Raw genomic sequence first — 144,179 nt, forward strand, 5'->3', positions numbered from 1 at the left:
GGCATGCCTGTTGTTCCTCATCCACAGCCTTCCAACTCCCATCTCCATACCTTTATAATTTCACATCCCTGGAATGTTTTCTCTTCTCCCTTATACCTCTTAGAACAACTTGTTTCCTTCAAAATTTGACTTACTTGCCACATTCTGTGTACAGTCTTTCCTGACCCCCTGCCCCAGCTGCTAAAGGATCCCTCCCCAAATAGCCTTGAACTTATTTTGTATGTGTTTTATAGTTACCTAGAGGATGCAGCCAGAGGACACCATGAGGAGAGAAAGAACATTTAGTCCTATAATATCAGTGATGAATGTCACCAGGGCCACACATGTTCCCTGAGTATATGCTTTTTTAACCAATATATTCTCTGTATGGGTCCTTTCTTCTTACCGACCTGTGTGTAATTGGTCAAGTGTCCTACCTTGAGTTTATAGGGGTCTCTGAAAATGGCAAATAACTCAGTCTTTACTTTGAGTTAAATGCAGTCTCTATTAAAGATAAATATACTTTAGGAGTTTGTATGTAATTTTAGGAATGTGGACCTACAGGGCAGGTTGAACTGCAGATAGTTGTTCCCTGGTGACCCAAACTGAGAGTGGAAGGGTGATCCTTACAGGGTGTTACATTTATTCGATATTTATACATTATCTCCTCCTTTGTAATGTAAGTTCCTTACGGCAAGGATCATCTCACTTTTGTCTTTGAATCTCCAGGACTTGGCATATTGCCTAGCCATAGAAGGCAATTCTTAAACTTCTTCATCATTTATGAAATAAAAATATCATCCAGCCCACTGACTCCTTCTATCAAAGACAGAGATAGAGAGATCTGCATAGAGAGACAGAAATGAAGGACAGAGACAGAATCAGACAGAGACAGAAAGATGCACCCAAAGACAGAGACAGAGAGCAATACAGAGAGATGGAGAAACAGAGACAGAGAGAAAAGGAAGAAAAAACTGACAAACTTTAAGATCACTTTTAGGAGAGGAGATATAGTTTTTGTAGCTACAGAACTTGGAGTACCTGTACTGCTGCACTGAATTCTCAGAATCTGTCCTGATCCTGCCCAGTTGCAGCCAGGTGCTTAATTCCCTAGTCACCTTGTGTCAGTCCATCCACCACTTCCTATCTCCCTCCCTGTTAAGGCCAAGGGACAATAAGCTGCCAATTCCTTCACAACAAAAAGAGACAAAATTACATGTAGCCTTTCTGAAGACCAAATTGAGGGAGAGCACGTTTTGGAAGCAGAGGGGAAAAGATTATGCAAGTACAGAGAATGCACAGGATGTTATCACTGAGAGACTCTGAATACAATTCACATAGTTAGGTAACTGGGCATATAATTAGAAAACTACAGAATTACAACAAGAAAGTGAAAAAAAATTCTCCAAACATCAAGAAAGAAAAAAAGAAATTATATTATGAAAAGCAATTAGAATTGGACACTTCAAAACCAAAGGGAAAAGCCAGACAAAAGTATTCCAAGGTCTTAAGTGTATTAGATTAGACTGCAAAATTGCATGCCCTACATGACAAATTTATTGAAACACACATCCAAAATATATTGAAAGACAATGTAATCTGGAAGATTACTCCAAAGGCCATGACTGAAGAGCTACCTTCAAAGAAAACATTCTGGAAACCAGAAGCAGGAAAGTCAGACTTTGCCCCCTGCTTGGGCTGGGGCCTGTGCTTCCATCAACGACTTCCTCCCAAAGCCTCCATGTTGATGAAGAGTCCAGGCCAGGCTTGATTCTCTGACCTTTGCCCTCATGAGGAACCTCCTTCTCCCCTAATCTTCAGCAGCTTCTATTGGTTGTCTTCCTCCATTAAAAGGCCAGTTTCTCAAAGGCTTTTTGGCTATATCCATATCTCCAGAGCTTAGCATGTAGTAAGTGCTTAATAAATGTTTACTGAGTGACTAACTGATTCAGGCTTGACAATGAACTGCCTGTCTAATGTTGGGCAATCTGTTTTTCTCTCTGGGGCATTGCTCCTTATTCATAAACTCATGACATTGAATGATATGAACTGTATGGCCCCTTATAGCTGTAAAATCTAAGCTTCTTAGTCACAGAGGGGAGATTCCACACTGGTGGGAATGATGACAAAAATATGCCTTAAGGTTGTTCATAGGAAGAGGTAATAAATATAACAGAAATCATATTCAACAGATCCTTTGCCTTCAAAGTCATTCCTCTTGCCACAATACCACATTGACTCTCATGATACACAAATAAAACTCCCTTGGGATGTGAAGGAAAATCATATCCTTCCTAAGGCAAGCAGTTCCAGGTCCATGCCCCCTTCATAGGGCACAGGTCTGCCCCCTGGGAATTCCTCATTCCAGACTTTGTCTCCAGGGCTATGGAAAGTAGAGGCCCCTCTGCCCGGGTTATAGAGAACAATGTCTTCATGGATTGTCATATTGTCTCACAAATCAGTGAATCACTCCTTAGAGATACACCTTTTTGTCTCCTCAGTCTCTACAACGTCTGTCTCTGGGGACAGAAGCACACATCACCATGCTGTCAGACTGACCCCTCTGCTCCCAGAGGAATATGTGCCTGCATCCACTTGGTTCAATTCACATTTCTCCTAAGATGATAGAAGATATTCATTCAAATTCCAACATAAGAAGACAAAAATGATGACTGTTCAAAACCATAACCTCATAAACAACCATGTGGAGCCCTGCTTCATGAGAACAAAGCTAATTCACAATTCATCTTACTTTATATGCAGAATGCAGTGAATGATCTATGAGTTACCATACAGAGAATGCAGTTAGCTTCATCATCGGCTCTGGTCCTATCGGCTACCTTTGCTACGTCCATGAAGACACTCTCCACATCCTCCTGGGCAAAGGAATTGGAAAGCAGTGCCCTGATTCCCTCCCCAACATACACACAGACACATACCTAAGGCTTCTAAATTCTCCCCTTGGACTGGGGTGGATATGGCCAAAGGGAATGACTGTGCTCCACTTTATCCTGACCTTCATATCCAGTAGTGGCCATCATTCACTGCATTTATTTATTTATTTACTTACCCACTCATTTATTTATTTATTTCTTAAAATTAATTAATTAATTGATTGATTGATTTAACTTTATAACATTCATTTCCACAAAATTTTGGGTTCCAAATTTTCTCCCCATTTCTCCCCTTCCACCATCCCAAAACGCCGAGCATTCTAATTGCCCCTATCACCAATCTGCCCTCTCTTCTAACCTCCCTCCCTTCCCTTATCCCCATCTTCTCTTTTGTCCTGTAGGGCTAGATAACTTTCTATACCCCTTTATCTGTATTTCTTATTTCCTAGCTGCAAGAACAATACTCAACAGTTGTTCCTAAAACTTTGAGTTCCAACTTCTCCCCATCCCTCCCTTCCCACCCATTTCCTTTGGGAGGGCAGGCAATTCAATATACGTCATATCTGTGTAGTTTTGCAAATGACTTCCATAATAGTCGTGTTGTGTATGACTAACTATAATTCCCTCCATCCTATCCTGCCCCCCATTGCTTCTATTCTCTCTTTTGATCCTGTCCCTCCCCAAGAGTGTTGAGTTCAAATTGCTCCCTCCTCCCACTGTCCTCCCTTCTATCATCTCCCCCACCCTGCTGATCCCCTTCTCCCCCACTTTCCTGTATTGTAAGATAGGTTTTCATACCAAAATGATTGGGCATTTTATTCCTTCCTTGAGTCAGATGTGATGAGAATGAGCTTTATGTATTATCTCTCACCTCCCCTCTTTTTCCCTCCACTGAAAAGTCTTTTATTTGCCTCTTTTATGAGAGATAACCTGCCCCATTCCATTTCTCCCTTTCTCTTCCTAATATATTTCTCTCTCATTGCTTAATTTCATTTTTTAAGCTATGATCCCATCCTATTCCATTCACTCTGTGCTCTCTCTCTCTCTCTCTCTCTCTCTCTCTCTCTCTCTCTGTGTGTGTGTGTGTGTGTGTGTGTGTGTGTGTAATCCCACCCACTACCCAGATACTGAAAAGTTTCAAGAGTTACAAATATTGTCTTTCCATGTAGGAATGTAAACAGTTCAACTTTAGTAAGTTCCTTTTGACTTCTCTTGCTGTTTACCTTTTCATGCTTCTCTTCATTCTTGTGTTTGAAAGTCATATTTTCTTTTCAGCTCTGGTCTTTTTATCAAGAATGCTTGAAAGTCCTCTATTTCATTGAAAGACCATTTTACCCCTGAAGTATTATACTCAGTTTTGCTGGGTAGGTGAATCTTGGTTTTAGTCCTAGTTCCTTTGACTTCTGGAATACCATATTCCACCCCCCTCAATCCCTTAATATAGAAGCTGCTAGATCATGTGTTATCCTGATCGTATTTCCATAATACTTGAATTGTTTCTTTCTAGCTGCTTGCAATATTTTCTCCTTGACCAGGAAACTCTGGAATTTGGCTACAATGTTCCTAGGAGTTTCTCTTTTTGGATCTTTTTCAGGTGGTGATCGGTGGATTCCTTGAACACTTATTTTGCCCTCTGGTTCTAGAATCTCAGGGCAGTTTTCCTTGATAATTTCATGAAAGATGATGTCTAGGCTCTTTTTTTGATCATGGCTTTCAGGTAGGCCCATAATTTTTAAATTGTCTCTCCTGGATCTATTTTCCAGGTCAGTTGTTTTTCCAATGAGATATTTCACATTATCTTCCATTTTTTCATTCTTTTGGTTTTGTTTTGTGATTTCTTGGTTTCTCATAAAGTCATTAGCCTCCATCTGTTCCATTCTAATTTTGAAAGAACTATTTTCTTCAGTGAGCTTTTGAACCTCCTTTTATATTTGGCCAATTCTGCTTTTGAAAGCATTCTTCTCCTCATCGGCTTTTTGAACCTCTTTTGCCAATTGAGTTAGCCTGTTTTTTAAGGTGTTATTTTCTTCAGCATTTTTTGAGTCTCCTTTAGCAAGGTGTTGTCCTGCTTTTCATGCTTTTCTTGCATCTCTCTCATTTCTCTTCCCAGTTTTTCCTCCACCTCTCTAACTTGATTTTCAAAATCCTTTTTGAGCTCTTCTATGGCCTGAGCCCATTGAATATTTATTTTGGATGTTTGGGATACAGAAGCCTTGACTTTTATGTCTTTCCCTGATGGTAAGCATTGTTCTTCCTCATCTGAAAGGAAGGGAGGAGATATCTGTTCACCAAGAAAGCAACCTTCTATGGTCTTATTTTTCCCCCCCTTTTTGGGCATTTTCCCAAGCAGTTACTTGATTTTGGGGTCCTTTGTCAAGAGTAAGGTATACTCTGGGGACCTGTAAGATATCAGTTCCTCCAAGGGGGCACAATCAAACGTGTACTGGTCTGGGCTCAGGGAAGGATTTTTGTGCCCAGAATCTTAGCAGCATTTCCTCTCCACAGGCACCTGACCTCCAGTTCTGCCAAGTTAGAACTGGGGGGGGGGGGGATTCAGTCAAACTGCAGGGGCAGGGCCTCCATTCAGTGTAAGACAAAGACCATCTGCCTCATGGTATCTACCCAGGACTGAGGTAAGACTCAGTTCTTCAGTGTCCCCAGGGGTTTTTACAATCCAGCTATGGTCTCAGGCTGCTGTAGGTGCTGCCCTGAGAACTTCTGCCACCTGCCCGATGTGAAAGCCCTTCTCCCTTCCTGGCCAGCTGAATAAACCCCATCACTGACCTTTGGCACCTGTGGGTTGAGGGATCTGCTGCTGGGTCTGGGGACTCCGTGACTGGTGATTCTGCCCGGAGGGCTGTTGAGGAGCTGTGCGTGCGTGGCCAAGGCTGGGCTTGGCTCTGTGCTCTGACCTGCACTCCACGTCCGGTGCAACTGACATTTCCTGTGTGTCTTTCAGGTCACCCTGGGCTAGAAATCTCCTCCACTCTGTTGTTCTCCACTTCTGCTGCTCCAACATTTGTTGAGAGTCCCTCTCTACAGGTGTTTTATGGGCTATGTGGGGGCTGCCTCCATATGTGTGTCTTTCTGCTCTGCCGTCTTGGCTCCACCCCATCATTCACTGTATTTAGCTGGGCTAGTCTTTTGATGTCACAAAATCTCTCAATTCTTAGGCTGGTAATCTTATCATTTCTAATATGGTAGGTCCTCCTAGGATCAGGGTTCATTTGGCTAACACAGTCAATCCCATGCAAAGGGGAGGTTTTGCTGGTGGACTAGAATGGAAGTAGTTAATTCTGATAAATCATGTAAAATAAATTTCAAAAATTCCAAAAGCTGTCACTAATTCATTTTTCATATGGCCAGTGGAAATTATCCATATGGACATGAAGGGATTGTGATGTACCATCACCTACAAACACGACCACATCTTCCTCATCCTTAAGAAACTTTGTATTACCCTGATGTTTCTTCTGACTGTGATCTGGTAGCTCTTCTCCTTTTCACACCCAAACTTTTGAGAAGAATCATTGATACTCATTCCTTTCATTTGTTTATTCCCTTCTCCATTCTCTGGAATTTGGCTCCCCTTTCCACAGATCAACTAAAGCTATCCTTGTCCATGTCACCTTCATCCCTTCACCACAGTGAAGGGATGGCTTCACTGCTCATTTCCATAGCCTTTTCTGAGTCCCAATTCTACCTCATCTCCTTATAATTTTGCACGCAATTGACCATCTATGCCTGATTTCTTATGATTTTCTTCTTACCTGTCTGGCTGTTCCTTCCCAAACTCCTTTGTTGCCTCCTAAGTGCATACCTCCCCTAAGATGCCTTTGAGTTCACCATACTCTTTCAGTGACCTCATCAACTTCCAAGGGATCTATTACTCTCCATGCAGTTGATTTCTCAATCTATATAGGGAAGCTTCACCTCTCCCCTGAGTTCCACTGCCTTACTACCAAACATTAGCTTCATGTTTCCATCTGGATGTTCAGAAGAATCCTAAACTCAAAATAAACATTTGTCATTCAGCTGTTTTTCAGTTGTGTCCAGCTCTTCATGACCCGCTTTGGGATTTGTTGGCAAAGATTCTGGTGTGGTTTGCCATTTTCTTTTCCAGCTCATTTTACAGATGAGGAAACTGAGGGTCAAAGACATGAAATGATTTGCCTACAGCTGCATAACCAGTAAAGATCTAAAGGAGAATTTGAACTTACATCTTCCTGAATCCAAGTCTAGTACTCTATCCACCATGGCTCATTTTATATAGACAGTTCTGTCTTTAGAATCAGTCCAGGAACTTGGAGGGAAAAAAGCAACTGATTCTCATATCCGCCATAAAATTCTTAGTATCCAACAATGAAATAGGAATAGATTTCATATCCATGAAGCAGACTGTTATCTCACGACTATCTTACTTGTGTTCTCTGAGTTCATTCTGCATCTTGTTTATGCTAACTTGATTAGGACCTCTCATTTGTTGGCTTGAGTCTTTCTTTCATGTCCTTAGACTCATCGGAAATGTACAGAAATGGCCAACACTTTCCCTGGAATGGAGAATTGACTGCTTGCTGTAATACAGTATATCAGTCTACAAATCAAAGACTACCAATGCTCTCCTTTCACTCTGAACAAACATATCGATAATCAGTTTGGAGGAGGTGGAGGTGGAGAAGAAGAACACATAGTTTTTATTGTTACCAATAGCAAAGACAACTTCAACATTAGTGAAAATGATTCTAGGTCATGTAGTACATCAAATGGGATGAAATAATCATATCAAGCATGCCATATGATTTAAAGAGTCCTCTGTTGAATTATATAGGATTAGATGTAAAGATGGCATGTACAGAATAAAACCAAATAAAGCAGAAAGAAAAAAATGCCTTAATTTGAGAGCATGCAGGACTGGAGTGAGCATGTACTACCTGAATATCCTTCTTAAAAAACAAACGAACAAACTTACTGGTTTTTCACAATGGACCCAATCACCATAGTTATGGAACTCCTCCCCAATAAGAAGTAAAGTTAATTAAAAACAAATCCCTGAAGAGAAGTTGTAAGTGTTAAGGCTTTGGATAGTCTTTGATGTCGATTTGACTAGATGACTGTTTGTCAGCCTGGTGTAATCATCTAGTAATGAGACTTTCCCTTGGATTTTGATACCAGGTAAAGTTGTCTTCATGTACTTTGTTGGAGTGGTTCTGTGCATTGTTCTTTTGGTTTCATCCTCTTAGATGATCAAAGATTGAGAGCAAGGAGGGACTTTAGAAGTCACCATTCCCAACTACTCCATTTAAAAGGCAGCTAGGTGCATTTTTCCAGGTTTGATCAGTGAGACAACATGAATTTATTAAGTGCTTACTGTGTGGTAGCCCTTGGGTCAAGTGCTGAGAATGCCAATGTGAGCAGAAAGATAGAGTTCCTGCTCTTGAGGGACCCACATTCTAACTATGGGAGAGAAGAATAAAAGGGAGTTGAAAAGCATTGGGGGGGTGCCTAGGGGGGTGAGTTGTGGAGCGCAGTCTGGTAAAGAAAGTCCTATGCAGATGAGACAACAATGTGGCCTCAAGAAGAATGAAGACATCATAGAAAGGGCCTTCAATCGGAGGTTGGGGAGGGACCAGCCAAGCAGAGAACAAGACCCTGGGAATGGGGAGGACCTTCAATGTGAGAAGTCCTGGGTCAGGGGGTAGGGTGAACTTTCAGGGTGTAAAGGTGTCTGTGGCAGAGTAGAGAAAGTCCTGTGGAGATGAGAGAGGAGCACTGTCTGCCCAGGTTTCCTGAGGACAGTGCAGGGTTCTGGGCACCCCACTCTAGGTTTTAACACTTTCCATCTTCTCACAGTTCCCATTATTATCTTCAACCAATATTTCATTTCAAAGAATTACGGCTCCAGGAATGAGAAGAGACACCTACTGGATGTCTCCGCAGGCATCCTCTCCACCATGAGTGATTGGTCCCTCGGACTTTCCTGGGACAGACAGAATCCATCTCCTGTTGAGGTGCCATGCCCTTGGGGAAGGGCTCTTGTTATGAGAAAGAATTGTCCCTCTCTTTCTGGGCTCAGGCCCCCTTTGTCTCTTACCACTTCTGTAGCCTGGTGCAGTTTCTGCCACAGGGAACACCATCTCTACTCCATGTGGTCCTGTTTCAAATACTTGGAGGTAGTGATTTGCTCACAAAATTGTTCTCCATAAAGTGACTAACTGGATGTCAGTGAAACTGTCATCTTGCTCATTTGTCAATTAATCAGGCATTAACAGCCTTCCTGCAGAGAAAGGGCCAAAGTCCCTCCATTGAAGTGAAGACACTTCCCATCCAAGGGAAAAGAGATGGATGGCAATGTCCATTACTCAAGCTGTATCCTTGACTTTCCTTCTTTTTGAAAACATTTTTTGGTACCAGAACAAACCACCACCATGGGGCGTATTTGTGGTTCTGCTTCTCTGTGTCCTTGATTCAGGCATTCTGCTCTGGCAAACAGTATCAGCTGTCAGGGATTTGATCCAGCAGATGGTATTAGCTATCTGTCAGGTATCATATTGGATTGGATTTCCTGCCAACCTTGAAAATGGAAGCAAATTTCATCTCCTCTACTTGCTTATCATCATTTGCAATTCTGTCATTTCTGCTTACTTAGGATCCCTTAGAAGGAGAGAGAATGTTATTTGTCAGTTCACAGAGAACCAATTTTTTTCAGTATACAATTTTATATTTCCATGAAAATAAGCTTATCATATATACACATACATTCATCTGTTCAGGAGAATACCCAGTGCCATCCCCTGATCATAGATGGATCCACCCACCATCACAATGAAATTAGTATTCTGTCCTCAACATTAGGAACCCTGACCTTGACTTTGAAAGCTACCTTTAACCTCAACACTGGCTTATTTCCATCCACAGATAGTAGGTCCCATCTTTCTGGTGATGGCTGAGATCAATGGGCTCTGGGATCTTTACTTCTTTATCCTTGGGCAGAGGTTGGCAACCTGCCATCTCAAGGCCACATGTGACCCTCTAGGGTCTCTAGTTTGACTCTGACTGAATCCAGACTTCATGGAACAATCCCCTTAATAAGAGAATTTGTTCTGTAAAACTTGGACTCAGTCAAAAGGCCACACCCAAGGACCTAGAAGGTCATATGTGGCCTCCAGTCTGCAGGTGCCCCACCCTTGCTCTTGGGTATTGGGTTAGCATGGTTCTGATAAAGTTTGGAATAACTATTTCCTTTATGCCATGCTAGGAAGCTGGAGGTAATGATGTTGTCAGCCTGTAGAGGGGAGACCATCTGAGAGACACGTGAAGTCATGTACATGGAAGCTAACTGCTAATTCATGCCAGTCCCCGGTGATTCCTACATTGAAAACAATCTTTTTTTTTTCTTTTTCCTGGCCTGCATTCTCTGCCAGCATAGTCAGAAAGGAAGTGTGGATGAGCCAAAGGGGTCAAAAAGTTACAGCTGCTGCCAACAACCCTACTGATGTAAGCAAGCATCAGCCAGTAGAAGCAGGGATAGCCCAGCGTTCTGGTTAAAGAGTCTGGACCTTGTGGTATGGCTAAGGAGTGAGCTGCATCTTTTTTTGAAGAGAAGTTCAGAGAATCACGTGAGATCCCACAGGGCTGAGTAGCATGGCTCTGGGGAGTCACCTGACTTACTTTCACTGGATGTCTCTTCCAGTGTGTTGTGTCTGTCTGCCTTCTTAGATTTGTCTGTTTGCCACATGGTCAGCACTGGTAAAAAGAGGGAAGATTAATTACTTGAGTTGTGGTTTGTCCTTCATTCTTGAATGAACATGACATCAGGGTGGTGATGCTGTGACATACAAGTAAACTGGATTTAAGTGAGGGAGGGTTCTGCAAGTTACTAGCCTCACTTTCTCCTCCTGAGCCATCTGGGTCCTGTGGCAAGATATATATCAGGACAACTAGAGACCTTAGCCTTTTTTGGAGACTTTGGTCTTTTGTACTTGAGTACTCTCAGGTTGAATATATCAAGATTTCATCCTGTATGATCCTGTATCACTATCCAGCATTAAATAAGGGTCACAGGTAATTCAAATAAAATTGCTAAGGAAATCAGGGGGTGCTGTTTGAAACCAGTACAACTTCTGCACTGATGGAGAAATATTTGTGAGGATGATGTAAAGCCTTGATGAACATAGGGTGTGAGCAAGGGGTTATTTGTTTGAATCAGATGCCAAACCCCACTGGGCAAAGGAATTGGGGGGGGAGCAAATTGGATAAAGATATTAGAAAAAGAAACAGCATCCATTGATTTTTTAAAGTGGTGTCTGTGTGATAAGGTACCTTCCACAGCTCTATCTAAGGGGAGAATTCTTCACCAAACAAGGGACTGAGATGATCACAAAAGATAATCTAGATAGTTTCAATGACATTAAATTGGACAACTTTTGTATGAAAAGTAACACAAGTAAGAGAAAGGAAAACTTTGCTTGGGAAAAATCATTGTGTTAACCATCACTGAGAAAAGTTCAAGACACAAGAAAGGTGATTAATAAATATATGTCAGAGAGTCATTCCTCAAAGCCTTAGAGTTCAAAAGATATGAACAAACACTTCTCAAGAGAAAAATTCCCAACTATTAACCATGTGAAAGGTTTCTCCAAATCATCATTAACAAGACAAATAGACCCAAAACAACTCTGATGTTTCACCTCCCATCCAGATAACTGGCTGAGTCAGTAAGTCAACAAGCATTTATTAATGACCTACTATGTGTCAGGAACTGAGCTGAGGGCTTGGGGTGCAAAGAAAGGCAAAACCAATAACAAGAACAGTCTTGGCTCATAGATATGTCAAAAGAACGGCATTATCAATGTTGAATGGAAGAAAGACAATCGGGCACAGTAACATAGTGTGGATGTAACTGTGGGATTAGGCCAACTGATCTGCAAAGCAATTTGTAATTATGCTAAGAGACCAACATGTCCATCCCTCCGAACAGAGATCCCAGTTCTAGGCATATCTCCCAAGGAGTCAAAGATGGAAAGAGAAACTCTATTCATATCAAAGTATGCATGACACCACTGCTTTTTAAAAAATTATTTTTAACATTCAACTTTTTTTGAATTTTCCCCCTCCTTCACACTCTTCCACCATCCATTGAGAAGGCAAGCACTATGATATCAATGACACATGAAAAACATGTTTCCATGTTCAGTCATGACTGACTCTTCATAACTCCGTGCAGTATTCTTGGCAAAGATACTAGAGTGGTTTGCCATTTTCTTTTCAAGTGTGTTCTTATTTTACAGATGAGGAACTGAGGAAAATACAGGTTAAATGACTTGCCCAGGGTCATACTGGTGAGAGTCTGAAGCTGGATTTAAACTCAGGTCTTCCTGACTCCTAACCCAGAGCTCTGTCCGCTGTGTCACTGAGATGCCCCACCCATTATTAGACATGTCACATAAAAGCAAGAAAAATCAAGAAAGTGAAAAGGTGAGGCTTCAATATGGACCAAGATTTCATCAGTTCTCTCTCTGAAGGTGGATAGAATTTTTCATCATGAGTCCTTTGGAAGAGTCTTGCATCACTGTATTGATTAGAGTAGCCAAGTCTTTCCAGGTTGATTATCATTATTATATCAGTTACTGTCCACAATGTTACACCATTTTTTGTAGAATCAAAGAACTAGAAACAAATAAGATGACCATTGGTTGGAGAAAGGCAAAACAAAATGTGTCACATGGATTAATAGAATATTATTGTGCGATAAAAAAATCAACATTAGAGATATAGAGAAACATGGGTGAGTATATGAACTGACAGAGAGTAAAGCAAGTAGAACAAAGAATACAATCTGCATTATGGCAATGAAAATGGAAAGAACCAATCTAACACTGGGCAATTATAATGGCAAGTTTTACTCCTCATTCTTGTGGGGGGAGAGGCGTCTGGAAATTAAGGTGACATTAAAAAGCCTTTCATTCCATTTCCTCCTTTCCCTTTATCTCCTTGACTGACCAGAAAGGCTACTTTTGTAAGATTATACTATAAGGACCCCCTTTGGGGGAATGGGCCATCCCAGATTCACAGTAGATCAAAGGGGACAGGGAGAGAGGAGAGGACATTTCACAGGACAGTAGGCAGGAGGGAAGAAGATTTAGATCTCCTAAAACAGCCAAATGTGGGAGTAAAAGCTAATAGAAAAGTAACAATCTAAGTCTCCAGCTGGCCATGAACACATCAAGGGAGAAAAAAAATAAGGGAAAATGTGCATATGTTTGTGAGAGGCCTGGACCAAGGCAATTCACTTCTACCTGCTCCATTCTAATTTTTAAAGAACTATTTTCTTCAGTGAGCTTATGAACCTCCTCTTCCATTTGACCAATTCTTTTTTTTAAAGCATTCTTCTCCTCATTGACTTTTTGGACCTCTTTTGCCAATTGGGTTAGTCTATTTTTTTAAAATTTATTTATTTAACTTTTAACATTCATTTTCACAAAATTTTGTGTCCAAATTTTCTCCCCATTTGTCCCCTCCCACCACCCCAAAACACTGAGCATTCTAATTGCCCTTATCACCAATCTGCTCTCTCTTCTATCATCCCTCCCTTCCCTTGTCCCCATCTTCTCTTTTGTCCTGTAGGGCCAGATAACTTTCTATACCCCTTTACTTGTATTTCTTATTTCCTAGTAGCAAGAACAGAACTCGACAGCTGTTCCTAAAACTTTGAATTCCAACTTATCTTCATCCCTCCCTCCCCACCCATTCCCTTTGGAAGGCAAGCAATTCAATATAGGCCATATCTGTGTGGTTTTGCAAATGACTTCCGTAATAGTCATGTTGTGTAGACTAACTATATTTCCCTTCATGCAATCCTGCCCCCCATTGCTTCTATTTTCTCTTTTGATCCTGTCCCTCCTCAAGAGTGTTGACTTCAAATTGCTCCCTCCAGCCATTGCCCTCCCTTCCATCATCCCCCCCACCCTCCTTCTCCCCTTCTCCCCCACTTTTCTGTATTGTAAGATAGGTTTTCACACCAAAATGAGTGTGCATTTTATTCCTTCCTTTATGGAATGTGATGAGAGTAAACTTCATGTTTTTCTCTCACCTCTCCTCTTTTTCCCTCCACTAAAAAGTCCTTTGCTTGCCTCTTTTATGACAGATAGTTTGCCCCATTCCATTTCTCCCTTTCTCTTCCCAATATATTTCTCTCTCACCCCTTAATTTTGTTTTTTTAAGATATGATCCCATCCTATTCCATTCACTCTGTGCTCTCTGTCTCTGTCTCTGTCTCTCTCTCTCTGTGTGCATGTGTGTGTGTGTGTGTGTGTGTATAATCCCACCCACTACCCAGATGCTGAAAAGTTTCAAGAGTTACAAATATTGTCTTTCCATGTAGGAATGTAAACAGTTCAACTTTAGTAAGTCTGTTGTGACTCCTCTTTGCTGTTTACCTTTTCGTGCTTCTCTTCATTCTTGTGTTTGAAAGTCAAATTTTCTTTTCAGCTCTGGTCTTTTCATCAAGAATGCTTGAAAGTCCTCTACTTCATTGAAAGACCGTTTTGTCCCCTGACATATTATACTCAGTTTTGCTGGGTAGGTGATTCTTGGTTTTAGTCCTAGTTCCTTTGACTTCTGGAATATCCTATTCCACGCCCTTTGCTCCCTTAATGTAGAAGTTGCTAGATCTTGTGTTACCCTGATTGTATTTCCACAATACTTGAATTGTTTCTTTCTAACTGCTTGCAATATTTTCTCCTTGACCAGGAAACTCTGGAATTTGGCCACAATGTTCCTAGGAGTTTCTCTTTTTGGATCTCTTTCAGGTGGTGTTCTGTGGATTCCTTGAATATTTATTTTGCCCTCTGGTTCTAGAATCTCAGGGCAGTTTTCCTTGATAATTTCATGAAAGATGATGTCTAGGCTCTTTTTTTGATCATGGCTTTCAGGTAGTCCCATAATTTTTAAATTATCTCTCCTGGATCTATTTTCCAGGTCAGTTGTTTTTCCAGTGAGATATTTCACATTATCTTCCATTTTTTCCATCCTTCTGGTTTTGTTCTGTGATCTCTTGCTTTCTCATAAAGTCCTTAGCCTCCACCTGTGCCATTCTAATTTTGAAAGAACTATTTTCTTCAGTGAGCTTTTGAACCTCCTTTTCCATTTGGCTAATTCTGCTTTTGAAAGCATTCTTCTCCTCATTGGCTTTTTGAACCTCTTTTGCCAATTGAGTTAGCCTATTTTTCAAAGTGTTATTTTCTTCAGCATTTTTTTGGGTCTCCTTTAGCTAGGTGTTGTCCTGCTTTTCATGCTTTTCTTGCATCTCTCTCATTTCTCTTCCCAGTTTTTCCTTCACCTCTCTAACTTGATTTTCAAAATCCTTTTTGAGCTCTTCCATGGCCTGAGCCCATTGAATATCTATTTTGGATGTTTGGGATACAGAAGCCTTGATTTCTATGTCTTTCCCTGATGGTAAGCCTTTTTCTTCCTCATCAGAAAGGAAGGGAGGAGATATCTGTTCACCAAGAAAGCAACCTTCTATGGTCTTACTTTTTTCCCCCTTTTCTGGGCATTTTCCCAGCCAGTTACTTGACTTCTGAGTGTCCTCTCCACACTCACCTGGCCTCCACTTCCACCCAGCTAGTGCTTGGGGTCTGAGATTCAAATGCTGCTTCCCAACCTCAGGGCTTTAGGTGAGGGCGGGGCTGCTATTCAGTGTGTGAGAGAGAGATCAGGTGCTCGGGTCAGGGCAGGGACACCTCAAGGGTCTCAGTTCCCTCAGGGGGGTTATGTGGAGACCTGCGACAATGGATCCTAGCTCCTGCCTGCTTTGGGAGCCCTTGTCTGCTGCTGCCTCTGCTGCTGTCTCTCGAGGGGGCCTTAGTTATGGGGACACCCCACTCCCCTCTTGGCCAGCTGAAAAGACCCTCTCACTGACCTTTGGTGCCAGTGAGTGGAGGGACCTTCTCGGCTGCTGGAGATTCTGTCCCTGAAGCCTGCTTGGATCTGTTTCTCTGGGTGCCATGAGGCCAAGGCAAGGCTGGGCTCCACTCCAGGTCTGGTGCAGGATGGACCTTTTGGGTCAGTTTTTCAGGTCTCTCTGGAACAGAAATCTCCTCTGCTCTGTTATTCTGTGGCTTCTGCTGCTCCCGAATTTGTTGGGAGTTCTTCTTTACAGGTATTTTGTGGGCTGTGGATTCGGAGCTAGCATATGTGTATCTTTCTACTCCACCATCTTGGCTCCTCCCCAGGTTAGTCCATTTTTAATGCTATTATTTTCTTCAGCATTTTTTGGGTCTTCTTTAGTAAGCTGTTGACAATTCTTTTCATGATTTTCTTGTATTGCTCTCATTTCTCTTCTCAATTTTCCCTCCAACTCTTACTTGATTTTCAAAATCCTTTTTAAGCTCTTCCATGGCCTGAGAAAATTGCACATATTTTTTGGAAACTTTTGATGTAGAACTCTTTTCTTTCATGTTTTCCTCTGATTGTATGCTTCATTCTTCGACATCTGAAAGAATGAGAAAAATACCTTTTCACCAAGAAAGTAACCTTCTATAGTCTTATTTTCCCCCTTTTTTGGCATTTCCCCACCAGTTACTTGACTTTTGAATCCTTTATGAAGTGGAAGGCATCCTCTAGGGACCTCTAAGTTCTCAGTTCCTCCAAGGTGGCAAAATAAAGTCAAGGAGTTTACTCCTCTCCTGGTTTGAGCTGTCTGTGAGCAACCACAGGCACTTTTTTCTGCCCTGGAACTGTGCGTAGAATTCCCTCTCCACAGCCACCACCAGGTCCACCTTGCCAGTGCTCCTCCTCACCCCAGGACTGCTACTCAGGGCTGAGATACAGATCAGCAGCTCGATTCCCCCCAGGGTCTTTAGACTGAGAAGTGGATACTACTGCCCTGGGGCTGGGGCTGGAGCTGGACCACACTCCCTTCTCACCCAGGTAAAAGAGCTTTCTTGCTGACCTTTGACACTGTGGCTTTTGGCATTTGTGGCTTTAGAAATCTGGGAACTTCAGCTTCTACCTGTGATTCCATGCTTTAAAGCCTGTTCCAGTCCTCTCTGTGCCTTGCGGCCAAGGCTGCACTGTGCTCCATTCTGAGCCTGGTGCAATAGACCTTTCCTGTAGGCCATCCAGCCTGTCTTGGGCTGGAAATCTGTTTCACTCTGTCTTTTTGTGCCTTCTGCTCCTCTAGAATTCATTTAGAGTCATTTTTACAGGTATTTTATGGGCTATGGGGGGAGAGCTAGAGGAAGTCTATCCTTCTACTCAGCCATCTTCGCTCTGTCCCCCTGTTGTTTATTCAAAATAAGTCTGTAATTAAATCAGCTGGATCTAAAACTTCATCTTTTTTCTTTCAGAAAGTCATGACAGCTTCATTGGTTAGCCTGGCTAGAAACTACCCTCTACCATCTACAGTCAGGGAGATTCTTTGGCTACAATGTTCACCTGGTTGGAATTGCTCCAGGATATTCATGAACATGGATCAGGTGCAAAGAGGTCATCGCAAGATGTCTCACCCAGATGACCATGGAGTTTCATGGTAGCTGGCTGTCATCAACTCATGGAGATGACTTAGGCACCAGAGCAGTGGCTTGCTGGGAGATGGCTAAAACTCATTATCCATAACTCTTAAACAAAACCCAATGAGGCAGTGACTCAATGAGACATCACAGGACTGGCAAAGGAGTGTTGAAATCGTTCTCTCCAAGGCTTGGCTACCCAAAACTCGGGGAAAAAATGAATAATGTACCAGATATAGAGTAAGAAAAGCTGAATCTTCCAGAAAGACAAGCACTATGCACAGTGTTTAAAAAAAAAGCCCAATGGCATAATTACAAGTTGCCCTGTTGAGTTCCCCTTCTCCCCACACTCCCACTCTACAGAGAACCAAAGTAGCTTCCTAACACTGTGGGTTTAGGCTATGATTGTGGACATCCTTCCTGGTCCAGCCTGAAATGCATCCTCTCATCACCTCCACAGAGGAGCAGGCATGTGTTAACTCTGCACAACTGCAGGATGGGAAGGGCATCTACCTCTTCCTTCTCACTGTTTCACCTGCAGCCCTGCTTCGAAATGCTCAGATTCCCAGCATGCACTACACCAGTTGCTTTGGAGAAAACTCCAGAGGTTATGTATTTGTGAACAGGCCTGTGATCAATGAACAAAGATTTTGGGGGCGAAGAAAGACTATGCAGGAGAAGGCAGAAATGTATGTTGAGAAGGGGACGGGCTTGTGTCTGTAACCCTTGCTTCTGGATGGTTTGTGAGAACTAAGGACTTCGGAGATGCTGCTGGGGTGTGGGCAGGGCGTCTTGGCCTTGGAATTGACAGCCCCTCCCAGACCCTTCAGCCCCCTCCTCCTTTTCCCCATGGCCACACAAGGGCCATTGTCTGCCCTGGCTGGAGGGATGCTTGCTCCCTCCTGAAGTCAGAAAGCCCCTGGTCCAAGGGCTTTCGCTGTCTGTTCTAACGAGTTTCTTTTTCTCAGGAGCTTTTGGTTGCTCTCTCTGTGCACATACACAATTGATTTAGCATGCTAACCACGTTGTTCTTTAGGAGCTAACTGTGCCAGGTGTCTGAGGCTTGGGAAGTGAGAGTCTCAGTCAGGGACGCAGGGCCTAGCTGCAGGGTGATCCAGGCTGGGAGAATCTTCAGCAGGCCATGGGGGCTGGGCTGCTGCAGTATAGAGAGAGGAGAGGAAAGCCAGAGAGAGGGACTTAGTGCAGCATCTACTGGCAAAACCCCAGGCATCTTCAGAGGCCCTTCCTAAGCCTCTATGTCCTGAGGGAGCTCTCTCTCCATCTAAGTCACTGGAGAAGGCACCCACTCCAAACCCCAAAGAGGAGGTTAGAATGCTCTACAATCTGCCCCAGCTGAGATAGTGTCAGCATCCTGGAGATCACAAATCTGCTAACAAAGTTATAGGGACAGATCGAAAGTGCAGGTTGTGCCCAGGGCTGACATTTACTTTGCCTTAGTTTGGCTCCCAATTTCCATCTACAAAATATGACGAAGTAAGTAACTGACCTTGAAGTTGGCAAGCCCCAGGTTCAAGATGGAAATAGACTCCTTGCAGAGAGAGGGGACAGATTTTTTTAAGTTTGGGCCATGAGCAGGCATTCACTTCTCTCATGTTTTTCTTTGTCCTGGTAGGGTGAAAAGAAAACTGAATTTGGAGTCCAAAGACCTGCCAGGGAGTCCTGGCTTTTCTACAGTGTGACCTGGATTCTGTCACTTATCCATTCTGGTTCTCAGTTTACTCCTCTGTAATACGAGATTAAACTAAGTAGCTTTAAATATGGCACTATGAAAACAGCTATTATAGACCTAAGCACTAGAATTCACAAGGACAATAACAGCATTCCTTTATATGAGGCTGGAAGGTTTGCATGGTGCTTTACAAACACCATCTCACAACAACCCAGGGAGGTAGGTGATGTTGGTATTCTCCTTCTATGGGTAAGAAAATTGAGACAGACAAAGGTGTGACACTGGATTCACACAGGTAGTGAGTGTCCGAATCAATATCTTCTTGACTCCAGGTCTGCTGCTGGGAGAGGGATGTGGGGAGAGGAAGGAGGAGGAGGACGAGAGACAGAGACACAGAGAGACAGAGACACAGAGAGATTGAGACAGAGACAGATGGAAAGAGAGAGGGACAGAGAGAGAGAGAGAGAGAGAGAGAGAGAGAGAGAGAGAGAGAGAGAGAGAGAGGTAGAAGGAGGAGGAGAGAGGGGAGAGAGAACATAGAGTGAAAGAAAAGCTGAGGGAGGGGGAGGGGATGGAGAAACAGAGGGAGAGAGAATGTATTCACAAGCAAAAGTAAATGGGGAAATAATTGTAGGAGGATTGAGCAAAAACCTGAACTGACAAAGAGTGTGATGGATGAAAACAATGAACACATTTAGCCTGAAGAGGGGAGACTGAGGGAAGGTACTCAAGCTGTCTACAAGTATGAGGAGGGCTGGCATGTGAAAGAGGATTGAGGTGGGGCTGGGGAACTGAGCCTAAAGGCAGAACAGACTTCAGGGGCATCTCCAAACTGGATGGGTGACAAATCGTTGAGGATACTACTATAGCATAACTTAACATAGAATAACAGTTTAAGGACAGGCTGGCCGATGGGTCCCTGAGTTCTCTTGCACTCTCAGATTCAGGAGAAGGAAGAGGCCAAGAGGGAGCAGCCTCCACTCTAGGCTCAAAAACAACTTGGGCAGTTCTGAGGAACTGAAGAACTTGGCCATTTCCTCACCAAATCATTCTGCAAGGCTACATTAAATGGGCTTTCATGTTGGTGCATCAAATACACTACAAACACAAAGACATCAGCATGTCTCTCATTAAAAAACAATAAAATACAATGTGAAATTCAGTTAGCAAATTAATTTTCATAATTCAAGTAGATAGGAAGAAAACTAGATTTAAAAAGACAGGCTAACCAAAAGAACAGATACTGGGCAATGGTGTGTAACAGAGAGAAACTCAGAGGACAGCTTAGCTCCTTCCTAATTTAAAAATCTCTGGCCAATTACTTTTTTTTAAAAAAGAAAGATACTATTCATTGAAACAACATGGGGGAGGGAAAAATCTTTGTCTTTGGATTCAAAGATTAAGCACTTAATTCTGGCTCTTTTTAGGCAAGGGTCTATAGACCATTCATCCCAAATCTCAGAGTTGAAATTTCCTCGTCTGTAACCCTAACCCTAACTCTAGTTGCATTTTCCTGGTTTGTCAAATGTGAAGAGTAGGGTTCACTTTTGCAGCAGCCTGATGCATCTGTCAGGCATGAAGGAGAAGATCCATTACATCTTCTGGACTGGTTTTTGTCTTTAGACAATGGAGAAGTAAAATCAAGTTGAACCTTAGTCCCCTGGACCAAGTTCTTTGGGGACAAGTGGAGTAATGGAAGGGAGACACACATACACACACACACACATACACACACACATATATATATATATATATATATATATATATATATATATATATATATATATATAGAGAGAGAGAGAGAGAGAGAGAGAGAGAGAGAGACAGAGACAGAGACAGAGACAGAGACAGAGACACAGAGACAGACAGAGACAGACAGAGAGACAGAGAGAGTGAGAGACAGAGAGACGGACAGAGAGACGGACAGAGAGACAGAAACAGTGAAAGAGACACAAAGACAGAAATAAGTGCTAACTGTATGCCAGACACTGCACTAAGCAAAGATGACTCAAAAAACAAGGTGGCCGCCATTCTCAAAGAGTTTCCATTCCAATGGGGGAAGAGAACATATAAAAGAGAACGGGATCATGTTTTGTTGGGGGAAGGGAGGAGGAGGGCATCTGAAGAACCTTGGGGGCAAGATAACAGATTGAGGGTGGAGCAGAGCAGAGTCATAATGGAAGGTAGTAGTGTGGCTGGAACTTCTCATGATGTGATGGTTTAAGGCATGGACTCCCCAATTGTTGAGTGGATCCCACAGGACAAGGCAAGCCAGGGTGAAGATGGAAGTGAAGTGGACCAGACAGTGGGATGGGAGGGAAGAGAAGAGGAGTATGAGGAGCTCTCCATATGCCAGGCTTCTGAGTAGGACAAAGTCCCCTTGTCTGTAAATTGGAAATGGGGGTAATGCAATCATTACTGACTATACAGGGTAGTTTGAGTTTCAAAGGAGAAGATACATTAATGTATTTTTAAACCAACAAATGTTATGCGCACATCAGCCCATAGTGCAGCCGCCCTCCTCTCTCTCCCATCCCACTTCCCCACCCAGCGCCCCAACATTCTCTGATTTATCCTCTGAGACTGCTTCCTTCACCACTTGTGTGCTCTTTTTTTCTAGCACAGAATACTGCAAGGTCAACCTTGTGTCAATCACATATAAATGAGAAAATGAGTGAATGAAAAACCTATTAATTAACAATTAAGGTATCATGGAGACCAGGGCTTGCCTATCTTCTGGCTCCAAATACTGATCTCACTCAATGAAACAAAAGGCATGCTCAGTGTCAGGGCTCCAGGCACCACCATTCATGCCAGTCTCCATCTCTCTCCAGGACCCTTTCTATCCACACTTACCAACTTTTCAGAGAAGAACCCAGAATTATTACCTTCAGCCTAGTCAAAGTTCAATTAAGCTTCCACATTCTGATAGAGGTCTTTGCCTAAGAGGAAGTCAATCAGTTTTCAGGGATGCTAAACGGTGCTAACGCAAGTAGTCAAAATTTAAATGTGAAAGTTATCAATGCAAAAGCAGGAAGTTAGATAATAAAAATAAAAATTAGATTTGGAGGAAGTCCAAAGCAAAATTGGAAAATAATTCTGAACCACATTCTGAGTCCAAATAAGAATTTGTAAACCTTGTTCCATGATGGAAGGCTAGCCTTGCTTGACAAGGCCTAAGGTGTAAAAGTGAGTCTGTATGAGAAGCTTAGGGCCTCTGGAATCCTGGAGAACAATCCTTACAGCTCCAACTGCCATCAGTGTTGGGGTCCCATCTGGGTAAGAGATTGGAATACATCTGAAAGTCAGCAAGGACATATACAAAGTAATACTATTGGCTCTTTGGAGAGCTCTTCAATCTACCAACGTCTAAGTAATTACACACTCCAAAGTCTAGCAGGGAGAAAGAAACTCTTCGGAGATTGCAGAAGGTTCTGAGATACTTGCATGCTGAATCTATTGCATTCAAAAAAGAGAGTGGAAAAATGGTCCCCATTTTCGGTTTTCCTCCTGCATGTCTTACACAAAACTCAGCATTAAAGCAAGGTATGGAGATTCATTCATTCATTCAAGCAAGAATTTTCCCTGCATATAACTTCTTTGTAAATAGTTGTACATATTATTTCTTCCACCAGACTGTGAGGTCCTTGAGAAGAGGGACTGTCTTTTACAGTGAGGTGGTACAGGGGATAGAGTGCAGACCTGGTGCCAGGAAGATCTGAGTTCCAGTTCAGCCTCAGACACTACCTGTGTGACCCTGGGCAAGTCACTTAATCTATGTCTGACTTAGTTTCCTCATCTGCAAAATGAACATAATTGTTGAGAATAAGCTGTTATGAGGATTAAATGAGATAACATTATAAAGTACTTAGCACAGTACTAGGCAGACAGTAGGTGCCATATAAAGATTAATTGTTGGTATTTTTAATTATCATTATTGTTGTTAACTTAGCTTTGCATTCTCAGTGCCTAGCAAAGTGCTAAGCCCAGAACAGGCTCTTCTCCAATCACTTCTCTTAACAAAGAAAAGGGAGGCTGATAAAGAGAAGGCATCTGATCAACACCAAGTTACTTCCAATCGATTTTCTATTCCTACTCCACAACCCCCCTATCTTCCCTAAGGCCAGATCCCAGTCTCTAGCTTTACTTTTTAACCGCTGCTTTTTAAAAAAATCTTTCCTCTGAAACCAAGGCTGGTTTTGTTTCTCTTTCCTCCTTGACTCTACCTTCTTTCTCTTTTTATTTTGAAAAAAAAATTATTTTAATCAGTGAAAATTGACCCTCTTTGCCCACTGAGATCAGGAGAAAAATGAAATCCATTATATATACATACATTAAACCAAGATAAATGTCCACATTGGCTACATCAAAAACAAAACACAACAACGACAAAAAAAAAAAAACAAAAAACCAAGTCTTGTGATGCATTCCCGGTCGTTCAACTTTCCTTACCCCCTCTGGATATGGGTTACACATCTCCTCATTCATCCTGTGGGATCCTGGTTGGTCATCACACTGATAAAAGTTCAAGTAACTGTGATTCCTTCACATTCCTATGCCATAACTTGTTCAGTCATTCCCCAATTCATGAGCACCTCCTCAAAATCACATTCTTTGCCTTCTCAAAAAGTTGTCATTTTTTTACATCCCTAGACTTTATTTCCTTAAGACTAGACCCTACATTAATCAAACCCCCCTTCTCTTTCCTTCCTATTTCTCTGTTGGGTGAAATGTCTTTCTGCATCCCTCTCTTTGTGTGTACTCTTCCTTGCTTTGACCAGTTCACATGAGAGGGAGGCTCCAGTGTCAGCCCCTCCCCCACTCCATCTTTATCTGTGCTCATCTACTTGTGCACCCTCATGTGAGATCATTTCCCCTAACCTTCCTGCCCATTCTTCCTCTTCTTCAGAATATTTCTCTTAACCGTCTTTCTGTTCAGGTCTGGATTGGACAGAAGAGCTCAGTTCTGTTATTTTAAAATCATTGCCCAATCTAGGATCCTTTTCAATTATTTTCTGTGATTTGTGGGGAGTTATCTGGGCTTTTCCGCAACCTTTAATATCACCATCTTCATTGGAAGCCATTTCTTCACCAAGCATTCTTTAAATATTTAACATGAGACAGGAATCATCAGGCAGTAGGGCAACTGACATTACAATGCAACATATCTTGTTTTCAAAAAATTTCTATGGAGAGAATGTTTCATTATATTGTTTGGAAAATTTATGACTTATAATACTGTTTAAATTGACTAGAGACTATTTGTACCCAGAAGAATGTTCTAACCCCATTAACTCTCAGTGAAATCTAGAAATAGCTACCAGAAATTCAAGGTTCCCCAGGTCTTTTATCTACCTGAAACATTCTTATCTGATAGTCTCTAAACCCAAGCCTCATTTTGGGTCCACTCAAGTTTGTGTTTTGTGTTTCCTTCATGTGACTTGTGTGTGACTTGTGTGCAGAAACCTTTCTCAAAATCCTGCATAATGTAATCCTTTCAGAACCAGGGGAAGCAGGAGTCACCCATTTTTCTGACTCGTTGAGTACCAAATAACCCAATAAATCTCTTCCTAAAGCTATTTCCGACTTCGGGTTTTTTCTTGTGAATAACACTTATGTTCTGTTGAGGGGTAGTTGTGTTGCTATCTCACACTATACGTGCTGTGGCAGAGCCTCCTTCCCATGCTGGAAAGGGTTTGAGTAGGACCATGGGAACTGACTATGTGTTGGAGCCCCAAGGCTGAATCCAGCTAAATAAAAAAAAGTCTCACCCTCTTAGTGATGGTCTCGTGACCATAGAAACACCTGGGGCTGCTGCTGGGGTGCTGACAGTTTATGGTCTTCATCCATGGAGAGAATGCCTGGATTCACGAAGGATAGAAATATTAAGGAATTTTTAGCCTGACTCTCCCCACTCTGGTCTGTTGTGTGAGGCAATGGTTTCTCCATGGGGAGGTCTTCCATCAGGGGCTGGCTGACCTTTTGTTGAGAACATTGATAGAGGGATTCTTATTTTGGTGGAGGCCAAACTAAATGCCCAGTGATATCCCTTGCAAATCAAAGAGTACCTTGTATGAGTCTTTGCTAGCGCTTGGTCAGAAAAGCCAAGAAAAAGAGAAACACAGACATTTTCTTTGGCCACATACACACTTGGTCAAAGATGTGAGAATATCTGTGGAGGGGCTATGTGTATGCAAGGAGGATTTTTCTACTTTTCTGTCCAGAAGGATGCACTGGGGAGCTGAGGGGAGCTGAGCTGACTGTGAAGCTAACAGCATTTTCCATATGGTGGCTGATATATCACTGCATTCTGCAGAGAAAGTGAAATGGATTGTGAATTAGCTTTGCTGTCATGAAACATGGCTCTGGATGGTTGTTTATAGTCTTTTTTGAACACTCATCATCTTTATCATCTCATGTTGGAATTTGATAAAATCCATTCTGCAAGCCTCGACAAAATAGGGGATGAACCCAGTAGATGTTCCAGGGCTGGGTATACATCCCCTGGAAGCAGAGGCACTGAATGGCATGGCCATACATGGAACCTCTCAAGAGTCTGGGCTGGTAGATGATGTATGAGAAAATCTGGAAGCTTTCTTTTTTTCATTTAAAACAAGTAACTTTTTGTTTGTTTTTATCAAAATATTTTATTTTTTCCAAATTATATGTAAAACTTTTAACATTCATTTTCTAAAATTTTGAGTTCCAAATTCCCTGCCTCCCTTGTTCTCCTCCCTCCTCATTGAGAATGCCAGTGCAGGGGCCTTTCTAGGGAACTAGGGGAGGTTCTTTGAGGAGAGGGGTCCTTTTGACATAACATGATCACACTGTTCTTTGTAACCACAGCAGAGGTCCCTCTCTGGGCTATATACCCTAACCTTCAATGCCTTGGAGACAGAAGAAGGAGGACCAGCCCATAGTTCACAGGTCCCAGACCTAGGTCCTCTGAAGGGAATGTGGACACAGGCCTGCCTTAGAGAGTGAGGGGATCTTCCTTCAGATACCAGGGGAGCATCATCTCTGCATCATCAGAGTCAATGTGGCATTGACTTAGAACATTGACTTAGGAAGCAGAGGACCTAGCTTTGAATGACATCTCTAATTCAGTCCTAGAGGGATTGGAAAGCCTCAAGAATGAAATAATAAACAAAGTGAAATAAATTCTATTATTTACTGATAAAGATCATGTGACTGGCAAGATAGCATATTACTATTAGTATTATATTTTATTGAATAATTTTTCTGTTATTCAGTCATTTTTCAGGTATTTCCACATCTGCCTGACCTCATTTGGGGTTTTCTTGGCAAAGATACTGGAGTGGTAGCCATTTCCTTCTCCAGCTCATTTTACAGTTGAGGAAACTGAGGCAAAGGGGATTAAGTGACTTGCCTATTAGGGTCATGCAACTAGTAAGTATCTGAGGCTGGATTTGAACTCAGGAAAATGAGTCTTCCTGACTCCAGACCTCAGCAGTCTATCCACTGTGCTACCTACTTTCAGTGTTATTAATCATGATGTTTCTTCTTCTGATGCTGAATGATTTGTTCACATCTATCTACCACATCTAATTTGGTAATAATGAATGCTTCTTTGGATGTATTGTTATAATAGTTTTGTCAGAATTTTTTCCAAAAACATGCATCAATATTAAGGATATTGACCAATGCTTTTGTTTCTTTATCTTTCTCTGGCTTAGGTATGGGGGATACATTTATCTCATAAGCTGTTTGGTAGAATGTTTCTCTATCAAACTGTAAAGTAATTTGGGTAGCAAATGTATTAATTGGTGCTTAAAAGTTTGCTAGAATTCACCTGCAAATCCATCTACATGAAAAGTTCTTTAAAAAACAAAGGAACACACAACAAGCCTTCAGTGCTTCCTTTAGAGCATATTTAATTTTTTACGTTTATTTAATTTCATCCTCTGACATTTTTTGGTTTAACATAACGATATAGAAGATATTCTCAGGTTTTAAAAATAACCTTCCATTTCTTGCATGAAGAAACTGATAAAGTTTTATCAGTGGAAATGACATGAAACACGAGCCATAACCATCTACCTTGTTACTGTCCCATAAAGACCAGGGGTCCTTTCATGTCTACCCATTAGAACGTCAGCTCCTGGAGAACCTGGACTGTCTTCAGTTTCTGTTGTGTTTGCAAAGAGCATAAGGTCAGCTCTGGTGGACGTTCAGGGCATGTGGCAATGCTGATGACAGCGATGATGATGGCAATGCTGCTGCTGCAGCTGATTGTTCTGGCGTTGGCAGAGGTGATGGCCATGCTGATGGAGGATTGACTCACACTGTTTCCTACATAGGATTTACCTTTCCACTTCCTGTTGGTCCTCCCCATTATTCAGAAGTCAGCCTTCTTCAGGAAGCCTTCCTGGTAGCAACATGCCACCTCTGGTTCCACAGAGTCCATCTTCTGTCTCTTTCCAATGGCAAGCTATAGTCATATTAGTTACTCATATGTATATATGTGTGTATATGTAAGCCCTCTATGGAAGAGTTTTTTAACTGTCAGAGAACTTGAAAAATATATCTTGATAACTATTTCAATGTAATTATTTTTCCCTGTGATCCTACATACTCCACTCAATTACCAAAGGAGTCCATGACACAAAAAGCACTAAGAACCTTGCTCTGTGGGACTTTAAGCTTCATGAAAGACAATTTTCTTTAAACACAAAATCTTTCCCCACTCCAAACACAGTAGTTAGCTTAAAAAGCATAGTTTAAAAATGTTTATTGGATGGATGGATAGGTGAGTGAGATGGGTGGGTGGATGGGTAGATAGTTGCATGGATAGAAGGGTAGGTGGGTTAGTGAATAGGTGGATGGATGGAAGGATAAATGGGTGGGTGGGTAGGTGGATGGATGGATAGGCCAGTGGATAGATCAATGGCTATGGGTGGTATGGGTAAGTATAGGTATAATTGAATGATCTTAAGTGCCACTCAGATTAAACCTTCTGTCCTCTTCTCTTTGTAGCCTTTGTCTGCCTTGGAAGCAATCAGGAGGGTAAGATGGGTGTCCATCATTCTGACAAATTCAAGGAGAGATTCGAGCTTCAGAAGCCACCTCCCACCACAATGAAACAGTCCGTGCCCAGGACAGAATGAGGTAGGAGTCAGATTCCTTCAGCTTTGATTTTCTCCTTTGTCCCTTGGGTATGTGTGTGATTGAGAAATCCTGTTCTGACAGTTTCCCTGAGTGTCAGCAGACCTCTGCTAATCAGGCTGTACTTGGCACTTCCGTTCCCCACACATCTGCAGCTGAAATGTATGAAGCTGAGATGCTGAGTTTCATTATTGAAGAGCAAAGAGAGGAACATCTTAGGAGGGACCTTTGGGACAGGCTTCCAAACAGGTAAAACTTCCTTAACTTTCTCTACACATTTAGGCAGGGTGAGCAGGTGTACAGATGGGTCACACATGGTGGGTTAAAACAGAATGCAGGGATATTTTTGTTTGGTGTCCTCAGCACCTTGCCCAATACATGACATGTAGTAGGAGCTCAATAAGTGTTGAATTGCATGTATTAAGTCTCTACTTACTCCATATTGGGGACTTTGTGTTTTTGGCTTCTAGGATCAAAGATTTGCAGCTGAAGGAAAAATGAGGGGTGTTAAATCCAATCCCTTCTTTTTATGATGAGGAAACTAAGGCACAGAGCCTTCATGATTGGCTCAGGGTGACAAAGCTAGTCAGAGTCTGAGGGCAGGATTTGAACTCAGGTCTTCATACCTCCAAGTCCAGAGTCCTATTCATTATATCATGATGCTTCTTTTGTTTCTATTAAGAAAGACACAAGAAACTATTCCAAGACATAAAGTGTGCCAGTGGGGATTGTATTGAATTCAATTCAGCAAATGTGGAGGTTCTTCCTGAACTTGGGAACCCGTCTATATTGGCATTGAGAGGTTTCCTGTCAGGGTAGGAGCTAGCTCCAGAGCTGATTGTGAAATTTTTGTGAGCATTTATACCTTGGAAATTAGCAAACATTACAAATTGGGGATTGATTTATTATTCCGTTGATTGTCCAGACTTAGGAAAATGACAGAAAAATGTTAATGATGTAAAATCAATTTAAAAGTGTATCATATGGTCATTTTTTTCCAAGAGAGTTTCTTGTTTAAATATTTGCCACCACACATCTGCTTCTAGCTGTCTAGCCAAAAGGTAGTTGTCAATAATTTATTTTCTTTCCTTGTAACTTTCCCAAAGGCTGATGCCCTCAGCATTATCATATTTGTTCAAGATAGACCCATTAGTTACATTGGGAATGAAGACCAATGACTTTTCTCATTGACTCAGTCTATATTAGGTGTAACTTCTGTTTCCCAATGAAGCTTTAACAATTACAAAGTACAACAAATTCCCCAAAATAGAGAGAGTGGATAGTGTAACTTTTTTCCTTGTTTTCAATATTTTAAGAAAGATGTAAATGCCTTAGAAGGTAGTGAATTTCCCATCATTGGGAGATCTGCAACTGACAGCTTGTCAGGATCCTTGGGGCCATGGGGTTTAGATTAGATGGTCTCCAGATATCATTTTGAGCTCTGAATTTCTGTCTCTGTGATTTGGGAACCATGGGTGGTTCATTTTCATTCTGGTCCTAATTCAGCGGTTTTCTTTGCTTTTAAGTTCCTTCAAATGCATCTCTCTCCCAATAGCACCACTGATATAATTACAAAGGCAGCAGGGAACATACTTAACATTGTAATGAAGTCAAAACACTAAAAAATTAACCTTATGAATAATGACAATAATTATATAACAACAGTAGTTGCCTTCCTCCAAATTCATGTGCCATCTTGTGAGCAGGGCCTCTGCCACCTGCAGCAGGCCAGCATGGGGATGGGGGGGAGGGGCTCCACCTGAAGTTCTCTTATGAGCATTCTCTCCCCCGGTCACTTTTTCTGGCCTGGACACAATTTCTTCTGCCCAGGTGAGGCTGAAGGTTCCACCTTAATGTCCATTTGTACCAAAAAAAGTCCACTCTGTGGTTACTGAAGGGAGGGGTGGCTAGAAGAACAGTCAAAAGAAAAGACAGGCATCCATGAGACAAGTCCTGAACCAAAGAGAGAGAGAGAGAGAGAGAGAGAGAGAGAGAGAGGAGAGAGAGAGAGAGAGAGAGAGAGAGAGAGAGAGAGAGAGAGAGAGAGAGAGAGAGAGAGAGAAAGAGAGAGAGAGAGAGAGAGAGAGAGAGAGAGAGAGTCAGAGAGTCCTGAGAACTTCTTTCACCTTGGCCATAGTTTCTCAAGGGAGGCAGACCTTCAAGTCAAGGCTAGCTGGATATTCAGAGTTGGGCAGTGACCTTGGAGTCAAAGGAGTGGATCTCAAGTACCTCCTCTGATACCTTCGTGACCTTGGCAAATCACAGTCTTCATGAGCCTTAGTTTACTCATTTATAAAATGACAAGGGTTGGACTCCATGGCCTCGGAGGTCCCCTTCCAGCTTGAAATCTGTGCTCCTATGACCCCTTAACCTTTCCGGGTTTTCAGTTTCCTCATGAGCAAAGTGAGAGGGTTGGCCTCTGAGAGAGGGCCCTTCTGACTCCTAGATTCTGTAAGTTTTCATTCTCATTTCTTCTTTTTCATTATTCTCTCACTCCTTTAGAGGCAGCTAGGAACAAGATTAACACTGGACTTGGATTCAGGAAGACGAGTTCAAATACAGCCTCAGGCACATAGCAAGTGTTATAAAATGCTCAATCGGTTTCCCCTTTATTTTTTAAGAAGCTAAGAGCTCAGTGATATATTTCAAATTTTGTGGAAGAGAGATGTTTTAAATGGCTAATATGCAAATGCAGGCTTTTACCTTCATTCATAAGTCTGGACATTCTTCCTTAAATAAGGCAATAAGACACAGGCAATGTCAAAATTAAACAAAGTCAGAACCCATTCCCTTGAAGATGCCAACAATCCTGCCCAAACCCAAAGACTGACTTTGGTTTTCTCCCTCCTCATCCTCTTCACATGGTTGACTCCTCTCAATGAAATGCTCATTTCCTCCAATAAAGGAAGGTTTTGGTGAAAATCTTCCAGATATAGCAATTCTCTTGTCTACCTAACTGGATATAGACTCCTTGAGACAATGGGCCAAATGTATGCATTATCTTCTATGCCTCTCAGTGTCTCTCTCCTTGCTTCTGGGCAGAGTGTAGGCACTTGCTAATTGAATCTTGCACTTCTCCAAATTCAGACATCTTCATTCCTTCATTGATAACAGGATTGGCACAATCTGAATTGCTGAGTGTCTATGGGGCTAGGGAGATAGGGAAGGGAAAGGGGGGATGCTCTGGCTTATTTGGAATTTTCTGCTTTACACTGATGAAGGATCTCTTCAAATCTCATTTCACAGATCAGGAAACTGAGGCCCAGACTTGTATCATGTTGTCTATTCAAACTGCGATTTCTCCAATTCTCTTTCTTCTTGGGCAGTCTCTTTATCATCACATTCACATTTCTTTATAGAGCTTTCCTAGAAATTCTGTGTTTACGCTTTGCTTAGGTTATTATGTATTTCCTCAAACAGATATTTTTCTGTTGTTGTTAAACCATTAAAATAGGGAAATAATATTTTGTGGATGAGGAAGGACTTCTTGCTTGGGCTTTGTTATTCCTATTTTCTAAAACTTTCATTAAATCTTGGACAATGAAAATTTTTAAACAATATACTTGAATAAACTACATAAAATGGTAGTAGGGAAATTTGCAGTGTGATTGAAGGCAGTCTGGAAAACATAGTATAGGGAAAGAGGAAGATTGGACTCAGAAATGAAGAACTGAGCTTGGGGATGAGGGACTGACCTTGGAGAATGATGAACTGAAATGAGAAAGGGAAGGACTGAGCTTGGGGATGGAGGAATGAACTCGGAGATGTGAGAGAGGCTCTCTTTCTAGTCTGGAATCAGTCCCTTACCCTCCCTGAGCCTCTATCACCACATTTGTAAAATGGGTACAAACAAATCTATACTAATTACCTATCTCCCAGAATCCCTGGTCTTCAAGCCCAGCTCTGGAGGAGCCTCCTGCCCTGGACCTCATCCAACCTCCCATATTATTAGTGTCTAGATCTTTTTGAAATTACTTTCTCTTAAGGTCAGAGAGTCCTAAACTTAGAATTAGAAGGAATATTCAAAGTCATTTAGTCCAACATCTTCATTGACAGAGGAAGACACAATGAGTTAAAATGATTTGCTCAAAGTCAAATATTCTATATATTTATTTTCAATAAGTTTTTATTAATATTTTCTATTTCTTACATCATCAAAATTATCCCAAAGGAATAACAAGTAATAGTCTTTCAGTTTCATGTGAAACCATCTTTTTATTATGCTATGTTATAGAAATGCTTCTTTTGTCTCATACATTAAAAATACAATAAATTTTTAAATTAAAAGAGCCATATCATCTAACAAATAGTACTGCTAATGAGGAAAAAAGATTGACATAACTGATCTATACATTTAAAAAAACCTCTGCAGTGTGTAACCCCTGTGGACGTCCCACATTCACAGAGGGGTGGATTCAGGGTGTCTTCTGATACCTCTTCATTTGAACCCTGCTAGATCTTGATTAGGGCAGTTAGGTTTTGCAGGGGATGGAGTGCGAGTGTCTGGCCTGGACTCAGTAGGACTTAAATTCAAATCTGGCCTTAGACACTTACTAACTGGATGACCCTGAGCAAGCCACTTAACCCTGTTTGCCTGAGATTCCTCCTCTGTAAAGAGAGTTGGAGAAACAGCAAACCACTCCAGTATCTCTGCCAAGAAAACCCTAAATGAAGTCCTAAAGAAGCAGGCGTGACTGAACAACAAGGATCTTTATAATTTTGTTATATATCCTTTTGATTTTTGGGCATGTGGTTGTTCTTTTCATGTATATTATTGTCAGAATTACGTGTATTGTTTTCTTGATTCCGCATCAGTTCATAAAGATCTTTCCATGCTTCTCTGTATTCCTGTATGCATTTTTATCTATTTTAAATATGACACCATATTTGCACACAATGGGGGCATCTGGGTGATGTAGTGAGCAGAACGCCAGTCAAGAGTCAAGAACACCTGAATCAAATCCTGATTTGGATGTTTCTTAGCTGACTAGTGCTAGGCAAATCACTTTACCTCTCTGCTTCATCTGTAAAATGGGGATAAGAATAGCACCTATTTCCCAGGGCTCTTATGAGGATTGAATGAGATAATATCTGCAAAGTACTTTGGACACCATAAAAGTTAGTTAATAACAATAATAATATATTGGATACCAGTTGTTGATCATTTGTAATTTAAACAATAATGACTATAATTGCAATTATTTTTCTGTTCGTATTCTTTCCCCTAGTAGAGTGCCAGTTCCTAGAGAGAAAGGATTGTTTCCCTTTTGCCTCAAAATCCTTCATTTGTAGTTAATTCTACTTACACACAGCCCACATCATTAGAATGTGCACTCGGGACATTCTATTTTTAAAACTATTTTTAAAGACACTTACTGAAAATTCAATCCAAAAGAACTTTACTTTCTTCATTGAACTAAAGAAAATCAAAATGGAGATAAACTTATTTTTAAATTAATAGCTAAATTTTATTTTTAAAATTCAAACAAAAATTCAACTCACACTATTTTTGTATGTGTGTGTGATACATGCATGTGTGTGTGGGACATTAGGACATCAGTGTGCTGTTTAAACACTATCTGCCCCCCAAATGTATCCAGATCACACTTTGAAGTTGAATATGTATTATTGATATTTCATTAATTTAATTATTTTAAAGTATTTAAATTTATTTAACTTAAACAATTATTCAATTATTAATTAATATAACTGATTTAAAGTAATTAAATTAATTAATTTGATTAATATTTAATATTTTCTCCATCAAAACAATCAATTAAACCTTGATTTGTAGAGTTTGCTCATTTCTGCATCACATTGAACATTTAGCAATTAGTTCTCAAGAGCCAGTTATAACTGGCTCCAGTGAACCTCTGCATTAGGGTGTTGCACCCAGCAACCTGCCTATGTCTTTGACACCTTTATAAGGCATGGTAGCGTGTGGAGTATGTTCAGGGAGGACCAGTATCTTTGGGGTGATGGCTACTGAGCCCTTTTGGGGGCTCTTTCCACCTTTGGTGTCTACTTGTTCTACCCAACTCTCACCTGTGGCTCCAGAAAGCTGCAGCATGCACAGCGGCCATACCCCAGTAAACCACTTTGATAGACGGGCTGAACCAGGTTGAGGGTAACCAAGGGGTATCAAACACATTGGTGAATTAGGGGGGTGTCTACCCCAAAGAAGTGAAGACTTCCCCTGGTGGAATAGGCAGATGAGAACAATTTGTTGCAATGGCCATGAAGGCAGCTGCTGCTTGCACTAATTTTGGCCTAATAATTAACATCAAGAAAATTTAGGTGCTCCATCAACCCCCACCATACCATCCATATGTAGAACCATTGATTATAGCAAATGCAGAAGTTTTCAGTGCTGTGAATAAGTTCACTTACCTTGGTAGTGTACTTTCCAGGGATGTACACATTGACAGTGAGGTTGATGCACACATTGCCAGAGCTAGCTCAGTGTTTGGGAGGCTCTGAAGGAAAGTATGAGAGAGAAGAGGTATTAGATTGACTACCAAACTGAAGTTCTACAGAGCCATTGTGCTGACCTCATTGCTGTGTGCCTGTGAAACATGGACAGTCTACCAGCTCCATGCCAGGAAATTGAATCGCTTCCATTTGAACTATCTTAGGAAGATTCTGAAGATTACCTGTCAGGATAAGGTACCAGACACTGAGGTCCTTACTTGAAAGAAACTGCCAAGTATTCAAACTACGCTTCAGAGAGCGTAACTCTTGACTGGTTGGCCATGTTGTTAGAATGCAAAACTTATGCTTGCCAAAAAGACTATTTTATGGAATACTTGAATGGGGCAGGTGATCATGTGGTGGTAGAAGAGGTGATACAAGGACATTCTCAAGGTCTCTCTCAAGAACTTTGGAATTGATTGTGCTACATGGGAGACACTTGTGCAGGACCACTCAGCATGGCGTGACCACATCAGAAAAGGTACTGTGCCTTATGAGAAGAGCAGAATTGAAACAGCTCAAAGGAAATGTAGGATGTGCAAATTTAGAGTATCCACCCCAAATGTTCACATGGACCATTTGTGCCTGACCTGTGGTAGAGCATTCTGAGCTTGTATTGGTCTGATCAGCCACATCTGGACACTCTGAAACTTCACTTTATCATAGTGATGTCATTTTGGTCCTCTTCAAGAACAAAGGACAACAACCAACCAACCAACAAGCCGTGGCCTACAGTAGGCACTCAAATGTGCTTCTTCATTGAGTCAGTGGCCAACCTGGCCTTAGGAATTCAGAGATCCCAGACCTAGCATTCCCTCTAATCCCCCAGCTGCCCATAGCACCATGTTGTTTCATCTGCGCTGCAGGGATTTTGTTCATGAGAAGTTTTACAATTCTGTGCAAAATAATCTATTTCCTCTTTTGTGGTCTCCTCTAGCCTTTGCTTGGTTAAGAATTCTTCCCCAGCCAGATTTGTGAAAGGCACCTAAACTCATTCTCTTGGAACTTTAGTCGTGTATCCATTGTGAGGTTATGATGTTGTAAGATACTAGTTAAATGAAGAGTTCTACCAAGTGGCGTTCCATCTCTCCCATAACTTCTTGCCAAATAGGCAGTCCTTCCTTCAAACACTTTATGTTTTTAGAATTATTGAACATTGGGTTATTGACTTCAATTTTTCTGGTTCTTCATTGCCTGGTGTGTTTCATTGATCTTTTCTGACTCTTAACCTGTCCCAAAAAGTTGCGTTGATTTCTGCTTTATGGTATTACGTGAAAGCTGGAAGTACACAGCTCCATTCAGTCCTCCTTTACTCCCTCCCACTATTTCCCCTGAGATGCCAAACATTTCAATTCCTTCAAAGATTTTTGGTTTATAAAGCTGTGTCTCCTTGGCACTTTAGCATAACACGAATCTCCAAGTTAATTGAAGTTAATCACTTTTATTACATGAGTGTGATCAATGAATGTCCATCTCATTGCTTGTCAGGCTTTATTACTTTTCTGCCTGTTGTTATTACTACATATTTTTAACCATTATCTTCATTTTCAAACAAGTTCATAGAAACTTTCCTATCCAGGGAGCCATCCTATGTAACAAAGACTAATAATAAAAGAGAAAAAAAAAAGCAGTTTCACACAATTGACTAATACGTTAGCTAAGTCTGATAGTATATACAGTGTTCCACACCTACAGTCCTTCACTTCTTCAATCAAAAGTGAGAACACAGCCATTTTCGAGGGACAACCATAGCAACAGTGATAATAATGATAAACGTAGCAGTGGTAGTGCTAGCAGTAGCAGCAGCAGCAGCAGCTGACCTTTACATGGCTTGTTAAGACTGATAAAACCATTTACTTAGATGTCATTTGATCCTCATAAGACCCTGTGATGGTAGGGGGTGATACTGTCTTCATTTTACAGATGAAGAAACTGAGGCCAAGAGGTTCTGACTAACAGGACTATGGAGCTAGTAAGTGCCTGAGGTGGGATATGAACTGAAGATCTTTCCGCTGTCACATTCATGACTCAATTTATAACACCAGCCTGCTTCTCTCCAAGATGAAGACCAACTTTATCCTAATTAAACAGTGCTCAATTTAGTTATTTTGTGCTTTCTAATCATATTATTGTAGTCAATTAGTAGATTCTTTCCTGGTCCTACTCACTTTACATCTGTTCATACAAGTCTTCTCACATTTTTGTGAACTCTTGTGATATATTGTTTCTAATGACACAATAACAGTACATTATATCCCTGTACTTTCATTTGTTTGGTCACTCCCCAACTGATGTCCGTCTACTTTGTTTTTTTTGTTATGAAAAACAACTTTGGGGTATGTGCCAAGTACTGGCATCTCTGGATCAAAGAGAGTAAGGAATTCAAGGAATAAGCATTTATATGATGCCAGCTGTGTACTAAGCTCTCCTTTTAAAATATAATTCTCATTTTATCTTCTTAACAACCCTGAGAAGAAAGCAGCATTATTATCCTCATTTTACTGTTAAAGAAACAGGCAAGCAGCTAAGTGACTTGACCAAATCGCACAGTTAAGACAGATTTGAGGCTGGATTTGAACTCATCTTCCTGATTCCAGACCCAGTGCCCTATCCATTGTGCTAAAAATGAAATCTTTATAAATTCATAATTCCAAATTGCTTTACAGAATTGGTTAGACTAATTCACAACTCTATCAATAATGTATTTGTGTACTTGTCCTGTGATAGCTTCTCCATCTTGTATCATCTTTGCCAATCTGCTGAACATAAGCTCACATAGATTGTAGTTTCCTTGAAAATTTTCTTTTGATCTCTTATCTATTGGAGAGTGTCTCTTGGTCTCATATATTTGTGTTAATTCCCTACATATCTTCCATGTGAAGATCTTATTAAGACAAGTCAAGAAGCATGTATTAAGCACCTACTGTGTGTTAGGCACTGTGCTATGCGGATGCAAAGAAAGACAAAAACAATCTCTGCCTTCAAGGAGCTCACAGGCTAACGAGGGAGGAGACATTCAGCCAAGCAGGGGCCGGGCAAACTATTGTTGCTGTCCAATCATTCAACCATGGTCATGTCTTCATAACCCCATGGACCATAGCCCACTAGGCCTTTCTATCCTTTACTTTCTCTCAAAGTCTATCCAAGTTCATATTCACTGTTTCCCCAACACAAACTATAGAGCGGCCAAATTGGAGACTTTTACAGAAGGGAGGCTTCTTCTAGAAGGGAGAATGTTAGTTGATACTTGAAGGAAGCTAAAGAAACAGGATATGGAAATGATATCTGATGAATTTTTCCCTCATTTGACAGCTTACCTTCTTAACGCAGCTTCACTGATCTTTCCTCCACATTTTTTAAAATTCATCATTGAAATTGTAGATTTTAATTTTTACAGGATCTCTTCTATTATTTGCTAAATAGCTCTAGCCCAAGCCTTACCTGTGAAAGGTTCCTGATTCGGTTTTCTTTTCATTTTCTTTTGTTAATAGCATGACCCTCAATATTTTCGTTGATTCATATCCATTTTGAGCATGTGTGATGTAAGGTGTCTGTACCTAATTTTTGTCCAGCTGCTTCCCAGTGTTTTCAGCAGGTCTTCAGCAGGAATTTCTTCCCTAAGTGATTTGTGATTTTGAGTTTAACAAATATGGTTTGCTAAATTCATTGATTTTTCTTTATGTAGTCTGTTCTGGTGATCTGTTGTCTACTTTTTAAACTGGTAACGAATAGCTTTGGTGATTCCTGCCTTATAATGTAACCTGAGAACTTACAATACTATCTTCCTTTGTCCTATGATTTTTCATAATTTCTCATGAGATTCTAGATATATTTTCCTTCTAGGTGAATTTTGTTATTAAGTTTTTAGGCCCAACCCTCACTCCTCAGAAATTTGATTGCTATAGCATGAAATCAGTAAATTAATTTACAAGGTATCATCCTATTTATTATTTTGGTATGCCCCAACCATCAACAAATTTATCCTTGTATTAAAAATAATGTTTCATAATTATATAGCTTGAATGGGCCTTGATAAATTGATGTTTATGCATTTATAGTTATTTCAAATGGGATTTCCCTTTCAGTTATTTTCTCCTGAATTTTGGTATTTCTGTGGAGAAGTAGATTGGATGCTTATTGCCCAGATTTCAATACGCACTTGGAAGCAACCACCATAGAATTTGGCCATCCATCCATCTATGTTGGGCAGTTAGTGCAGAGGGATAAATAGTGGAACCTGGGGTTGGCCAAGAGGGGAGTGGGGTGGACTGATTTTAGGAATGACAAAGCTCCTCTACTTTCCTTCAGCTTCTTATGAAAACAAATATTCTTCTATTTCATAGAAACATCTTACAAGTATTTCTGTATAGTGGTAAGACGTGGAACACAACCACCTCCAAATTATCACACAAGGCAAAAGGTGGTGGGTGTAAGCACACTCTGCCATATAACTGTTAGGGAGCTTTGAAGAATGGGAGTTTGAGATTCCGTTAGTCACCAATTGTAAGAGGAGAAGATGGGTAGGTCATGTGTCAATAATGAGGAGTGACAGATGGACAACCAGCGTGCATGAGTGGTATCCACTTAGCAATGGGAGTGCTTCAGACGTCCAGTGGTGAACTTCTGGGCTTGGGGGAGGCATGGAAAAGTGTCACACAGGATGGGCAGGGTTGGATGGATTTCACTGAAGGGAACCTCTGTAACAATGAAATCATAAATCCATTGGACTATTTTGATAGATAGAAACACTAGCAATTTTGTGGACTTCTTTTGTGTACTAACGATCTCATTAGTTTCTTTGGTGATTCTCTGCAGTTTCCTCCATAAATCTTTGTGTCACCAGCAAATAAGGATGCTTGTTTTTCCTCCTGGACAATGCTTGTGTCTGATTTCTTTTTCTTCTCTCATGGCTACCATTTGCATCTCTAAAATGATCTCAAAGGATAGTAGGATCATGTTTGCCTTGCTCCTAGATTACTTGGGAAAAGCCATTAGCATTTTCCATTGTACATAATACAACCTTTTGGTTTTAGATACTTAAAAAAAATCATTATTATGCAATAACCTCTTCAGGATTCACTAGTTCAACTTGCTGCCACTGGCAAGTTATGTCCCCAGAAGGAGGAAGGCTGTTGCTACAATTTTCAGGGTTCTAGGGTAACCCTGTGGGTGACCATTCTTATCAACCATAGCTCACAAACCCCAATGAACCCCAGGGTGCTTCTTCTTCACAACCAGCCAGTAAACTTAACAAATTCTCTAGTAAAGAGAAAGACACTCATCTCAAGAACAGTCATTATATTTCCTCTAAAAACAGGACACAGTCTCCCATAAAAACAACCAGAATCTACAAGGGAGGAAGACTGGACATAAATTTAAAGTACAAAGGTGGTGTAGGGAAGACATATGGCCAAGGCGAGTCAAAGCTATAGAACTTCAGTGTCTTGATGTCTTTCCTCTCTGTGGATGGTCCTCATGATGTTCACTTGAGGGAGTGGTGAATGATGGAGAAACTACTGATTGTTCAGTTGGACTGGTTTTTCTTGGAAGAAATTCTATCTCTGAGAGTCTGTCTGCTCAGTTGGTTCTATCTTTCTAGGAGTGGCACCTTAGGGGGGATAAGGTCACTTATCTGAGTCACTGTCTGTGCTGACTCTTCCACAGGCTGTGCTGACAGACTGAGCCTCTAGACCAGTGGCTGGAGACAGGTGAGCTTCTGGCAGAATGTGCTGGTCAGGAGCAGGCAAGCTGTTCTGCTTCTAGGCAGTAGCTCCTGGACAGTCTCTGGCAGGTCAGTAGCACTGCTACTAGACAAGGTGGTGGGAAGGGTCAACAGAGACCTCAGACCTGGGGCTGGGTGTCACCTCTGGGCAAGAGATGGGATAGGACTAACTTTCCAATTTTACAAATCTTTTCTGGTCCCAAACCCTCTTCTTTCAATCTTCTGTCTCACCTTACCTTGAATCAAAGTAATGGCACGTAAATGGCACCATTGATACACAAAGCACTACAAGGAGCCAGGAGTTCAAATCCAGTCTCAGACACTTACTAGCTGTGTGACTCTGGACAAGTCACTTAGCCCCTGTTTTCTTCAGTTTCTTCATCTGCAAAAGGGGAAAATAATAGTACCCTGACACATACTAAGTGCTATGTGAATGTTAGTTATCCTTGTTGTTACTGTGATGATGACGATCTCTACTCAACTCCTCCTATGGGAAACCAATAGAGGTGAGTGACTAGAGACAAGTTCATTTGTCTTACTGGTTTCATCATATGCAATTGAGACATTCAAACCTCCTTCCCACCCCTTCAGAATTTGCATCTTTAGACCTCTGTTGTACATTTTGAAATCTTACATCCTTGCATACCTTCAACTTTGGCAGAAATCCAACTGGGGCACCCTACACCACCCATTACAAAACTGGCCATCTCTGATTCCACTCCACTTTTAAAACATAAATAAGTGTTATGCCTTTTCAAAGGCTTTTCTACTTCTATTGATATAATCACATAGTGGGTTTTTTTTTGTTTGGTATAGAGCATGATTAATTAGGTTAATTGTTTTTCCACTGTTGGTGCTTTTTGTTTTGAATGTAATTTATTATATTAATTGTTTTCCCAATGTTGAATTATTCTCTTATCCTTGGTTTAAATGCCACTTGATCTTAGTGAATAATATGCAGGCTATATCCTTGCTGCCTTTGCAACAGAGTTTTATTTAAAATGTTTGGATTAATGTCCATTAGTGAGATTGTTCCCTTTCCTTGCTTTAGCCTTTACTGATTTAGGTATTAGGGCTATATTTGTCTTAGAAGTGGAGTCAGGGAGGGAATTTTCATTTTTTTTCTAGAATAATATCCGTTCATGATAAAAAACTTGGTACAGTTCACTTCTAAATACATCTGGAACCAGTGTTGCTTGACTATTTCCTTTATATCTAGTGTAATTTCATTTTTGGATACTGACTTATTTAAGACCTCTATTTCATGTTCCAGTAATTTGTGTATTTCACCTGAACTCCTAAATGCCAAGTCTTATGCCCTATTCTCAGTCATCATCCTTCTGTAAAATCTCCAATTGTAATCCAACCTCTCCTCCTTGTCATTCTATCATCTTGAGCTTTTCATGGAAATGCCCTCTCTTGTTGTCTTCTTAGCTGCATAACTTCTTCTTATCTCCTTGTCACACATGCCACAATTGCTGATTGTGAGATCTGTCCTCAGCCCTTTTCTGAGCCTTCCCTGTCTCAGCTTTTTCTGTGAGTAAGTCCATTATCTCAGGATTGTCCTTGATTCCTCAGGCTCCTACCCAACACATTCAGTGGTCAACCCTAGTCATTTTCCCTCCACAACTTCTCTTGGATATGTCTCTTCTCTACTTGCCCTGGCACTACCCTAGTTCACGTCCTCATCACCTCTTATTTAATCTCTTGTGATGGTTTCCCAGTTTCCCACCCTACCTCAAGTGCCTCCCCACTCCAATCCAATCTTCCACGCCACTGCAAAAAGAATATTCCTTAAGCACTTTCATCTAAGCCATTTCACTCCCTACTCAGTAGATTTTAATGGTTCCCTGTTTCCTCTGGAATAAAATGTGAACTCTTTGGTTTGGTTTCAAGGACCTTCACAATCTGGTCCCATCTCATTAGTTCTTATTCTGCATTATTCCCCCCTTTCAGACTCTATGATCTTACTTACTTGCTGATCTCCATCCACGACACACAGTGCCCAGTCCCTGTGCCTTGTTCATTCCCCAGACCTAGAATGCATTCTTCCTTTCTCTTCCTCTCTTAGAATCATCCGTTTCTTTCAAGGCTCATTTTCTCTATGAAGTCATTTCAGATTTCCCCTTCAGTTGCTAGTTTTTCTCCCCCTCTCGCAAAAATATTGCCTGATAATTTTGTATATAATTTGCATGCAACTAAATATATACATATGTCTCCTGGCTGAACTATGAACTGCTTATAAGCAGAGATCATGTCACATTTCTCTTTGTGCCCCGAGGGTTTTCCATAGTTCCTAAAATACTTTTACTGATCAGTGAATGCTTGTTGATTTGCTGATTTGAGTGATTTTTAAAATTATCTATTTCTTTTATATTTAAAAAAATATTCTGGAACAAAATGTCAAGAATCTCAAGGGAAACAATGGAAAAAATAAAGACCAGGAACTGAGCAGTACCAGATCTCAAAGTATACAACAAAGCAGGAATCATACAAACATTTGGGTACTGTATAAGCAACAGAGTCACTGATTAATGGAGTAGATTAGGTACATAAAATACGGAAGCGACTGAGCACAGTAATATTGGGTGTGATAAACCCAAAGATCCCGGCTACAGCATCAAGAGCTCAATATGTGAGAAAAAATGCTGGGAAAACAAGAAAGTCTTCTGGGAGAAACTCGGCCTAGGCCAACATCTCTTTTCTTTATTATGACTTTAACAAATACGATATCCAAAGAATGAGAACAAGAATCTGGGAACTTTCAAACTGAACGCAGCAGTACCAACAGTTCCCTGCTTAGCCATGGCCCTTTTAGAACTTGCCCCTGCTGTCTTTTGATTTTTTTAGATGAGTCATGGCCAAGTCATTTGTTTCCTCTTCCTTTTTCTTAGTATCACTATCCCTAAACCCCCAAACCCTCAAACCACAAAATGTGCCTTTCGTGTAACAAATAAATGTAGTCACACGAAACAAATCTACACATTGACCCCACCCGAAAATTCTTGTCTTATTCTACACCCCTAATACCCCATCTCCCTGTGAAAAGGTTAGGAATGTGCTTTGTTATCAGGATTCTGAAGTCATGACGGATAATCCCATGGACTTGTTGAAGTCTGTCACAATATTTTAGTTCACAATGTTGTAGTCATCATATAAAGTATTCTCAAGCTTTTCTTTCACTTCATTCCATATTATTTTGAACAAATTCTTCTGGATTGCTCTGAATCTTTCTTCTTTCATAATTTTTGTGGCATAAAATATTACATTATAATAAAACATAATTTTTCCAATCATTTCCAACTCACAGTCATTTGCTTCGTTTCTAGATGTTTGCTTCCATATAAAGTACTAGTGTCAATCTTTTCTTTGGGTTTATGATGTTTTTCCCTCTTTCTTTGTGTGATGCCTCCTATTCAAGGCAACCAGTATTTATTCAGTTTATTATGAATTGATTGGTATCAGTGACTGTATTAGTAAATTAAGTAGAAGAGCTTCAAGATTAAGTTAGTTATCTATTGTTAATATTGTTAGGACCAAATAACCTTGTATATGTTACTGGTATTGATATAATGAATATTATATATCAATGTGGTTATTATAGGCTGTAAGATACATATGTAGATGTTAGAGAAAAGCACATTTTATAGAAAGAACTGAGTCAAACTCATAAGAACACAAGCCATTCTCCAACTGATAAATGATCAGAGGATATGAATATGCAGTTTTCAGGGGAAAAAAATCAAAGTTCTCTATAGTCAAATTTAAAAAAAATGCTCTAAATAACCACTGATTAGAGAAATGCAAATTAAAACAACTCAGAGGTACCACTTCACACCTATTAGATTGGCTAACATGATAGAAAAGGGAAATGATAAATATTGGAGGGGGTGTGGGAAAATTGGGACACTAGTGCACTGTTGGTGGAGTTGTAAACTGATTCGTCCATTCTGGAGAGCAATTTGGAACTATGTTCAAAGGACCATAAAATTGTGCATACCCTTTGACCCAGCAATACCACTACTAGGTCTGTATCCCAAAAGAGATTTTTTTAAAAAAAAGAAAAGTAGCTATTTGAGCAAGAGCATTTATAGCAGCTCTTTTGGAGGTGACCTAGAATTGGAAATGGAGAAGAAACTCATCAGTTGGGGAATGGTTGAACAAGTTATGATTGAATGATTATAATGTAATATGATTATATGTGTATGATTATAATGGAATACTATTGAGCCATAAAAATGGCAGAATGATGTCAGAAAAATCTGGAAAGACATAGAAGAACTGATGCAAAGTAAAGTGAACAGAACCAGGAGAACATTGTACACAGCAATATTGTACAGTGATCAACTGTGGGTAGCTTAGTTATTCTCAGAAATACAACAATCCAAGACAATTCCAAAGGACTCATGATGAAAATTGCTATTCACATCCAGAGAAAGAACTGATGGAGACCAAATGCAGATCAAACATACCACTTTTTCACTTTTTTGTGGATTTTTTTCTTTTGGCTTATTTCTTCTTTTACAACATAGTTAATAAGAAAATATATTTTAAATGATTGCACATACATAACCCACGACTCATTATCACTACTGCCCATTGACACTTCCCCTTGCTCACCATTTTCTTAACTTCTAGGATACTGTTCACCAAAACAAGAGATGTTTAGTTTCTGAGAGAAACTGCTGCTGAGGTGGCAGGTAGAATGCCTTTTCCCAAGAAAAACCTGATAGTTTTAGTGACTTAAAAATCTGTTGACACAGTGATTATGATCAATAACCCCTCAACCAATTACTTAGGCTTTGATAGTTCAGTTGTGGTCTTATCTTGCTCAGGGCTCCATTGAGCTTCTTGACTACTTCCAGCTATGCTGCCCCCCTTCCCAGTCTTCCCATCTTTTCTTTATGTATTGTCTTCTCCCACTGGAAGAGAAGTTCCTTGAATGCAGGGACCCTGAGTTTATTTGTATCGGCAGTACTTAGGATAGCACTTAGCACTCAGTGAACACTTCAGAATGCATTTCATTTACCTGATTGGCTGGACTTTCCAGTGTTTTATACACTGTGTAGTTATCTTGATTGTATTTCCTTTTTTCCTCCCCCTACTCTTTTTGTGAAAGAGGGGAAGGATATACAGAAAGACCGATAATTTATATGGGTTTGTTTTATATCCTATTTCATCAAACTTCTTAAACATTTCAATTAATTTTAGTTAACTCTCTAAAGACTTCCAAGGAAACTATCATGTTATTTGTAAAAAGTGATGATTCATTTCCTCTTAGCCTTTCCTATTCCCTCAATTTCTTTTTCTTGTGTTATTACTATAGTTAACATGTCCAGAATGATATCAGAGAATGGTGGTGATAATAGCATTTTTGCCTTATCCTCAAAAGGGTTATTGGAAAAGCTTCTAGCTTTTCACCATCACAGAAAAAGTGAGATATTAAAGAGTGGTCCATTTATTCTTCTATGGTTTTCAATAAAAAACAAAAACAAAAGAAAACAAAGAAGAAACAGGTACTGGATTTTGACAAAAGTTTTTTTTTCCTTCTTCTGCATCTGTTGGCATGATAGTGATTTTTGTTATGTTGTTATAAATACATCTTAGAATATTTACAGTTTTCCTAATATTGAACCACTCTGAATTTCTACATTTAATTCAATATTTTTGCATAAACTGCAAATCTTGATCTATAGTTTGTCTTCTTTGATTTAATATCTCCAGGGTTTAGATATCAGGATCATAGTTTTCTCAATGAATGAATCTGGGAGAATTCCTTTTTTCTCCCTGTGTAGGGAAAGCCAATGATTTATGTGATACTGGTATTAATGTGGTTGAATGTTTGAAAGAATTCACTGATCAGTCTTTCTATAATTAGACTTTCTTTCCTATTTTGGAGTTCTTTTGTGGTTTGTTCAATTTATTTTTCTTTTAATTATTTAGGTGACCTTTTCCTTGTTCTGTTTATCTGAGCATTTTATATTTCTATAAATATTCACTCATTTCATTTATGTTTATCAATTTTATTGGCATATAATTTAGCAAAACAATTTCTTCCTAATTTATTGTGAACCCTCTTTTTTCATTTTTTATAGTGAGAATCTGGTTTTTCTCTCTTTTTCTTTTATCAGATAAACTAATGATGCGTCTACTTTTTTTTTCAAAAATCCAGCTCCTCATTGTAATTTTTAACTCAAAGTTTTATGTTGTGTGTGTGAGTTTCCACTTTGTTGATATCTTCTCTGATACACTGAATTTCTAATTTTGTGTTTCATTGGGTTATTTATGTTTATTGAGCTCCTATGCTTTTAGTTGCACACTAAATTCATTGATTTTTCTTTTGTTGATTAAAAAGTGTTTAGATATATAACTTTTCCCTAAAGAGTGAACTCCCTCTGCTGTCCCTCAAAAGTTTTGTTATGCTGCCTTATTTTTGTTATTTTCTTGGATGAATTATCTGTAGCTTCAGTGATTTGTTCTTTGATCCACAAATGTTTGAGGATTAAAGCACACGTATCTTAATTCTGTTGTAGTTGGGTCTGGGCTGTCCTCAGCTTCTTCCATGGTAGGATATGTGATCTGTCTGGCACTGTGTTTCCATTCAGAGAAAACCCTGGGGAAGAAAGGTGGCCCCAACTGGATTTCCAGTCCACTTTCCATCCATCACAGACATTCTTCTTCCTCTAGCCTGTGACCCTAGTCATCTGCTCTCTCTCCCATTTTATTTACATCTTCCCTCACCCAGACAGTGTCTCTGGTGGGATTGCAAGGTTGGTTGTCACTTGCTCTTTAGAGAATGTCCTTCGTTAGAATATAAGCTCTTCAAAGTCAATTTTTTTTTTTGCTTGCATTTGTCAGTTACTATGACCAGCCAGTTCCCCGAAGACTTCCCAACCATCTAGAAATGCACCTGCCATGTAACACTTAGGGAGCTTCCTTGACCTTGAGTGATGATTTTAGAGGGGAGGGCAGGTGTCAGAGGTGCAGGAAATTAGCCAGACCTAACGTGGAAGAGGACAATCAGCCCAACTCATAGCATCATAGACTCAGGCCTTGAAGGGACCTCAAGGGCTAGTTAGTCCAATAGTCAGCAAGTACTTATCAAGCACTTATGTATGCAGCAGCATGTAGTACAGTGCCTACCACATAGTGAGTGTGTAATAATAAATGATTTTTCACTTATTCATTCACATGTGATTGGGCCATCTTTTTCTTTCATTATACATTTCTCTGATGGCATCCTTTGCATCATTTCTCCTGTCAAGAGGTTGGGATTGACTAATCAGAAATGGTGGAAGATCCCATTGAGAACTCCTTTAAGATGGGGATGGTTTTTACTTTTCTTTGTATTCTCAGTACTTAGCACCTTGATTGGCACACAATAAATGCATAATAAATGCTTATTGACTTACTGCTATGAGGGACTGAGGATTGTAGAAAGGTGGAAAATGAAATCCTAAAAAGATCATGGGTGTGTTTGGAAGCACAGGACATCAAAGTTGGAGCGATGGACTTCAAAAATATGTCTTGTTTAAGATGTTAGGGGTCAACATAAACATCCACACAGGGTGTTTTCAAAGTCTCAGAGCAGTTTTAAACTTTGATAGCTTGGGGAAGTCTGAGGTAAGTGTAGTAGGAGTAGGACAGAAAGAGAAATGGAAGGACAGAAGACTGTGGTTTAGAGAAGAGAATTAAGAGAGACAGTGTGGTATAAGTGAGTAATGTGGAACAAAGAGTCAGGAAGAACTTGCTTTGAAGGCTGTCTCAGGTCCTTACTAGTTGTGGGACTCCACCTTTCTGTCCTGTTCCATGAAATGAAAGCACTGAACTTGAAGTCTATGAGTTTATGAATGATGAAGTTCAGGTTGTTGGGGATGAGCCAATGGAAAAGCTTAGGAAAACATATGTGTAGGTAGTCTAAGTGGGAAAAACAATGAGATTATTGATATTTAGGAATTGTCTGCTTCTGATGTAGATTAGTCAGCAACATTGATGGTGAAGTCCTCAGGAGTGATGGAAAAGGATGAGTTGGAATGGAAACAATGAGCCATGCATAAGCCTTTCTTTGGATCCTTCTCCCATCAGCTTTAGCCTTGCTTTAGGAATATCTCATATTTTAACATTAAGCCACGTTAACTAAGGGCAAGTGTAGTGGGGTTAAATGCTTGGCAAAAGGTTACCCTCTTTAGAATCTAACTCCCCATTTCGATCTCCATATTGGTAAAGGGACAATATCTACTTCACAAAGAAGAAGCTAGTTTTTTTCTTAAATCATACCAAAATGCCTTTATCCATCATTAGACTAAGTCTGGGAACATTATTAAAGTTGCCTGTTCTCCTAAGTATAAAAGCCAGCACATGAGAAGTCATTAGCTCCTTAGACTTGACACATGCTTCTGACCAGTATGCTGCCCTGACAAACAAACTGTGAACCAATGCCACATCCTTGCTGAGTGTCCTTTTCACACTAAAGGAAAGCATCTTTTGCTGACTGGTCTATGAGTATCTCATTTCATTGCAATCCTAAACTTTAGTCACCAGATTGGCCTGAGTCAGAACTGGCCTTGAATAAATTTCTATCTCCTCAGACACATCCAAGTTTGTTTACAGATCAGTAAAGACTTGACAGGAAGCAGGGAGGCAAAGAAATGTGTCAGTCACACTGCTCGAGCTTGGCTGTCAGCACACTGCTTATGGGGTGCCTTGATGTTTGGTCACGAAGGAGGAAAGGAGAGAATCCCATAACAAGTAGGATTATGGTTTTGCCTGAGCCAGCAGCTGGGGCAAGGAGAGACTTGTGAATTTGAAGCTTTAGATCCCTGCTCTGCCACTGACAACTTGCATGGCCTTCTACGAGCCTCTCCCTCAGTCTGGGTCTTGGTTTCTATATGTCTTAGAAATAGAAGTGTTGGAGTTATCTTATTAGGGTCTCAGTCCTATGATCTCAGACCTGCCATCTCTGCAAACAGTCATTGGGATTGTATCCCTCTCAGATGGAATTTTCTAGGTTTAAAAACTGGTGAATGAGGGGTGGTCTAGGAAGTAAAGAGACCTGGCCAGAAGATTCATATTAGTTATTTCTTCCTCTCAATCTCACCACAGATCTGATGAACTCCCTGTTTCTCTATACCAGAAAAGGGATCTGAAAGCAACATTTCTATGAGAAATAACAAGGCTTCTTTTGAACTCATCAACAAATGATTATAGGAAGTGAAAGTAACTCACAAAAAATGAACAAGTGGGAACTTCACAGCCACTTATGAAAATTAGGAATGACAGGAAATTGGCAAAGTCAAGCTCATATTTTTCAACTAAATCAAAGTTGAAAGGGCTGGAGCAAGGAAGATGAAAGACTGACATTTTGACTTGGGACTTAGTGGTAGATTTCAGTTCCCAGAGCTGACTATCAACACTGTCAAATCTTACAAAAGTCCTCATTTCCTTATTTCAGTGACAGGACATGAGAAACGGTCAGAAGATCCCAGGGTTACTTTAAATTTAGCCATCGTAAGGTTTTAAACATTTTCCTTGCAAATTGGCATGGTCCAGTGGAAGGCTCACTTGGCTTGGAGTCAGAACATCTGGAATGAAATGAACCTCTAAGGTTTTGTCATTTGTAAAACAAAGAAATCCAGACACAATGATCTCCAAGATTTCTGCCCAGTCCCAACTTTTGAGAATTTGGAATTAAAAAAAATATTTGGTTACCTCAAGGGCAGTGGAGCAATGTAAACTGTGTTAAAGAAGAAGTTAGGACAAATTGTGCACAATGACAGGGGCAAGAAGAACAGTGCCAGGGCAGAGATAGCTGGAGGAGGAGGAGGTGGGGGAGCAAGAGTGGGTATGGAGAAATAGAAACCCCAGTGCTGCCCTGGAATCTACCAGCTGTTAGGAGGTGTGGACAACATCTGCGAAGCACAATTATGAGGGACACATTTCACCGGGGAAAAAAATGAACCTTTTCCATGAAGTTGTTCTGGTAAAGGCCTCATGTCTAAGACATACAAGGATCTGATTCAAATAGATAAAACTAAGAGCTATTACCCAATTGATAAGTGGGTCAAAGAATTTGAAGAGGTGGTTTTCACAGAAAGAAATGTAAGCTATTGATAGACATAAAGACAATGCTTCAAATCACTGCTAACAAGAGAAATTCATATTTAAATAACTCCAAAGCTCCACTCATGTTTGTCATTTGTAAAAATGACAAATTTTTACAATTTGGATTGGCAAAGTTGACAAATGTCCAATGCTGGAGAACTGGTGGGGAAACAGACCCTTCGATGAGCTCCCTGTTGGTGGGCCTGGGAATGGGTCCAGCTAGGTCCAAATGTCCTTAAAGTGTTCTTACTTTTTATCAGTGATGACACTGCTAGACTCAGGTGTCCAAAAAATTCAAGGAAAAAAGAAAAGAGCCCACATGCATGTAGTGTTTATAACAGGTTTTTGTTTGGGTTTGTTGTTGTTGTTTGTAGTGGCAAGGGACTAGAGACTAAGAGGAAGCCTAATGGGGAATGATTGAATAAATGATGGTATCTGGATGCAATCGAAAAGGAAGAAGGATCATAAGGGGGACAGTTATGGAGAAAACTGGGAATGGTTGCAGAATAAAGTGAACAGAACCAGGAGAACAATTTCTAGAATGCTAGATTAGTAAAGACAAATAATATGGAAAGACATAGAGATTCTAGTTTATTGTTAATATGAATTATTTATGAAGATTATTATAATATTAATTATTATCAGCCTGTTCTATATGAGGAAAGAGGATGTAGACGTTCTTCTTTGTGAAACCTTGGGAACTTCCCTCTGCCTAGCCCAAAGACTATATATATATATATATATATATATATATATATATACACCTGATGTTGACATTCAAGGCTCTCTGACATCTGGCACTAACCTACTTGTGCAGTCTTATAACATAAAATTCCACATTGAGTCATTCACATTCCAAGCCCAAGGGATGTCTCTCCATACAAGATGAGGGAATCCTGATCAGATAGCAGTTTGTCTGGAAAAGATCTGGTGATTTATCAGTTTAGGATATTACAGCCGTCAAGCAAATTCAGTCTTGGGTTACATTAAGAATGGCATAGCTTCTAGAGATTGGGGGGGGGGGGAGAGTGTCTGTGTATTTCATCCTTAATGTGCCTCTGAAGCACCGTGTTCAGAGCTGGATTCCACAGTTTAAGAAACTGGAGAGGAGAGCAACTAAGTCTTTAAGTCCCTGTCATGGAGGTTGAGTTGAAGGTGCTGGGCATATTTCACCTGGAGAAGAAAAAAAGTGAGAGGTATGAGATGGGGAGTGGCAACTGTTTTCAAACAATGTCTTCAAGGGTGTCAGGCGGAGGAGGGATTTGACTTGTTCTGTTAGACCCAAGAGGGCAAAACCAGGATCAAGGGTCTGAATGTGCAAAGAGGTTAATGGTGCCTTGAAGTCAGGAGAAACAAAAAGCAACTAAATCAGAGCCATGGAAGGTGACAGGTTCCCCCTCATTGGCTATCTCCAAGCAGAAACTGAATGAGTCCTTGTAGGGAACATTATACTGTATGTGTGTGACTCAATGGCCACTGAGTTCACTTCCACCTCTCAGATTCTGTGATTTCCCATTTTTGTCCTTCCCTCTACCTTCACTGTTCTTTTGAGTACATTGTTCCCCTTACCCAAAAGAGTGACCACCCACCCACCCACCCACTGAACCCCACACGTGAAGATGGTCTCTATTTCAAATATCTGGTAGCATTTTCTTTGGACTTTTTTGTCTTTAGTACAGAGTGGCATCTATCAGTAATTTTTTCCCTTCTTATTCCCTTTCAACCAATTGCCAATGTCACAAGAGCATCGTTGTTCTTCCTTTCCTCCTTGAAACCCAGTCTAAGACATCAAGCACTTAATCAAAGCTTGTTCAATGAATGAATGAATGAATAGATGGATGAATGGATGGATGGATGGGTGGATGAGTGCATTTCATTCTTAATACAAAGGGTTATTTTCCATTACATTGTCAGTTTAAATCAATGTTTTAAAACTCAAACAGAAATGGGGGACACTAAGCCATAGATTAGGAGGCCACAGATTGACTTAGGAAGTCATAAATTAACATTATCTAGGTTTTATTTTAATTTTTTGTTAGGTATTTCCCAATTATATTTTCATCTGGTTTGGGTCATACTGGGCAATGTTGTTAGCCATACATGTTTGACACTTCAGGTTTAAATGGTCTGCCTTATTACATTATTTTTGCTATTAATGTTGATAATCATCAAAAATCCCTTCATTATAGGAAATAAATACAGTCAAGTAACAAATGAAGATATCAAGTATGTCTGAAAACCTAGGGGTGCCTTTCTGCCCACCCCCCAAGAAACAGGCAAAAAATCTGTCTTCTTACAAGTGTGAGACAATTATGCTTCCCCTCACCGACCCCACGGAGGGGGCTATGAACCCATAAGGACAGACTTTTATTGTATTTTCTTTGATGTAGAAAATAAAGCTGCTTTTTACCATAATATAACAGTTGGTTAGGAAAATGAATATGCTTATTTCTAGCACATTAATTTTTAGATTTTACAACTCATTAAAAGTGAATCATAATTATAAATCATAATTTAGCATTTTATACCAAAATACCTCTGAGATGACTTCCTCTGTAAATATTTTGCTCATGTTACATATGGAAATACATTTTTCACCTTTTTTTTTTGGCAGCCATGGAAAAGTGGACTAGACTTCCCAATGGGCAGGAAGAGAACCATCCTTTGAATGATTGTTCTGATTCAGTTCGATTTGATGCTAGGACTGTGACAGCAAAGCTCCCAGAAAGTGAGTCATGTTGAACGAAATGGAGGCCTTGAGAATGTCCAGCATCTGGAATTTCCATGGTCTGAATCTCATCCTCATCATCCCTCTCCCTCCCCCAAGCTCACCTCTAAGAGACCAACATGGCTCAAATGGCTCAAGCTTTTGGCCCTGTGTCATTGATGGATGAGCTCATTGTCATCTGATGACTTTCTTTGATTCTAGAGTTGCCTTTTAGTTAAGGAATATATTTGGAGAAAATGATAACATGAAATTGTTTTAAATATTTAATGTTCAGAGTTAAGTGTGATCTTTCTGGGCCACATAAACAGTTTTCTGTATTGTGTATCTTCTTTAATAGATCTTCCCACTGTTTTTGGTTTGCAAGAAAAGCTGAAGTCACACAGAACGGCACTGGTTGGGCTTTATCTTGTTATGTTTGGGGTTCTGATTCCAATCACTGGATTTGTTACAGGTAAAGTATTCACGAGAACAAAACCACATCGGCTTCTTCAGTTTTCCTGCCACTGTTTCTCTGTACTTAGGCAGGTCTTATTTTTCACATCAGTATATTTCATGTGAATGTGTGTGAAAATATTTTATGCATGTCTGTGTGTTTATGTGAAGCCCTCAGTCCATGGGAGTCATGGTAGCTGTACCACTCCAGTTGTTTCTGGCCACATCTAGCCACGGTGTCTTCAGCGTCTGATTGTGTGCTCCTTCTCCCCTCTCAGAAGTACAAATAGGAAGGTCAGAGGAAGGAAAAGGAGTATAGATAACAGCCCTTTATCCTAACTTGGCTTCTGCCTCATTGGTAGGAAAAAACCCAAACAGACTCCACTGTTTGATCACTGATGGTCAAATCAAAGCTCCTGTGTTTGGTGTTTCAAGCTCTTCCAACTCTAACTCCAATTCACTTATCTGGGCTTGTTGTTGGTCCTTATATTGGTAAGGAGAGAAACGTGAGCTGGGAAAACATTTCAAACAGTTATTGTAAGGAGAGTCTTGGTGAGAGCTGATGAGGACAGGGACCAGGTTGGGGGCCAGTGGGGTGAAGAGAAGAGGAGACAGCGAAGAGATTTGGTGGAGGACAAATCAGCAAGATCTGTCAAGGTTTTGGATGTGAGGGATGAGAAGCAATGAACAGTCCAAAATTACTCTAAGGTGGCAAATCTGAATAGCTGAGAACCATGGGTCCCAAAGACTTCCATATCCTAGAACCTGAGATGAAATTAAGTAATATGAAATTTACTCATAATGAATGTAAATACTCAATGTTAAAGTTTGTTTCTTTGATTTTTTTTTATCAGTTTTCAAAATCCAGTGGGGAGGAGACCTGATGAGATAGGAATTTGCCTGAAAATGTTTGGGGCATTTATTTTGTAAATATACTATATATGTACTTAAAACTACCCGATGATGATAGTAAGACAGAAAAAATAAGTGGTCAATCCTCCCTGTCAAAGGACTTGTCTGAATGAGCCCAGAGAACTGAATCTACCATCATCCATCCATCCATCCATCCCTCCATCCATCCATCCATTCATCCACCCACCCCCACATATCCATCCAAAAACACCTTACAAGTGCTTACCATGATCCAGGTTTTATGTGGGTGAAGCCTAACTGGTAACGCAGTCCCTTTCCCTTCCCAGATGTATGGTTTCCTTTCCAAACTCTATTTGCAGCCCCTCCCCCACAACTGCCCCTCAACATCCTTGCACCTTTTATCAGACTTGTGCTTTTACTGCTGATGTCATTTTGGTTTGGAATATTTTTATTATATTTTTTATCATAGGACTTTGATCATTTTATTCAGTTTGCAAAAGTCCAATATCAGTGTCCCTACATTTCCCCAATGGCTCCAGATCTTAGGTGCAGACCTTTTCATCTGAACCAAATATTTCACTTTACAAACAGAGAATACTTTTTCCTCCTTCCATAAGCCATGCATCAAATATGACAAACAGATTGAGTTTATGCTGGCCAACATTTGTGTCATTTGTGAAAACCTTCAAAACAAAAAATCTACATTTAGAACAAAGGCTCACACCACCTGAGCTAGGGGGAATGGTGAGTCTAAAGTGTGGAAGAAATGGAGACATTCAATTCCTTCCCTAGAGAGACAGGAGGGAAGGGGGAGGGAGGGAGACACAAGAGGAAGGAGAGAGAAAGAGAAAGAGGTATAGAGAGGAAAGAAAGGAGGGAGAGGGGGTAAGGAAGACATCAAGGGAGGGAGGAGAAGGGGAAAGAGAAAAAGAGGTGGCAGATAATAGTAAAGAGAGACAATCAAACACACCCACACACGGAATAAGAGAGGGAAGAGACAGAAAGAAAGAGGAGTGAGAGAAGGGACAGAGACATGGGGGCATGGCAGACACAGAGACATAGGGAGAGAAAGACAGAGACACAGAGAAATATAGAAAAGGGGTGGAGAGTCAGAAAGGAAGACAGGAAGAGATGGAAAGAGATACATAAAGACAAAGAGACAGAGAGGCAAAGAAGAAAGAAGAAACAGATAAAAACAGAGGGAAAGACACACACACACACACACACACACACATATATATGGTGCAGAGAAATGGAGAGAGAGGAGGCACTGAGGGAAGAAGAGGATGGGGGGAGAGAGAGAGAAGTGGAAGACAAGAGGAGAGAGACAGAAAGGAGAGAGAGGAGGGAAGATGAGCAACAGAGAAGAAGAGATAGACAGAGACATGGAGAGAAGGAGGAAGAGAAAGAGGCAGACAGAGACTAAGAGAAAGACAAATACAGACAAGGAGGAGGAGATGGAGAGAGACAGAGAGTAAAGATGCAAAGAGAGGGAGGTAGAGAGAGAAACAATGTAAGACAGAGGAGGGAGACACAGAGAAGGACAGAGACAAAGAGAGACAGAGTAGGTGAGAGGGAGGAATGGAGAGACAGACAGAGAAGAGAAACAAAGGGGAAGCGAGAAATTGAAACAGAGAGGTGTGGGCAGGGGAAGAGATAGAGAGGGAGAGACAGAGTCAGAAACAGACAGAGACGGAAAGAGGTATGTGTGTGTAAGCATCTGTGACGGTTCTGAATTCATTTTTCCGGCATAAAATGGTTTCTTCCTCCTGCCTACTTGCACAAACAGAAGTTGAGGAGGGAGCCAGGCATGGGAAGCCTGAGTACTGTTCATTCATTGGGTGGGTATCTTTGTCCCCTTCAGGTTCCATGTATGTTAATACATAAATATGGAAGTATGGAGTTTTTGTATTTGTGTCTCAAACATTGGACCCAAATCCTGGCACGTAGTGAGTACTAAAAGAAATGTTGTTGATTGATTGATTCCAAACATCTGCAATTCAGTGATTGTAATTGACTTCTCCCTATGTAACTAAAGGCATGAGCAGTGCTCATTGTCATTTTCCTGGATTCCACAGCTCAGGTCCTGAGATACGGAGTGCAGAATATAAATTCTGGGCCAGAATTCCCGTTCAAAGAAAAGGACCAGGAAGATGAGGTGAGATTGAGGAAAATGATGCCTGACCACAATGACACTATGGAAAAGGAGATTCAACAGATCTTTGATTTCGAAGGAAATCTGCGTGCCTACTTTTTTCAGAATCTCAGCATGAAGACTGAGCAGAAATTTAAGGACCTCCTCCTCCAGATCAACTCCATCATGTCTGCTGTCCACACTCAAAGAGGAGTGATAGACGCTGTCACCAATTCTTTATCAAACCTGAACACCACATTACTTGAAATTCAGCTTGATATAGAGAGCTGGAAAGGCACCTACCAAGGGAACATCCAAAAACAGCAAGAGGTAAGTGTTGTGCAATAAAGGTCACATTGAAAGAGGACAGTCTACTTCTGACTCCAGAGTCAGGCCAGGCTAGCTACAAAAAGCCCTACAAATCAATGACTCAAAAGCCACCTCCCTCCATTTCAGATCTGTTCACTCAGCCCTCTGCTTTGATGCCTCAAAGGGTTTACTCACACTGCTCAAATAAGACCCAGGGTGGGGGTGGGGTGGGGCGGCAGGGAAGACAGTCATATGAATCCCACCAAATTGACTAGACTCTCATTATCTAGGTCAGTCTCTTTCTGCATCTTTAAGGATTAATATTGCAAATAATTCCTTCATTAGAGTCAGATAAATAATGTCTCATCATGACTTAGATGTGACCCTCAGTTCTTCAATAATGTGCTGACAGTGTGGAAGTTCTGTGATATCCTGCCAAGCTGGAAAGGGTTTGGGTACATGCCTGGTAATGGATCAGATATATCTGGCTCAGGGAGTTCAGGGGAAGGAACTCATCCCCAGCTCGGTCACAGGAGGAGGAATGGATGTTTTCAGTTTCCATTATGCTCTACAACCATCAGCTGAATTAGAGGAGTTATTGTCTGATTCAGCAGTGGAAGGAGTGTTCAATATTGAGAAATCACACGTTAAAGGACAAAAAAATGCACATATGGATAACACTTTGTTGAATAGATGTGTTGTGTCAGAAGTATATTATGTTATACTAAGGGCAGTTAAGTGGCACTGCAATGGATTGAGTACCAAGCCCAGAGACAGGGAGACTCATCTTCCTGCATTCAAATCTGACCTCAAATACTTCCTAATTCTGTGACCCAGGGAAAGTCGCTTAGCCTCCTTACCTCAATTTCCCCATCTGTAAAATGAGGTGGAAAAGGAAATGGCAAACTTCTCCAATATCTCTGTTGAGAACCCAAATGGGGTAATGAAGAGTCAGACTTGACTGGAAAATGACTAAACAACAAATGTTACACTACTGTCTTTTGTTGGTTTTCAGTCATTTCAGTTGTTATACTTAAGCAATCAGGGGTACTCAAGTATTCCATTTCCTCTTCTGTTAATCTAAGTAATCTATGTTTTGTAAATATTCATCCATTTCACTTAGATCATAATTTTTATTGCCATATAATTAGGCAAAATAACTAAAAATTGTTTTAATTTCATTATCCTTGATGGTGCATTCATACTTATCATTTTTGATACGCAATTTGCTTTTCCTCTTTCTTTTGTAAAATCAAATTAAGCAATGATTTATCTACTTTATTTTTTCATAAATCCAGTTCCTAGTTTTAATTATTATTTCAATATTTAAGATTTTCTTAATTTTATTGATCTCTCCTTTGATTTTCAGGATTTCTATTTTGGTGTTTAATTGGTTTTATTATATTTGTTCTTCTAAGTTTTAAAAAGTGTATGCCCAATTAATTGATCTGCTCTTTCTCCTTTTTGCTGATGTAAACTTTTAGAGGTATAGATTTTTCTTTAACTACTGCTTTGGCTGCATCCTACAAATTTTGGTATGATGACTCACTATTGTCATTATCTTTAATGAAATTATTATTTCTATGGTTTATTCTTTGACTCACTCATTCTTTAGGATAAATTTCCAGTTAATTTTTAATCTATGCATCCATTATTCCTTATTTAAAGTAATTTTTATTGTATTATGGTCTGAAAGGGATGCATTTAATATTTCTGCTTTTCTGAATTTATTTGTGAGGTTTTTATGCCATAATACAGTAAATTTTTGTGAAGGTTCTGTGTACAGCTGAGGAAAGGCTATACTTACTCTTTTCTGTTCCCATTCAAATTTCTTCAGAAGTCTATAGTACTTTTCTAAAATTCTATTAATCTTAACTTCTTTCTTATTTATGCTTATATGTATCTAGTTCTGAGAGGGGAGAAACTGAGTTCCCTAACTGGTATAGTTTTCCTACTTACTCAAATAGCTCATTTGACTTTCACTTTAAGAATCTGGATACTCTGCCATTTGGTACAAACATATTTAGGATTGATATCATTTCACTGAATATGATACCTTTCAGAAAAATGTAGTTGCCCTGATTATTTCTTTTAATTAGGTCTATTTTTGCTTTTGCTTTGTCTGAGATCATGATTGCTGTCTCTGCCTTGTTTACTTCAGTTGAAGTGTAATAGATTCTGTTACATCTCCTTGATATAACTCTCTGTGCATATTTGTCTTTCTGTTTCAAGTGTGTCTCTTGTAAACAACATATTGTGGGATTCTGGTTTTTATTTCATTCTGCTATCCATTTCTGTTTCATGTGTGAGTTCACTCCATTCACATTTAAAGTTTTGATTACTGTGTGTTTTCCTCCATCCTATTTTCTTCTGTTTATCCTTCATTCTTTTTCTTTGCCCTCTCCCTCCTCTAAAGTCTGCCTTGCTTCTGACCACTTATTTCATTAATCTGCCCTCCCTTTGATCATCTTTTATCCCCTTCTCCTGGTAGGGGTAGGGTAAGAGAGATTTCTATACTCAGTTAAGTGTGTGTGCATGTATGTGTGTGTGTGTATATATACTTTTTCCTCTTTGAACCAATTTCTATAAGTGAGGTTCAAGCATTGCCCAAGCTCCCATTTCCCATCTACTCTAAAAGCTCTTCCTTGCCCCCTCTTTTATGTGAGATAATTTCCCTTTTTCTTCCTCTCTTTCCCTCCATCTCCCAATATATTCCTTTCTCTCATCCTTTTGTTTTGGGGGATCATCCCAATATAATCAACTCACAGCTGTGCACTCTATCTCTATACACTGCTTCTACCTGCCCTAATAATAATAAAATTCTTAGGAACTTATAGGTATCATCTTCTCATATAGGAATGTAAACAGTTTAAATTTACTGAATTATTTATGATTTCTCCTTTTTGTTTATCTTTTTATGCTTTCCTTGAGTCTTGTAGTTGAAAGTAAAGTTTTCTGTTCAGTTCTAGTCTTTTCATCAGGAATGCTTGAAAGTCTGCTATTTTATTAAATGTCCACTTTTCCCCTTGACAGATCTTTGGTAGGTTGCCCTTGGTTGTAACTGCAATATTTTCCTTCTGGAATATCATGTTACAAGCCCTCTGCTACTTTAAAGCAGAAGCTACTAGATCTGGTGTCATACTGACTGTGACTTCATGATAACTGAATTGTTTCTTTCCAGTTTCTTGTGATATTTTTTCTTTGACTTGGGAGACTCTGGAATTCATTTATAATATTCTTGGGAGTTCTATTTTTGGTATCTCTTTGGGGAGATGATCACTAGATTCTTTCTATTTCTATTTTATCCTCTGGTTCTGATATATCAGGGAAATTTTACTTTATAATTCTTAAAATATGTCTAGGTTCTTTTTTTTTAATCATGAATTTAAGGTAATCCAGCAATTCTTAAGTTATCTCTTGATTTACTTTCTATGTCAGTTGTTTTTACAATGATTTCTTCTATTTTTCATTTGTTTTTATTTTATTTTATTGGTTCTTGATATCTCATGGAATCATTAGCTTTCACCTGCCATTCTAACTTTTAAAGAATTATTTAGGGGGCTTTTGTATCTCTTTTCCAATTGGCTAGTTCTGCTTTTTAAGGAGTTGTTTTTTTCAGTGAATATTCTTGTCTCTTTCACTATCTGACAATTTTTATTTTTTGATGTGTTATTTTTTCAGTAACATTTTTGTGCCCCCCCTTTTTTTTTTACCAAGCTGTTAATTCTCTTTTCATAATTTTCTTACATCACTCTCATTTCTTTTCCAATCTTTTCTCCACCATTCTTATGCTTTCTTTGACTTTTCCAGGAATTCTTGTTGGGCCTGTGTCCAATTTGCAGTTTTAAAGCTTGCTTGTACCTGTTTTTACATTGCTGTCTTCTTAGTCTGTGTCTTGCTCTTCCCCGTTACCATATAGATTTTTATCTTCAGGCTCTTTTTTTTGTTGACTCATCAGCCCCTCCCCCCCCCCAATTTTTCATCTTAACTTTGAACTTTATGTCAAAGTTGAACTCTATTCATTGGAAGGTGGGGAGGCACTGTTCCAAGCTTCAGGCTCTTTTTCACTACTGTTTTCAGAACTAGTTCTAGGGGCATATAAGTTTTTGGTGCTTCCAAGGTGGGATGATTCAGAAAGAAATGGGGTCACTGATGTCCTAGTCTGCACTCAGGTCTTTCCTGCAGCCACAAGGACTAGTACTCTTCTCTAATTTAGAGCTAGTACTATAAAATACCTGGCAAGTGGTCATCCAGCCTCTGCCTGGAGTCTACCACTTCTTGAAGCAGTTCATGGCATATTGAGATGTCTACTTGTTATGAATTTTTTTCTGACCTTAAGCCTGAATTGACCTCGTTACAATTTTACCCATTGCTCTTGCTTCCTAAATCAGCCCACCAATAAGCATTTATTAAGTGCCCACTACGTGCCAGGCACTTTTCTAAGTGCTGGGATTACAAAAAAGAGAAAACATTTAGTCCTTTCCCTTAAGGATTTCATAATCTAATGACTTTGAGACATTTTTAATCAAAAGCTTTGGTAAAATCAAAACCAAACCTATAGCATTCCATTGTCCATGTTATTAAACTGTCCAAAAAAGATGGGGGGGAGGTAAATCTGGAGTTACCTGTTCCTGTGAATAAAACATGCTGGCTCTTTGTAATAACCTCTTCACTTTCTAGATGTTCATGAACTGTCTCTTTAATGATCTTTTTGAGAATTGTCCAAAGAATGAAATCAAACTTACTGATCTATAGATTTTGGCCACTCTTTTTTTTTTTTTTTTGAAAATTGGTGGAACATGGGACTTCACATTTTGTTTCTCCCTTCTCAGTTTCCACCATCTTTCAAATTCACTAACAGTTGCTAAGCAGTCATGGCTGTCATTCTTTTAGGATCTGAGGATGTTCAAAGGTACTTGAACTCTTGAAGGGAAGCTAAGAGATGAGTATTGACTGAGCTAAGAGCTGAGTCAGAACTTTTGTTCTGACATTTTCCATGTAAGGATTATCCTCTTTGCTAATGAAAAATTAAAAAAATAGAATGGAGAGCCTCTGCTTTCTCTTCTATTGCTGTCAGCTATCATTGGCCCATCCATGCCAAGCAGAAGTCCTAGCCCTGGTTGTATCCCCCTTTCTACCCCACTCTAGCTATGGAACTCCTCTTTTTTGGCCATAGTCTCATTAAAAAGTGGGCTTCCCCAAAAGGTGATGAGCTTCCCTTCACTGGATGTCTCCAAGTATAATCTCTGACCACCTCTAAGATGGGTTGTAGAAGAAATCCCATACTAGTAGTGCTTCAACTAGGGGCCTCCCCAAATCCTGCCCTACATAAGTTTCTCAAGGTCTGTAATTCTCAGTCAACAGAGGGAGTGCCTGGGCTGACATGGTCAACATTCACTCCATCTATTGAAAGGGCCTTGAGGAAGGTTCAACATATTTTAAATCTCCTTTTGCAAAGGAACTTGATCTTGTGCCATTTTCCATCATTTTTCTTCATCTTCTTTGTCATTTCCTTTCCTCAGTAGGAAATGAATGAATTAATGAAGAAAAATTATTAGGCATCAACTACATACAAGTGGTAAGTTTTATGGAGACAAATAAGGAAGTAAGATGGGTTTCAGGGAGCTGACATTATAATAGGGGGAAATGACAAAAATAAGAAGTTTCTATCACAAGTCAAGACCAATAGGGAGGAAAGGGGAAGGGGAGGAAATAGAGTGATGGCCCTATCAGGAAGCCCTACTTTCAAATGCAACCTCAAACACTTACTAGCTGGATGATTGCTCTATATCTTCAGCCTCAGTTTTCTCATGTACAACATGGGGATGATAATAATAGCACATATCTCCTAGAGATATTGTGAGGCTCAAATGAGATAGCACATACAAAAAGCACTTTGCATACACTAGCATGTATAAATGTTGCTGAAGATGAACTAGGAAAGGCCAGCAGTCTCTAGGGCACAAAGCATCTGCTTTTAATCTTCTCTAGTATCATTTCCATCTAAAAAAATCATATTTTAAGCCTTTCTTTGCATGTGTAAAGAAAGTGCTGTAACCAGTACTTAGTAGGTGCTTAACAAATGCTTATTGACTAACTGGCTGGCAGAATGTAGAATGATCAGAGAAAGTATAAGCTATATGAAGATATTTATATACAATAGTACTTAAAGAAAAATACCCAATAAACAACTTGTTCCTGTCTTCATCTGATGAAATCATTCTGCTGAGCCTCTGTCATAATTTCCAGGAGACTGAGAGGTTGGAGGAGCATGTGTACAACGTGTCAGCAGAAATTGTGGCCTTGAAAAAGCAGCAGGTCCATCTGGATCAGGAAATCAAAGGAGAAATGAAACTTTTGGCTAACATCACAAATGACCTTAGACTAAAGGACTGGGAGCATTCAATGACATTGAGAAACATGACATTAATTCAAGGTAATATCAAGTTATTTCACTTTCCCAACAGACACCAACTTGGAAGTCTCTAGACATGCTGAGCTTGCAATCATTTATATCCCAACAAAGGATTGCCTGGTTCAAAAGAGACCCCGGGCTGGAATGGAATCATCCAAGTCCGGGGGAACTAGATCTTTGAGTGGGTCTGGTCAGTACTTACCAAAGTTGAAATCAAAGTCGGGCAGAAATCTGACATAATCCAAAGATAACCAATCTCAGCTGTCATGTTAGATAACAAAGAGAGTCAGCAGATCTCAGCAGGCTAAAAGAAAGGATGCAGTCTTAGACAATGGAATTTAATGGGGATAAATGGAATATCTGACATGGGTTCAAAAAGTCAACTTCACAATCAAATTACCAGGATGTTGTAGGTAGATAACAGTTCCTTGAGAAGAATTCTGCGCGGGGGTTGGGAGAGAGGATTAATGATATGCCAGATCAATGATACTCCCAGAGGGCCAAAGTATTAACAGGAACTTAGAACTCAGGTCTTCCTGATGGGAGCAATCTATGTTGTCTGGAAGACAGATTATCTGAATAGGGATGATGGGATTTGTTGTGGTAGGAAATAAAAGTGGATTAGAAGGTTGGAACCAGTTAGTGGAAGGCCTCAAGTGTTCCAATGAGTTAATTACAACACTAATAATGGCAAACATCACACAGGGCTTTAGAATTACAAAACACTTTATACATGTTTTCTCATCTGATTCTCCAAACAATCATGGCAGAGAGGAGCTACTAGCACCCCCCTTTTACATAAGGACACTTAGGTGGGAAGCAGCGAAGTAGCTTTGAAAAGTGCCTGATTCCAACTCAGATCTCCCTGACCCTGACCAACCTTCTAGCCATGATGCCACCTCATTGCCTCAATCTTTCATTCAGTGACTGAAGTGAAGGCAAAGTGGGACCTGCAAAGGTTCAGACATATTTCAAGAGGGAGAGATTACCCTCTACTGGGTGGAGGGCTACACTTTCTCCATGGCACTAGGACTGAGTGGGTGTCTGATCACTACTCGTGACTGGCAACTGTCACCCCTGTCTTTCCAGGCCCTCCTGGACCAAAAGGTGAACAAGGGGACAGAGGCCCCCAGGGAGAAGTAGGGGCTCCTGGCATCACTGGCCCAAGAGGTATGTGAATGGAAACTGAGTGTAACTGGACATGGTCTGGATGCTCCACTCAGTGAAGCAGAGAATGGGGAACCTTTGTGAGTAGGTCCTGCATCCTGCATCCTCCAGGAAGGATGAACATGTTTGAGGGAAAGCTAGGGTGAAGGGATTTCTGCCCTGGGGACTTAAATAGGAAAAGGGTACAGCTCCTGCCTTTGGGGAGTTCATCCTCTCATCTGAGGGAGGCAGGACATGAAGGAGGGTTTGGTTGGAGAAGTGACTGACACTTGGGTTATGGCAGGGGAAGGAAAGGAAATAAACATTTATTAAACACCTGCTGTGTGCCAGCCTCTGTATCTCAGATGGTAAGACCCTCAGGACCCTGGAAAGCAATGGAGATGTATGGGTCTGTTTCAAGCTGAAAGTAGGTGTCTAATACCTGGGAGGAACACTTGACAATGGCTCCATGCTCCTTCCCAACACCCCCTACCTTGGTATCCAGTTTGGTTGGACAGCCATTGGAAGACAGGGCCAGAGGAGGGGTAGCCTATGGGCAACCCCATCATCTCCCTGAGGTCTTAGAGTGACACGACCTCGAGCTGAAAGAGTCTTAGGTACTATCAAATCAAGCCTTTGAATTTTCCAATGAAGAAACTGAGGCCCTGAGAGCTGAAATGATTTTCTAAGGTCACACAGAGCAGAACTGAGATTCAGAGTTATTGTTATTTCAATAGCCCTAAGCTGGTGTGGTTTGGAGGAGAGTTGGCAAAGCTTGTGAGCATGTGTATACATGCACATATGTGTGCATATGTTTACAATATATTTATTTGTATACATGTGTATATGTGGAGAGGAGATATGCTTTGGGAGAATTCAAACCATTCTGAATGAATATCAAGGAGCTCATGTCAGTACCCATTACAGTGACTCAGAATTCAATTTGGTGGATGTTTTTTCAGAGCCTGCTGAATGCAAGGAAGACATTTGGGGTTGGAGATACTACTGGAAGATAGAAAGATAACAGTAACACAGATCCCTCCCTCAAGGAGCTTATGTTCAAATGGGATTATTGAAATAATGGGCACAGAAGTTCTCTGGGGTCTGCAAAGCTCCCCACCAAAGTTTTAGAGCTGATTCTATGTGCTCTTTTCCCAAAGGGTCCAGAGGTGGGTCTCAGATCAGTCCCCCTGGGGGAAAAGTTAATTCCCACAGGTCTTCTCCATCACTAGTCTCATCCCCTGTAGGGAGAGCATGGAAGATTTATTGAAGCTTCCCTGGCTTATAATAGCTCCAGTCTCACATGGCTGCTAGACAGCTCCCCCTGGTTGGACTGACTGCTGGATGGCTCCTCCTGAATGTCCTTTAGGGATCTCAGACTTAGCACTCAGCCATAACTTACTGTTTTTTCCCCCTAAAATCACCCTTGCTTCTCCTTTTCTTGTTTCTGTTAAGGGGTTCATCATTTTCCTAGTTTCCTGAGTTCTTTGACTGCCTTTGCAGTCATTCTCATTTTTTCGCTCTTTCATCTTCCACATCCGGTTAGTTATCACTGCCTCCTCCATACCTCTTGTATCCTTCTCCCTTTCTCCACCAACAGAGGCTCCACCCGGGTCAGGTCACCAATCTCCTTTCACCTGGGCTGTGGCAATAGTCTCCTAACTGTTTCCCCTGACTCTAATATCTCTCTCCTTCATTGCACCTTTCAAATCCCTGGCAAATTAAAAACTCCTAAAGCAGAGGTGTGGTTACATCAATCTTCTACTCCAGTGGCTCCCTACTGCTTTTACAATAAAGCAAACCTGCCTGTGTCTAGCATTTAAATCCCATCAAAATCTGGCTCCAACATGTCTTCCCAGGCTAATCACAAATTATTCTCCTTTATGCACTCCTTATTCCAGCCAAACTGGCTTCTTTAGGTACCTCCTGGTTTCTATAAAGCCCTGCTCCAGGGACATCTTTAGCACCAGGCTGCACTAAAGGGAGGCAAGACTCTTATTTCTGGAGCCTTCTTCAGGGCAGACAAGGTACCCTCACCTCCTAACCAGGCCCTTGTGAAGAGCTGTGCCTGCTCCTGCTTCCTGTGCAATGGACCTCCTCAGGTCTCCCAGGCCACAAAAATCACCACCTCATCAAGGGAGCGAAGTGCAATCCCCTCCCTCCCTCACTGGATCACTCCATCTCACTCATACTCTGCCAGGACTCATTCCTCAGTAGTTAACATGCTCCAATCCCTCTATATTCACTCATCCCAGTGATTCTAAAGGCTCAGCTATGAATGTACAAACTCTATTTTCCATTCCCAGCTTCCCATTCACTTACTCCTGGTCATCTCAACCCACCCTCAATCTTTGTCAATGTTCCTCTGAGGTCTTCCTTTGCATTGGGACCTTTGGAATACCTACTACATAAAGAATAAAATTTCTTTCATCTTAAAACTCTTTCTTTCAGACTTCTTTCATCTTCTTACCCTCACTAAGACATGGTTCCCTCCTGATGACATGGCATCTCTTACCACCCTTTCCATTACTGGACGTATCATCCCTTGTAACTCCTGACTCATATTCACTGTGGAGTAGTCAGAATGCCACCTTGCCCTCTATACCACTTCCAAACTCTCCATCTGCCACTTTCACTACACAACTTCTCGTACTCTCACCCAATCCAGGTCTTGATGGGTTATCTATTGACTCGCAGGACATTTTCTTCCTTTCCCAAAGAGTTCAAGGTCAGATTCATAGTCATTGTGCAAATTCTCCTATTTCTGCTCATTTCACTCTGTTCACATGAGTCCTCCAAGGTCCTTCTGAATCCATCTTTTTTGCCATTTCTTATAGTGCAAGAAAATCCCATTATAATCATTTGACATAATTTATTCAGCTCTGCCTCAATTTAGGGTCACCCCCTGTAGTTTCCAGTTCTTTTCTATAACAAAATGGCTTGACGTATTTTTTATATATACATATTTTCCTTCTATCCTTGATTTCTTTGGAGTATCACTCTAATAGTGGGAATGATGGATCTAAGGGGGTACTGTTAGCAAGAACTGCTCTCCAGAAATGACTGGATCACTTCTTAGCTCTACTAGCAATGTACTATATTAGTATACCTGTTTTCCCACATCCCCTCCAACAACTGGATTTTTTGTTATCTTTGTCAATCTGTCGATTAATAAATATTTAATTATTAATAATTAACAATATTATTATTAATAGCTAACATTTACTAATCACCTACTCTGTCAGGCACTAGGAATAGAAAGAAAGAAGGGCAAAAAAACAATCTTTGCCCTAGAAGAACTGACAAACTAATGGGAGAAGACAGTGTATAAAAGGAAGCTGCAAAAGTGGGTGAGTGGAGAGAGTGGAAGATGTGGTTCAGGGCGTGATGAAGTCCAGAGAATACACCTGGGTAGTAAAGGGCTAGGAGTTGGAACCACAGAAGTGTTTTCATTTGAATTTTTCTAATAATTAATGACTTGGAAACTTACTTAATATTGTGGTTGAGAGCTTGCCTTTCTGATTTTGAGAGTTGTCTATTCATATCCTTTGATCATTTTTTTCTGTTGAGGATGGCTCTTACATATTTGTACTAATTCTTTATGTATCTTGGATATTAGGCCCGTAAAAAAATAAGTGCTGAAAAGTTTTTTTCCTCCAGTTAACTTTCCCTTCTAACTTTAAGAGCATTGATTTTGTTTGTGCAAAATTTTTCAACACTATGTAACCAAAATTTTCTGTTTAATCTCCTGGGAGTCTATCCTTTATTTGCTCTTCACTTTTTTAAGGCTTTCCTCCCTCCTCCCTTTAATTAATGCCTTGACTAGTCCAGGTTTCATCAGAAAAAACCCCACTTTTTTTAAAGTGAAAAGCATGACTTTGGCACATGCCTGACCTTCCTAACATTCAGCTTAAAAGTCAGTAAATGAAGTTACAATGTCTAGAAATCTGATCATGCATTTGGTGGGAGGTCTTAGCTATATTGTCAACTGAAAAATGTCATCAAGAAAAGTCTTGCTGTTACTTCTGCATTCCACAGATCCCCAAGGCAGCCCCTTCCATTTCTGGACATTTCTTAACGGTTAGGAGGTTTTTCCTTATCTTGGGTTGACATCTCTCCCTTTCTGAAACACCTGAGTCCAAGCGGAACAACGCTCATTTTATTCAGTGAAACACTGTGCACCCAGAGCTAATGTCCAAGGAGTCTGGAAAGGCAGTTGGAGCCAGGGATTATACACTTGATTTCTTTCCACTTGTCTTCACAGTTATCATGTGCCAGTCACATCTTATATCTGCGTGACATTTTAGCTTTTAGAAATATACTCCCTTCCCATTTCAGTTCCCCAGAGCTGCCATGGTGTGCTTTAACCCCTATAAGACAAATTACTGAGTTTGGGTCACTTTCTTTTTCTTCCTTGGGTTCCTCAGGTCTTCCTGGTCTAAAAGGTGACAGGGGATTGACAGGCCCCCAAGGAAATAAAGGGAATCCTGGACCCCCAGGAATCACTGGAAGACAAGGTACCGTGATCATGCAGCTACCATATAGAAACACATGGAAGCTAATATGGGAGTCAGCAGAAAGAATGAGGGGAGAAGAAGGAAGGAGAGAGAAAACAACTGGAGTCCTGTTTTGGGCACAAATCAGGGTAGGGTAGTGGACAGTAATCCTGGTGATAGCTACGTCCTAGAGCACTTACAAGCTTCTAAGGGCTTTCCTTGCCATATTCCTCTGAGGGGTTTGGAGGGAGTGGAAGCGGTGAGGATTGGTATCCCTATTTACTGGTTGAAGATACTGAGGCTGCAAATGACAAAATGATCAACTGAGGTCACAGAACCTATGCTAATGAAGCCTAAGCTCACCTAAGGAGGCAACTAGTTGGCTCAGTAGATGGAGCAATGGGCTTAGAGTCAGGAAGGCTTGAATTCAAATCTTACTTCAGACACTGACCCTGGGCAAGTCACTTAACCTCTTTTTGTCTTAATCTATTGGTGAAGGAAATAGCAGACCACTCTAGTATCTTTGCTGAGAAAACCACATAAACAGTATGGTCTATGGAGTCACATGCCTTAGTAACAAGATTATCATGACTTTGGGGGGGGGGGGTCAGTCTCACTCTTATTGAAATATATGAAGCTTGCAGCTCATTGAACCTCTAGATGACTGACTGTCTAGTCCTGTTCTGTGCATCTTGTATTTATGAACCTGATCTTAAAAACAGCAATCACCACAGTAACCAAAGGTCTTTTGCTTTATCTCTATCAACTTCCATCTTTTTCTCTGTGAGATCCTTTTTGAAAATCAGTCAGCTCTCTCTCCCAGCCTTGAGTCCATAGTAATCGGACTTAGTATGAACACAGTGCTTAAAGGTCTACAACATACTTTCCATGAATTACCTCCTTTGATCCTCACAGCATCTTTGAAAGGCATGTATCATGATTGTTCTCCCCATCTCAAGTGGAGAAAACTGAGGCTCACAAGGTTTAAGAGACTTGCCCAGGGTCACATAACAAGGAAGTGTCTGAGTCAGGGTTTGAACTAAGACCTTCCTCCCTCTGTCCACTCCACCACCCAATGGCCTAGTCATCTAGAAAATCAGCTAAGCTATCTAGGCCTTTCTCCAAGTTATTGACGTGAACGCTCAAAGAAGCAGGGCCAAAGACAAGACCCCAGAGAATTGTGGTCATGCTGGCATCACTTGGTATTTGGCATTAGGGCTGTGCCAGATCATTCCACTGATCTCTTCTGCCCACATTCCCTTCTTGTATCCAAGAGATATTGTAGAAAGGAAAAGATGAGTTTTTATGAAAATCCACCCTTGGATGAGCCCAACTCTCTCAACAGTAGACCCTGCTTGCCCAAGCACTTTTTACATCAGATCATCAGACTTTGAGCCAAAAGGGATTTTAGAATTCCGTCTCTTCTAAAGCCAGAAGCTTCCCCAAGGTCACACAGTAAGTGGGCAGTCAAACCAGAATTCATTGGAGGCATCTAGGTAGCTCAGTGTGTAGAATGCTGAACCCCATGAGAATCAGAAAGTTTGACAGTTGTGTGATGCAGGGTAATCATTCATTGATCTCCCTCTCAGTCTCAGTTTTCTTATCTGTAAAACGAGTCTAATGACCTCTAAGACCATTTTCAGCTCTAAAGCTGTGATCCCATAATTTGAACCCATGTCCTCTGGCTCCAAATCCATGCTTCTCCCAGCACTCTGTCCAGACCCTCTGGCCCCTGGCCAACTGAAGAAAGCTAAAATTAGGCAACCTCAGCCTTGCTTATCCTTGCTTCATCATTTCCTTGCTCTGCCCAGTGCATTCTCCTCGAGGAAACAGCCTCAGTAAAGGGGCAGATCCCCCACTGAGCCTGATGTCATCTCCGGGGCCCAGGAGAATAGGGCCGTGGAGACAATGACCGGGATTCAAAGCATGTACATCATGCTTTAACATTATAGCTCTTCACATTTCTATCTTCTTTAATCCTCATGACACCACAGGGAGGTAGTGCTCTTCTTATTATCCGCATTTTATTGGTGAGGAAACTGAGGCAGACAGAGGTAAAGGAACTTGTCAGGTTCTCACAGCTCATGTCTGAGGTTGGATTTGAACTTAGGTTTCTGACTTCAGGCCCAGCATTCTACTCACTGCTTTGTATAACAGCCTAACCCATAAAATAATAGTGGATATTCACGTAGAACCTTTAAGGTTTGTGTTGTCTTTTATGAGCATGATTGTGACAGCCCTGTGGCATTGGTATCACAGCTACTAGACCCATTTTATAGACAGAGAACCTGAGGCCCAAGGGGTTAAGTCACACAGCTGCCTCCAAGTCCAGATCTCAATCCAATGCCTTGGTGCCTCCCTAATATTAACCCTGTCTGGGGGTACAGCATTTGAGTAGCAGAAGGCAGGGGACTGGCTTAGGCCCTGGGTCCCATCTGCATTTAGGAGGGAAGGATGATCTTGTGGGGTCTGGTTCCTCAGTTTTCCCCTACACCTTGGAGGGCTCTGAGGGTCTGCCCGTGAGCAGGGTCCTTATGGTGGTATGTAAGCACCATCCCACTTGTAATCCATCCCCCTTCACCTCCCCCCTTCACCCCTCCCATTCCTCTAAAACAAGTATGAATTTCTTTTAAAGGTTTTCCTGGCCCAAAAGGGCAAAAAGGCGCAAAGGGGGATTGGAGACGCTACTGTAAGTATCTGCCAGGGTGCATCTCTGGCTTGGGTTTCTTCACTGCAGTCACCTCCGGCATTGACTGAGCCAGGATGATGGTGTTAGACAAATTCTCCCTGACCTCGGTCATTGAATCTCAGGGGGGCTCCATCCAAGTCCACCATGTCAATTGGTGTTGTCTAAATGAGAATCGGGGGGGGGGGGATTGGAAGAAATCCAAGGCATGAGGAAGCTTGACCCAGCTTGAGTGGAGATTGTCCATTTGCACTGTATTTTAAAATACAGTTCCTAGAGATGTTCCCTTGACACTTCTTAGAGAAGAATGGGGAAACATGATAGATTCTTTGCTGGTCATTGAGGTGAGTGAGACCTCCCCATGACTTCTGCATCCTCAGCCCTCCCAACCTTTGGCTGCCAGCTTCTAGGTGAATGCTCACCAAGAAATTAAGACTTCCCCAGACCAAAAGGAGAAAGAAAAGGCACCCTGCCCTCTCCCAGGTCAGGAGTCCTGGTGCACAGGAGGGTTAGGGTCAGTCAGGCCCGGAAGACACTCTTCAAGTGTGGCCTTTGGAATTCCTCCTGGTGGATTGTTTCATAGTGCCTTGCACACAGCAGGTGCTCGTTAAAAGCTAGTTGACTGACTGACTGGGCCTTCTGACCTAAGATTTCTTATGAACAGGAGGAGAGGGTGGGAAAAAAGGAAACAGTGGCTGGCCTTCAGCCATCATCATCACCACAGTAACAATAATAAAGCTAACGTTTATATGGTGCCCATTACGGGCCTGGCACTGTGCTAACTGCTCAGCACATATTACCTCACAACCACCCTGGGAGGTAGGGCCTACTATTATACCTATTTTATAGGTGAGAAAAATGAGGAAGATGGAGGTAAAATGATTTGCCCAGGGTCCCATAGCTAAGAAGTTCTGAGGCCACATTTGAACTCAGATCTTCCCGACTCAAGGCCCAGCATTCTCTCCACTGTGCTCCCTAGACCCCTGCAGAATGGGAAAATGGTGGTCCTAGGGTCATACTTTAGAAGTGGAAGGGGCCATCCCCACCTCACAAATGAGCATCTAGTTCAGACCTCTAAGGAGGAGAGGGAGGCCCAGCTAGAGAGCTTGCCATGGGAACCAAGCCAAGGGCTGGAATTCCAAGCTCCGTCCTTCTCCTGTGTACCTACACATAAAGCTTGCTGGATGTCCTAAATGGAATGCACAGGAAAGGAAGGGATTGTGTTGATCATGTACTGCCACAGCATGAACTTTTCCACTTTAATTTGGAGCCTGAGGGTACATGACACATTCTACAAGGTATATTTTTTCCCATCATCAGGAGACTGGGTCTTGACAACCAGCAGCCACTTCTTTCATCTGGGAACATGCCTGATACCTGTGGCTCTGAGTCCAAGTTGCCTCTTCTGGCTCCCATGCTGAGCCCATCAGTCAATGGGCCAGACCAGGGTCCAACTCTGGTTTGTGCATTCGTGACTTCCGGAGAGCTCAGTTCTAACTTACATGATGCTTGGCACTGGGCCCTGCCTCTGTCTCTCACCCTCCAGCTCCTGTAACCCCCTTCTCTTTACAAGGTCTGACCTTGGCCTTGCTAATACCTGATCCAGAGTCTCCCCTCTCTTGCCTCTGCCTTGCCAGCTCTAACCATTGGCCTTCCGATTCAACTTTACATATGCTCCTGGGGAACCCACCAATTCTCTAGTCCCACCCTGAGCTGGTTTTCTCTGCTGGTAACTGCTGCCATCCTCTTACCCTAACATGAGACAGTATATTCACTATTATATCAACCCACTTTGGAAACAATAAAAATCCCATGTCACTAAAAGTGTAGCATACTCTAAGATTATCTTAATTTAATAGTCTTTTAATGGTACAAAAATTAAGAGCTTGAAAATTATTTTCCTGGAAAGAAAAGGGATATTTGACCCCAGACTCTGGGTTCTGTTTCGAAGCTGTGAATGGATATTAACATGTTCATATATGATTTTAAAGACTGGAACTAGCATATGTTTTCTGAACTGTCCAGGCATAACACAAGAGATCCTGAAATTTCCTTCATTAGAAATACTTTCCACTTTGGTTAGTTTTGTTACATAATTACCCATTTATCTTCTGGGAACAAAGAGACAAGGATGTTTGTGTATATCAGAGGGAGGGAGGATAAATCCCTGCAGAAAGGCATTGAGGTCCTTCTGGTTGGCTTGATTACAGCGGCAGAGGGAGGGGTTTCCTGTCTTTCCACTACATGTGTCTATGACATGGTATAGACCCTCCCAACCGTGGGCAAACAGTAAATAGAAGTCTGATGATTCACAAGCAACATGGCCAGAGACAACTGCAGGCTCTTCTTGGAATTTAACAAAGTCTTGGGCAAGAAACTGGCAACCTTAGCTGGTGTTTTCTTCAGTGTTTGTATTACCGGCTCCAGGGGAAAGTTCTGTACTAGCAAAGGCAATATGTTAAGACAATTAACCAGATCATTTCAAAAGAACAACAATGTATTTGTAGAGTGTCCAAATACTTCAGGTAAATGTATACAGTGACCAAAAATGTGAGGAGCATTCCCCTTTGTGATTCGTTTTGCCAAGATCAGAGCTAGTTGAGAAAAGATTCCAATTAGAGATGTTGAGTATATAGGTAGAATAAGAGAGAGGGAAGAAGAAAGAATCAGAGAAACAGAATCAAAGAGTCAAAGAGAGAAATGCAGAAGAGGAAGGAAGGAAGGAAGGAAGGAAGGAAGGAAGGAAGGAAGGAAGGAAGGAAGGAAGGAAGGAAGGAAGGAGGGAGGGAGGGAGGGGAGAAGGGAGAGAGGGAAAAGGGAAGGGAAAGGGGAAAGAAAAAGGAAGGGAAAAGAAAAGAGAGGAAGAAACAGGAACTGAAAAATTGCTAAAAAGCTTGGGAGATTTGTTATCAGACTCATTTTCAAGTTAAAAGCAGACATTTAGAGAAAAAAAGGATAACCTTATAGTGGTACCCCCTAGCTATTTGGTTCTTCTTTTACCCTGCCTGTTCACTGTATGATGGAATTGGAGAATTGGGGGGTAGGGAATTGAGAGAAGATGAGATGCTTAAGAATCACACAATGCTGATTCTCAGGTTCCAGAATGCACTTCTATGTCTATGCCTAACCATTTGAGGAGAGATTCAGATTAACAATCCAAAATGGATGAGCGTTAAAGGGAAGTTTCTATCTCCAAATCGAACAGTTTTGAATTGAGGGTTTGAATTGAATTGCTAGGAAAGGAGAATGCTTAAAATTTTTGAGGGACCTAAGTTGGTCAGTTGGTTTGTATTCAGCAAGAGATTAGGGCTGGCATTAAGACTCTGAGAATGGACAGACTTTTCTCGTACATCAAAGTCTCTTTTCTATAGTCTAGTGGATGGCTGCATAAGGGCCTTTCTTTTCCCTATAAGAGCTGATACTTAGTTTTGGTGCTTGCCACAGAGACAATTCCTTCTTTTATGGGAAAACTTTAGCTGAAGACTACAAACTACATCAAAAAGAATCCAGGAGAAAAGGAGGAGCAACATGGAACAGCTGAAACACAGTGCCATACTCATCAGGAAGCAGTGAGGTGTCATTCTACATAGTAACAAAGATGTGATGACATCTGACACCATGTTATGACAATCAGGAAACAGTCCAGCAATGTCAGAAGTGACCGATATCCTTCTCTGCATGTGTGTATGCATGCATGCATGTGTGCTAACCACAGGCAATCCACATTTTTGTTCCCCTATGCGTATATGTTGACTACATAGCTTTTCTCTACCCTAAATCTCTACTCATTTCTACTCTTTCCACTAGTGGTGTACATATTTGTAGGAGAGTGTATGCCACACTTATGGTTAGAATATTTTGACATTTATTACCATGTTATTTCATTAAATGCCTTTAGTTTGAATTGATTGCATCCTTTGTCTGATTAACAAAAATGAACACATTGGTAGGGGCTCATCACCTATGGTTTTGAGTGGATGCAAATCTACACAGTATCTTGAGCCTTGGCTATTTTTTAAGGGATGAGGGAAATGAAAAAGAGGATGCTCTAAGATGTACAAACGTAAGAAAGATAAGGAATGCTTGGTTTTGGCTTTTTAAAGCATAAGCTATGGGACTAATGTTATCCTGACTAGGCATCCAAATTGACTGGACTTACTCAATAATTGGTAGACTTTTGCATTTCCAATACCCTCATCAGCAAAACCCCCAAATACTTCTTTGGGCTTTAGGGACAAGCTTCAATGAGAAGCTTTTTATTCTATTTGAACTCAGGCCCCCATTTCATCATTAGAATATTTTGGTATTAAATCGTCACCATTTTAACTATTAAATCAGACTGAAAATGAAAGAGAAATAAATTACTCTAGTGAAAGCACAAAAAAAAGCATTGATAAAAAAAAAGAGATTCAAGAGCATAAGCCAAGATTTTACAGTAGATAAGGCCATGCAAATGTGGCCAGATCACAAATCACAGAGCTAGTTTGAGTGCAGCTGTTGAGTATAGTCATAAATCAAGGGAGAGAACTAAACAAGGTGCACCTCAAAGGGCAGAAGCCATCAACAGAGGTCAGGACAAAATGTCAGACTCATAAAACATGCATTGTGGGAGCTGAAGGACAAAAACACATGCCCAAGAAGTTGCTAGGGAGAAAGTTGAAGGTAAAGTTAGATCATCTGGCTGGCAAGGATGGTGCCAAAACCACCCTGAGCAGGAGTCAAAAGACCTGAGATTTCATTCAAGCTCTGCCTCTACTAATCAGGTTACTATGGACCTACATGAACCTCAGTTTCCTCATCTGCAAACTGGAGATGATAAAACTTGAACTCCTTTTCCTACAAGTTAATTGCAAAGGAAACTGTTATACAGATTAAAGCTCTTTAGGAAGAGGAGTTGAGATTGTTATCATCATCATATTCACCAACATTTGGAGAAAAAGGGAGGAAGCAAACAACTGTCCAGAGAGGCTTCAGTATGCAGATGCATGAAAGGACCCCACAGAATCTTGGTTGTTGCTTGCCCTTCATTTCTGAAGAGGATCCATGGCACCACGGGTGATGTCTTGACTGCATGTGAATTGGATTTAAGTGAAGCAGAGTTGCACAAAATCTTCAACTTCATACTTCCTTCCAGAGTCATTGAAGTACATTTGCAAGACAAAAGATAAGATGCTGGCAATGGCCTGTGATGCAGTGGGTGACCTTGGCATCTTCAATGTATGACCAGGCTCTAAGCCTGCTTCCTTCAACCACCTTTGTGATCATTGGAACAAATTCTTTTCATCCACCCCTTCTGCTGGGGGAAGTCTTCACATGCTTGGAGTAGATATCCCCCTAACTGATCAATTGGTTTGAGGTCCATTGATTACCCTCAACCTGACTTAGCCTGTCTGCCAAGATAGTTTTATTGGGGTGGGCTGCTGTTCATACTACAGCTTCTTAGAGCCACAGGTGAGAATTGAATGAATCAGGTGGACACCAAAGGTGGAGGAGCAACCCTCGCACCCAAGGTGCTGGTCCTTCTGAATACCCCCCTACACCCTAGAAGACAGTCTATACCTCTGAGTAGAATATGAGGTATCCAAGGTCCTTCAGTTGGTCTTGGCCTCAGCATGTTGGATACATATTAATCATCACCAGCAACCAAACCTGGACTGGACCAGATCCAGTCTTAGACACTCTGGCAATTGAAGTTCTTCAAATGTCTTTGATTCACAGTGGCTTTCAAAAATTTGAACTCTATGTGTGTTGGAAATAACATTGTATAGATAGGGAAACTGAAGACAAGAAGGGAAGGAAGTTTAGAGGATGACTTAGAGAGGACCTGAATTGTCGAAGTATCCAACCCCTCATTTTCTAGGGAGATGAAAGTCGGTAGAAGGGAAGTAACCTCCTCTTGGTAACAGGCAGGAAAGAGTTAAGACTTCATGGTTCCTCTTCTAGTCAAACTCACAGAATAAAGCCACTGCTAGAATTCAGTAAGCAAGTCTGATTATCTCCTTTGTGACAGGACATCTCCTAGGCAGTAGGGATAAAAAGACAAGAAAAAAATCACACATGACTTCAAGGAATTTACATTGTAATGGAGTGTTAAAACATACCCAGCATCATTTTTCCATTCCACAAGCAGAAGTTGAATATTTGCTCTGAGTACTAGAATAGGTCAATACACAGCAGCTCTTCTTTCCAAAAGGAAAGATTGGCAATGCTGTTGGTCTGTTGCATTCTCTCTGGCTTGGAGGCATCTGTGTTTTATCCAAGACAAGCAATTCCAAACACAACATTGGTCTGGTGTGAACTGCTCTGTTTCAGAAGACCCTCAGCAATGGGGTGCACTCTGCTGCAGTGAGTTCTTACCCAGGAGGGATGAGCACGGGAGAGCATGCTGGAGCCATGGGTCTCCAATAGGCACCATATTGGGTTCCTGACATGTATTACTAAGGGGCTGACTTTTGAACTCCATAACTTCTGTTTGGTTTCTACTAGCCTCCATTCTGCACTTCCTGGACCAACGTCTCCTAGGAGATGCTCTCCATCACAAGCCAGCTATTACTACAGTCTATTGTGACTATTCACAAATTGTGAAATTTGTAATTGAGTCTCAAAGATTTAAAGTTGGAAAGGGCTTTGGAGGCCATCAAAACCACAACTGAGGCACAGAGAATTATAGCTAGCAAATGTCTGAGGCCGAATTTGAAACCAGGTCTTCTTGACTCCAAGTCCAGTGCCCTGATCATTCCAGGTCCAATCATGAGACACCCCTGAAAGGATACCCTCACTTGGAACATATTCCAACAAGATGTATTGTATCACTTTCCATTTGAATTCTTATTTACCTGCACACTTTTTCAAGTACACTTCACAGAAAGTCACTCATGCTGGAAGGTTCCATAATGGCCTAAGAGAAATACTTCTGTGCTTGCAAATCTTCTAAAATGAAATGAGGAGAATGGGAGGTACTTTCTAAGGCTGTGTTTTGCATGTGATTTTATAATCTACAAGATCTTCTCCAGTATCGTTATTTTTCTGTCTCTCCCTTTCTCTTAACTAGTTAACATATCATGGCATAAGCTTATAGGGCCTAGGGCACAAAAGCACCTCACAGACCACTTAATCCAAGCTCCTCTGTTTACAGAAGGGGAAACTAAGGCCAACAGTTGGGGAAGAGATTTGCTCAGGGTCACGCAGATGACCCTTTCCTTCTAGCCCTCTGTAGCATTTGTCGGTGCTGGTGACCCTCTTCCTGGATACTCTTTTGTCTCTGAGCTTTTGGTCCTTCGGGTATCTTAAACTCAGCATCTTGAAGACAGAATTTGTCTTTTACCCCAAGCCTTGTCATCCTCCTAACATCCCTATCACTATAAAGAACGTGGTCATCCTTCTGGTCACCCATGTTTACAATCTCACAGTCATCTTTCACTTCTCTTTCTCATTCACCACCACCTTTCCTCCATGTCTAATCCATGGACAAGTCTTGCTTCTCCCTCCTCAACCTCTCCCTACATGACCCCTTCTCCCCAGTCACATAGGCACCCCTGGGTGCAGGTCCTCATCACTTCATGCCTGCCCTGTTGCCACAGCCTAGTCTCCCTGCCCCAAGTCTCTCCCCACTCCAATTCATCCTCCATTGTCAGTAATTTTCCCAAGGCACAGGCTTGAAGATGCCAAATCCTTTCTCAATAAACAGCAATTCTACATTGACTCTAGGATTAAATCGCAGATTCCTCTGTTGGTCATTTAAAGCCTTACAAAGCCTGGCTCATTTACCTTTCCAGGATCATCGTATATGACCATCCACCCATACCCTTTCCTTTGTACAGGCTGCCCCATCTTCATTGCCTGGAACCCACACCTGCTCCATCTTTGCCCTTTGGAATCCCTAGTCTCACCTAAGCTCCCAACTGAAATGATCCTTCTTCATCCCCCAACTCTTAGTGATTTTTCTCCACTTGCTTTGAATTTACCCTGCACATACCTTGTGGTTATTGCCATGTGAGGGTGTTGCCTCCCCCTTCCTCCATAGAATAAAAGTTCCTTGAGGACAGGCATGGACTGTTGCATTTTCATTGATGAGTCTGCAGTGCCCAGCACAGCAAGGATCTGGCACCTAATGAGTGCTTAGTAAATGATGACTAATTGACTATTTGATCTGTCAAAGTTAGACTGGAGCCTGATGTGGCTTGCAGTCTATATTCTAGCCAGGATACCTTGTTTACCTCGAAAGGACTGGACCTTTGTCCAGTGTCCCACAGGTACTGCTTGCCAGGGATGCTCTTCCATACAGATTATCTCACTGCAGTATATTTCTTTAATTCTGGCGAATTTAGGTAAGTAAGAGAGCCATACTCCAGAACAAAGGTCTTGGGTCAGAGAGGAAGCACCGTGAGGTAGCTGGAAGGAAAGTTAAGACCTGGGTTCAAATTCTGTCTATAGCTATGTGACCATGGGCAAGCCACTGAATGCTTCTGAGCCACAGTTTCCTCATCTGTAAAATGATGGAGTTAGACTGGGTGGTCTTCAAAGTCCTCTCCCTTTACCTATGATCGTACCCAACCCCTTTGTTTTACAGATGAGGAAATCAAAACCAATAAAGGTAAGGGACTTGGCCAAGGGCACATAGGTAAAAAAAGCAGAGCCAGGATTTGAACCAGAGTCCTAGACATTCAGATTTGGGGTTCTTTTCACTCCCTGCTTCATCTAGAGATACCTGGAAATTAATGTATGAATGAATTTCTAAATGTTGACCCCGTCTTCCTACAAAGGGGTTCCTTCTCTGGACTCACACCCATTGTCTTTAGTCTTCAAGGAACCCCACACCAAATAGAGTCAAGCTTTCTTTGATCTTTCTGTCATCTGCCCCATCCCAGAGCTCTGGGGAAACTCTGTGATTGGCCATAGATGTCACCACTTAGACTCAGGGCACTTACTTCCCGCTCCATGGGAGGTGCCTCAGGGCTTCCCTCAGCAACTCACTATATAAAATTTCATATTTAAATGAACCTACATCTCTGGTTATCTAAGAGATATTCATGAATACCTTTCAAAAGTAGGCAACATGACTCTGTCTCCTAATTTGGCCGTTGGCATAGTTGATGGTTTTTCTAAATTTATTCAGGTAAAAGCGATGGCTTCTGACGGAGAATGCTGTGCCTGTTGGCCAAGTCCACCCACACAGAGATAATGGTGGTTGGGCCAGACAGGAAGTGGAATAAACAAATATGAAAGACTCAGGGTGGGATGGGGAGTGGGAAGGACAGAACTTTAGAGACTGCACAAACTGTCCTCACAGAGCTCCAGTCTAGTGCAAGATAAGACGCTGATCTATAAAGAAAAAACAACAGCAAAAAATCCTAATGGGTAAGAGCAACACTGAGTTCCTGCCTGACCTGGGTGGGTTCAAAGGGATAAATGAGAGAGGTTAGAGACTTAGTTGATAATTGTCTCCTGCACTATCCCCCATTATCTTAATAGTAAATGCTTTGTAAATCAGAGGTGATCTGTAGCCCACATCCTTCCCAGGGTGTGGAAGGTCAACCCAATACTCAGGACTTAAACGTTTAAGAGGTTTGTTGACATATAGTAACTACTTGTTAATGATAATAAGGGAGAGTCTTGCAAGGTGCCTGCCTTCAATGTTCCTCCCAAGTCTGTAGTGAATCCATGTACAGCATGGGAAACACATGAAATGACAAGTCTTCTGGGTCTTTACAATTAGTATGTCAGGCTTGGGGCTTTAGCAGCAACTTTCCAGATTGACCATTTCCTACCATTGAATTGTTGGGAGACTAAAGATTTTCTGTTGTCTCCATTCTAAAATAGAAGCTTTGGGATCTTTGGACATTCTAACTGACAAGATGACAAAGAAAATAAGGAAAAGTCTGGAGGGAACTGGATGGCAGAGAATTCATGGATGCCCTTGCAGACAAATTTAGGACTTGGAAACCTTGCAAGACAGCCCAAGAATTGAAGGAAAACGTAACTAAGAAAAAGAATAAAGCAGAAATTAAGATGCCATTTACCTTGTCCTTGGTCTAAGTGTGTGCCTACCCATGCCTCATGCCTCTTGTTAGAGGGCCAACCTGTAGAATTAGTATTGTCATATTTCATAAGTTCTCATAATGAAAGACTTCTGCAGCAGTGTCCATCTAGATAATTCTCTTGTGTCTTTGGATTCCAAGCTTGATGTGCTTTCCATATAGGAAAAGCTAAATAAGGATTTCCTAAACTGAATTAATTCCACACAACAACCTTCATATACATGAAGACAATTGTCCCCAAGCACATACCTGGCCCCAGATCTTCTCTTCTTGAGGTTGAACAGTCTCAGTTCTGATCCTCATATGGGATTGTCTCTGTGGTTTTCATTTCCCACTTGTCTTCTTCTGGACCTGGTCCAGGTAGTCAATATCCTTCCAAAAATATGTCCTGAGAAGTGTTCCTTGCTGACCTAGTGTTTGTTTTTGTGGTTAATTCTCCAAGGTGGAGCTATTAAAACTCCTTGTGAATGAGAGGAGACATCAGTGACAAGACTTATACCAATCCAAGATACTTCTTCAGTCCTCCCATTAAAACTACACAAGAATGTCTGATTTCCTTGTAATGCTTCAGTTAAATTCCCCAGGCATTTATGAGTCTCCCATTACGGGCCAGCACCATCCTAGGTGCTGGAAGTACAAAGATAAAAAGCAATAGCCCCTCCCCTTGAAGAACTTCTATTCTCCTAGTGGACAACTGCATTAGCCAGATAAGGCTTTATAAAATACAGGCATGGCAAATGAGTAATTCCAATGAAAGAGAACCAATAAGAGGGAAAATGAGGAACAGCCTTGCTGAGCCCTGAAAGGAAAATGAAAAGAGGGAGAGGATTTCAGGCATGGGGAACAGTCTGTCATGTTCCTGTTCTCCACCAGCTATAGAGAGGAAACATCAACACGGATAATTGTAATGAACAACAACCCTACTCTCCTCTTCTCCATCCCTCATTTCCTACCTCTAATCAGCTGCCTCTCCATAGCCATTCTGATCTGTCTCCTCCCCATTTCAAATGCCAACACCCTGGAATATTGCAAAAAGCTTCCTACTGGTCTCCCTTCCTTCAGCCTCCTTCTCCAAGCCACCCTCTACACAACTGCAAAAGGAGCATTCCTGAAGCACGGGTCTAACCATGACACTCTCTCATTCAAGAATCTTCTATCATTCCCTGTTTCCTTTCAGATAAAATACAATCTGCTCAACATTACAAATCCAACCCTTCTCGAATGCAATCATATTTCTCTTCCTCATTTCCTCCATTTCCAACTGACCTAATCTATTTCCTGTTCCCATAGGTGACATTCAATATCCCACCTATGTGCCTTTGCCTTGGTTATTTCCAGGACCTATACTGATTTGCCTGCTTTTTTCTGTCTTGTAGAGTTCTCTGGTCATTGCAAGTGGTACTTCTTGATCTCTCTAGTTGTAAATGTCCTCTACCCATAACATTACTTTTTATTCATTCTCCAAGTATATAGCATATCCTTTCACATTCTGAACATTAAAACATTAAAAGTGATTTTGTGTAAAGGAAAGAGCTAGGTAGACTGGTAAAGAAAATACGATATTGCTTTTGTCATAGTAGAACATTTTGATTCTGAAAGGAGTAGGAAAATACATTTGGTTTAATAAAAATTGCTTCAATGTTTGCATGAAGAAACATAGTTGTCAGATGGGATATAAGCCATTTGAGACAGAAAATAAACTGTAGCATAAATGTAGAGGCATAAATCATCTTATGCAAGATGTGGGGTGATCACTCGTATGTATGTGAAGATTTTATGGTTTAAAGAGGCACAGAACGAACTGTTATTAAAAACTGGAAAAAATGCGAGCAAGAGAAGGTGTTTCAAAGGACTAGAATGAAATTATGGGCCATGTTGAGAACATAGAGCTACAGGGCAGAATGGTCCCTTGGCTCATTTGCAAGTAACTGTTTTAAGGCAGGATAGTAAAACTTACAAAGTGGGGGGGAAAATCATGTAATTCTTTGGAGATAAAAGGATATTTAAATAAGGACTATTAATTTCATATGGGGAATAAGATGAGCTGTTAGCTTTAAAGTGAAAGGTGAGTCAATGAGTTCCAAGAGACTCTGATTGAAACTACTTAGAGAGAGAGGAAAAAGGAGGATGAGCTTGCCAAACATATGCACAGTTTTGAGGGGCAGAATATGGACTGTGATGCAGGAAAGGAGATTGAGGAGGAGCCAGAGGTGGGGGAGACTGGATACAGGATAACCTCTGCATCAGTCAATCCATCAGTAAACATCTATCAAGTGTCAGATACTAGAGTGAGAGAGAAGAGAAAGAGAGGGAAGAGCTGGGAGAAGACAGAGCTTTCTGTGAAGAGGAGATAAAGTCCTTTGTTGAGATGGTAGAAGGAGGGATAGTGTGAGGACACTGAGGAAACAAGAAAAGGTCGATATGACCACTGTGCAACGGAGAGTCAATTAAGAAAGACGAAAAGAATTATTTATGGCCGTGGAGGCCCAGATGAGATTGTAGCACTTTGTCATGGTCCCATTCAGTTCCACTGTGTGATCTCCACTGTGGAACAGTATGTGCCTAGCAGCAGAGAAGGCCAATGGGAGGAACGATCCAGGGATGATGTCTGGCAATTTCTGAGTGACCGCAGGGCAAGGGGGTTACAGATTTGAGGCACAAAAGCAGTATAACTTGAAGTGGTTAAGTAGAGTTTCAAGTTTGGGGTTTGTTGTTCAGTCAATTCAGTCATGTCTGACTCTCCATGATGCCATTTGGGGTTTTCTTGACAAAGATACTGAAGTGGTTTGCAATTTCCTTCTTCAGCTCATTTTCAGATGAGGAAACTGAGGCAAAGAGGATTCAGTGACTTGCCCAGGGTCACACAGCTAGCAAATGTCTGAGGCAAGATTTGAACTCAGGTCTTCCTGACTCTAGGCCTGGCACTTTATGCACTTAGCACATTGGTGGTGACAGGAGAATACTGATGGATTAAAGACTAAAGGCTAAAGAATTGAGATAAAGGGAGAAATGAGAAGAGGTTAGATCAAAGGAAATACAAAATGATAGAGGAATTTCAGAATTCTCAAGGTGGACATTAGCGAGTGATCAGGGCTAGTGTGGCTAATGGTTATATCATAAGAACTGGTGGGGATAAGGAACTGGGAGACATCAACATGGACATGGAAGCCTGACAGAATGAGGAAAGGTGTTGAGAAATGAGAGGAAGCCTGTGAGCCAGGCACAGAATGCCTTGAGAAAGGAGGAGGAATGACTGCTATCATCAGTGTCTGGACTGGGAGGGAGAGGCAGTTGGAATGAGTCTCAAAGGAGGAGACTTTTGCAGAAAGGGCATGGAAGGCATCACAGAAAGTTTGAACATCCACCTGGTTGGCCTCCAGGCCCAGTGGCTCAGAGGCAGGGAGAAGAGGTGCTTCTGACGCTAAACAAGGAAGAGCAGGTGGAGAGGTGGGATCTTCTGGGAGGGGGGCAGGGAAACAGGCCTCTGTGAGTGCCAGGAGAGGGAAGGAACATGGGGTACAGGGAGTGAAGAAGCAGCTTCTTAGCAAAGAAATAGGGATCCCAGCAGGTCCATACCATGCACTTAATGAATGTTTATTAAATAAAACGTATTGAAATACGTGCATTTAAAAGGTGCATGGGGAAGAGTTGGGGACAAATCCTTTACCTTGGAAAATTAAAACCCCAGGCTATCAGACATCTGCACTTTTTTGAGGAATAGGGGAAGCAAAAACAAATAACATGGTCTCAGTTCCCTCAGTTCTTCATTTCAGGAGTCACAGATACGTTGACCCTGAGTCAGCAAGAGAGGAAAACCACAAGGTTTCATGGGAATTAGAGGTGGCAGGCACTGCAGAGGTCATCCTTTCCAACAACCCCATGGTTACAGATGAGGAAAGTGAGGCTAAGACAGGGGAAGGAGCTTGGATGAGGTTAAAAATGTGGAGTTTGAAGAGAGGTATCCCACCTCCAATCCCCTCTGTCCTTTGCCCAACATGGCATGTGGCATTTTTAGATGAAACTGAGAAAGGCTTTGGGAGCCTGAAATCCTTTGCTGAGGGATCTCTTAAATAAAACCCACATGTATACATATGTATGTATATGGGTGTGTTCATAAATGAAATATTCTTAGAAAAAACTCCCAAAGAGGAAATGCTCTCACCCTCCCAGCCCTTGCTTTGCAATGCCATGGTTTGTGGGTGCACGTTCACTCCCTTTTCAGGAAGGCTCTAGGAGAGCCTCTCACTTCTCTGCTGGGAGCTCACTGATCCTGTTCTCAGGCTCGGGAGCATTTTTTCTTCTTGTGCCTGGTACTGGCCTGGATTTTGGAGCTTGCAGTCCAACCCCCTCATTATACCTTGGTGAAAAATGAGGTCCAGGGACTTTGTTCAAGGTCACATTGATCACACGGTCAAAGAAAATTGATTTGAGCCTTGGTCTTCTGGCTCTGTTCCTTTTCCCCTGGAGCTCATACCTCTAGAGAGAAGAGGAAGAATGATGGGGTGGGGAAGAGAAAAGCGCTGGGCAAACTGATCAGGGTGAAATGGCATGTTTGTGTCTTGGGGGATTTGGAGGGGGGAAGACAGCTCCAAGTACCCTCCCATCTCCCTTCTTCTCCCAGGTGATCTCTCTCTCTCCCTTCCTCCATCCCAGCCTCTCCCAGCCCTCTGAGATCCCAGACTTGGCCGTGTGCCCTTGCCTCCAGGGCTCCAGGCTCCCAGTACCTCCCATCTCCCTTCTTTATTTTTTTAATTTATTTATTTAACGTTCAACATTCATTTTCACAAAATTTTGGGTTCCAAATTTTCTCCTCATTTGTCCCCTCCCCCACCCCAAAACACCGAGCATTCTTATTTCCCCTATCACCAATCTGCCCTCTCTTCTATCATCCCTCCCTTCCCTTGTCCCCATCTTCTCTTTTGTCCTGTAGGGCCAGATAACTTTCTATACCCCATTACCTGTATTTCTTATTTCCTAGTAGCAAGAACAGTACTTGACAGTTGTTCCTAAAACTTTGAGTTCCAACTTCTCTTCATCCCTCCCATCCCATTACCTTTCAGAAGGCAAGCAATTCAATATAGGCCATATCTGTGTAGTTTTGCAAATGACTTCCATAATAATCATGTTGTGTAAGACTAACTATATTTCCCTCCATCCTATCCTGCCCCCCCATTGCTTCTATTCTCTCTTTTGATCCTGTCCCTCCCCAAGAGTGTTGACTTCAGATTGCTCCCTCCACCCATTGCCCTCCCTTCCATCATTCCCCCCCCTCCTCCCCTTCTCTCCCACTTTCCTGTATTGTGAGATAGGTTTTCATACCAAAATGAGTGTGCATTTTATTCCTTCCTTTAGTGGAATGTGATGAGAGTAAACTTCAGGTTTTTCTCTCACCTCCCCTCCTTTTCCCTCCACTAAAAAGTCTTTTGCCTGTCTCTTTTATGAGAGATAATTTGCCCCATTTCATTTCTCCCTTTCTACTCCCAATATATTTCTCTCTCACCACTTAATTTCGTTTTTTTAAGATATGATCCCATCCCACTCCATTCACTCTGTGCTCTCTCTCTCTCTCTCTCTCTCTCTCTCTCTCTCTCTCTCTCTGTGTGTGTGTGTGTGTGTGTGTATGTAATCCCACCAACTACCCAGATACTGAAAAGTTTCAAGAGTTACAAATATTGCCTTTCCATGTAGGAATGCAAACAGTTCAACTTTAGTAAAGTCCCTTATGACTTCTCTTCGCTGTTTACCTTTTCATGCTTCTCTTCATTCTTGTGTTTGAAGGTCAAATTTTCTTTTCAGCTCTGGTCTTTTCATCAAGCATGCTTGAAAGTCCTCTATTTCATTAAAAGACCATTTTTTCCCCTGAAGTATTATACTCAGTTTTGCTGGGTAGGTGATTCTTGGTTTTAGTCCTAGTTCCTTTGACTTCTGGAATATGATATTTCATGCCCTTCAATCCCTTAATGTAGAAGCTGCTAGATCTTGTGTTATCCTGATTGTATTTCCACAATACTTGAATTGTTTCTTTCTAGCTACTTGCAATATTTTCTCCTTGCCCAGGGAACTCTGGAATTTGGCCACAACGTTCCTAGGAGTTTCTCTTTTTGGATCTCTTTCAGGTGGTGATCAGTGGATTCCTTGAATACTTATTTTGCCCTCTGGTTCTATAATATCAGGGCAGTTTTCCTTGATGATTTCATGAAAGATGATGTCTAGGCTTTTTTTTTGATCATGGCTTTCAGGTAGTCCCATAATTTCTAAAATTGTTTCTCCCGGATCTATTTTCCAGGTCAGTTGTTTTTCCAGTGAGATATTTCACATTATCTTCCATTTTTTCATTCTTTTGGTTTTGTTTTGTGATTTCTTGGTTTCTCATAAAGTCATTAGCCTCCATCTGTTCCATTCTAATTCTGAAAGAACTATTTTCTTCAGTGAGCTTTTGAACTTCCTTTTCCATTTGGCTAATTCTGCTTTTTAAAACATTCTTCTCCTCACTGGCTTTTTGAACCTCTTTTGCCAATTGAGTTAGCCTATTTTTCAAGGTGTTATTTTCTTCAGCATTTTTTTGGGTCTTCTTTAGCAAGGTGTTGTCCTGCTTTTCATGCTTTTCTTGCATCTCTCTCATTTCTCTTCCCAGTTTTTCCTCCACCTCTCTAACTTGATTTTCAAAATCCTTTTTGAGCTCTTCCATGGCCTGAGTCCATTGAATATTTATTTTGGATTTTTGGGATACAGAAACCTTGATTTGTATGTCTTTCCCTGATGGTAAGCATTGTTCTTCCTCATCTGAAAGGATGGGAGGAGACACCTGTTCACCAAGAAAGTAACCTTCTATGGTCTTATTTTTTTCCCCCCATTTTCTGGGCATTTTCTCAGCCAGTAACTTGACTTCTGAGTGTCCTCTCCACATCCACCTTGCCTCCAGATCCGCCCAGTCAGTGCTTGGGGTCTGAGATTCAAATGCTGCTTCCCACCCTCATGGCTTTCAGCGGGGACGGGGCTTTTATTCAGTGTGAGATTAAGTTCAGCTGCTCAGGTGTGGGCAGGGTAGCCCCAGGGGGTTTACGTGGAGACTTCCAACAATGCATCTGAGCTCCTGCCTGCTTTGGGAGCCCTTGTCTGCTGCTGCCTCCACTGCTGCCTCCTGAGGGGGCCTGAGTTATCTCGGCCAGCCAAAGAGACTCTCTCACTGACCTCACTGGTGCCTGTGGGTGGAGGGACCTGCTTGGTGGCTGGAGATTCCATCCCTGATGCCTGCTGGGATCTGCTCCTCTGCAGTGCAGCCAAGACAGGGCTGGGCTCTGCTCTGGGTCTGGGGCGTGAAGGACCTTTCGTGTAGGTTTTTCGGGGCTCTCTGGAACAGAAACCTCCTCTGCTCCATTGTTCTGTGGCTTCTGCTGCTCCAGAATTTTTTGGGAGTTCTTCTTTAATGGTATTTTATGGGCTGTGGGTTTGGAGTTAGCATATGTGTATCTTTCTACTCCACCATCTTGGCTCCTCCCCCTCCCATCTCCCTTCTTCTCCCAGGTGATCTCTCTCTCTCTCTCCTGTCCTCCATCCCAGCCTCTCCCAGCCCTCTGAGGTCCCACACTTGGCCCTGTGCCCTTGCCTCCAGGGCTCCAGGCTCCCAGACTCTACTGGTATTCTTTCTCTCCAAATAGCAAAATTGAAAAAAAAAATATATTCCCTCTGAGCAACTGACTATAACCATCAGGAAAGGTTAGAGATTGAACTAATTCAGACTATGGTGTGAATGCTTAATATCCCTGTCTTTTGGGTCATAGGATTATAACCCTTCAATCAGTATTTAGCACCTGCCTCCTGTGCACCAGACATTGATTTTGCTTGGTGCTGAGGACATAAACAAAGGCCTCCTCCCTCCAGGATCTTACTGCGAGAATTCAACACATCGTCAGAAAATACATATAATACACATACAGTATTGGGGGAAGGGGCCAGCACCTGAGGGAAGCAGGAAAGGCCTTCAGTCGCACACTGAACTGGGAAGGAGAGCATTCTGGCATGGGGCTGGGGAGTTTTCTAAGCTCTGTCAATAAGGTCATGCCAAACAAAGGTCCTCATGCAATCAGCCTGGGAAAGAGTGTGGGTAGGAGGAACTGTGCCTGAGAAAGAGTGTGGGTAGGAGGAACTGTGAGAGGCTCTTGTTAAACCAAACTAAGCACCACTGGTTCCATTTCAGGCCTTCTGGAGAAGCTATCTGGGGCCAGGGAACTCCCCAGGTTCCCTCAGTACATATCCACTTGGCAGCTTCATCTATAGGAGAGGCCAATCTGGGGAGCGAGAGAAGGCCCCTACCCTCCACACCTTCCCCTGCCAAAAAGAGCAGTCAGCTGTGGCTGCTCTCTCTCCTCCCTCTCCCCATTTTCTGACCCTGAGCTGGACTCCCTGGCTCTCCCAGCAGACTTCCCTCTCAGTGAATGTGGAGGTGAGAGGAGCACTTCCTTCTGTCCCACCACTCCAGCCCAGCCCAGTGTCATCCGACAAGGCCTTGGTTCCTAGCACTGGCAGGTATCAGTAGTCAGATCCCAAAGCCAGGCCATTGGAAGTCCCTTTTGAAGGAGCTGGGTTGCCCCCACCCCAAACTGGGCCTCAGTCTGCAGAGGGGTCTTCCTGCTTCCCAGGTGTGCAGGACCTCTAATGTTGAATGCTCTCTGGGTTTGTGTCCAAGGCTAGCCCAGCTCAGGTAGAAAGGATAGCTTTAATTTTCAAGACTCCCCATTAATTGGGCTTTGACAATCCACTCTGAGAATTCCACTGCTGCTGTTTACCCTCTGCCTAGCAGAAAGCATGGTTCTTACAACAGACAGACCTCCCTTTGTACAAGAACATGACTGAGCCCTGGGAGACTTTCCCCACTGACTGACAAGGTAACTCCAGAAATGTTTGATCTTCATTTTGACTGGGATTCAAGTTCTCATCCATTTCCAGCCAAGTACCCTTGGTGAAGACAGGCCCTGATCTAACCTTTTCTTTCCTCCTTTACTAATGGAATGGGGTTGGCCTAGCTGATGTCTCAGGACCCCTTCAGCTTTGTTGTGTCAGTTAAAGGACAAGTTTGGGAGTCAGGAGGATGGATTCAAATCCCATCCCAGACATTAACTGTATGACCTTGGAAAAATCACTTAACTTCTCTGAACCTCAGTTTCCTCATCTGTCAAATACACATGGTGCACTCAGGTACCTCTAGGAGTCTTCTAGTCCTAGATCTGTGGTTCTCCCTTTGTTTCCCTTTATCATCAGCCTTCAGTGGGTGTGGAAGCAGGGTTTCTGTGCCTAACAGTCTCTTGGATGACAATGAGTCACCCCTAAGTCATACAACCCCGAGGTCAGCAGGATGATTCTCATGCTTTGGGTTTAACCTTTTATGTAAAATACATGTTTTCATCAACCAGAACAAAGCTGTGATCAAAGGCTCTAGAAAACTGTGCCAGTGCAGAAACATTCTGTTCCAGCTGACCCTGCCACAATGGAGTCCTCCAGCTCATGCTTGGTTCAGATGACAGCGGGCCTGCCCTGAGAATGCCAAAAGGGCTGCCAGCCAGAGGCCAAAGAAGGGACCTTCTAATAAGGAGGTGCACAGAGACCACCATCCAAGTCAGTGGAGACAGTGACCACCTTGAGAAGACCACAACTTCTTGAAGAACAGGAATTCTTGCTATTCATGGAATCCCTGTTTCCAAAGGCTGGAACACTTTTACACAATCTTATGTAAAAACCTGTAATCCTTCCCCCAAAAGACTTCTGGATGGTAGACAGTTGGATTGATAATTATAGCCCCTTGTGTGAAGTGCTTTCTTAAAGTATTCAAAGAATCTTGTATTGCTCATGGGAAATGGATCCCTCTTCCAGCAAGACACTTGGGAGAAAGCCATTGTGGGTTGTACCCAGGGAAGACTTCTGCTACTCTGGAGTGAGCCAATTCAATTATTCAAGAAGCCTTGGCCCATCCTCAAGCTTCTCCGCTCCCACATGCTAGCCTCTACCTCTGACTGGGCACTCAAGCTCCCTGCTGGGACCCTGGTTTTCAGCGTGTGGAGCAACCTTGGATCTAGGGCAGATCTAGATAAACTACTTTGCCTCCCATCCATAACCACAATACCTAGCATTTAGAGAGGGCTTAAAGGTTTGCAAAGTTCTTTATAGGCATCTCATTTTATCCTCACTACAGCCTCAGGTGGTAGGTGCCTTCTTATCTCCACTTTACCGATGAGGAAACTGAGGCAAACAAAGGTTGTGATTGACTTAGGGCAACACAGTTAGTTCATATCTGAGACTGGATTTGAACTTGAATTTCCCTAATTCCAAGTCCAGCATGGTATCCATTGTGCCATTGAGTTGCCCCTAGACATCCACATAAAAGCATGGAGGAGTCCTGCTGTGGAAGGAGGGCCTTGAGTGGTAAGCTCTTCTCAAAGGCAGGGGCTCTTTTTTCCCTCTTTTTGTGTCCCTAGCACTTAGCACAACCCTGGTACAGAGTAGATGCTTAATAAATGTTTGTTGAATGAATGAAAGGATTAAGAGTTTACACAAAATGGTAATAAGGTAGCTCAGTGGCTCAGGAAGACCTGAGTTCACATCCAACCTCAGGCACTCCCTAGCTGGGTGACCGTAGGCAAGTCACTTAACATCTGTTTGCCTTAATCCGCTAGAGAAGGAAATGGCAAACGACTCCAGTGTCCGTGCCAAGGAGACCCTGTATGATCCATAGGGTTCCAACAGCCAAACATGATTACATGGCTGAACACCACTACCATAGAAATGAAGAATTTTGAGCAGGGGAGAACACTAATCAGAGAATGTCTTGGGACAATATTCACTCAGTGATGTGATGGGTAAACAATTCATAACAAAGGGTGGGGATGGAGCTATGGGGACCACTTAGTCAACAGTCCACTTGGGGAACAGGAAGACTTTGAGGGGACTAAAACAGAAAGCAGCAGTGAGAATTAAGTGAACCTCACTGACTCCATCTTGTGACTCAGTCTGGAGTTAGCTTGGTTTCTATTCAATTATGGGTCCAGTCCCATTGCTGTGAGAGAACTGTATCCATCTGTGGGAACTGGGAGAAAACTTTATTGTGTTGTTAAAGCCCAGCCCTGGTTCTCCAGGTTCATTGTTTTCTTTTACTTAGGTGGTCTCATTGATTATTTTTAATACATAAAGGTAGGTTTCCCCTTGTATTTGGGTCCAGTGCCCAAGTTGAGGAGATCTGGTCTCTGTTTGTTATACAATTAGTATTCATTATGTAAGAAATGGATAAGTTTAGGAGTTCAAACCTTTGTTTCCTCAGTCATTTCATGTTTCACCTGCCATAGTTTTCATGGGGGGGAGGGAGAGAAGACAGAGACAGACATGCACACAGAAAGAAAGAGCATCTTCTTGGAAACTTAACTCAATCGCTCTCCTTCTTCATGGAGAGTCCTCGAGTTTTTGTTTCTGTTTTTAATTTCATTTTCATCCTGTGCTGGAAAATTATTTTGTTTATGATTCTTTAAACTGTCAAAGAAAAGGAAATTAATTGTGCAATTGAACAGTCTCTAATCAATCACAGTTTACAGTTCAAACTTTGCCCAGAATGAGGACATTTGCAAATTTAGTGTCCACATCCCAATAAGAAACCAATGAATTTGGCTAAAATATTTGCTCTTGTACCAAGTAAACTGCAGATGTCTAATGGAGATTTTCTTTCTCATAGCTACAACTCCAATCAAAACTGTCCGACTTGTGGGTGGCAGCCAGCCCAATGAGGGCCGAGTAGAGATTTTTCATGATGGCCACTGGGGCACTGTCTGTGATGACCGTTGGGAGTTGCGAAATGGACTGGTTGTCTGTAAGAGTTTGGGCTACCCTGGGGTTGAAAAGGTGCATACGGATGCCTTCTTCGGAAGAGGTAAGCCATTTACAGGAGTTGTTACAATTAGCAGATTAGATAGTGAGATTGAGATTGGGGGGGAGGGAGGGAGGGGGAGAGAGAGAGAGAGAGAGAGAGAGAGAGAGAGAGAGAGAGAGAGAGAGAGAGAGAGAGAGAGAGGGAGGGAGGGAGGGAGACAGAGAGACAGAGAGACAGAGACAGACAGAGAGACAGAGAGACAGAGACAGACAGAGAGACAGAGAGACAGAGACAAACAGAGAGACAGAGACAAAGACAGAGACAGAGGCAGAGAGAGAGACAGAGAGGAAGAAATAAACTAAAAGAGACAAACTGATAGATGTATGATAGACAATGGGTACACAGATATAAATGAGTGAAGGTAACAACTGATTCTCCAGGGGAAAAAGTAAGCAGGCCATACTTTTCATTTGAATCTGTGTTATTCTTTTTCTCACCATTTTCTTAAGTCTAGGCAATTAACAAAACAATAAAACAAGTCCTACCTTGTGGCATTGGCTATTTTGGAGGTTGGGCATCTAGGTGGTGTAGAGGATAGAGCACCAGTGCAGAAGTCAGGAGGACCTGAGTTCAAATGTCACTCAGACACTTGATACTCACTAGCTGTGTGACCTTGGGCAAATTACTTAATCCCAATTGCCTCATCCTGGGTCATCTCCAGTATCCTGATGAATATCTGGTCACTGGATTTAGATGGCTCTGGAGGAGAAGTGAGGCTTAGTGCCTGCACAGCCCTCCCTCACTCAAAATAAAGTGCAAGTCATGTCATCATTTCTCTGATGGCATAGTCTTCTTCGGCAACAAAGGACGAACACACATTTTGGAGGTGTAAATGCTCACAATGAAAACTGAACCAGCCACTCTCTGGCTTCAGCACACCCCTGATTCCAACCAGCTCCATCTTAAAGGAGAATAGTTCTTAATGACTGACAGCAGGCAGAGAGGGGAGATGCAGGTGCCTCCTTCTCCTGCTTAATCCCCTGACAAACAACTGTTGGATGTTTCATCCTCTCCATATCTGAGCAGTGAGTCCATTTACTTCTGTGTGATGTAAGATTTTCCATCCAGGTGAGCTCTCCTCCTGACAAACACACAAACAGCGTTCAGAAACACTGAGTTCTGACATTCACCACAGGGTCAGCAGAGGGCATCATGTGGCCCCCACCTTTTTTTCTATGGTCACTTCCATTGTCATCTGCTCCCACTGCCTTCCTGGATTCAAAGAGATCTGCACTGCCCGGAGTCACTCTAGCTCCATCTTTTTCTCATTCTTATTTTTTCTTCTTCTAGCTTCGTAATAATTTTTTTTCAGTCTGTTCTCTAACAAGTAAGTGATCTGACTACTGATTGCCAGGAACTGATGGATGATTCAGGAATGATTGCCATTTCAGTAAAGAATCATTTCTTGAGGGTTAAAGTATAACTCATTTCTGTGTTGGGGTGTGTATCTTTGTGGGTATGTAATAAATATATGTAATAAATACTTGGTGCTTGATGTGTCCTGCATCTTCTATTTACATTCTTGAGGAAAGTATGCACCGTGTTTAGGCAGGATTCTTCTTTGTGGTCTGTATGTTCTAGCCTCTCATTCCTTACTTCCTGATTCACTATTTTCCAACATATTTTGTTCACAATCCTTGCCTTCTCCTTTAGAGCTGAAGTTACTGGGTATCAGATTAAATAGTGACTTAATTTAGAGTCTTCAAAAGGAAGTAGCTGGCTTTCCAAAGTCATATTCCACAGAAAGCTAATCTTTGCTGTCACAGAAATAGCTGAAAGATGGAGAAAATGCAAGATTGCATTGGGCTTTGGAGTTTAAAATATGATTCAGCAGAGAAAACCATTGGTGGAAAGACTTTGCCCAACAAGGTGCTTCCCATCCAGATAGAACATCCAACAAAGTTCTTCAAAACATGAAATAATGGAAATAATATTGTGTGATGCTCTCCCTCCCACCCCACCCAATGTTTGACATCAGACAAAGCATAAAACTGGGGGAATAATGTTTGCTGACATGTTTGCCACAGTTAAGGAGGAAACCCAAGGCAGTGCAGGTAAAGGAGGGATTATCCACAGAGGGTGAGATCCTTTAGGTGCTCCTATTTGTGGATAGCATTATACTGATAGCATTGAACCCTGAAACATGCAGAGCCTCCTCAATGAGTCAGTCAAACAGCATTTATTGAGGGCTTCTATTGGCTGACATCTATGCAAAGCATTGAGAATAGAAAGAAAAGGCAAAAGACAATGCTTACCTTCAGCGACCTCACAGTCTAATGGCAAGACAACATGTAAACAGTTATATACAAACAATATATGGGCAGGATAAACTGAGGATTGTCTTAGGACAAATAAAGGAGAGAGATGAAAGAGGGCAGGAAAAGTTTGTTGCAGCAGGTAGGACCGTGACGGGGACTTTGGAGGAAGCCAGAGAATGGAAAAGAGGAAGGAGAATATTCCAGGCATAGGAGATGGCCCCTTAAAAGGAGAACTGGGTGATAGAATGACCTGTTCTGGGAACAACAAAAGGCCGATCTCACTAGATCAAAGAGTACACCAAGGGAGCAAGGTGTCAGATGACTGGAAAAAATAAGAAGAATCTTAAAAGAGAAACAGGAATATGCTATTTGATTCTGGAAGTGATAGTCACTGGAGCTGTTGAAGGAGGGTGCGGTGTGTGAAATGGTCACAATTATGCTTTAGGAAGGCCACTGACAGCTAAATGGAGGTTGAGCTGGAGTGCGGAAAGACTTGAGGCAGGCAGACCCAAAAACAGCTATTGTAATAGTCCAGGTAGGAGATGACTGATCAGAGCCCGCACCAGGATGGGAGCACCAGAGGAGAAAAGAGAGTATATGTGAGAAAACATGGTGGAGGGAAATATAACATGACTTGACACTTGATTCAATATGGGGGTTAGGGGAGAGGGTGGCATGAGACAGATTGAGGAGCTGGGCAAGGCAAGCCCTAAGAAGCTCTGGGTGACCAGAGAAGGGACTTGGATGGATTGTAATGATGCAGGCCAGGTAAACCCTGAAGTGTTTGCTAAAGCAGCACCCTAATACAGGGATGTAGCAGCTAAGGGATTCCCTTGGCTTAGTATACATATTTGTTTGTGGACTCTTTGGAGAGAGACTCAGCCAAGCAAAGTCATCTTGAAGAAATCTGAGGGTGAAAATTCATGAAATAGTCGCTTAAGCATTATTCTTCTCTGTTTCCTCACCTGTAAAATGGAAAAGGTACAACACCGGTTTCAGGAGTTGTTGAGAAGACCAAATGAAATAATTAGTGTGTTAAAGTGCCATATACATGCCGTTATTCAGTCACATCAGTTGTATCTAACTTTTCATGACCCCATTTGGCAAAGATCTGGAGTGGTTTGCCATTTCCTTTTCTAGCTCATTTTACAAATGAGGAAATTGAGGCACAGAGGGTTAAATGACTTACTTGCCCAGGGTCACACAGCTAGAAAGTGTCTGAGGCCACATTTGAACTCCAGCACATGAGTCTTCCTGACCCCAGGGTCACTGCTGTATGCACTGTGCCACCCAGCTTCCCTTTACACAGATGGTAGCAGTTTGTATCATCCTGATTGTTATTATGACCCTAAACTTCTTGAAACATCTTTTCTTCTTAATATAAAGATCCTTCCAGTGTTAGTATATAGCTTTGAGTCAGACAACACCACAAACTCCAAAGAATTAAAACTGATTTTCACCCTAAGGGTAATGGAGTGGTTCATGGTGGGCATGAAGAGTCTAAAACACATTTCAGACAAGAACATTTGAAAAGGTTGTATAAAGGATGTCAACAAAGAAATGCATGAGTGAAACTGAAGAGGGCTAGATCACGTAGTCATAGACGAGGTAACCAGTGGATAACACCATTGGACACCCTGCTCCCCTCACGTCAAGAGAAATCAAGGAAGACCCCAGTATGTTGGGCGATTTCTCTGTGGTTCCTGTCTGCATCATTTGAAGAAACACTTTGTAGTGATAAGGAAATTTAAAGGAATTTAAAGATCTTCCCTGCCCTTTAATAGGCCCAAGCCTTGAGCTTTGGCCTAGCCCACAGCTTGAGTCACATGGGGTCCATGGTGGGAGGCGCTTGCTGAATGGGTAGAGCAGGAAGGGCAAAGCTAGAGAGAGTGAGGCAGAGCAGAGCAGCTAGGAGAGTGAGAGAGGGAGCGATTTTGTCTAGGGGAGTTTGTGAGGAGTCCTGACAGAGGGAAGGCTTGGGGATGGCCATGCTCTCTTATTGTTAATGTGTAGGAACTTCCTTGTTACTATGATGGAATTGACTTTCTGGTAACTGAATAAACATCTTGGTTTCATTTTTGAGAAAGCGAGTTTATATTTTGTGAATTTACCCTGGAAATACACATGCATATCCATAACGGCTGCTGTGGGAATCACATTGGTGGTACACACTTAATCAATGAAATTTGCATACTTGAGTCCTATTTGGCCCGAGTGGAGACCATGAGCTCTCAAGGGCTAGATTGATAGAGGAAAATTTCTAGCAGGTCCTGTCCAGTGGGAAAAAGTTCAATTATTGGTCCAAATACAGACAGGGTGCCTATAGTTTGAGGTCTGCCCAGCTTTGGACAAAGACGCTTATCATCACCTGGCTAGCTACCAGTGGGTGAAGAAGGCTCTGGCCACTTTAGTCATGAACTTGTTGACATAGATGAGGAGAGACAGCCCCTGTGGAGAAAACAAAGATCATTGGAAATATGCAAATCAGAAATAGTGTTCTAAGCTTAGGGCTGCTTCCAATGGCTTGTGGTGCATAATTAAACAAGCTCAAGGGCAAAGATTCAAGAATAACAATAGACTGAAAGCGGCAGTGAAAGCCGAATTGAATAAATAAACCAGACTGCCAACTCAGGGATTTGCAAGGCCTGTTTAACTAGTTTAGGCATTATCCACAGCCTTGGGTCCTGCTCCTCATGGCTTCTTGGGTTGGAGCAGATGGTGTTCAAGGCAGAAGAATGACATTTCACCTTGGGGTAGATATTTTCCTTGGGAATCTTAAACTTTGGACTAAAATGTCAGTCAGTCAACAAGTACTTATTCATGTCAGGCATCGTGCTTGGTGCTGGTGCAATTGTAGAAGGGCTGGCTAAGTTGTGGCACATAATTGTGATGGACGCTCCCATGCTGTAACAAGCGATGAGCCTGATGATCCTAGAGAAGCATGGAGAGACCTTCATGAACTAACGAAGAGTGAAATGAGCAAGACCAAGAGAAGGCTGGATGCAGTAGCAACAAGAGTGGTTTAAGAACTTTGAAGGGGCAGCTAGGTGGCACAATGCACTAGAGCACCCGCCCTGGAGTCAGGAGGACCTGAGTTCAAATCCAGCCTCAGAAAGGTGATACTTACTAGCTGTGTGACCTTGGACGAGTCCCTTAATCCCCACTGCTTCACCAACCCCCCCACCCCCAAAATAAAAACTTTGACAAATTATTTTGACAACTACAAATACCCAAATTAACTATAAAGTACACATGAAGAAAGATACTATCTACATCCAGAGAAAGAACTGATAAATAGAAGTATGTGTAGAATAATTTTACATATCTATATCTATCTATCTACCTACCTATCTATCTATCATCTATCTATCTATCTATCTATCTATCTATCTATCTATCTATCTATCTATCTATCCAATAGTGGCCATTTCTAGGGTGGGGTGGGAGAGGAAACACAAAAGGGAAAACATAAATTTACATGATAAACTTTATTAGATATTTAAAAGGATTTGCAAGTTCTTCTTAACAGATTTTTCAGTTTCATGTACAATTATCCTTTTTTCCATTCTACATCATGGAAATACTTTTTTATCTCAAATTCAGAATAAAATAAATAAAACTTAAAAAGAAAAGAAAAACAGGATTAAGCACTATGTGTGGAGTTTTATAATCCTGAAATTGATAAATGAATCAGCTTAAAATAATCACAGAAAAAGATATGTTGAAAACTAGAGAATAGATAAATTGAAAACAAAATGACTATAGAACCAACAAAAATTAAAAGCATATTCTTTGAAAATGGTAAAAAAAAATGATAAGGCCATTAGATAATCTAATTAAAAGAGAAAAATCAAATCACCAAAAAAATTAATAGACAAAGAAAATCAAAACAGATATGTAATAAAAAAAATTATCAGAACCTAATCTTCACCAAGAAAAGGTTTTAGAAGAAATAGAGGAATATGTATAAAATACAAGATGCTCAAGGTAACAGAATATGACACATGAAATTTTAGAAGTCAAATTTTGTGAAAAGAAGTCCTATTAACTGTAAAGGAATTATAATGGTGAGCAGAAACACCCTGTTCCAAAAAAGTTTACATGTTAATTATATCAAACTTTTAGAAAATAGTGGTTATACTACACAAATTGCACTCAAAATTAGAAAAAAATGTTCTACCAAATTTGTTTTGTGAGATAAATGTACAGCTATACTTTCACATCATGAAGGTTTGGGGCCAGCTCCCCCATGATCTGGAAAAAATTTTAGCCCTTCCTTCATACCAGAGAAGAAACCTGAATTATTATGGTGTTAAAAGATAAAATATGTTGACATTACTCAATATCATACCTATATCTTATGCATTTCTAAACTTTTTTCTGTGTTATCTGCTGGCCTTTTTCTATCGTCTGCAGCTTCTACAAAAGTCCCATTTCTTATGCCAACCTGCAATATATTGATACTGTGATGGGAAACTCGAGATGTGAAGGCATCACTGTAGTTCTAATACCTCAGCACCTGAGGCCTCCCCACCCAGGAATATCCCATCACCTCCTCAACCTAGACTATCCCTCTGTCCCTGGAACCCCACTGAGTTGTAATTCCTAGGTCTCTCCTCCTGAGTTCAAGTAAATATTTCTCAAATAATTGTCTTTGTGAAGAGAATAAAAAATGGAGATGGAGGGTCATAGGATATTTTCATCTCTCAGTTTCTATTTCTGTCTCTATCACTTTCTCTGCTTCTCCGTGTGTCTGTGTGTCATACACACACGCATGCATGCACACACACACACATGAGTGAGCTAGTGGCACTTGGCATAAATACTCTTGACTGCTTTTGCTTCTTTCAAGGATGACCTGCTGACTTACTTTTTTTCTGATTCAGTTTTTTTTTTTTTTTTGGACCCTCCCAGGTACTGGTGTTATATGGATGAATGAAGTTCTCTGCTTTGGAAAAGAACTATCTCTCGAGCAGTGCGTGTTCAAAGGTTGGGGTGTGAACAACTGCAACCACAGTGAGGATGCTGGGGTCACCTGCAAGGTATGACATGATCCTCTTCTTCCTAAAGTAAGCACAAGGACCTCCTTCAAAGGTACTCCTGTTTTCCAATTGGATATGAAAACCTCTCACCAATGTCACATTCCAGAGAAGTACAAGAGATCAACGGTTTTCCCTGGAGAGTCCTGTTAGATGGTTTTGTCATTTGCCATTGGTTCCTTTTAACATCCTGGCACTGCTCTATGACCCTATAATTTAAAGGGAATCACCTATATTTTGAAGGGCATGTAAATTTGACTCTTCTGGTTGAATAGCGAATGAAAGTTCCTTCTAGGCAGGGTCTGATTTGATTTTACTTTTCAATCCCTATTACCAAAGATAGGAGCCTGAAGACTCAGGCATTCAGTAAATATTTAAGTCAAATATGAACCCCTTAGGGGAGGGATTATTTTTTGCCTTTGTACCCTCAGCAATTAGCATAATGCTTGGCACATAGTAGGTACTTAATAAGTGTTAGGTGACTAAGTGACTCATTAGTCCAGCTGATGGACATTATTACCAGAATCTAGTTTATAAAGAGTCCTTATCATTTCTCAAGTACTTTGGAGCACTGTTAAAGACCTTTGTTCACAACAGGTTTTGTGAGAATTGTTATCTCCACCTTATGCATCAGGAAAATGAAGCACAAGGAGAGTAACTGAGTCATCCATGAAAATACCAACTAAGTGTCAGATCCAGGACTGGCATCCAAGACCTTGAATTACAAACTTAAGTCTCTTTTTGCTGGATCATACCCTAATGGCCTTTCTTCCAACCAACTATCCCAGTTTTGCTGCCCTGAATGGTCAAGAGATTAAGATGAGCTTTGGTCATGCCCATTCCAATAAATCTTCCCAGTCATTCATCCTAAAAAGAAAAGGAGCAAAGCCAAGTTAGTGGAATACAAGGAGTAATCCAGATGAATTCTCCCAACATTCTCCTCCAAAGGACTTTAAAAGAACTCCTCAAATCAAAGTTTGGAGTGGCAGAGTCAACAAAAGATCAGAGGGAGACATTTTCCAGACCAGACAATATAGGAAGTCAATAAGAGAGATCTGTGACACCAGGGTGGAGGTCTGGCCAAAATGTATACACAAGGTGACAGCACCAACAGCAGCTCTGGGAGATTTCAGCCCAGAGATGGTAAGGAAACTGGACAATTGGTCAAAATGAGATTACAGGTGACCCTTTGTTGACACTTGGTACAGTTGGCACTGACAGGCAACTCTATTGTCCATAAGCAGCTCTGCATCACATTTCCAGGGCAGAGAGGATCACTTGTAGTCAGTCACAAGGGAATAGGAGCCCTGGTCACTGTTCCAACATAGAGAAACACTAGTACCTGCAACTGCTACCTAGTCACAATTCAAGACCCAAAGGAACATTAGTGCTTATAGCTGCAGGAGACCAGGGACCCTTACTGGATAAAGTACAGACCAGGATAATGGTGACCATATCTCTCCCCACATCACACCACCTTGGAAGCACCAAAAACTTGCAGACCCCTAGAAGTATCTCTGAAAACAGCAGCATAAAGCGTAAAGCTTGGCATAGAGATTTTATTCCCAGAAGAGTAGAGCCCAACTTCACCACATGCTTTAAAGTCAAGAGATAGGTTGGGAAAATAAACAAATGGGGAAAAAATAACTTGACCATAAAAAACTACCTGTGGAGGCAAGGAAGAACAAAACACAAACTCAGAAGATGACAACAAACTGAAAACAACCACAACCAAAACCTCAAAGAAAAATGCTAATTGGATCCAAGTCTAACAAGAATTTCTGGAGAAATTAAAGAGATAAAAGTTGTATCAGCAAGCACCCTGACACACATCCAGGATGACCTGCTGGCACAGGTTCTTAAATATGCTTTTCTAAAAGGAAATCATCTTTTGAGGGGTCAACAATCTTCTTTAATCATATATACCAACAGAGAAAATACAAGCAGAGAAATAAAGACCAACAGGGCTTCTGTCTGACCATAAGCAATACATACATCACAGATCAACAGACAGATCCAATTGTCTGACCAGTACATATATACATATATAGTTACCAGAGAGCAAAGTACCAACATCTGAGTTTTCAAAACCAGTGTGGGGGGCCTCCTTAACAACTACTCAGAGTCTCATCTGGCACACAACCCTTCTTCCAAAGAGTAGACTACCAAAGCAAAAACTCATTTCAGAGTATATATACACTTTTCAGAGCCATAAAACATCACAACTCTTGTGCTTCAGTGCCTAATTAACAAAAGGTGTGGAAGCCTTCAAGATAGCAAATCTCCCCTTAACAAGTTTCCCTTAATGGACTTCACCTGAGGCCTATTAATAGGCAGGGAAGATCTTTGTCTTCTTACAAAGCAAGCCTCCCCAATTCAAGCAACTCTCATTAACATTACAAAAATGATGTGGGGAAAATGGGGAAAGAAATGAGAATGATTCACAAAAATGATGAAAAGAGAATTAATGGCTTGGTAAAAAAAAAAAAAGGCACAAAAAAGAAGGAAATGACACTTTAAAAATCTACCTAATGGTAAGAAAGGTACAAAAATTCACTGAAGAAAAGAACTCCTTAAAAAGCAGAATAAGTTAAATGGTACAAAAAGGTATAAAAGCTCACTGAAAAAAATAATTCCTCAAAAATTAAAATGGGGGCAAGTGAGATCTAATGATTCCATGAAACATGAAGAGATGATAAAGATGAAATAAAAATGAAAAATAGAAGAAAATGTGAAATAGTTCATCATTAAAAAAGCTTATCTAGAAAATAGATTGATGAGAGATAATCTAAGAATTTTGATTATGTGAAAGCCACGATCAAGAAATTATCACGGAAAACTGCCCCCAATATCTTAGTATATGAGTCAATTATATTGGAATGATCTCAAAATAAAATAAAGGGTGACAAAGAGGTATACTCTGGGAGAACGGGGAATGGAGAGGTAGAAGGGAGAAATTTTTCTTATGGAAAAAAGGCATGCAAGGAAATGCTTTTATAATGGAGGGGAAATGGGGGGCTGACAATATTTGAACCTCACTCTCACTGGAATTGGTTCTAAGAGAGAAGAATATATATATATATGTATATATATATACATATACATATACATATACACATACACACATTCAGTTAGAAATTTGATTTGATAGGGAAATAGGAAGGGAAAGGGTTAAGAAATGTGAAGTGGATAATAAGGGAGAGGGCAGATCAGTAGAGGCAGTGGTCAAAGGCAAAATAAACTTTTGAAGAGGTACAGAATAAAAAGAGAAGATAAACAGAAGAAAACACAATGGAGAGAAATACACAGAATCTTAACTGTGAATGTGAATGGGATAAACTCACCTATAAAATGGAAGGGGATGATGGAATATATTAGAAATCAAAATCCAACAATATGCTGCTTACAAGAGACATACTTGAAACAGAAAGACACATGGAATTAAAAGACTGGAACAGAATCCATTATGTTTTAGTTGAAGTGAAAAAAAGGCAGGAGTATTAATTATGACCTCACAGAAAGCAAAAGCAAAAGCTAAAACTGACCTAACTGAAAGAGATAATGAAGGAAACTACATTTTGCTAAAAAGTAATATCACAATTTTTAATGTTTCTCTGATAAATATAGAGGGAAATGAGTTAAATTTGTAAAAAATAAGATCCATTCCCTTATTGATATGTGGTCAAAGGATTTGAACAGACAGCTTTCAGAAGAAGAAATCAAAACTGTAGTCACATAAAAATGCTCTAAATTACTATTGATTAGAGAAATATAAGTTAAATCAATCCTGGGATACCACATCACATCTATCAGAAATGACAAATGCCAGAGAAGTTGAGGGAAAATATCTAATAAACTGTTGGTGGAGTTATGAACTAGTCCAATAATTCAAGAGAACAATTTGGAACTATCCCCAAAGTTATATAAAACTGTACATACCACCACTGGGTCTGTATCCCAAAGAGATCAAAGAAAGAGGAAAAGTATCTATATTCAAATATATTTATAGCAGTTCTTTTTGTGGTGATAAATAATTGGAAATGGAGGGGATATTTGTCAATTGGGAAATAACTGAAGAAGTTATGGCATAAGATTGTGGTGGAGTACTATTGCATCATAAGAAATGATGAGTGAAGTAATTTCAGAAAGACATGGGAAGAGTTATATGAACTGATTCAAAGTAAAGTGAGAAGGATCAGCACATCATTGGGCACTGGTAGCAATGTTGTAATGACGATCAACTGTGTTGTAATATTATAATAATGTTGTTGTAATAATTATGTAATAATAATCAATTGTGAAGGAGTAGGGTACTCTGATCAACACAATGATCCAAGATAATTCCAAAGGACTCATGATGAAAAATACTGTCCCTGCCCAGAGAGAAAACGGACGAAATCTAAACTCAAATTTAGGTATAAATTTTTGCTTTATTGTTTCATTGCTTTTTTGTGATATGGCTAACATCGAAATATGTTCCATATGATTTAACATGTATATAATACCCTTTTGCTTTCCTTCTCAGTGGGAAGAGAGGAATGGGAGTGGAGGGAGAGAATTTGGAACAAAATTTTAAAAGAATGTTAAAAACAAAAAGTAAATTTATTGTTTAAAAATAAAAGGAGAAGTAATTTGTATGGAGTCTTCTGCCATCTGTCTACAATGTCTTATCAACATTAGGAAGAATTTAATATAACTTAGATAAATAACCAAAAACTCAATAAAACTCACTTGCCTTCTAGATTAAGGAGGAGAGCTCTCAACCAAATACCATGGGCATTTTATATTAAAAATACTTAAAAACAAACCCTTAGTAATGAAGAAAAAAATTCTTTAATATGATCATGTAGCAGTAGACTTGGATCACCTTCATGGCTATTAGGGATTGAATCATCAAGGTAAATGATGACATAATATGATCTTCACAGCCTTAGGGAAGCCTGAGGCTATGACAATTGAGGGAAGTGATGGTGCAGAAGGACAAAGGATATTCCCAAAGAGATGGGAGCTTTTTGCATCACTCCGCATTGAGGGGAAGGAGTGGGAACCTATCTGGAGCTGAGAGAGGAGTCAGAGAAGAGAGACTGAAGTACTTGCAAGAGACTCACAAGAGTGAGTCTATCCAGAATGTAGCACTTTAAAGCCTTGGCATTTGAATGGATAATGGATGTTGATGTGGCTGGAATTTCCCTTGCTTGCCATTCTGCCTTTTAAAGGAATCCTTTAGAGGAAGTTATTGGACTTGGCAGCATGCTTAAAATTACCCTTTCCCCTATGTTTTATCTCCACATGCAAGTGGTAGGAATTTTACTGCTAAGTTTACTTTTCAGTTTTTTACAACTTTTGATTGAGTTTGTATATTTAAAAGAACTTTCCCATTACAGATCCATAATCTATTATGAATGTTGTACATTGCATATCCATATAATGAGCCTGTCCTCTGCAAAACCGAAATGGAGGAAGAGAATGGCTGACTGGAAAACACACAGAATTTAAATAGAGCATATCTAAATCTCTGACCAATCATTAGGAATATTTCCTAGCTGGAGCCTCTCAAGTGCTATTATTTTATTAACATTTTTTTTTGTCTCTACAATAGCAGAGAAAGTGATCCATGTTAAGCAAGATCTATCTTGCTCCTGATCTAGAAACAATCTCATCATTTTAGTTAGTTGTGTGTGGATAGTCAGAGAGTAGGAGACTTCCACCTCTGGCCTGAAGAGAAAGGGACAGGGAAGAAGCAGTGACCAAAGGAAAGATTCTTCTCCCCCACCCAAAGCATGTCAATAACTTGGTCTGGGACAGTTAATCTCCTCTTTCACCATTTTTCCTGTTGGAATGGAAGAGTAAAAGAAGGGACTGCTCTGCTATGTATGTTCCATGGCAGTACCTAACGGATATAACCAAAGGGTTCTTGAAAAGCTCGAGTTAGGATTATCTGCAATGGAGAAACATTGGAAGCCTTCCCAGTGAAATCAAGGGTAATAAAATCATAATCACTGTCTCTACTGTTATTTTATTTAACACTCTAAGGACCAAGTAGAGTAAAAAGGCAGGAAAAGTAACTTAGGAGAACAAGCACAAGCAAAGAGAAGATGAAATTACCTGCATTTGAAGATGATTGAATGATTTCAAGAATTCTATATAATCAATAAAATAATAATAAAGATAATCAATAATTTAGCAAAGTAACAGGATGCAAGATAAGCCTACAAAATAATCAGCATTTTGGAAAAAAAATTTTCCCCAAAATCAAAGTAGCAGATTCGGAGTCAGATGACCTGAGTTCAGGTCCTGGTTATCTGATTTTCCCAGTGCATGCCCTTCGGCAGAAGAGATAAAAGTAAAGTTTTGATGTGATATAATAGAAAAATGTATCAACTATCAGATATTTGAACTATATATAATTCATATGAATATATCAAAAGTTATCTTATGGAAGTAAAGGAAGACTTAAAAATTGGAGTGGTAGTCAGTGTTCATGTCTGGGTTGTGCCAATAATATAAAACAAAATTATGCTAACTAAATTACAAAGTAATTTTTTTTTTACAATTGGACAAAATTTTTTAAAAGTCATAAAGAGGAATAAAAAGTCAAGAATATCATGGAAGACAAAGAAAATCTCACTAAAGAATGGAGTGATTACCTCATCTGACTACAGTAAGAAGCAGAAAAGGAACTCCACGCAGACCCTACGTGGAGAAGAGAAGACAAGAGAAGAAAAGGATGCTTAGAGAGAGAAAAGACTCAGCCACCTTGCACATGTATTCATTCCCTGCCTCTGTGCCTCATGACCATGGTGCTCTAACTTTTGCCCACTCTTCTCTTTACTTGGATTCTGGGTGTAATTATGGGGCTAGAACCTTTGTGCTGGGGAAAATATTTCCATCAAAGTTTATAGACGTGGATCCTCTGAAATGTAACTAAAAGACTTTGAGATTAAGAATACGCATGCACATACATACACACACACACACACACGAATGATTTGCAAATATTAAAGTGGTACATAAGTCCTACTATTATTATCATATTTTTAAGTGACTAAATTGTTTGATAATACAATATGACAATGGATTTTGCCTGATAAATTGTCTGTTATTAATGTGAGGTCTCCTGGTCACAAAGATTAGCACCACTATCTTTCAGGGCTTTCCTTTCCCTATGCCATGTAGGTTAGGCTAGTTTTTGTTTTGTTTAAAAGATAATAAAGCTGTCCATGAAACTTGATTGCTTCAGAAAATGACTCATTCTTCTATACTATGGCTAAGTAAATCTGATTGTGGTACCTGCTGTACGACCAGTGGGCCCTGAAACCTAAAACTAACAGAGGACAAACCTGAGTCTGGTCTTTCTATTATAGAAGTCCTCTGGACAAACCAACATTGAATCCAGCTAGAGGTAAGAATTAGAATGAGGAATGAAAGGGAATGTGGAAATAATTCTGAATAAAATGAAAAGGAAATTTTTAAAAAACCTAAACCAAAAAGAAATGCTGGAAAATCTGGAATAAAAAACATGCGTAGACATGTATCATGTCATAAAATTCCAATAAAATAATGCGTAAACAATCCAAGTATAAAAGTGATTATTAAAAACCAGAAAAGAATGGAAGACCGTTCCTTTCTAGCCAGAATTTCTTCTAGTAAGAATTTCTAGCCAGTCATGGAATTGAAGATGTTACAAATGATAATGAAGCCATTTCAATTATGTAGATTTTTTTACAGAAATAAAATCAATACATCTAGAAATTAGAATAAGAGAAATGAATTGAGGAAAAACTTTGCCTTAAACTTTGCTTGTAAAAATTTGAGATCATAAAAGTATAAGGAAAAAGCCAAAATCCACAAGATTAAAAATCCTTTCCAAATAACAGTCCAAGAACATGAATAAAAGGCATGATGCAAATCCAATAACCATGTGGAAATGGTTCACTAATAATCAGAGAGACGTGAAGTAGAAGTGCTCTGATGTTGTCTCATATCAATATGATTGGAACAGTTAGTAAAATATGGAGAAATGAAATGTCTGTAAGGCTGTGGGAAGTCAGACATGCTAATTTATTTCATGTAGTTATAAATTGGTCTAAAGTATAAATGATTTATAATTACAGAGGAAGGAATACTGAATTGTTCATGCCTTTTGACCCACTAATAGATTAGGTTATTTGCAGCGGAAAAAAAGAATCATATGGAAAAAATACATTACTAGTATTTGTAACTTCATAATAACAGAATATGTCAATAACAGAGAACTGGATACCAAATACACACCTTATGACTGAGGAATGGATAAACAAATTGTAATGTACAAACATAACGGAATGTTGTCAGACCACAAGGAATTCAGAGACACAAGATGTGTATGAAGTGATACTAAGTGAAGAAAGTGGAGTTAATAGGACAAGACATAAACTGACTCCAAGTTAATAAAGTCAGTGTGGGACTAGACCAACACTCATGTCTGATGGAACCTGGAATGATGCTCAAACTCAAGAATCCCAGTGATGCCCCTATCCTTCCTTGTTATGAGGAATAACCAACTACCATTATCATGCAATAGGGGTATGCTTTCACTCTTTTCAGAGGATATATTTAGGGGAACATTCTTTTGCATGTTTGTCGGAAGGGGTCTTGTGTCAAATTGAAACATTTCAATAAACAAAAGAAAGGCAATGAAGTTGATGAACCACTGGATAATTGAAATTGGAGATGAGAAATCCAAATTAACAAAATAAAAAATGAGATTTCCCTAGTAGTATTTGTAATTACAAAAAATCTGTCATCCCCTTAAATGTGCAACAATAAGGGAATAGTTAAATAAATTGTGGTCCATTTATTTAATGAAATCCTGCAGTGCAATTTAGACTGGCAAAATGAATAGAAAGAAAAATGATAGGATCTTTATGAAATAATCAGACATCAAATGCAGAGACAGAAAGATAAAATACTCACAAATGATCATCATACCCTCCAGGAAACCAGGTGGTAAAGTGGGGGAAATGCTTGTCTTAGGGAAGAAAGAGGAATTCCAATTCTGCCCCAGAATTTTACAAGGTCCAAGATTTGGGCTGTTAGTGAATCTTTCTCTGCCTCTCTTTCTTCATCTGCAAAACAGAGATAATAACCATGCCTCCCTCCCAGAGTTGGGAGGATCTAATTAAGATACACACTCACACACACACATATACATATATATGCACACAGACATATACACATATAATACACACACACACACACACACACACACACACACATATATATATATATATATATATATATATATATATATATATATATATATATATACATATATATATAATCTTGTAAACTTTAAAGTGCTATTTAAAATATAGGCTATTATTCTATGCCAAAAAAAAAAAATGATTAGGAATGAACAGGCACATAAGGAATCCTAGTGAAGACTTGGGGGGAGGGAGGTAACTAATGGGTTTTATTGAATCAAAATTCATAGTTTAACTATAAGTAGATGCAAAGCACTTTAATTGGTTATATTAATGTTTAAAATTAAGTGTTTAATATTAAAATATCACCATTAATATTAATATCAAATTGCTAGTTGATAATAAATGTTTAATGGTTATACTGCATTAATGTTTAATATTAAGTTTATAATAAATCATCTTTTAAATGGGATAAGGGAAAATCACAGTGACTTAAGAAGAAAAAGAAAATTCTCCAGAAGTATTATTGCACAGAGCTATAGTCCAGAAAAACTGAAAATCTAGGTGAAATAAGATGAATAACGTACAAAAATACAGAACACTCCAAACAGGAAATAGATTATAGCAAATTGAATGACTCAGATTAATTTCAGAAAGAGAAATTGAGTTCTTCATAAATAATCTATCAAGGAAACAAATCATTTTGGTCAACTAGGTATACAAGTGAATTCTATCAAATAACTAAACAAAATGACTTCTTTTCTACTATTAGAATTATTTTTGGAAATTGAGAAGGCTATCAGATTGTCCCTCTATCTATGGGACAAATCCTGTCTGTCTTTACCACTGCAGGAGAAGAAAGAGCAACAGTGAAAGATGATCCTAGGCTAGTGTTCGTAACGAATATTCACTAAGATCCTGGCCGACAGAATATTTAATAAAAAGCATAACATTTTTGTCAACTTGGATCTTTAACTGAAGAGCAATCATGCCTGACCTTAGGAAATCTCATAGCGGAACAAACCATCTAAACCAGATAAAGCACATGACAACATCAAGAGAGGCTTAGAAGTCTTCATTAATAAGTTCCCCCAAATATTTAGATCACGCACACACAATTACAAGCATAGAAATTTTTTTCTCCTTAATTGGTTAAAAAGTGAAGATGAAGCACTAGTCAGTCACTGTGCATTCATTGAGTGCTTAACATGTGTTGGCCCAGGTGCTAAGCACTGGAGATACAAAGCAAGGCAGAAACAATCCCTGTCCCCCTCGAGGCGGGGGCATCATTCTTGAATGAGAGCAACTACATGCACACAGCTGGGGCAAACAAGCTACATGCAGGATAAATTGGAGAAAATCTCAGAGAAAAACACTGAGATTAAAGGAGACCAGTGTTGCAAGTGGGATTTGGGCTGGGACTTGAAAGGAGCCAAGGAAATCTGAAGGGGGAATGCATTCCAGGCAGGGAACCAGCCTCAGGAAATGTCCAGAACTGAGACATGGAGCATTTGACTTGAGGAACAGCAAAGAATCCAATCTCACTGGATCAAAGCTGATGAGATCACCAAACAAGACAGTGGAGATGAAGGACACGGAGATATCCACCATTAATGGGCATGACTTAGGTGAGCATGTAGCAAAGGAGACACAGAAGGAGCCAGTTGGAGAAGTAGGAGGACAACCAGGAGAAAGCAGCATCATGAGGAAAAGAGTAGAAAACACAACAACCCTTTCTTCCTAAAGAAGAAAGAGTATCCAGAAGAAGGTGGTAAACAATGTCCAAGACTACTCAGAGGTCACAAAGGATTAGTACTGACAAAAAGTAAGTCAGTTGGTGACCTTGGGGAGAACAGACTGAGTTGAATGACTCAGACAGCAGAGTGCTTGGAAGTAAGTGAGAGAAGTAGAGGAAGCAAAGGAGGAGGGGGAGTAAGGTTCCATGGAGTTTAGCCTTGGAAGTGAGGACAACTTTGAAAAGCCATGGTCAGATCAAATGAGGGGTTTTTGTTTTTAAAGATGATGGAGTCATACATGTGTTTGTAGGCAGTCAGCAAGGAGCCAACTGGCATGGCTCTTAATAAAGAAATATTCAAATATCTTCCAACAAAAATAAGGGAAAAGCAAATATCCTGTCCATTGTCACCATTATTTGAACATAGTTATAGAAATGCTGTAGCAATAGTGTGGGGAGGGGGAGTTAAATCATCAGTGTCAGAGAGGAAGCTGGGGGATTCTACAGTGGCCTGACTTGATGCAGAGTAAAATAGGCAGACTCTGTTGTGAGGATCAAAGGCCTTAACACAAACCTTGAAGTGCTATACAATGGCTGGGGGAGCCTAGGCAGCACCACAGTAGGTAGATGGCTGGGCCTGGAGTCAATAAGAACAAAGTTTAAATCTCACTATCTGTGTGACCCTGGATAAGTCAATTCATCTATGTTTGCCTCAGTTTCCTCAACTATGAAGTAGGGATAATAACAATTATCCTCCCAGGGTTGTGATATGAAATGATCGAATATTTGTAAAGTACTTAGCACAGTGCCTGGCGCATAGTAGGCACAATAGAAATGTTAGTTATTATCATTATCATTATTACCGAAAAGAAAAAGGTGCACTTGCTACAGCAATGAAAGAGAAAGATTACTGAAGGAAAGTTGGATTTTCAGTGAATGGTCTCAAAGAAAATGTAATGAAATATCCCGAGTTTCTTCCTCACTGGAGAGATGATGGCAACTCCTAGGGCAGAAGATACAGTCACTTGGTTATCATGGAGGATTCATTTGGGAAGGGAGAGTAAGGGTCTTTCATCTCCTACCACCAGGAGATAACTGAGGCAAAGACAATTGACATTAATGAGACATGTTAATTAATCAATCAATCCTACTAAGAGCGCATTCTTGGTCTTTAATCCATTAACTACAACAGCAAAGTGCACTTCACATGCTTGAGAACCGTTTTTCTCCCACCTCTGATTCATTTCTGATATTGGATTTTGTATTATGATCTTTGGTGTATGTGTCATGTCATCTACAAGACTCTATGAGAGGGAGGCTTTTGTCTTACCTAAATTTATATCTCCCTTAGCACCCAGCAGTTTTATCTATAGAAGGCACATCTTTAAAGGTTTCTGAAACAGGATTGGGGTGGATGAGGTGGGGAAGGATGGGATGATGTGTTTTGGGATGTGATGGAATGAAACATTCTGAAAATGGAGCAATATTGCCTCAGGCTCCAATTATCCTCTCAGCTTTCATGCCTCTGGCTTTCTGTCTGGGTCTCTGCTCCTTTCCGTTTTTGTCGTCTTTATTACACTCTCATTCTGCCTCAGAAAGAGATCGGGTTTGATTGACCCAAAATTGGCCACTGTTAGATCATGCCTGACAAAATCTTTACTCAAGTTATTAATACCTTTGTCTGTTATTCCCCAATCTTCATTGAATAAGTATCATGCAACAAGCATTGTGCTCAAGTCTTTGTTTATGGATATGAAATATTTCATGATTCTGAGAGACAACCAGGTCATTGACACAAGAAGCTATGCAAAAGTCATCCTTAAGTAACCTGGTTTACTGATTTGTGCAGGGAAATTCTAGAAACTGCAATATTTCCCTAGAAATATTCAGCAAAATTCAGCACTTACCAAGTATGAGAAAGATGTGAACTGGCGGTCAAGACAATACACCCGAAGCTCAATAGCCTTCATAAGCAGACAGATGGCATGTCCTCACATTGCAAATACAAAACCCACGATGTCCTGAAGAATTCAACAAATAATCTGGCCCAGAAAAAACTATACCTCACCATCCCCTGCATTTAATAATGACTGATCAGAATGTAGGAACAACATTTTGAATAGATCTTGCAATGGCAAATACTTCAAACACCACAAATACGTGGAATGTTACGAATACAGAGATCTAGTGTGAAAAATTATAACTGTCACAACAAGAGCGGTGTCTGCCCCTCAGTTGTCCCTTAGATGCTGTCATTGAGTCTAAGATGACCTTGTATCTAAGTGCTTTTATTCAATTGCAAAGAGGAAAAATAAAATGATTATAATAATAGCTGCCATGATAGTGCTACCATGTTCCAGACATCATGTGAAGCACTTTACAACAACCTTGGGAAATGGGTTCTTCACTCTACAGATGAGGAGACTGAGGCAGACAGAGACTGAGTGACTTACCCCTACTAGTGTCTGAGGATAGATTTGAACTCTGTTCTTTCTGACTCCAGGCCAGCATTCTATCCACTCTGGCAACCCCTACCTGTCTTCATTTTCTTCAGCCATTTTTTCCTCCTGGAAAATGGTCCACTGATCATTAAATACAACTGAACAAGAACAGTGTAAGGGTCAGGCTCAATTGAATTCATCCATCAACCCCAACACACACACACACACACACACACACACACACACACACACACCTCACCATAAAGAAACTAAGCAAGATCTTACTCTTCAACACCTTGATCAGGTGAAAACATCTTTTTATTTATTGAATGAATGAATGAAATCCATCAGATTATGTACAAAAAGACCTAAGTCAATTGAGAAAGAAAGATATGAAGTGATGCTCTTGGGAAGCTGATTGGGATTGGCTGAAGAGACTCCATGTTGCTGAGTCAGATTCCTAGGAGAGACATGTCAGAACTCATGCTTCCAAGGGGTTGGCCAGAGAGGAGAGAGCAGATGAGCCAGCTCGGGGGGAAAAGAAACCTTTCTCCACCTTCACACTTATACACTGAATGACATCATCAGCTTTGAAAGGCCCAAAGAGTTTGGACTTCCCATAAGCATCTTGGAGATGTTTCTAGAATAATTGATGACAGTTTATGCATCAGGAGCTGAAGACAAACTAGACACATTGAGGGAAGGTATCTATAAGAATGGACAAGGAGTCCAGCAGAAATTGGAAGTCCATGAGGACACCATAAAAAGCCATCCCTTGGTTATTTCTGTCCTACAAGGATTTGAGCTACCCCTTGCCCCAGGTTCTTTCTAAGTATAAGCCCACTTTCCTCTGGGAGCTGTATGCCCTCATGGCTCTTGAGTTCTACTTGAACCATTGTGGCAGCCTTTCAAATGGCTGTGATCCAGAGATATTCCATGGCTCTTCTTGGCTCAGAAAACTCAGGATCTCTCTATTCCCACCAGGATTAAATGCAGGCTTCTGGCTTTGGGACTTTGTTGGGATTGGAAGCTCAATTCCGTGTGGACGGTCTCGGATGGGTAAAAGTGGGACTTCTAAATCTTAGAGTCTTACGAGGCCCTCCATGAACAGCGGGGGTTCGAGAAGGTCAGACTGAGCTAGCTCGGCTAGCTCGGGTATTTCCGCCTCTCCCCGGGAGATACGTGATGGGTGGAGTCTCCCTGCCCTTGAGATTGTCCCGGATTGGAGCACACCTAGTTACCTAACAGCACGGTATTGAGATGCAAACTGTGTGGCTGAAGGTTAAGTAGGATTGAGGAAGCCTGAAAGCTCTCTCTTAGCACGTGTGGAGCCAAGAGGACAGTAGGCTCCACTCCTCTTCTTTCCTCTCTCCCCTCCCCCTCTCTCCCCGCTTGTACTTCTACTTCCAATCCCTTAAGCTTAGCCTCCTTAGGAAATCTCCCCCTCTTCCTCCTAAGGAAGACCCCCCTGCACTTGTAACCGAAACCCTGTAATAAAGCTCAACCCCTGTTCGACTCTGGAACGTCCTTTCTCTCATACGTTTATCCGGTTTGGCCAACCGAAGACCTGGGACAGGTAAGAAAGACTCGGGTAGCCCAATACAGGCCTCTAGGCCTGGCAGGACTTAGATACCTTAGTACTCTGGCTCCAGTCTCCTCTGCTGCAATATTCTCCATACCTCCCTGTTAGGTGCTTTCTTTTTCTACAAATGGGTCTCCTTGTCATTGTCTTCCCACAGGCTCTCTACCCCTCCCTCCTTGGAATCTTCCTCCCCCTCACCTCTGTCCCTTAGAACTCCTTATTTCCTTCACATCTTACTTCAAATACTGTCCCTCCTGAGGCCTTTCCAGATGACTACTTCCCAAATTACTTTATATTTCTTTTCTATTTATCTATCTCCCCCAAAGATGTAAAACCCTCGAGGGCAGGAAGGAACTGTTCAACATTAGTGTTTGAATCCCCAGTGCCTAGCACAGTTTCAGTACACTGTAGGTTGCTATTGAATAAAATTGATTGGAACTGAAATTTTGCAACCTCTTTCAATGGATCTCTTCAGTGTCCCTCAGGAAGGGATATGCTGGAGCCAGCTTGAACCACCTTACAGGAGTCAATTCAGTGTGAGCATTTACACCTTGAAAATCACACACTACAAATTAGGGCTAGGTTGGTTAGTTTTGTTGCTTATCTAGATGTTATAAAGTAATAAAAACATCTTAATAAGGCAGATTAAACTTAAGAGTATGTCATCTGTACATTTTTTAAGAGAGCCAGTTTTTTTTTACAGATCCAAAACATTTATTCAGACACTAGAAAGCCAATCCCAACACCAGAAAGCCAAATTCATCCATTATAGTAACCAAGAAGTCTATACACATTATCAGACCTTCGCACAAACAAACACCCTCAAGCAAAATGCCTTTCTGTCACCCACAGTCAGCTGTCTGCTTCCTGTCTCCTAGATCTGGCTAGTCAGACCAACTTCCTCTCAGCTCTGCTCTAGCTCTGCCTCTTCCTATTGCACCCTTTCAGCAAGCTCCTTCCACCATATGTGACTTAGGCTTCCATGTGATTTAAGCAGGTTGCATGGGCCTATTAAAGAGAGCCAAATGTTAAACATTTACTATCACACCCTTGCAAATTTCACTCACAGATATTATTCTGAAATCCTGGGTTGGGAGCAAGGGGTCTTTGAATGGGATTCAGGGGTCATGACATTTTGAAGAGATGGGATCTTGGGGGATGATCAGTTGAAAGAGGATCATTCATTCCTTAAACAAATGTAACATGGTGCCAGGCACAAGGTTGGCAACAGTATATAAATGCTTATCCCCTCCCTCCTTCCCTTGCATTATAGGATCTTGTTCACCCAAGCTAGCTATCAGCTTTCTTTACTACTGTGGTGTTTTGAAATCACTTCCTTTCAAAGTTCTCTGTTTCATAAAAAAAAAAGCATTTTAAAGCATTTACTTTGTGGTGGCCATCAGAACCTCTCCTGACACCTGGCATGAGGACAGGTGAGCAGGACTCTTGGAACATGGTTGAATTCCTCACATGGTGCTTGGGCTAATGAAATCTGATGTAAAGCAATTTCCTTGCTAAGTGGAAGGTAGATGAGGAGAAGAGCAGCTCAGCCACCCAATTATGCCCTGCAACTAAGAGGGAAATGAGGGTCTGGCACATTCAGTAACTTTTTAAGGGCTGGAAGTAAACCGAATTTCCTCAGTCTCAGCAGAGAGGAGAAAAATGGATGCTGCTCCTCTATTTAATTAAGCCTTATCGACAAATGCTGGAAATGACCTCTGGAAAGGGGGAAGATTCGTTGTTCCTCCTAGGGGGAGGGAAAGAGGGCTCCTTCCTGTATTCACTCCACAATAAAGGAGCAGGAGGTAGGGAAGTGTGTTAGGTCATACATGTTTCATGTCAATAAGTCCCTCAGGAGGGTACAGCTCACAGGCTGACCTTAACATCCGTGTGCTAGTAGCTATTATAGATAAACCCAAAACCAAAGGGGAATTTAGCACAGACCACCACCTAGAAAGACCTCACAGATTTGTCTTGGTCCTGATCTAAACACTCATCCAAGCACTCATGGCCAGATACCTACAGACACTAACCATTGCAGGGGAGAGCCAGCATTAGAAAGATGTAGGTGACAGGTGCCCACAGCTTCCTCTTTAGTTCCCACAGAATTCCTTCAAAAGGGTGGCTCTCCTACCTTCTTACCATTGCAAGGTAGAGCAGGGCAGAAGTGTGTACATTTGTCCTAAGAATAATTTTAAACTGACAAGCAGAGTAAAAGACCACTCTTTGAGGCATGTCAGTCTCCTGGGAAGATTGCAGAGAGAATAATTATACTTAAGCAGGTGACTTTAGAATTCAAGGGAGCTAAGTTCAAACCCTAGCCCTGCCACCTATATGACCCTGGGGAATTCAACTGAATACTCTAGGCCTCAGTTACCTAAATTCTAAAATCTAGCCTTTGGACTAGAGGGCATTAGGAGTCCCTTCACAAAATGAAAGAATGAAATGAAAGAATAAATACATTCTTTTTTTAACTAGGAATTCAAAAGCATTTTTTAATTTAAAAAAAATTAATTATGTTTAGTTTTCAACATTCATTTCCACAAGATTTTGAGTTCCAAATTTTCTCCCCATCTAGCCCTCCCCACTCCAAACACCTTACATTCTGATTAACCCTTCCCCCAATCTGCCCTCCCTTCTATCACACCCCTCATTTCCCTTATCCACAACTTCTCTGTCTTCTTGGAGGGCAAGATAGATTTCTATACCCCATTACCTGTATTTCTTATTTCCCAGTTACATGTAAAGGCGATTCTCTACATTTGTTCCTAAAACTTTGAGTTCCAACTTCTCTTCCTTCCTCTTTCCCTACATATCCCCACTGAGAAGGCAAGCAATTCAATATAGGTTATACATGCGTGGTTATGCAAAAGACCTCCATAAAAGTCATGTTGTAAAAGACTAACTATATTTCCCTCCATCCTATCCTGCCCCCCATTTATTCTATTCTCTCTTTTGACCTTGTCCCTCCCCTAAAGTGTTTACTTCTAATTACTCCCTCCTCCCATTTGCTCTCCCTTCTATCTTCCCCCATCCCATTTCTCCCCTTCTCCCCTACTTTCCTGTAGTGTAAGATAGATTTTCATACCAAATTGAGTGTGCTTGTTGTTACCTCCTTAAGCCAAATGTGATGAATAAGCTCCAGTTTTTCCCTCTCACCTCCCCCCTTTTCCCCTTCATTGAAAAACCTTTTTCTTGTCTGTTCTATGAGAGGTAATTTGCCCCATTTCATTTCTCCCTTTCTCCTCCCAATATATTCCTCTCTCACCCCTTAATTTTATTTTTCAGATATCATCCTTTCCTATTCAACTCACCCTGTGCCCTACATATGTGTGTATAATCCCTCCAACTACCTAAATACTGAGAAAAGTTTCAAGAGTTACAAATATTATCTTCCATGTAGGAAAGTAAATAGTTTAACTTTAATAAGTCCCTTATGCTTTCTCTTTCCTCTTCATCTTTTCATGCTTTTCTTGATTCTTGTGTCTGAAAGTCAAATTTCCTTTTCAGCTCTGGTCTTTTCATCAAGAATGCTTCAAAGTCCTCTATTTCATTGAATGACCATTTTCCTCCGGAAGCATTACACTCAGTTTTGCTGGGCAGGTTCTTGGTTTTAATCCTAGTTCTTTGACTTCTGGAATATCGTATTCCAAGCCCTTGGATCTCTTAATGTACAAGTTGCTAGATCTTGTATTATCCTGATCGTATTTCCATAATACTCGAATTATTTCTTTCTGGCTGCTTTCAATATTTTCTCCTTGATGTGGGAACTCTGGAATTTGGGTACAATATTTCTAGGAGGTTTTCTTTTTGGATCTCTTTTAGGAGGTGATCAGTGGATTTTTTCAATATTTATTTTACCCTCTGGTTCTAGAAAATCAGGGTAGTTTTCCTTGATAATTTCATGAGAGATGATTTCTAGGCTCTTTTTTGATCATGGCTTTTAGGTAGTCCTATGATTTTTAAATTGTCTGTCCTGGATCTATTTTCCAGGTCAGATTTTCCAATGTCATATTTCACATTGTCTTCTATTTTTTCATTCTTTTGGTTTTGTTTTGTAATTTCTTGATTTTTCACAAAGTCATTAGCCTCCACCTGCTCCATTCTAAGCTTCAAAGAACTATTTTCTTCAGTGAGCTTTGGAAGCTCCTTTTCCATTTGGCTAATTCTGCTTTTTAAAGCATTCTTCTCCTCATTGACCTTTTGAACCTCTTTTGCCATTTGGGTTAGTTTATTTTTAAAAGGGTATTTTCTTCAGGATTTCTGGGTCTGCTTCAGCAAGCTGTTGACTCAGTGCTTTTTATGATTTTCATGCATTGCTCTCATTTCTCTTCCCAATTATTCCTCTACCTCCCGTACTTGACCTTCAAATTCCTTTTTGAGCTCTTCCTGGCCTGAGAGCCTTGTATATTGATTTTGGATGCAGAAACCTTGACTTTTATGTCTTCCTCTGATGGTATACTTGGTTGTTCCTCATCTGAAAGGATGGAAGTAAAATACCAAGAAAGTAACCTTCTATAGTCTTATTTTTCCCCCTTTTGGGGGAATTTTCCCAGCCAGTTACTTGACTTGTGAGTTCTTTCTCAAGTAGAGGATATACTCTAGGGGCCTGTAAGTTCTCAGTTCCTCCAAGGTGGCACAATTGTGGGAGAGAATTTTACTCCTCTTCTGGTCTGCACTCTGGTTTTGGAGCAACCACAGGCTTTTCTGCCCAGGATCTGCAAGTAGGGTTCCCTCTCCAGAGCCTATCCACCATCCAGTGCTCCTTCTCACCCCAAGACCACTACTCAGGTCTGAGATCCAGATCAGCAGCTCAATTCCCCCAGGTCTTTAGGCTGAGGGCTCCAAAAATGGATGCTGCTGCTGCCTGGGACTGGGGCTAGGGCAGGGCACTGCTCTCCTGTCATGCAGGTGAAAAAGCTTTCTCACTGACCTTTGATCCTGTCTTTGGCATTTGTGGGTTGAGTAACCTGGGAACTGCAGCTGGTACCCGGGATTCAGTGCTCTGAAGCCTGCTGCATTCCTATCAGAGCTGCACCACATGGCCAAGGCTGGGCTGCACTCCATGAGTTGTACTCTGCCCCGAGTCTAGTGGGATAGACCTTTCCTGCCAGCCTTCCAGGCTGTGTTGGGATGGAAATCTTTTTCACTCTGTCGTTTTGTGGCTTCTGCTACTCTAAAATTTGTTCAGAGTCATTTTTTTACAGGTATTTTATGGGCTGTGGGAGGAGAGCTTCTACAGGTCCACCCTTCTAATCTGCCATCGTGGCTCCACTCCCTAAATAAATTCTTTATAAATATTCTTTATAAAAAAAATGAGAAAATGAAAGAACAACAAAAAGAAATGAGGAAAATGGAAAAACCCTTATTAGTAGAGCCCTGGCCCTGGAGTCAAGAGAATCTGAATTCAAATCTGACCTCAGCCACTTACTAGCTGTTTGACCCTGGGCAAGTCACCTCTGATTGCTTTCAAAAAAAGAAAGAAAAACACTTTTTTAAAAAATGGAAAATGATGCAACTTTCAAGAAAACTAAAAGAGAGGTCAAATAAAATAATCTTCAAGAGAATGAAGAAGTATGGCAAATGAGAAGTTATATCCAGGAGAAAATGATGAAAGAGAAATAGGATGAATGCCTCTAAGAGAGATTGTATATACTGAAATTGCATATACTTAAAAATCAAGAGCTTACAGTGACAGTGAGACATGATAAGGAACTCTGGCATGTGCAACCTAGGAAATAAGGTTGCTAAAGTAGGAATGCAAAAACATGAACATAAGAAATGAGAATGCAAGAAAGACACAAAAAAATTTAAATGAAGCTGCTCTTTTCTCTGAGGAGCAAAGGACCTTGGGCAGAATGGGGAAAAATAGATATAGAACAAACAAATAGAACAAAATATTATTTTATTTTTACAAAACTGAAATAACTCAAATTTCCATGTATCAAATAACAAAGCCATGGAATTCAATGACAAAAATTGAAAAAAAAAATTCCCCCAGGGGAAAAATACTATACAGAAAAATAGTTTTAATAATGTAGTTCAGTATATAAGACAGCAATTTGCCTGGAGGTTTTGGAAATAGAGAACAGAGTACAAAATAATAATAATTCACTGGATGCCAAGAGGGAGGAACCATGCATGTAAGTCACTCAGAATTGAAATGCCAATTTGATATGTCCCGTAGTCAAGGAGAGAGCAATTTACATACTCCAAAATACTTATTTAAATTTTGCAAATATACTCAATTGTGATTATAAATTTTAAAAAGAGACTGGTATAGAATGTACTAAAAAGCAAGAGAAATCAGCCTCCACCTTCAGATTACTTGTCAAATTGAGACTAGACCACCGTAAGAAAAGGTCATTTGCCAATAAGCTTTCAAAAATTGAGCAACAAACCTCAAGAGATCCTTTATGTGAAAAGGAGGACCTTGAACGTACCAACTGAGTAGAGGAATCATGAACATGATGATCCTGAACTGAATGCAAATGAGGAATAAAGGCTTTTTCAATGTTAACAAGCTAGAAGGAAATGGTAAGTCTCTTGTAGCTTTTAAATCTTGACTAGCATAAGGATAGTTTTTTAAAGATTGTTAATGGACCTTTGGAAAGAACAAAATAGATATGCAAATTATCTTGACTGAAGGAAAGTAGTAAGAAGAAAACCAAAATAGTATTTTTTGAAAAGAGGATGATCACATTCATATTTAGGATAAGATGGAAAGGAAAAAAAAAAACCAAACTTAAACACCCTCCACCAAGGCAAATCAGCAACTGTCCTGAAACTAATATCCTTACAAAGTTCTTTATGGAATTGAGAGCTGAAAGGACTTGTACTGAATGCTATAGACAGTATGTGTCAGAAGTGGGGCTTTATCCTGATCGTCACAACTTCAGGGCTAGATCTCTTTCCACAGTCTTCACTACTTCATTAGCTTGAATGCTAATGGGTTAAATTGCCCAAATTAGAGGCAGCAACACAGGTAAACTCTCCCAATATTCTCTTCCAAACAACTTCAAAATAAAGTCTCAAATCAAATATTGGAGGAGCAGAGCCAATAATATTTTTCTAGTCTAATGCAACTTAGGAGATCAGCAAGAGAGTTCCGTGACATCAGGGTGGGGCACTGGCCCAGAACACATGTAATGGCAGCAGCACCAGCAGTAACTGTGCCAAGAGAGTGGCATCAGCAGCTTCGGCAGTTTTTGGCCCAGAGATGGTTAAGGGAGTTGGACAGCTGGTCGGAAAGAGATTATAGGGGCCCCTTTGCTAGCATTGGATGAAGCTAGTACTCTTTGGCAGCTCTGTTGCCCATACTCAGTTTTGGGTCACAATTGCAGGGCAGAGAAGAGCACCTGTGGCCAGTCGCAAGGGAGCAGGGGCCCTGGTAACAGTTCCAAGGCAGAGAGAAGTGCTTGTACTTGTGGTTCAGGAGAGCAGGAGAGCAAGGCACAGTTCTAGAGATAAGAAGGACTCTGAGAAGAACTCTGGGGTAAAGACCATAGTGCAGACCAGGAGAACAAGGGCCATCTCTCTTACAGGATAACACCACATTGGAAGCACCAAAACTCACAGATCCCCAAAATTGGCTCTGAAAGGAGCAGCAGCTCTGAAGCTTGAGGCAGTGCTTCCCCACCCCTAGGTGAGCAGAGCCCAACTTTAACATAAAGTTCAAAGTCAAGAAATAGTCTGGAAATGAGCAAACAGAAAAAAAAATAAACTTACCCATAAAAAGTTAATATGGAAGGAATATACAGGATATTTAATAAGGATATATGATAAGGAAGACCAAGACAAAAACTTAGAGGAAGACAACAGATTCACACCTTATTGGAAAAATTTTAAAGATGACATCACAGGTAGTCAATGGGTCAAAGATCAAATCTCAGAAATGATCAATAAATATGCTTAAAAGAATGATAATATAATGTACCAAATATGATAACATAATATACCAAAACATACAGTATGTAGCTAAAGCAATCTTTGAACACAAATATTAATGAGAAAGAGAATAGGAGAGATGAATTACACATACAGTTTATAAAACTAGAAAAACAATACCTTAATAATTCCCAAACAAGAACAAAAGAGCTAGTCTTGAAATTAGGTCATTGAAAAAAAGATAAAAATGGCAATGTAAAAAATTAACATGTTAGAGGAAACTAGCCAAACAAAGCGTTATTTTTAAGGTTAACAAAATTAGCTAATTTGATCAGATTAAAGAATTCAAGGCCAACACAGAACTTCCCAAAAAAGAAAACTTCAGAAAATTACTATCATGAATTATTAAGCAATATAACTGAAAATTTAAATGGATGAATGAATACAAAAATATACTTTAGTTGACACAGTGGGAGACGTAATTTAAACAAGCCTCCCATGTGGTGGAAAAATCAGTAGTCTCATGTTCACACAGATTTATAAGTGAATTTTATCAAAATAACATGTTGTCCCTAAGCTAAATTGTTTTTAAAATAGAGAAATATGATACTCTAGAAAAATATTTAAATGAGACTAATATGTTCCTGATTACCAAGACAGAAAAGGATAAAGTAGACATAGATGGCTGAAAACAAATCTCACTAATTGATATTTATGGAAATATTCAGTGAAATATTGTCCCAAAGTTTATACTAATTTTTAAAAAATGCATTGTATGCTGAATTTATACCAGAAAATCAAGGCTGGTTCAACATAAAGTATTAGCATAATTACAAAAGAATGCGTATATATTTGGGAAAAATCTTGGAATAATATTAAATTCTTTACACACCAAAAATTTCTAGGAAAATTGTTTTCCATTTTTGAAGGGAAGATGGAAGAGGAACAAGTGTTTTTAAAGAACCTACTATGTGTCAAGCACTGTGCTAAGTGCTCTGCAAATATTATCTTACTTTTATGCCATTCTGTCTCATACAGTATGTCTCAAATGAACAAACATGCTAAATATAAAAGTAGTGTTACTGAAAAGAGGAGAATGAAGGTTTCACTCATTCAGGTCTACAATCTCATGATGGAAAGCCTTAAAAGAATAGTTTTTAGACTTCGGAATGGCCCTAGAGCCTGCAAAGTGGGAGCCACAGGGACAGCATTGCTATAAAACCTGATGGTGAGAGGATATGGTAGTGCTGTGGCTGTACTATACGTATTTGACACTTATCCACTCTACTGCTCAGTACAAAAGACAAAAGTTCTCTGAATTTATAGCTCAAGCTTTGAATGCTTGAGTGCAGAGTGAGAGAGCAAAGCAAAATACGTCCTCAAGATTGAGGTAAGTTTAGACTCTAACAAGTACGTGAATATGATTCACAAAGATGAGCTAGAGTTGCCACTCACCGGTCTTGAGTCACAAAAGGGGTCACCACATTTGGACCTCTCTTCTGCATCTGACACTGTTAACCACCCTCTTCTTTTGGATACTCTGTCCTTTATGGGTTTTCATGACACGTATTCTTGTTTCTCCTGTTACCCCTTTTTTTAAGGCTTGGTCCAGAAGTCCAAATGCCATTCTCAGACACCACCTACAGCCAGATGTTTACTCTCCAAATCAGTTTTTCTCTTCTACATCTTTTGTTCTCAATGGATGACAGAGAAAGAGGGAGAGGGGGAAAGGAAACACTTGTGGTCCCATTGTTCTCAGGCATTTTTGGTCAGTATTTTTAATTTTTGTCAATTTTTGAAGATTTCTCCTGGTAGTAATATTTTTATCCATATGAATGTGAGAAATTCTCATCCATTTTGATACCCTTTTTGAGATTCTGTTATATCTTTCATATATGTAAGAGGCTTATCTTACCTAAATCAAAAGTTTCAACTCCCTTCCTCTCACATTCTTAGAAGAGCTGCAGATTTTAATTCATGTGAGGTTCACCTACTGGCATTTTCCCAACTCCTCATTTATGGTAGTTCCAATATTTCATGAAAGAGGCCATGAAGAAGGAAGCAAAAGGGAGAAGACACAGTGAGGTGTCCTTCCACAAATAAGAGAATCAGTTTCTACATAGTTGAGTTTGCTGGTCCAAACCATGGACCTGTTCTTGGTACTGAAATTTATATCTCCATTTTTGTCGCTTCCTTCCAGAAGCAATCAATTCAAAATCCAGTTCAATTCTATTTGATTCAATTCAACAAGTATATCAGAACCAATACTTTGGTAGGCACTGGACATACAATGAAAAATAATGAAAAGATCCCTGCCCTTAAGAAGCTTACTTTTAACAAAGAAGAGAATTCCAGGTCTACCATGTCAAACAGGTTATATCACAGGTACATGCTCAGCCATACCTGCAACTCTATATAACACAAATATGCATGATAGTAAACAAAATCAAAGTGATGATAACATGGGTTAACTCTACAAAATAGCCACATTATGTGCATGTCACTAACAAAAAATTAAATATAGACAAACTATGAAGCGTATACACACTACTAATACAAGGCAAAAAATCATACAAGACAAAAAGATAATAAAGCAGGACAATATTGAATTTGCATTAGTTAAAAGCTAGAACAATGAACATGTAGCAAGGAAAGATATTCTCCTGCCATATTTCAATAACTATCCATGGAAACTTTCTGTTGTCTGCTTGAGTAGACCTGGATATCCTTCATGAAATAGTCAGTTACCACCATTTTGTGACTTATATTCTCGAATTCTCCTTCTCCAAATTAAGAGTCAATGCAGAAAAGATCCAAAGGTTCAGTGGTATTTCTGTTCCAAATATGCAGTACCAGTTATCAGTCCTTTCCTTTGCACACAATCTTATACTTGTTATTGCTGTATGCAGTCATTTTAGCCAGTAAAATCTCTTTCTTGCCAGCTCTGGGGTCTTTTATTGACCATTTAAAGTCATCATGTAGAGCTTACATAGCCAAAGATGTTGCACCCTAGATAGGGCTTTCCTGATACTGTTTGTGAGATCCATGATAATCTAGGACAATACTCCACTTTGTGGCTACAACTTCTGCCAATACCTTGATAGTAAAGTTCCTTCAAAAGATAAGTGTTTGAAGCCTTTGTCATTATCCCTTGCTTATTAGTTTGTATAACTTCACAGAGTCCTTTGTCTGCTTGGCCATCCTCAGACAATTTGAGGTAAAAAGTGGGATTTACACATCCAATTGGCAAGTTGTCTGGTGGGAGTCCCAAATTCTCAGATGAGTTGCCATTTTAGGTGTTACAGTTTTTACACCTTCTAATATCAACATAGTTTTTGTGCCACATGGCCTTCTAGAATGGGCATCTACATCCATGTTAGAGTTCTCTGGCTAGTAATTATATGTTGAATTCATAATTGACTAGTGCTTCCTCCCGTATTAAAAATACTCCTTAGAGGTAGCTAGGTGGTACAATGTATTTTGGAGTCAGAAAGACTTGAGTTCAAGTCCAGTGCCAGATATTAACTAACCATGTGAACTTTGGAAAATCATTTCAACTGTTTCTGCCTCAGTGTCCTCATTTGTAAAAATAGGGATAATAATAGCACCTACTCCTCAAGTTTAAGGATCAAATGAGATATTTGTAAATCACTTTACAAACTTTAAAGCATCATACAATTGCTAACTATTGCTGTTGTTCATTTGTTTCAGTTTCATCTGACTCTATGACCTCATCTGGGGTTTTCTTGGCAGAAATGGGGAAGTGGTTTGTCATTTTCTTTTACAGATGACAAAACTGAGAAAAATAGGGTTATGTGACCTACCCAAGGTCACATAGCTAGTAAGTATCTGAGGTCAGATTTAAACTCAGAAAGATGAGTCTTCCTGACTCTAGACCCAGCACTCTATCCGCTGTGCCATCTAGCTGCCCCTCTATTATAATTGCTTCTACTCTAATTATTATTACCTCAAGTACCACTTGCAGGGAAGCCTTCCCTAATTCTTCGCGTAACTGATGACCTCCCTTGGACTTCCCCTGACACTCTTTTTCTCATATTTCCAATGCATTAATGATGTACAGTTGTGAATTATTGCTATCTCTGTCTCTCTGTGTGTCTCTCTCTTGAACTGTAAGTTCAGTGTGGGAAGGGATAATGAATTCATTACTTGTATTATCTGTATGGTTCCCAACATGTCTGTGCACACCAAACACTTGCTAAGTATTTGCTGTTGTGACAGACGAGATCCCCAAATACCAAGTGGCCCCGGAGGGATGAACTGGTTGGCACCAAGCATAACCAGTGACACCTTGCACTTGGTTCATCTCAGGTTGCTTTGAAGGAGTCAGGAGGACAGGGACTGGTCCCCCAAATTGAGCTTCTCCATCTGAGGCAGCTCAAGATCCCACCATCCCAGCTGAAGATTCAGTAGAGCAACCCCTGAGTCTGTGTCCAAGCCATCTGGTCCCCAAGGAGCCAGCCAGCTTACATTGTTTGGAGGTGCAGCTCTCCAGCAGGCCCCTCCAAAGTGGTTTCCGTGCTTCTCAGAAAGCCTGCCGTTACCTGTGATTGATTTCTGTTGGCTCTCTGATTTCTATTTTCTGTACGCCAATCCTTTCATGCTCTTGACTTAGAACTTGCCTCACCTGCCGGGCCAGCTGCTGGCCGATGTGTTTAATCTGAGTTTCAGCCACTTTCCATCTGGGATTCAAAGAAAAGAAAAGGGTGTTTTTTTTCTCTCTCTTTGTTCTCTCTTTCCATGGAGAGAATTAACATATAACTCTCATTACTGAAAGAATTGGCTTGATCCACATTTTGTATTTGTCTGAAGAGATTGGGTTGAGAGCCCCCTCCTCTCACTTGGCTGATTCCCAACCTAGCCTATGTAAAAACCAACCCCTGGAGCGCGTGCAGGTACAGAAAACACTTCACCTAGCAAGCATGATTTCTTTAAGGGCACTTGTATTTACTTTTAAAAATACATTTTATTAATTTTTTGTTTTTATATCACCTGTATTTCCTCATGCGTCCCTTCTCTGTGCCCCCCGAGAAATAAATTCTTCCAGAACAAAGAATTTTTTAATAGTTTAAAAGAAGTTCAGCAAAAATAACCAACATATGGAAAGAATTGATTCTCTGCAGTGGTCCCCAGTACTCATCCCCAGCTGGACAATGAAGCTGGGGGAGGGAGCTGCTCCGCTGGATGCTTGGGGCCCAGCCTGGTCACTATAACATCAAGGTTTTCACGTTCCATTTTTCTGTGCTGGGTGGCCCGCTTTCTTCCTTTAGACTGTAGATGGCCTTGTCCAAGGTGACTGCATTCATTCACCCCGTGTGGCTTTGCTGAATCTTGCCATGCTTTCCTGCGTCCTCCCATTCACGGGCACTCACTCCATAGCAATATTCCTTTACATTCACACACAATCTGTTTAGCCACGCCCCGTTGGCTGGGCAGATGATTTCGTTTTCATTTCTTGACTCCAACAATGATGACAAAAGAGAATAAAGAGGTCAGGAAGACCTCAGCTTAAGCACGGTCCTCTGACTTGGCTGAGCAACGTGGGACAAAGCATTTAACCTCTCACCCCTCCCTAGTGAGGCAACTCTGAGACTGTTCACAGAATAATAGTGAACTTCTGTACGGTGCCTACTGTGTGCCTGGCACTGATTGTCACAACAACCCTGGGAGGGACATGATTTATTATCCTCACTTTATAATTGGGGAAACTGAGATAAAGAGAGGCATAATGACTTGGCCAGGGTCACCCAGCTAGTAAGTGTCTGAGGGCAGGTTTGAACTCGGGTCTTCCTGACTTCAGAACCAGCGCTTTGTGCACTGTTCTACCTAACTGCCCGACAAAGGAGGTGCTGACCTAATGTAGTAGAAGATATTTCCTCACCTGGACATTCATTCCCTGTACCAGTGAAATTGCAGGTCCTTATGAATCCACTGGCTCTACCCCAGGCCTTCTCCCTCTGATAGCTTGTTTCCTCTTAAATATCCATCATAAGGAGGAGACCCAGGCCACCCATGTCTTCAGTCCTCTGCAGAATTCCCAATTCCTCTGACCTTCTCTACCATGCCAGGGACCGAAACACAAGCACACACGTACACACACACCCTTCCCTTTCATGTGTTGCCTTCTCCCCATTCTAATGTAAGCTCCTTGAAGGGAGGACCTATTTTACTTTTTGCTTCTATATGTAACCCTCTTGCTTAGCACTGTGCCTAGCACGTGATAATCTCTTAATAAATGGCTATTGACCAGCTCTCTCTCATACCTTTCTGCCATATTGCTTTCTAGTCTATATTGTATCCTATCTGTCACTGCCTATGTAATGGTGGCCTGATGCACATACAGAATGCCTTCTCCAAAGGTGCTGAAGCACGTGCTTCCAGGAGAGTTGTGATTGTGTTTAATAGAGGTAGCCTGGGGAAACTGAGGCCCATATGTTTGTAAATATTCTGTAACTAGCTCCAGTCTACTAATCACGTGATGAATGGTGGCTTCTTTGACTGTGGAGACATTGAAAAAAAGTTTGCTTTGGTTCTACCATGTTTCTTTGCCTCATTTCTTTAGGCTAGTCTGACCTTGAGGTGGGACTCCTTCATCCACAGCAGCATCTGTGAGGGCTGTAAAGATTTCATCCCTCTCACACCATGTGGCCCCAAGAAATAGTCCTTGGGCCTCAGGTCTTGGCCTTGGCAATGGTTTTGTTTACTTTTCCCCCTTCTTGGTTAAGAAAGTCCAATTTCCAGCCCAGTGAGTTTCTAAAGGTTCATAGGCCTCCTTGACATCTCAGCATTGCAGAGCCATTGCAGCCTTGGTGCCCTGAGGAGCACGACTTCACTCAAAGTGGTCATGGCTACAGATAAAGACTCATCTTCAGTCAAGCTCAATGTGGTTCTGAGCTCAATGGGTCCAGGAAGATGAACTAAGTTGAGCCCACTCCCTCCAGAGACCAGCGTGAGATAAGAGGGAGGACACCCCTGCGGCACTAGGGAATCTTTGTGCGTTTGTTCTTGCTGTATCTTGGAGCTAAATATCTCATTCTTAAAGCGAATCAGCATTAATCCATGTTAATTAGTAAAAACTAATTGACTGAGATACCTGGTGGTATAGTGGATAGAATGCTGGACCTGAAAAGTCAGAAAGACCCAAGTTCTAATCTAGCCTAAGCAACTTACTAGCTCTTTGATCACAGGCAATGTTTCCTTAACTGTAACATGGGGATAACAACAGTTCTTGTCTCAAGGTTACTGTGAGAATCAAATGAGGAAATTTTTGTAAAAAGTGCTTAGCAGAGTGCCTGACACAGGGTAGGTACTAGTGAAATGCTCATTCCCTTCTCTATTAAGAAACTGTAGGGAAATGAGGATTATAGTCACTGATCTCTAAAAACAGAGAGGGGTCACAGCCTCACTGATATAAGCACAGGGGCTTATACAGCAGAGAAAAAAATCAATCCCCCCAAAAATACCCAAGGCACCCCAGAAGCCCAAGGGGCAGATGTAGCAACCTGGATTTGGAGGAAGGGCCAGAGCAAATTATACTTGGTTCACTTCCCAGTAAGCTCCAGGTCCTGTTCTTTCAGAACAGACCCTGACTCTCACACTAACCCAAGACCTCACATCTGACACCATGGCCTCTGAGAGGTGGCTTTTTTTTTACCTAGCCTGGAAGCAGACCTCCACTTCCCTTACTGACTGCTAGACGCAAACCAGGCTGCCCTTGGCCAACCTCCCTTTCTTAGTTGCCTTCTCCATTTAAATGTAATCTCCTCCAAGTCAGGAACTGCCCTTTTTGGCTTGTGTTTGGACCCCCAATACTTGGCACAGTACCTGACACATAGTCAGCAGTTAGCAGATGCTTTATCTTCCTATCTTTTCTTTTGTCATTAACCTCCTTGAGTCATATTCCTCTCTGAGAAGATTACATTTAATGAATTTTTAATAAATTAAAATTATTGAATTTATCATTTTAATAAGGTTTCACTTAATAAACGAAATTGACAAAAATCAAATGCTTCCAAAAGAGTTGGACCAGTTTATAGAAACTATTATTGAACTAGCAGCTTTTAAATTTAGGAAAGTAATTTTTCTTATCAACTCAATTACTTTAGGAACTCAAGTTTCTTTGCATTTGGGAAGGTTCTTTTTTGTTTTTTTGTTTTTTTACAAAAAGTTCAAACAGGCTGACTTCTGTTTTCAGATTTAGTCACTACACAAGTAAGACATTTGCTGAACGGGCAATTCTAGATGATTGGACACATAAAATAAGAGCGATAATGGCTAGTGTTGATGTAAATATTCTAGGCTGCCAAAGTGCTTTACACGTATGATCTCATTTGAACTTCACAGCAACCTTGTGAAGTAAGTACTGTTAGTGTGATCTTTTTTAACTGATAAGGAAACTAAGGCTGAGACAGGTTCCCGGACTTGCCCTAGGTCACATGACTAATAGATGATTGAGGCGGGATTTGAACCCAGGTCTTCCTGACCTAGAGACCAGTTTTATCTCTGCTATGCCATCTAGAGGCCTATATAGTTATAAGGTGGATTCATATTTCCTTGCTTTGGAAATGGTGTTCCAAGATTCACAACCACAACCAGACAGCATCACTGGGAGAATGTTTGGTTTGAAGAGATGACTTTGTGTGCCAAAGAGTACCTTGGGATCATTTGGAGCACTGACCCATTTGCCAAAAACAGCCCAGTGACCTTATTTCCTCTAGTTTCTTTTTGGTCTCTTTTATTTCCCATCTCCAGTGACTGTCCCAGAGCCATGTAATGATAAACCAACTCCATTTCTGTCAGTAGTAGCAAATGTTCTACCAGTTTCAGGTCATAGCCTGGACATTAGACAATTTCCATCTCTCTGGCTTTTTATTTTCTTGTAGGAACTGGTAGGTCAATATCTATTGAGTAATCACCAGCCTCATTGATAGAGGTGCTGACTGTGTCATCCACAAACAGCAGTATTTGAATGAAGAACTCACCATCCTTGCTGAATCCATCCCTCATCCATGTGGACCTTATGCTGCCCCTCCTTCAGAACTGTAGAAACCCCCTTTGGTAGGCAGATGACTTCCCAATGAATGCTGTCTTTGAGCACAAAGGCAGCCACATCTATCAAGGAATCTTCTATAACCTTAGCATGTGTGAAAGAGAAACCTTCTTGGAGATGTGCCCAAAAGGCTGCACTTCCCATAAGTGAGCCAAATGATGCTGATTTATGATCAACAGATAATGAATGTGATAGGACCTCCTCATCTTTGCATCTTTAGGTCAAATGTGCAGCAGCAAGGACATCATCTATTGTTTAGCTAGCGGTATTTTCAGTGAGGAGTACTCCACAGCTTCTGAGGAAGCCATAAAGAATAGTAGAGATGCTGAGAGAGAGAAGCGCTGGTAGTACAGTGACTGACACACACAGAATGGACATCGTTAGAGATGTGTAGGATTGGAAAAGGAGGCGAGCTTCTCATGCAGCAAAAGCCTTTGAGCACTCACTGACCCCTACACACAGAGAACAAAAAGACAGCCTGGTGCAGTGGATAGAGCACTGTACTTGGGTCAGGAGATCCAGATTCAAATCCTGCATTTGATACTTACTAGTTGTGTGACCTTGGGCAGCTCACTTAACTTTTGTCTGCCTGAGTTTCCTCATCTTAGAATGTAGGGGTAAAATTGGATGTCCTCCAAGTCACTTCCAGCTCTAGAACTGATTCTGTGATGGAGAGAGCGCCTCCAGTATGTAGGGTGAATTCTAGAGGGGAGTAGTGAGGGGAAAATCAGGAGAAGAGGGGAATAAGAGGAGGAGAGGGGAAAGGAAGGGTGTACTCAACCTCACTTTCATAAGAATTGGTTCAAAGAAGGAAGCAAGGAAAATAGGAAAAATAGGAAAATATGGGGGGAAAATGGATAAGAGAAAGGGGTAAAAATAAAAGGGACTGTGATTAAGGGAGGTAGTGGTTAGAACAAAGCATATACTTGAAGAGGGACAGACTAAAAAAAACAGATAAAGATAAACAGAAGGAAATATGATGGAGGGAAATCCACAGTAATCATAACTGTGAATGTGATGGAGCAAACTCACCCACAAAATGGAAGCAGAGAGCAGAATGGATTATAAATCAGAATCCAAAAGTATGTTGTTTACAAGAGGCACGTATAATAGAAAGATGCACACAAAGTTAAAAAAAAAAAGAGCTAAAGCAGAATCTACTATGCTTCAGATGAAGTAAAAAAAAAGTAGGGGGTAGCAAAGATGATTACAGACAAAGCAAAAGCAAATATAGACTGAATTAAAAGAGACAGTCAGGGAAATCACATTTTGCTAAATAATACCATAGACAATAGAGTAAGTAAAAAAGAAAAATTACAGTAAGTTTCTCTGATAAAGGCTTCATTTCTCAAATACGTACGTAACTAAGTTAAATTTATTTTAAAAAGACCTATCTCCCAATTGACAAATGATCAATGGAAATAAACAGTTCTCAGAAGAAGAAATCAAAGCTATCTATAGTTATATAAAATAGTCTGAATAACTATTGAACAGATAAATACAAATTGAAATAAAAACTCAGAAGCACCACCTCCCATCAATCAGAAATGAAAAATGCAGAGAGGATTAAGAATATTAGGTAAATTAAGGAACTGCTGGGTAGAGTTGTGAACAGATCCAACCATTCTAGAGCATTATGGAACTATGCCCAAAAGAGCTCTAAAACTCTGCATACCCTTTAATCCAGCAATACTGTTACTTGGTCTTCATCTCAAAGAAATCAAAGAAAAGGAAAAAAGGATGCAAATATACAAAAAATTTATAGCAGTTAGATAGAATAGAATTGGAAATTGAGGAGGTGTCCATCAGTTGGGGAATGACTGAGCAAGCTGTGGTGTATGATTGTGATGGAATACTCTTGCGCAGTGAGAAATGATGAGGGACACGGTTTCAGAAAAACCGTTGTGAACTGATGCAGAATGAAGTGAGCAGAACCAGGAGATCACTGAACAGTCACAGCAACATTATAATGGTGATATTCTGGAAAACTTAGCTGTTCCAAGTAATACAACTATCCAAGACAATTCAGAAAGACTCAGAATGAAAGTTGTCATTCACCTCCAGAGAAAGAGAGAGAAAACTGGTGAATACTGAGTGCAAATTGAAGTATGATTTTTTTTACTTCATTTTTCTTACTCTTTTTATGCAACTTGGCTAAAACTGAAATGTTTTGCATGATTTCAAATGTACGAGTATTATGTTTCTTGCCTTCTCAGTCGGAAGAAGAGAATTTGAAACTCAATTTTTTTAATGTTAAAAATAATACATTTAAAATATTTTTAAAAACAAAGCTGACAGAAGAGCAACATCCTTGATATAGGCAATTAAGGTCTATTTGGGTTTTTTTTTTTTTAAGAACTTGAAAGCTCTGGCCCCTAAAGTGAGGATCTTTTGTGGAAAAAATTACTTAACTCCTATAGATATTTAAAATTCTAATGAGGTAAAACAACTTTACTTTGTTATTGGTCCAAATATAGGCTGCTCCCAAATATAGATCAAGTGTCTGAATTAAGATATGTTCAAAAGAAAAAATAGTTAAATACATAAAGATAAAACAAATTCTAACTTTAAATCAGGTTATGTACAAACCAGATTTAGGGGGAAAATGAGTTTTCTATTTAGACTCATTTGGTCATTTTGTGCATGTGGACTTTCCATTATAATCATTAATAATATTCTTATTGTATAGTTATATACAATATTATATGTATGTATGTATGTATGTATGTATGTATGTATGTATGTATGTATGTATGTATGTATGTATTGTTCCCTCCTGAGTGACTCCCTCTTATTTCTAAGAAAAAATACAAACTCAGGAAGTTACTTTAACTTTTAGGTAAATTAATAAGTCGTTCTACGAGTTAGTCTCTAACTGGGGATATGTTCATGATAGCCACTATTCTTCTGATACAAGACTAACGCCAAGCCACCAAAGCTGGCATTGGGGTCTATGAGAGGTTTACCTGGACTTGCTAAAGTCAACCGCAGCACAGATGTGAAGCAATAAATTAGGTCCTTGTATGAACACATCTAAAGCATTTGGCACTATGCACTAGGAATATAAATGGAAAAGATAATTCATGTGTGCTCTAAAAAAAAAAAAAAGACAAAAAACTCACATTCTAATGAGAGAGACCTCACCTTGGGGAAGGTTTTAGCTCCAACTCAGATGGAAAAGTCCTGAGTTCCTCAGAATACAGCAACAAAGCAGAGGGTGATGCATCTTCTGTAACACCATCTTCACTGATAAAACCAGGTCAGTATTTGATATTGCACCATGTGATGGAGGCTAAAGAATATGACAGCTAGAACTGTCTTTTCTGGGGCTTCGGGTGCTGTGACTGCTGAAGAGAAAAGGGTGTCAGCACCTGTAGAGGCAATGACCAAGATGCATTTCCATAAGATCTCATTCACTAGATAATGGCTGGTGGGGCTGGGCTAGAAATTCTTCTCTTCTCGACCACCTGCCCAACGTACCAAGTCTCCTTCCCCAAGATTTCTTCCTGTCTAATTACAGCTTAAGACGTATCTCTGATTTTTCCAAAGAGCTCTTGCATTGTGGTCCCTGCTCTCCTTGAGTTGACATATCAGGCATCCCATAGACCTAGAAGCAGCAGGTTCCCTTGTCTCTGACAAGGGAGTCTCCTTCCCCAGCACCGTGCTCCCTCCTGGATCTTCTCTCCACTGCACATCTCCAGGCTCAGGGAAGCTCCCAATTTCGACTTCATTTTCTCTCTACCCACTGGGATACCCTGTTGGCAGCTGGGAGGGGTTATTCAAATTCTTCGAATTACTTCACAAAATGTCTATAGCGAAGAGAAGGCAAGCATTCCTCCGGTAGGTTCATTAGCCAAGGTGGAAAAGGGCTTCATTACATTTGAGGGAAAGAAAAGACCAATGAGCTTTTAAAACTCCCCAAATCCTCACTACTTTAAAATGGCCCAGCTGCGGAGACTTGAGTCCTTCCCACAGAGACGGTGTGTCCAGTAGCCCAGATTGCTGGGGCTCAGCCTTCAAGTATGCTAGTTGCTTTAACACATCCTGTGACAGCTCAGTTCTGATAAAGGTGGACAGGCGTAACACAGCAAGCTAATCATCCAGAACATTTTAAGCCAACCTCAACCATCTTGGGAAGATTCTGGTTCCTTTTGGTGAGCTTGTTTTGGAGGCGCAAACGTCACATTTGCAAGTAGCAGCCTCCTTTGCTTTGAAGGCTGAACTGCATTGTGTTGTTGGTCCAAATATTTTTTTTTTGTTTCTTCTGCCTTTGGCGAACAGAGCTGTTCAAGGCGACAGAGACAGTGGAAGCCATTGGGCAGAACTCTTTGATTGCCAATTAAGCCCTGGCAGATTCCTCGGGGCCCCCACTGTTCTCCCAAACACCTGCCTACCAATTTATTCTGACACTCCTTCCAACCCCTGTGGGGAGCTGGGAAAACCTGTTAACCTACATTTTTCTTCCTGTGGGGCTACATTGGCTTTATTGTCTCTCTCTTTACACCCATCACCCAACTATTCTCTTTCAGAGAGGTTATAAAGCAAACAGAATGTCTGTCACAATTTACTCAAAGACAGAGGAATGGAAGAAAATAATAGAAGCCACACATTTTCTCCATTATCAGTTACTATCATCCCATCAACTCTGAGCTGTAGGACTGTTTTTCTTTTTTTCTCTGCTCTAGTTGGGAGGACGAGGAGAGGTCTTTTTCTCATCCTCAGTTTCCATTACATGACTCATTCTGAACTTACACTTTCCTAACACTTGTCACAACATTTTTCTACGAGTGTATACTCCTTCTCTGTCACCTACCCTTCCCTCCATCTTCTGAATGGAGCTTTTTCTTTTAATATCATTCAGTTGGTGAGTGGCTGGGCATTCTCAGTGATTCTTCCACTCTTCAGAGAACTCCAGTTTTCCTCATAGTCACAATCACTTCCTTTTTATCTTCGGAATTTCTGTCCTCAGTTTCCCGTCCTTCCTGGTGCAACTTCTCCCATGGAAAGTTAGACATTGGAATCCTATGTAATCTTCTTTTGAACCTTCTAAAGCCTGCTCTCCCCAAAGCAAGGGTGTGTACCACACCAAACCCTGCTTTCCCCTTCTCCTTTATCAAGAAGAGAGTTGTTTTCCCTAAGCTTCTCCTCATTTCCACCCCAGAGACCAGTTTCCTAATGTGAGAATCAGATCCAGAAAAAAAAAAGCTGCCCCTGTTGGTGTCTATACCTCTTGAAGGTGAGGTTAACTTTAGAGCAAGTTAAGGAATCTCTGGGGACCCTTGGGGTCAGAGGAACTCCAGAAGGTGTGTGAATCATCACTGTGACATCCGCTTCTGTATCCGACTTCTCCTCTGTTTCCCAAGTCCTTTCTTCTCAGACAAAACACAAATTCCTCATTTTCATGATAATAGATCGTTCTTCTTTGTTGGCTTCAGCCTTAATGTACGTTAGTATCTTTCCCATATTTACATTTCCAGTCAAATTGACCTACTTGCTCCTCCCAGGTCTCAGCTCTCCAACTCCAGCCTCTAAGTCTTGGCCTAGGCTGTTTCCTGCCTTGGATGGAGGCTGTCCCAATTTTTAACTATTAGAATTCTTAGCTTCCATCAAGACTTAGTCTATGTGCCACATCCTACAATGGGCATTTTCTAATCCCCTTGGTTGTTAAAACGTCTTTCTGCCAATTGCCATGTGTACATACTTAGCTGTTTAATATTATGTCCCTCAAGTGAAATATAAGATTCTGAAGGGCAGGGAACTTTTCTGTTTATCTTTTTATCTGCAGTATCCAGCATAATTGCCTTGTAATGGATTTCTTTTTGGGAAGGACTGGCTTGGATTGCATTCAATAAGCAATTATTAAATACCTACTTGTACATCAGACCCTATGCTAACACATCTGGCATAAGGACTTGCTGAGCCCCTTTCAGGGTGCATAGAGCATCAGGCCTGGAGGCAGGAAGACTCATTTTTCTGAGTTCAAATCTGGCCTCAGGCACTCATAGTTATGTGATGTTTATCATCAAACCTGACCAGTTTGCCTCAGTTTCCGTATCTCAAAAATGAGCTGGAGAAGGAAATGGCAAACCACTCAAGTATCTTTGTCAAAAGAATCCCAAATGGGGTCACAAAGAATCAGATAATGCCTTCTTCCTCTCTCTTGGCAATGGATGGGATGGATTCTAGATCAGTTCTATTTCTGCCATATGTTAGCCAAGTCATCTCAGAAGGGCAGCTAGGTGACACCATGGAGAAAGTTCTAGGCCTGGAGTCAGGAAGAACTGAATTCAAATCTGGCTCAGATACCTATTAGCTTATTAGTGAGTCTGGGAAAGTCACTTAACTTCTGTCTGCCTCAGTTTCCTCAATTGCAAAATGTGCATAATAATAGTGCCTAACTCCCAGGGTTGTTGTGTGGATTAAATGAGATAGTATTTGCAAAGTGTTTAGCACAGTGCCGGACTCTTAATTGACACTCAGGCCCTTAATCAAGGTCTCCTTTCTTCCATCTTTAAATCAGCAGCCATATATTATCTTACACTTACATGAGTACATGTTGCTTCCTTCAACAGTGTAGAAGATCCTTGAGGACAGGGATGGTTTCCTTTTGACGCTATGTATCCAGTGCTCAGCACAAAACTTGATACTTAATGCTCCTTGATTGGTTGATTGACTGAGTAGAAATCTTATCCCAAAGTTAATCCATCACCCAGGTATCATACTGGAGGGCCAAGATGCTTGTCCCCTTAGTGACATGTTTGTTTTTTATCATTGTTGTTTGGTCTAGAATTCTTTCAAAAGGGAAACATTGATCAAAGCCTTGAAAAAGTATGTAGAAGTATTTCATGATCACAATGATGATGCGATGGAGAAAGAGGAAGAGGAAGAGAAGGAGCAGGAGAAGGAGGAGTATCTGTAGGATCTGAAAAGTTGGTAAAAAGTCAACAAGGCTAGGAATGTGGGGAGATAAGGTTTTAGTTCTAGCTGTGTCAGTATCTAGGTATTTGAACATAAGCAAGGTCTCAGTTTCCCCCATTTGTAAAATGGATGGGATGGGCTGATAATTCCCTAAAGTCTCTTCCATGTCTAACCTTGAGTGACATCCTAGACATCAACAGTGAAGCTTTCTCTTATGTTGCAAGGGCAGCCTGTCATGATGAAAACAGGATCATGTTTGAAATCAGAAGAGATGTGGATTCAAACATTGCCTGTGCCCCTTGCCTCAAAGTGCTTTTGAGAGGACTACATGAGCAGGTCAACACCTTGTAAATCCCCAAATGCCAAATAAATGCAGGTTCCAATTCTTGATGAATGGCTAACCTCTTTCATGATGATGTGTCATGTTTCTATACTACTTTCACCTTCACAGGGAGTTGTGAAATCATCAGGACAAGGATTATTATTTCGATTTTAGAAACGGAAAAAGTGTAGTATAGAAATTGTAGTCAGCCTCAGCTTCCCCGCATGTCAAATGAGCTGGTTGGGCTGGATAGTGACCGGGATAACATCCAGTTCTAAACCGTCATTCCAGTTGCCCAGCTAATAAATGCCAGAGCCAATTTGGGGCATAAATTCAACTTTCAAATGTGTGGAATTATCATAATCACCACGCTGGAGACATGGTGACATAATGGCCTTTAGGTATACTTGTATTTGCATGTTCTCCATCTATTTTCCTCCAAAGGAACTAAAGCCTGTTGTGCAAACAAATCATTTTTATTTAGGCAAATGAGTATTTAGGGAGATAACTTCCAGGGAAAGAAATGAGCAAACAAAGCCTGGAACAGTCAAGCACTTACAAAATGGGAAGCAAAATCATTTCAAGAATCTAAAAACCCAAGGCCATATTTGCCCACATAAGATTTTAATTGCCCTAGCAGAAAATGCAGAACATTTTCCTCTGACCTATGGAATTTTTCTAGATTTTCTTACCAAATAAAAATAATGGAACTAAAGTCCACACTCCCCTTTTTCAACTGCTGCAGTTACTTCTGATTCGTTGTGACCCCATTTGGGATTTTCTTGGCAAAGAAAGGGGTCATGGAGGGTTGGACATGATGGAAGAACAACACAGATGTAGTGGTCTACCATTTCCTTCTCCAACTCATTTGACAGATAAGGAACTGAGGCAAACAGGGTCATTGACTTGCCAGGGTCACCCAACCAGTACATGTCTGAGACTCGATTTGAACTCACGAGGATGAGTTTTCCTAATTCCAAGCCCAGGCTCTATCCACTGCAGCGCCACCTAGCTGCTTCTTCAAACTCTTACCCAACTTTTCAAATCTAACTCAACTGCCACCCCTTTCCTTCCACCCCAGTCCCTCAAAGCTCTCATTCATCAATTTTGTTTGTCCTCAAGTGCCTTTATCATGTAATGTCATATAATGCAAGAACCCCCACTCTCCTCTCTGGTTTGGCTCACTGAAACTTACGTTAGAAAGCCTGGGGTTCTCAAAGAAGGTCACACTATGCTGCTGTAACTCACTACTCTCAAGATTCAGAGACTAACCTTGGTGTGAGTTGGAGGAGGGGGTAATACACTCCTACTGAAATCCAACTGGTGGGCTCCCCATTTACAAAAAAAAAAATCAATCAATATGACACCATCAACTCTTAAACATATATTTACTTAATAAGACCAAATTTTTAAAAATATTATAACACTTGTTCATTAGAAGTAGGCATAACATTTGTGAAAAATTTTTAAATCATAGTTACTTAGGAGAAAACAAAATTAGGAAGAATCAAAGCATCACATGCTACTCCCTAACCTGGGTCATTCTTCCCTATTATCACACACAATGTCCATAGTGGAAAATGAATACACACTTTTAAAAACTTATCTGTGACACACAGGCGTGGGACAATCTATGTTCCTGACGCAACTCACAACTATGAACTCTAAGCCTTGACGTTCTTGGTCCCTTTGGAATAATCTGCATGATAAAAATCCACTTTTTACCTAGTCCTTTTGGCCCTCACCACTCTACCTTTCTACTCTTGAGTTGATAAAGTAGTGACAATTTCTCTTCACTCACAGACACTCTTGATGTGTAAGAACTGAGAAAAAGTGTAAAGTGTAATGTTCTTTCAATAGCATCAGGCAGCCTGGTGGCCCTCTGCTCTGAGGAAATCCCCATGTGGATGCTAGACTTGAGGCAGACACCTAATACATTTAGGCTACTGCAGTCCACCCCAAACTCAAGTATCCACCAGCCTCAGTCCCACCCCACACCCCCAACCAGTGGCAGAGGCATGCTTCACGACACCTATCCCTGTAGCTGCTTCTTAATCTTTCTCCTGCTGATTTCTTAACCCGACTCAATGACTCAAATCTGAATTCCTCAGTGGTCAGTCACACATCTTTACCTTGTGATTCCAAATTAAAATAAACCATCTTTCTGTTATATATGAACCCAACAATTCTGAAATAACCTTCCCACGGTCCCCAAACAATTGACTTACCAGCTATAAACTTCAAAATTCTAAGCACAATTACCTGTCCAAATGAGCTGATGGAGCACAATGTCCTGCAGGCATCCTTACCTCAATCATTGCTCTGCCCTCAAATAGATCCTCCAGGGACATTCCAGGAAGTGGAGAAGGGGTGGGAAACAATTCTACATCTGGTCCTCAGAACAATCTGGGTCCCTCTTAATATTTTATCTGAGAGATTATGTTTCTTCACATAAGGAAGTTATAATAATGATATTACTTATCAGTTTTCCATAAGCAAATGTTATTTGTCTGCCCCTTCTGGCAAACAAATTGTTCATGTACAAAAGCCAATGGGTCTTACACATACATAGCATACCATAAAAGAAACATACCTAATTTGTTCATAACAAAATGGGATCACTGTTGAGATTAGAAGGATGATGGGATTGAAATTTTCTAAATTCAGTAATTCACATAAGTCTTGGAAGGAGATGAGAAACCTGAACACTTTCCCAGGCCTACATTTAACTATCATATTCGATGTGACCAGCCCACTCTGATAAATGGGCAAACTGCAAGAACATATCATGTGCTGGTCTTTTCATGGTGACAGAAACTGGTCTGCACAGGGGCGGGTGTCCCCAGAAAGCATCCAGTGAAGCAGTGATGGACAGCTCCATTCATATGACTCCAAGTCTTGTTCAGGGTGGACATGCTAACCTGGGAGCAGGAATGATTTCCTAGGAAACAGAAAACAACAATAAAGAGAACCCAGCGTGGGAATTGTGGCACATTTTTAAAACTCTGAATGTAGCTTTGGACTCAGATCTAATTCCTCTCCTTGTGTCCTCCAGGATCTGATCCCTTCATGATCCTTCCTACTTTCATCACTTCCTTTCTCTTGACTGTGTTGTCAGCACTCTGTCCATCATCCTCTCCTCCCTTCCATCAAATCTTGGACTCTGCCCCTAAGACACCCCAGACTCTGAAGGAGGAGCTTTCAATTCCTCTTGGCACAATTAGGCTTCCCTTGGCTTCCCAGGCATCTCCACATCATGCTTCCTCATGAGGAACATGGGTCATGGTGATATCTCTCTTTACCTCAATCCCCAGGTGTTAAATAAGAATGTTTCCTATGATGAAATTAGGTCTCTAACTAAAACTCCTCGAGACTTCCTAGAGAAATGTGGGTAGAATTCACGAAAGGGGGAGAGAAAAAGACAGAGGAGAGAGAGAGAGAGAGAGAGAGAGAGAGAGAGAGAGAGAGAGAGAGAGAGAGAGAGAGAGAGAGAGAGAGAGAGAATCTGGGACCAGTGAAGAGAAAGAAGGGGGGGAACCTGGAGAGAAAGGAGGTAGTGGATCCCAACCCTGGATGGAGGAGAGTCTCAGGAGAAGCTCACTAGCTTCGCAGCTTCGTCTGCACACAGGGACATTTCTCTCACTCTAGTTCCATATGCTTTTGAAAGCTCCCTCAGGGGAAAGAGGCATTTTTGTTGTGGGTTATTCCATCAGCATTCTGGAGCATGTACATTTTATGTGAGTTCAGATGATGAGAATTTCTGTTGTTGCTTTTTCTCCAAGCTAATGACAGTTCACAGCACCACAATCTGTGAGAGGTGACCTTCTCTCCAGAGAGAAAGAAGCAGCCCTCCCCTCTCCACCACTTTGGTCAGAGAGCCTGTTAGTGAGAGACCAGACACAGCCTGAATTAGCTTGGCAGCATTGGCCACACTCACCCAACTTGAGCTGTCTCTTGGAAAGCCTGGCAGCTTGAGTATCCATCACACTGAACTACCTCTAATCCAGATTTCTAATGCCTGGATCTCAGTCTTAGAAGGAAACATAGAAGGGCCAGAGAAGCAGATGATAAAACAAAGCAAAGCTAGA

The 144,179-nt window shown here is 40.8% G+C and overlaps 1 protein-coding gene across 5 annotated transcripts; it reads left to right on the forward strand.

Annotated features, from left to right (window-relative positions):
• The first annotated feature begins 28,348 nt into the window (after nucleotides 1-28,348).
• MSR1 (macrophage scavenger receptor 1) lies at nucleotides 28,349-108,185 on the forward strand. Of its 5 annotated transcripts, XM_072625681.1 has the most exons (11): nucleotides 28,349-28,448; nucleotides 53,108-53,221; nucleotides 53,559-53,672; nucleotides 56,605-56,684; nucleotides 56,787-56,990; nucleotides 63,219-63,405; nucleotides 64,474-64,554; nucleotides 68,958-69,047; nucleotides 71,662-71,715; nucleotides 93,463-93,657; nucleotides 100,830-108,185. In XM_072625681.1, the coding sequence occupies exons 2-11, from the start codon at nucleotides 53,110-53,112 to the stop codon at nucleotides 100,961-100,963; spliced, it is 1,251 nt and encodes a 416-aa protein (XP_072481782.1). In that variant the 5' UTR covers nucleotides 28,349-28,448; nucleotides 53,108-53,109; the 3' UTR covers nucleotides 100,964-108,185. The 5 variants fall into 5 exon arrangements, with proteins under 5 accessions (XP_072481782.1, XP_072481781.1, XP_072481785.1 ...); XM_072625680.1 differs by having other exon boundaries at nucleotides 56,605-56,990; XM_072625684.1 differs by lacking the exons at nucleotides 93,463-93,657; nucleotides 100,830-108,185 and adding an exon at nucleotides 81,532-81,793 and having other exon boundaries at nucleotides 56,605-56,990.
• The last annotated feature ends 35,994 nt before the right edge of the window (nucleotides 108,186-144,179 follow it).

Source organism: Notamacropus eugenii, chromosome 7 (assembly GCF_028372415.1).
Source record: "Notamacropus eugenii isolate mMacEug1 chromosome 7, mMacEug1.pri_v2, whole genome shotgun sequence".
Taxonomy (NCBI): domain Eukaryota; kingdom Metazoa; phylum Chordata; class Mammalia; order Diprotodontia; family Macropodidae; genus Notamacropus; species Notamacropus eugenii.

Coding starts and splice junctions, on each gene's coding strand:
- MSR1 (XM_072625680.1), top strand. CDS start 53,110: ATGGAAAAGTGGACTAGACTTCCCAATGGGCAGGAAGAGAACCATCCT. Junction 56,991..63,218: donor ACATCCAAAAACAGCAAGAG/GTAAGTGTTGTG, acceptor CATAATTTCCAG/GAGACTGAGAGGTTGGAGGA. Junction 71,716..93,462: donor GGGGGATTGGAGACGCTACT/GTAAGTATCTGC, acceptor TCTTTCTCATAG/CTACAACTCCAATCAAAACT.